The 144,179-nt window shown below is 34.3% G+C and overlaps 1 protein-coding gene and 1 pseudogene across 1 annotated transcript; one reads left to right on the top strand and one right to left on the bottom strand.

Annotated features, from left to right (window-relative positions):
* Positions 1-47,306: 47,306 nt before the first annotated feature.
* LOC100923339 lies at positions 47,307-48,402 on the bottom strand (annotated as a pseudogene).
* Positions 48,403-68,801: 20,399 nt separating this feature from the next.
* TNFSF11 (TNF superfamily member 11) lies at positions 68,802-119,901 on the top strand. Its single transcript, XM_031958424.1, has 5 exons — positions 68,802-69,392; positions 83,232-83,399; positions 108,646-108,691; positions 108,772-108,858; positions 118,963-119,901. Exons 1-5 carry the CDS (start codon positions 69,180-69,182, stop codon positions 119,382-119,384), a joined length of 936 nt encoding a protein of 311 aa, XP_031814284.1. The 5' UTR covers positions 68,802-69,179; the 3' UTR covers positions 119,385-119,901.
* Positions 119,902-144,179: the final 24,278 nt, after the last annotated feature.

Below are 144,179 nucleotides of genomic sequence, written 5' to 3'. Positions count from 1 at the left end.
GTTGAGAAAGAGATTAAAGGAATTAGAGTAGGTAATGAGGAAACCAAATTATTACTCTTTACAGATGATATGATGGTATACTTAGAGAACCCCAGAGATTCTATTAAAAAGCTATTAGAAATAATCCACATCTTTAGCAAAGGTCCAGGATACAAAATAACCACATAAGTTATCAGCATTCTTATATATCACTAACAAAATCCAACACTTAGAGTTACAAAGAGAAATTCCATTTAAAGTAACTACCAATAGTATAAAATATTTAAGAATCTATCTGCCAAGGGAAAATCAGGAACTATATGAGCAAAATTACAAAACACTTTCCACACAAATAAAGTCAGATCTAACCAATTGGAAAAATATTAAATGATCTTGGATAGGGTGAACAAATATAATAAAGATGACAATACTCCCTAAACTAATCTATTTATTTAGTGCTATACCAATCAGATTCCCCAAAAAAACTATTTTAATGACCTAGAAAAAACAACAACAAAGTCCATATAGAAAAATAAAATGTCAAGAATTTCAAGGGAATTAATGAAAAAAAAAAATCAAATGAAGGTGGCCTAGCTGTACCAGATCTAAAATTATATTATAAAGCAGCAGTTACCAAAACCATTTGGTATTGGCTAAGAAATAGACTAGTTGATCAGTGGAATAGATTAGGTTCAAAGGACAAAATAGTCAATAACTTTAATAATCTAGTGTTTGACAAACCCAAAGACTCCAGCTTTTGGGATAAGAACTCACTGTTTGACAAAAATTGCTGGGAAAATTGGAAATTAGTATGTCAGAAACTAGGCATTGACTACTTAACATTGTACACCAGATAAGGTCAAAATGGGTTCACGACCTAGACATAAAGAATGAGATTATAAATAAATTAGAGGAACATAGGATAGTTTATCTCTCAGATCTGTGGAAGAGGAAGGAATTTATGACCAAAGAAGAACTAGAAATCATTATGGATCACAAAATAGAAAATTTTGATTATATCAAATTGAAAAGTTTAGTACAAACAAAACTAATGCAGGCAAGATTAGAAGGGAAGCAATAAACTGGGAAAACATTCTTACAGTCAAAGGTTCTGATAAAGGCCTCATTTCCAAAATATATACAGAATCTACTCTACTTTGTAAGAAATCAAGCCATTCTCTAGTTGATAAATGGTCAAAGGATATGAACAGACAATTCTTAAATGAAGAAATTGAAACTATTTCTAACCATCTGAAAAGATGCTCCAAGTCATTATTAATCAGAAAAATGCTCTGAGGTACCACTACATACCTGTCAGATAGGCTAGAATGATAGGGAAAGATAATGTGGAATGTTGGAGGGGATGTGGGAAAACTGAGATACTGATACATTGTTGGTGGAATTGTGACTACATCCAGCCATTATGGAGCACTATTTGGAACTATGCTCAAAAAGTTATCAAACTGTGCATACCCTTTGATCCAGCAGTGTTACTACTGGGATTATATCCCAAAGAGATTATAAAGAAGGGAAAGGGTCCTGTAATGTGCAAGAATGTTTGTGGCAGCCCTCTTTGTAGTGGCCAGAAACTGGAAACTGAGTGGATGCCCATCAATTGGAGAATGGCTGAATAAATTGTGGTATATGAATGTTATGGAAAATTATTGTTCTACAAGAAATGACCAGCAGGATGATTTCAGAAAGATCTGGAGAGACTTACATGAACTGACGCTGAGTGAAATGAGCAGGACCAGGAGATCATTATATACTTCAACAACAATACTATATGATGATCAATTCTGATGGACGTGGTCCTCTTCAACAATGAGGTGAACCAAATCAGTTCTAACAGAGCAGTAATGAATTGAACCAGCTACACCCAGTGAAAGAACTCTGGGAGATGACTATGAACCACTACATAGAATTCCCAATCCCTCTATTTTTGTCTGCTTGCATCTTTTATTTCCTTCACAGGCTAATTGTACACTATTTCAAAGTCTGATTCTTTTTGTACAGCAAAATAACTGTATGGATATGTATACATATATTATATTTAACTTATACTTTAACATATTTAATACGTATTGGTCAACCTGTCATCTGGGGGAGAGGGAAGGGGAAGGAAGGGAAAAGTTGGAACAAAAGGTTTTGCAACTGTCAATGCAGAAAAATTACCCATGCATATATCTTGTAAATAAAAAGCTATAATAAAAAAGAGAAAGAAAAAATATTTGTGGCAACATTTATTATAGTAATCAAAAAGTATAAAAATGGATAACTATTGATCAGGGAAAATGTAATGAGATACTATTTACTGCTTTAAATTATAAATATGAGGAAATCAGAGTAATGTGAGCAGACTTGTTTTAACTGATAAAGAATAAAGAACAAGAAAAACAATATATATAATGGTTTAACTAATGTAAATAAAAATATGAAAAGAAAGCAGTAAGATTATTTGCAGGAATTTAAGCTTGGTTTTGAAGAAGAGATGATAAAACACATCTCCTCCTTTTGATAGAGAAATGAGAATCAGAATGTTTTATGCATACTCAAATATGATCATTTTTAGTTACTTCTGCTGAACTAATTTTCCTTATAATGAGAAATTTCAACAAGGTAAGAGGGGTTTATTATGAAATCACTGGTATGAAAAACAAAAAGAAACAATAAAACATTAAAAATGTGTGATCAGAACTTCTCATTATGCATCCTTTCAGTATGAAATCAATTTTTTTTTTGAGAGGCAATGGAGTAGCAATCATGGCTGTCTTTTTTCTTTGCTGAGGCAATTGGAGTCAAGTGACTTGCCCTAGGACAGCTAGGAAATGTTAAGTGTCTGAGACCAGACTTGAACTCAGGTCCTCATTACTTTAGGGCTGGTGCTCTATCCACTGTACCACCTAGCTGCCCCAATCATGCTCTTTTAATTCACAATCTGAATTAGAGTTGTTTCTGTTCCCCATCAGTCTTGCTCCTGGGAACATTGTAATATTGGTCCATATATCGGCTTATGACAAAAAGGGAAAAGATCAATGTGAAAAGTTAGGCTAAAAGAACATTGACCATGGAACAGATTATATTTAACACCTCCCCAAACCCACAAAACAGAAGAGAGTGTGAACAGTTCAAAAAAATTCTTCTTCTCTTTTTCCTGACTTTCTACCTCCCTCAGGGACCTGTCCAGTTCTCCACATTGATATGACTACCCTGAGATTGAGGGTCCTTTTCAAAGGGTAAAGTAGAACTGTCTCCCCAGATCTGTACTCTCTACATATTTCTCAGGATCATTGGAGGTCAAAGGCCAGGTTTGCTTTTGCACAGAATTACTCTATATCAGTGTTCTGTGCATCCAATTCCTTCTTGGTTCTGGGATTTTCTTACTTTTTTTCAGGAACTCTTTTGTTGCTCTATGTCTGTTATACCACTGTTGCCAACTCAAGTTCCTATAGTTCCCAGCTAAACCACAAGTTCCTTGACATTTCACTGATGTCTGTTTTTGAAAAGCAAAAGACATTTTTTGTTTTTATGTCACCAAAATGTCTCCCAGCATGGCTACTTCTTCCCCCTTTCAGAGAACTATTTCATATAGCAATAATATTATTTTTTTAAAAAAGAGCATAACTGAAAAGTTTGAAATTCAATGCAGTATTCCAAATCTGTGGACTTTTTGAAAAGGAATGGAGCAGGATTGTCTTCTCATGTATATTCTTAGGGGCCATGCTTGTTTTTTGCAGTTTTGCAATGTTCACTTTCAATAAGTTTTGTGATTTTCTTTCCATTGATATTGTTGTAGTTATTGTATATGTTGTTTTTCTGGCTGCTTACTTCACTCTATTTCAGCTCATAAAAACTTTTCCTTGCTTCTTTGTATTAATCATATTTGTCATCTCTTACAGTACAATAACACTCCATCAGTTTTATGCATCACATTTTGTTTAGTCATACCCAGTTGATGGGATTCTACTTTTTTTCCAATTCTTTATTAAACACAAAAAGTGCTGCTAAAATTTTTGGGGTAAATTGAGACTTTCTTCTTACCATTGATTTCCTTAGAGTGTTTGCCCACTAACTAAATCTGTTAGGTTGAAGGATATAGACATGTTAATCATTTTATGTGCCTAATTCCAAAATGTTTTCCATTTCTTCAGAATGTACTTTTGCATAGCTCCACTAATAATACATGACTATGCTTGTCTTTTTACATCTTCTCCAACATTGCCTTCAATCTTTTATCATCTCATCCAATTTGATGAATATGAGACGAAATCTCAGAGGTCTTTTGATTTGAATTTTTCTTAGTATCAGTGATAGGAAGCACTCTGATATTGCTATTAATAGTCTTTTGAGTATGATGCTTTTGTGTTAGTAGAAGATGGAGAAATGACTTCAAGTTTTGATTTACTAAGATTTTAAATGGACTAGCCAATAAGTTTAAACTTCCAACAGACAGGTCTTATACTACTCACAATTGAGTCATTAATTTTTATCTTTAAATCTTGTGATATGACAGTCACTATATAAATTTGAAAAGTGTATTGACAATTATCTAGATGTTTTTATTTTGTTATGCTGGTTCAATTTCAAGGGGCTTTGTAAATATGCTTTGTCAGGAAGTGTTGGACTGTCTTTCCATGTATAATCTTAAGGATGCTTCAAATTGTTAACAGATAGATTATTGAAGTATATACAAAAATGCCAATTATGATCCTCACGAGGGAGAGTTCATTTAGTCTAATTGTATCTTCCAATTATGTATCTATCTATATCTCTCCCTATATGTACATAGATGTATTTATTCTTTATAAACAATAATTATCAACAAAGGCAAATATTAATATAATCAAAAGAGAATTAGCAAATATTTATAGGAAAGAATGAATACTAATCATTTCTAGCTTAGAAAAAATTTTGAAGAATAGAATCACCTTAGTAAAGTAGCAACAAAATATACTTGTTTCCATTTAGCCTTCAAACTTTGTTTTTTTCTCCTTTATCTTTTCCTCCTAAATGTTGTTAGAGTAAAATTGTGTATATTGTTTCTTCTTCATTCTTCATTTTGAATCTCATGTTATTCTTCTTTTGTTTCCTTATTTTTTAAAAAATTGTTTCTGGCTCTCTTCAACACTGAGATGATTCAAACCAGTTCCAATTGGTCAGTAATGAAAAGAGTCATCTATACCCAGAGAGAGGACTATGGGAAATGACTGTGGACCACAACATAGCATTTTCATTCTTTCTGTTATTGTTTGCTTGCAGTTTTTGTTTTCTTTCTCAGGTTTTTTTCTTTCTTTCTAAATTCAATTTTTCTTGTGCGGCAAGATAACTATAAATATGTATACATATATTGGATGTAACATATAATTTAACATATTTAACATGTATTGGACTACCTGCCATCTAGGGCAGGGGGTGGGGGAAAGAAACGGAAAATTTGGAACAGAAGATTTTGCAGAAGTCAATGTTGAAAAATTACCCATGCATATGTTTTGTAAATAAAAAGCTATAATAAAGAAATGGTCATTTCTTATATCACAATAATCCTTTACATTTATATATCATGAGTATTAAACTATTTTTTAGTCAGTGGACACATTGATTGTTTCTAGTATTTTGCTACTATTATTAGTACAGATGACTCCTTTTTCACATAAAAATATTTTTATGATTTAGGATCAAAAATATGAACCACTGGAAGTATGCACAGTTTTCTTAGGTAGACAAACATTTCAAGATGTAGAAACAAAAAAATTTGATAAAGGATAGGATGTATAGGATAAGTATGAAGTAAGAAAGTTGTGAATATGGATGACTGTGAAGATGGCATAGGAAATTTGGGAAGTGAGTAAGTTTGTGGAGGGGTAACAAGTATTTAATGGGGTGTAAGGCGTTGGGGCTAAAATGTATTATAATCAACAAGGAGTGTGGTCTCAGTGAAGGCTAGAAGATGGAAGAAGTGAGAAAGGAAAAGATTTAGAACAATAAAAGATTTTTGTTGTTGTGTTATTGCTACTTCTAAATCTAGAATTCTTTTTCTGCTATTCTTTCTTCCAATGAAATAATCCTTTTTATTTTTCATTAAGTATATTGTTTGTTTATATTTTCCTTGGGTATTTCTAAATGATCATTTTTACCATCATCTTGAGATTTCCTAATTTTGCTCAATTTCTTCCTTATTTTATCTTGTGATACTTCGATTAATTTTGCTTCCTCAGTTCCTTAAGTGTGTTTGTTCATTTTGTATATTGAGGAAATATAGTTCACTTCAGTTCAACAAATGCTTCTTTTGTACAAGGGCCAAGAAAAATAAAAATTATGCAGTCCTTGCTTCCTGGGAACTTATTTTCCTCTCTGAGGATACAACATATAGGAAGTTGTTAATAAAAGTTTCATTTCTGTTGTTTCTGTTGGTATTTGAGCATATATCCTTTTTTGACATTTTTGTGAATTTTAATCCAGAGTACTTTTATATTCATTATATTGAACCCTTCTTTCATTTTTCCATTTTTTTGAGGGTTTTTGGTTTTTCTTCCTAAAAACTAGTTTTCTTTTTTAGGGTTTCTGGTAGTTTGTCTTCTTTCTTTTGGCATTTCTATAATTGTTTTGAGGGAACATTAAGAAGCAAGATTTTTGCCACCTCAAATTTCTTCATCTTTCCGGAAATCCTACAACATGATTACTTTCTAAGCTACATTTACACCATATGGTGTAAACATAGAATAGGGAGATAGAACTATGAGAAAATAAATGAATTGAATATAAATGGGAAAATTGGAAAATTTCATAGGATCTATATCTGTACTTGAAGATCAACTAATTCAATACCTTCCCATTTTACAGATGAGGAAATTAGGAGTTAGACAGGTAAAATTTCTTGCCAGAAGACACACAATTAATAAATAGAAGAGTAAAAATTCAAACCCAGCATTTTTTCTTTCCAAATCTAGAAATTTCCATTACAATGGAGTTGTTGGAAGGATCAAATGAAAAAGCATATCTAAAGTGCTTTACCATCCTTAAAGTAAATATGTAAATATTAGCTATCATTTCTATCATATCCTTTTGATCTAGCAAGGAATCTGATTCTCTGAAACTGACTGATTCTTTCTTTTCTTAAGCCTAGATAAAATTGTAATGTAAGGGAAAGTTTGTTTTCCATCTGTCTCTACTTTGTGGATACTTTCTTAGTCCCTTGGTACCAAGAAAACTTTTCCCCATGCTTTTTGGGTTCCTTAGTATCCTCAAGATCTTGGCTTCTTCTTAACACTCTCTCCTGCCTCTCTCCCTTTTATTCCTTATTTAAATCTGTTTTCAGGACATAACATATGAATGAATTTAAGGTGAGGAGGTTATATGGTGTAGTGGATAAGGCTCAAACTTAGAAAGACCTGAGTTTAATTTTTTTCTCAAATCCTTACTGGCTGTGATCCCTGGATCAATGACTTAATTTATTTCAGCCTTACTTTTCCTCATCTGCAAAATGGAATGATCATAATACATTTGATAGGATTGTCGTCAAAATCAAATGAGATTGTATATTTATTGCTGTTATGTTTTGTTGACTCTTTGTGACCCCATTTGGGATTTTCTTGAAAAGATTATTGGAGTGATTAGCTATTTTCTTTTTTTTTAATTTTTTTTGCTGAGGCAGTTGGGGTTAAATGACTTGCCTAGGGTCACACAACTAGGAAATGTTAAATGTCTGAGGCTAGATTTGAACTTGGATTTTCCTGACTTCAGAGCTGGTGCTCTCTCTACTGTGCCACCCAGCTTCCCCAATTAGCTATTTTATTTCTCTAATACTGTGAAATTTCAGGAATCAGAAAAATCAATAAAGAAGGTGTTTTGAGGGGAGCAGTCAATTTGCTGTATTTCCTAAAATCATGCTATCTATGAATTGTACTAATTTTCATGACCAATCTTGTTCATTCCAAAAAATTTGGGAGGTGATTGCCTTTGGTTCATTCACTGATAATTTAAATAAGGTGTGTGTGTGTGTGTGTGTGTGTGTGTGTGTGTGTGTGTGTGTTAAGGGAGAAGAAAAAGATGACAATAGGATCTTTGATAATACTTGATAAAAAAGTTTAACTGTCTTGCCTCGTAGGTTTCCCCCTTTTCCCTTTGGGGAAGCAAGCTTAATTAATATGATTCAGAAAAAAAGTATTAGGCTAAACCTGCATACCCTTGTATAATCACCTTCTCTTCCTTTGGCATATTTTGTGCTTGACAAACCATATCATGCATAAAATCATGGCCAGCATCCAACAAGCTCTCAGTTCCTGATTTGGGGGACTAGACCTAAAAAGACCTTTGAAGAATTCTAATAACTCTCCCCCCTATCCCTTCCCAACCAGAACTTGCATAAGTGACAGAATCTGGAGGATTCTCCCCCTTGTACCTCACAGCATCCCATTCTCTTTGCAGAAGATTTTAAATATTCTATAAAGGAAAAAAAAAAAACAAGTGACAATATACAAATATTTTGATCTATCTGTCTATGGCTCTGGAGTCAGGGTCATCACATAATACTGCCTTAAGCACTTCCAAAGCAATGGCATACATTAACTCACAGGTCTAAGACCTGGCTGTCTGAAATGGTCCCATTGGTTTTTTTTTTAACCAGAGGCAATGAGCACCAGCTGTATAATCAGGGAGTTTATAAAAAATTTAACTGACTAGAGAATGGAATTAGCCATCTTTCCTTCAGCCAATATCTTAATAACTGATTTGACTAATAGAGTTTTTCAAAGGGGACTCAGGAACAATAAGATTCTAGAGGCTCCTCAGCTTCTCCCAGATACCAACTATGTACCTCCCTGCTAGGAAGTGATTGAGCATCTAATAGATTCTTGACAATATACTTTTGTACATGGCCTGGTGCAAAGAAAATCTCTATTTCTAATCTAGTATAATGCAAGAATAGTCCTAGCAAAGTCATTATTTTTAAAGAAATGATTTTTTTCTTAACCTTTACCTTGAAGTGAAGAGTATTTTTTTTTCTTTTCATGCTATTCCTTGTCATTAAGACAATTCAATTTGCCATATTTAGTAGGGTGTGGTTCAGAGAGTATGCCAGATTTGGAATCAGAGGTCCTAGTTTGGAAGCCTGGCTTTGTCTCTTAACTACTAGCACAGTCACTTCCTTTCTATGGATAGATTTCTTCATCTGCAAAATAAAGGGCATGACTGCTAGCTTTCAAAAGTCCGTGATCCAAAGTGTTTGTTTATTCAATGGTCAATAAACCAATAAGCATTTATCAAATTCCTAATGTGTACCAATCATTGTCCCAAGTTCTGGGTAACATGTTGAATGCTGCTGACAAAAAAAAAAAAAAGATGAAACAATTCCTCAGGAAACATACATATGTCTTGGAAACAATCCCTGCCTCAAGGTACTTCCATTCTATTGGACAATAAAGACACCTGCATACACATATACATACATACATATGTGTATATATACATATATATTTTATATATGTGTATATATATATATATACACACATGTAAAAGTTAATATAAGTAGAGAGGAAATATTAAAAGGACTGGATTGAGAATGCATCATGAGAAATAAGAATTCATGAAAGAGTGAAGAATACAGGAAGGTAAATGGGCCAATGTCAAAAGAATCTTAGGCTCAATCCAGAAATGACAACCAAAAAAAAAAAAAAAAAAAAAAAAACCCAGGACAGGTGTGCTGCCTGAGATAAGCTGGACAATTAACTGGAGAAGTGAAATTTCTTTCAGAAAAAATTGTTTCTTTCAGAAAAAATTTGGAAAAGAAGGAGGAGGAAGGTTGGTGAAGGATACATATTGACATCTACTCCTTGATTAAAGTGGGTCGGTCTGTAAGTACTTTGGAAATGCAAAGGCCTTTGAACATGCATCCACTTTGCACTTGTTAGCTTATAATAATGGCCCTTGTCCTCTATTATCAGGCAGAACCATGTGCATTTACACACTTGATTCTAAGGTCATTGAAGTAGAAAATGATTGCTTGGGGGAGGAACATACATTTCTTACACACATGAGTATGGGAGCTAATGGGAAGATTCTGTCTAGGAATGACTCTATTTCAGAACTCCAAGGATTGATATTTAAATTTGCTTTCAAGTCAAGTCTCCTTATCTGAACCAGTGACAAAACAGAAAAGTCACAGAGAGTTCCAAGAGTTTTTTTTTTTTTTTTAAATCAGTTTCCCAGGGTCTCTGCTGGAAGAAAATAGTCTCCTTGAAGTTTGTTTGACACTAAAGAAAGGGGGGAACAAATAACATTGAACTCACTTTATAAAGAATGAATTATTCTTTTTTGAGGCAGCTAGTTGCTTATGAAGTAAGATCAGCATTGAATATAGACACCATTCCCAAGCCACCAAAAGCCCAATTTTTTAGTATTGTAGTAAGGAAGAGAGCATTCTAGCCTTAATCACTGAACAAGTATAGCCTCAGTCAAACTAAGATCTGCTAAAGACCTGAGCTTAAAAAGGTCATGTTCTCTCATTGCATCCAGGACCATCTCCAACCATTCGGATCCATACCTTGCCACTGGACCCAGATGGCTCTGGAGGAGAAAGTGAGGCAGATGACCTTGCACAGCATCCCTCACTCAAATGCAATTCACTTCCTTGTCATGGTCCTGATGTCATGACTGGCTTTGAAAACAGAACAAACAACACCTGTGTCACCCAGAGTCTTTGGACCTCAGTTTCTTCATTTGTACAATGATAGAATTGGAGAGATTATCTTTAAGGACCTTTGTAGCATCAAATTTATCAATTTAGTTTCTAGTCTTGGAATTTTTTTTTGCTTTGAAAATATATGATTCTTTTGATTAATACAATGCTCAACTATGATTCTTGAGGACTGATGAAAAAAGGATGCTATCTATCTCCTGTCAAGAAGAGAAGCTGGGAGAGATTGGCCTGGGTTCTATGCTTGTAGCTGCTGGTCATGTGGCTACTGGTCTAGCTAGCTTCTTGACTCAGCTGCACACATTGCTATTGCCCATTCTCTTCCACCTCCGATCTTTCTTCACTGAGAATGAAGATTGACGATTTTCCCCTAAACTGAATTCCTGACTCCGGCTGATTTTAAAATACGCAATCTTCACACATTATAACAAATGTTTTTTTTTTTTTCATTGGGTGAAGAGTTGGAAGGAAAGAAAATAAATGCTTGACAATGGAAAAAAATGAAAAGATATGTTTATTTTCAAAGATAGAAATAAAAGAGGATGCAGTTAGAGAAGACTGGAATTACCTAGTGAGCAATCCAGCAATTATTATGTGACTATAAATGGGTTAAACGGTACTGTATTTTATGATGAAGAGATTATCAAAAGCCTAAGAGGCCTTTCCAGACCCTTGTCATCCTTGGCAATTCATCATATCTGCTCTGTGGAAGGTTTCTTCTCCTGAGACTGAGGGAGTAAGGCTTCCTTTCATCATAAAGCTGCTGAAGAATGCCAAATAACCCCATGTGTATTTTATTAATCTCCATTTTGTAAGAGGAGTAGTCAAGCTGTTTAATTTTAATGACTTTGCTTTTTCAATTTTTTGTCTTTCAAATACATAGTATGGCCTGAAATGTATTGCCTCTAAAGAACTCAATTTGGGAGTATTTTTTTTTTAGTCTTGCTGGACTTTTCTGTCAAATTTATTTTGGAGACTGGAAATTGACAAGCCTAGACTCTAGACTTTGAGGAAGCCATTAATTCTGTAAAATAAATTTAATGAGTTATTTTAGAATTTTATAATGTCTGAATGTAAATTGTCCCTTATTCAAAGATAGTTTTCAACATTCTCCCTTGCAAAACCTTGTGTTCCAAATTTTTCTCCCTTTCTTCCCCCCTCCCTTTCCCCTAAACAGGAAGTAATCCAAATATAGCTTAAACATGTGCAATTCTTCTAAATGTATTTCTACATTTGTCATGCTGCACAAGCAAAATCAGATCAAAAAGGAAAAAGAATGAGAGGAATAAAAACAAGGAAGCAAACGACAACAAAAAGATGAAAATACCACGTTGGATCTGCATTCAGTCCCCATAGTCCTCTCTCTGAACGCACAGGGCTCTCTCTATCACAAATCTATTGGAACAGGCTTGAATCACCTCATTGTTGAAAAGAGACACATCCATCAGAGTTAATTATGATACAATTTTATTACTGCTATGTACAATGTTCTTCATTCAATGTACTCACTTCACTTAGCATCAGTTCATGTGAGTCTCTCATCAAATTCAGATGATTTCTGAAATCATCCTACTGATCATTTCTTATAGAAGGACAATATTTTATTACATGCATTTATCATAATTTATTCAGCCATTTCCCAACCGATGGGCATTTATTCAGTTTCCTTGCCACTAAAAATAGGGTTGCTACAAACAATTTTGCATGTGTGGTTCCTTTTCCTTTTGTTATGATTTCTTCAGGGTACAGACCCAGTAGAGACTGCTGCATCAAAGGGTATGTACATTTTGATAGCCCTTTGATAATCTTTCCTAACTGTTCTCCAGAATGGCTGGACCAGTTCACAACTCCACCAACAGTGTAGGAGTATGCCCAATCTTTCCATATGCCTGTCATTTCTCATATCTGTCAGTTTTCTTTTATGTCTTATTAACCAATATGATACCTCATAGTTATTTTAATTTGCATTTTTCTATTAATGATATAGAACACTTTTCATATAATTATTGATAGCTTGGTTTTTTTTTCTTCTGAAAATTGTTCATCTCCTTTGACTATGTATCATTGAGAGTGATTCATATATATGTTTTGTGTGTATACATATATAATGTGTATATACATATATAAACACATATATAATTTGGCTCAATTCCCTATATATCTAAGAAATGAGATTTTTCAGGCACTTACAATTAAAAGTCCCCTTGTTTCTTTCTTTCCTTTTAATCTGGGATGTATCAATTTTGTTTGTGCAAAACCTTGTAAATTTAATATTAAAATTAACATTTTACATCCCATGATTCCCTGTATTTCTTGATTGGTTATGAACTCTTCTTTTATCCATAGATCTCACAAGTAATTTTTCTATGCTTCCTTAATTTGCTTATGATAATATCTTTTATGTATGTGAACCCATTTAAATTTATCTTGCTATAGAATATTAGAGTTGGTCTGTGTCTAATTTCTGCTAGAATGAATTCTAAGTTTCTCAGTTTTTGTTAAATAGTGAGTTTTTGCCCCAATAGTTTGAATTTTGGGATTTATTAAATACTGGATTATTATAGTAATTTGTTTCTATATTTTATATGCCTCGTCTATTTCTCTGATCAATAAGATTGTTTCAATGATTACCACTTTGTAGTGTAATTTGAAAAATGGTACTACTGGACTGCTTCCTTCACTTAAAAGAAAAGATTAGTTTGATATACTTTATCTTCTGTTCCTTTAGATCAATTTTGTATTTTTTTCAAGTTCCATAAAGTAATTCTTTTGTAGTTTGATTTATGTGGCACTAAATAAGTAAATTAATTTAGGTTATATTGTTATTTTGTTAAACTGGTTTAGATTGTCTGTGAGCAATTAATATTTCTCCATTTATTTAGTTCTAGCTTTATTTGGATGGAAAGTATTGTATAATAATGTTTACTGTGTATCTCTTGGTAAGTAGACTCCCAAATATTTTATACTATCTCCAGTTATTTTATTGATTGACTGCTGAGACAATTAGGGTTAAGTGACTTGCCCAGGGTCTCACAGGTAGGAAGTGTTAAGTGTCTGAGATCAAATTTGAACTCAGGTCCTCCTGACTTCAGGGCTGGTGCTCTATCCACTGTGCCACCTAGCTGCCCCTCTCCAGTTATTTTAAATGAAATTCCTCTTCCTGTTTGTTCATGACAAATTTTATTGGTAATAGATAAAAAGTTTGATAATTTATATGGATTTGTTTTATATCCTGCAATCTTACTAAAGTTGTTATTTTTTTGGCTATTTTTAAAATTGATTCTCTTGGGTTCTCTAAGTATACCATCATTTTATGTGTAAAGAGTGATTGGTTTATTTTTCATTGACTATTCTTACTCTCTCAATTTCCTTTTCTTCTCTTATTGATATTATAGCCTTTCTTTTGAAGTTAACTCAGGGGATTCAACTTAGGAGTCCTTGATTAACCATTTTGATAAATTTTAACCCAATGCAAGGATCATAACTTCTATGCGGTCTTTTCCTGAATCTTCCTATTGACAATACCCTTCTCTCCCTGGGGCACCATATGACACTTGCTGGTGACTTTAGTAGACTGCACACAACAATAACAATAATAATAATACTTTCCCTTTATCATTTGCTCCTCACAGCAGGAGGTAGGTGCTGTTATTATCCACATTTTATAGATAAATTAGAAGCTGAAAATCAAATCATTTGCCCAAGGTCACACAGCCTATTAAATGTCTGAGGTGGTATTTGAACTCTATTGAGTATTAAAGTTATCTGTGTATGTCTCATCTTTATATGAGACTAACTATAAATTTTATAAGGACAAGGATCATACCTTATATATACTATTTATTTCCCCCACTGTCCAGCACAGTGCTTCACTATTAAATAATGATGCTTAATTTTGTTTGTTGAATTAAATTTTGGTAACCTCTGCAGTGAGGCATCAAACATAATTTCTTGTAACATAATAAGTTTTCAATTGGATGCTGATATCACTTATCTAAATAACTCCATCTCTAGTTTCAGATAGTATATGAGAGATGTTGCATGTCTAAGTTTATTGTTGAAGTATCTCTCCTGACATAAGGATGTGAATACAATGATTAACCTCGGATTAAGAAAATTCTTAAAACTTCAATATGTGCTTCATCTTCCTTATTCAAATGATTCTTCAATTACTCTCTTTTAAATTCTTAAACTAATGAAAGAATGTTTTAATTAATTTAATTACATAGCAAAAATATAGAAAAGTTTCATACTTGATGCCATTGATTGTCATAAAAATATTCTCTGTTTTGCCACGTGGGTTTATTTTAGAATTCATGACTTATGATAGTAACCTCTGTAGTTTGAAGTTGCTATAAAATGAACTGCCTCCCCATGAATCACAGAGTCTTCACAACTCACAATATTGATGAAGAGCAAGATCTGGGTTTATTTCTCCTTGTTGTAGCTCTATGCTTTCTTGATCCTGGTCCCCTTTCTCTGGTTCCTCTTTCTCTGATTCCCTGCCACATCAATTCTTCTCCTTCCTCCTCTTTTAGTCTTTGATGCTTTGTCATTACTTTAGTACCCACGCCTGGCACTGACCCTTTCCTCCTTGGCTTTGTGGTTATAGCAGTTTTCAGTGTAGGTGTGATTCAGTATCTCTGCCTGACATCAGCAGATGCACTCCAGATACTGCTGACTCCAGATCCAAGCGGTATTGCTCCATATCTGTTTGTTCACCATGACCCTCGTAGCTTCTTTCATATGCATACAGGTCCCCTCTCACATTTGTACCCCAGTCCTGGCTGTCAGCCTTACCTGATGCTTGAGATATACCCAAAATACATGTAAAGGGATATATTCAAAGAAATATAAACAAAAATAAAAGTATAAGGAGAAATGATACTGCAGACAACAGTAAAGGGAGGAACCACCTCAATTTAACTCCATAATAAGGTTTTACACTTCTAAAGAAGAGATTCAATGTGCTGATTTTTGTAGCAGGAATGTTCATTAGAGCAGCAGAGTGATTAGGGAAGTGAAATTCAGCAAGCTAAAATAGTGAAGTGAATGACAATTTGTTTCACACAGCTTTGCATTGCAAACAAAACAAAACAAAAAACCTTAGTTATAATCCAGAGAAAGGATTTAATTGGAAACCAAATAGCTTTGTTTTGTTAGTTTTGTCGCCATGGAAGCAAAATCTGCCATTTCCATTGGACTCCACTGGACTCCTCTATTATTTCCTGAAAGAAGAAGTGAGCTCCTTAAGACAACCTGAGAAATCAAAACTGACAGGTGCTCAGCCATTCAATGTGCCTATCAGAAGTTGTTTATTGTGCCTAGAGCAAATGATGGTGGCTGCTTTCTCAGAATACAAGAGTAGCAAAACTGTCACCATGTCATTGATTCTAGTGCTAGAGTCCTACTGCTTGCTTATTGATTTTCCTAACATTACCTGTCTCATTGGAACGGCTGGAGAGTAAGTCACTTATTAGAATTGCACCTAGATTTGGATTTTCTCATCAAAAGCCCATTGTGTCAGATTAAAGGATTATTTTTAATTTAGAATTCATTTCTAGAAAATCCCTGCTAGATACCAGTCCTTTTTTTTTTCTTTCTATAGAATCATCCTTTCATTAGAGAAACAACGATAACAAAAAAACACAACTGTGCAAGATTATATTTCCCCCTCTCTCTCTTCACAATACTGAGGAGCAATTGATTTTGCTTTGAAGCTTTGGTTTATGTGCCTGGAAAGGAAGTTGATATAAAGTGCATCTTCAAATGAAAACACCGACTTTCACTTCCTCTTGGATAATCCCTTTTCTACTTTAATGAGAGCTAGCTCCCACTAATTAGGTGAGCAAGAGACTGAAAATCAGGATTCTTCAAGTCTGAGTTTTGGTTTTATAACATATTATTTCCCTCTGGTCAAACTGAGAGGATGGTTGTTCTGTTTTTGTCAATGTCTAATATAAAGCCATATCTGTATATGCAAAGCAAATGATAATACCTTGAAGAAACAGTGTATATTGAGTTCATTCACTGATGGATCAGGGATACGAAACCAGCAAAAATGTTGCAGGCAGGTAAATCGAACAGTGATTATTTGCAAAGCTTCTAAGAAAATCATCACATAAAAAAATGACAAATGTGAAGAACTGGGAGGAACATGGGAAGACTTGTATGAATTGGTGGAGAGCAAAACAATAGAAATGAAAGGTATCCAAGGTCAGATTAAATTCGGTAACTATAGTTGATCTCAGTGTTTATAATGGAATAAATTTCCCTTTTTTCAGTGGAAAGTTAAGGAATTGTGAATGCCAAATGTCTCATGTATTGTCTGAAAAATCACACAGACTTTTGTATAATTATTCTTTTTTTGTTAAATGGGAGTATTTTTAAGATTGGGGGAATAGCTAAGAGAATTACTTTTTAAAAATAAAAGTAATCAATAAAAGGATTTTTTAAATAATAAAAAAAATTAAATCCAAACTTGTAGTCCTAGCTATTAGAGAGGCTGAAACTAGCAGATCTCTTAAGCTTAGGGACCTTGGGCTGATTGGGCTTTATTGTGTTCACACTAAGTTTAGCATCATTATGGAGATTTTCCAGGGGTGAGGATCACCAGATATTTAAGGAAAGGGAAAAACTTCAGTTAAAATCAGGTAAGAAATGCAGTAAGTCAAAGCTCTAGTGCTGACTAATCATGGGATTTGGCTCATGAGCTCCCTTTTCATCCAGTCTGGCATACAAAAAGGGACCCAATCTTTAAGAAGAATAAAGCAAAATTAGAGTTTATAGCTTGACTGGTAAATACTTCAGTATACATTTCCCCCATGTTCATCAATTTCCTTGTTTTGTCAAGGAAATTGTCCTTGTTTTTCCCTGAAGAATAGCTTTTTAAAAATTGTCTATTTTGTGCTTTATTCTTTATAATAGTTTTATATTTTCAAAATACATGCAAAGATAATTTTTAACATTAACCCCTGCAAACCTTGTGTTCCAAATTTTTCTCCCTCTCTTCCCTCCATGCCTCTCCCCTAGACAGTAAGCAATCCAATATAGGTTAAACATGTGCAATTGTTCTAAATATTTTGTGCGTTGTTAGTTTGTGACATTCATCAATTTTTTTACTTCCTAACTCTTTCTTTCCCTTCACTCCTCCATCCTGCAAAAGATTCTTTAAAAAAAGAAAGATGGCATAGAGCTTTACTTGGTTTTAAAAATTTCAACAGTATTTTGTTTTTCCAATTATACATAAAGATAGTTTCCAAGATTCATTTTTGTGAGATTTTGAGTTTCAATTTTTTCTCCCTCCCTCTCTTCCTTTCCTTCCCTCCTCCCCAAGATAGAAAGCAGTCTGATATAGGTTATATATGTACAATCATTTTAAACATATTTCCACATTAGTTATATTGTGAAAGGAAAATGAGATCAAATGGAAAGAAATCACAAGGGGAAAAAAACAACAAAAAAGGTGAAAATAGACTGCATTCAGTCTCCATAGTTTCTCTCTCTCTCTCTCTCTCTCTCTCTCTCTCTCTCTCTCTCTCTCTCTCTCTTTTTCTTTCTGGATGTGGATGGCATTTTCCATCCCAAGTCTATTGAATTGTTTTGGATTACTGTATTGCTGAGAAGAACGAAGTCCATCAAAGTGGGTCACATAATCTTGTTACTATGTATAATGTTCTTTTGGTTCTTCTCATGTCACTTAATATCAGTTCATGTAAATCATTCCAGGCTTTTCTGAAATTAGCCCACTGATCTTACAGACCAATACTATTTCATTACATTCATATACCATAATTTATTCATCAATTCCCCAATTGATGGACATCCACTCAATTTCCAATTCCTTGACATTACAAAAAGAGCTGCTATAAACATTTTTGCACATGTGGGTTCTTACCCCTCTTTTATGATCTATTTGGGACACAGACCCAGTAGTGACACCTGAAATAGACTCTTAATTGGTCTCTCTGAATTCAGTCTCTTCCCTATCTTCCATGAGCTACCAAGTTGATCTTCCCAGAGAATATGTTTGACCATGTCATCAACTGTTCCAAAAACTTCAGTGATTCCCTCTTGCCAAACTCCTTTGTTTGGCATTTAAAACCCTTTACAACATGGCTGTAATCTATCCTTCCTGGCTATTTATGTGTATTCTCTCCTCTTTCCAAATTTTAGTTAAAATGTTATAATTATTTTCCCATATTTAGCATTTTCATCTTCTAATATCTATATCTTTGTATAAGTTGCCCCCCATGTCTGGAATGCTTTTCTTCATAACTGCTCCCTCTTAGAATCTCTAAGAATCTCCCTTAAGGACTTACTTCAAATATTTTCTCCTACAAAGGCCATTCTTAACCTCCATAATTATTAGTGTTCCCTCATGTTATATTGTAGGACCCTACAATGGTCTCTGTTTCTAAACTTGGCACTCAAAAGTTAGATTTGGTCCCTGGGAAACGTGAGCTATTCCAGATATTTTTTGTTTTATTTTTGTTTTTGTTTTTGTTCTTTTAGTTTTAAAGAAAAAATTCCTATTTTTACTATATAAGAAAACATTAACACATCTGAAGAAATCAGTACTTGAGTTGCCCCAAGTAGTTGTTGCTTTCACTTTCATTTCTTTGGGTTACTACAGCAACTAATAAGTATATTTAAAAAACAAGAGAGGAAGAAGAAAAAAATCTTTTGCATTACTTTGTTTTTCTCTAGCACCACAATTTTTCTTGTTAGATGAAGATAGTCTGACTTCCAAACATTATGCAAAAGATACTCATGCAAAACATACTCAAATAATGTCTCTAGGAGCACAATGTTCACCCAACAGACTTGTGTTAGGTGAATGAGGATATATGTATGTATGCATACACATTATATACATATACAAAATTTAGTCAGCCAATGACTAATTCCTTCAAGGAAAATTTCATACTTTGCAATAGGTTAAAAAAATAAAATTATTTTCACCTTAAGACATCAATACCTGGTTGTTTTTATGACCTATCCTAATCACTTTTGCAACCCCATTTTCTATTTGTTTTATATTTAATGATCTGTTAATGATATTGTCTCCCCTACTAAAAAAATGTTAATTTCTTGAAGGCAGAGATTATTTTATTTTGCCTTTGATTCCTTAGTCCCCACCACATTACCTGACATATGATTTCTTTTTATCTTCAATAGTATTTTATTTTCCAATTACATGTAAAAATAGTTATTAATATTCATCTATGTAAAATTTTTTTTGTTGCAGATTTTTCTCCTTCGCTTCCTAATCCTCTCCTCTCCAAGAAGTAAGCAATCTGATATAGTTTATATACATAATTATGTATATTGTGTGTATATATATTATATATACATAATATATGTATATTGTATATACACATGTACAATAAATTTAAACATATTTCCATATTTGTCATGTTATAAAAGAAAAATCAGAACAGAGGGGAAAAACCACAAAAAAGAAAAAGCAAACAAACAAAAAAAAGGTGAAAATAGTATGATTTAACCTGCATTCAGTCTCCATAGTTCTCTCTTTGTTTGCTTATGGCATTTTCCATTGCAAGATCTGGAATATCCTTAATAATTTTTTTTAATAGAACTGAAATTTTGCTTTAAAGAACTAAAACATATCAGTTTTTATAAGCTGCCATTGGGGGCTCTGCTCCCCTTCCTATAACATTTATAACAGTAGAAAATTTTTAAAAAATTAAAAATTATCTTCAGAAAAATCTAAATGTAGATGGAAAGTAAAGGCTTCCTCTTTTTACAAGATATGAAATATGAAGCATGAGGGAAAATTAGAAACGTACTCTTTGAGCTGAGATCTAATTTAATTTTTAAAACTAATGTCCCATAGATGTGGTTGTTAAGCCTTTTGCTCTTTTTTTTTTTTTTTTTTAAATCTCATGCAAATAAAACCAGGGAAATATGTAACTCAACTTTTCCTACCAACTACAAAGTTTGAGAAATTGTGACTTCTCAAAACTTTGTTGGATATGTGTGCTCTCTTTTTTGTGAACCCCTCACTTATCATAAGATTACTATATAAAACAATTTTAAAAAGAGAATACTTTTGGCAAAAGTAAATATAGATTTCTGCTTTTTTCTTTTGGAAATTACAAACAATGCAACAAACATTTATTAATATTTGCCTATGTCACTATGTAGTAGATACTCAGAGTTCAGTGGTTTCCTGCTCTAGTAAATGTTCTAGTCTCTTATGAAACATTTTCATAGGATTTAAAAGTTTACAATGTGCTGTCCTCATAATAATCATATAAGGTAATAAAGAGTACAATTATAATTCTTATTTTAATGAGGAGAAAACAAGTTCAGAAAGAGGAAGTTATTTCTCCCCGTTCTCAAAGTAAGGAGCAAAACTGAGACTTAAACTTTGTTTCCCAACTTCCAAGTCCATGACCCCTTTTCTCTAAACCAGGGCCTTTTAACTTGGAGTTCAAAAACTTGTTTGTTTGGTTTTTTTTTTTTACACATTTGGATAACTATAATTCAGTATATTTGATTTCCTTTGCAATTCTGTGTAATTTATGTGTTAAAAACACAGTTTTGAGAAGGGGTCCATCAGCTTTGCCAGAATGCCAAGGAGTTTATAGCACACGAAAGGTTTAGAACTTGTCTCTAATATGCTGTCTACCCTATCTTGCACCCATTTCAAAAACAGATTTCCTCAGCAACCCTATCCTGCTCCATCCTGTTCTTCAACTCTATAATTTAGTACTATCCTATGCACATAAATGCTCAGTTAATTGTTATTGCAAGGATCCATGAATACTGTGTGACCAAAACTTAAATACTTAGGTACTTGAAATACTTAAAAGCATTTAAATACTTAAATCACCAAGTATTTTAGACAAGTCAAAATGGTACATTTTACACAAGAATGGACTTGTTAAGGACACAGGTTTCCACATGTTTCAGGATTTCTTTTGTTGAGAGACAATTGTGAGAGCAGCACTAGCTGTTTTGGGACACCAGACTCCCCTATGGAGTTCTAGAGCAGCAATTAATTTTGTTGGTGGCTTTGGATAAAACAGACCACAGATGGACATAGGTTGGAGGATAATGCACCAGGATCTACTTTAACTCTTCTATTAAGTTTTTATTCAGACCTGCCATATACAGTCACTTTTAAGTGCTAGAGAAGCAAGCTCAGTCAATGGAATAAGCCCTATTTGTAAGAATTTTATTAAGGAAATAAGAGGAGCCTTCAGTGGCTTTTGCAATTGAATATATGGCTTTCAAGGCCACTTTTAAAAGTTGCTTCTACTTAATTTTTTTCTTTTGTTATTGCCTTTTAGATCTTTCCCCTCTCTACTTTTTTTTTTATCTTGCTGAGCCTCATTATTAGAATCTCTATTACTGCAGATGATAAAGAATACAAAAGTATTGTCCCATGATCAAAATTTTCCACTGTTCTCATTATGTAGCTCATTACTGCCCCCTACCCATCCCATGATCATTTTTCTCCTTTTGCCACAAAATCTCTTTTGCTTCAAGTATTCCCAACACTGTCTGAGAGAATTGAGAATCTTCTTCTAGGAGACCCTTTTCCAACAATGAATCAAGAAAGCTTTACCCTTTTTTCCTATTTCAGTCTTCCCCTTTGCTACTTCACCTAGTAGTACTTAATTTTTTTTGAGAAGGGACCAGATTTATTTTTCCTTCATGGTTCATCATTGATTTGATTTGAGTTCATTCCTCACACACTCCTCTCTATCTACTGCACCCTTTGATTCACTGTCCTTCTTTGTTCATTTTATTTAGTTCCACACACACACACACAAAGAATCTATTTCCCATTAGAAAAATACATTAACTTTTCCATTTTGGATGAAAGTGAACATCTTCCTGAAACATTTCATTCTTTAAATCTTATGGTTATCTGAATATTTTATGCAGTCACACAAAAGATTTGGTATCATGATCAAGATACATTTCAAGGTTTATTTAGTACTTGCTTCCTGATGCTAATATAACTGAAGTGTGTTGAATAGTTTTTCCTTCTTTTGATTAATTACTTTAATTTTGTTCTCTCCCTTGACACAAATGTCTTAGGCTACCTTCAGATTCAGAGCATGAACAGGTATTCTGACCATTTTTCCCCTTTACTTTTCATCAGTTCCTGAGCCCAAACTGAGATACTCAATATATCTCTCACTCAAACACAATCAGGTAGGAAAAACAACAAACCTAATTAGTGTCTTTTTTAAAGCAGACTTCTCACCTCTGACTTAGTGTCAAATTGAAAGACTCTTCTTCATGCTGTATGGGAACCAGAACCAGAATACATGCATGCATGCTCTGAATTGGGAAATAGGACCTCCCATATCTATGGAGTTCCAGAAACAAACTTCTTCCCAGGCTATTCTAAATGAACTTGCAGCAGGCAGCCCATACTGTGTATACTTTGGGAATTCATTGGCCAACCCTCATTAACTACCATAGGCTAAAAGATTTACAAAGTAGTTTACTTATAACAATATCATTATTTGAGTATTACAAATATAATTACATTCATTTTATAGATAAGGACATCTGGGCTCAATGGAGAAGGTACCTAAGGGTTGGAATACTTTCTCTGATGTTTTCTAATCATATGTAGTTTGCTGCCTACTTTTACAGCACCATGGAACGTTAGAAATGTCTTGGTGTGCAGAGTTCTATAGCACTTTTATATTCTTATTTAGTTTGGGTTAATTTTCAGACTAAGTACATATAGAAAAATTCTCCATGTAGGCATATATTAACCCACTGAGGATGTAGCTGAAATTAGTCAGGAATCATAATCTGCATAACAAGAAGGTAAATAAATCATTGTTTCCTTCTGAGACAGGAGAAAAGAGGCAGAATCAATGTTTTGCTGAAACTTTTTTTGGAGAAAAGCCAAACTTCTGTATATTGTGCTAGGATAAGAAAAATCAATCAGTCCCAAAGCAAAGTCTTTTTTCTTTTCAGTTTTCCATGTGAAAAACTATCAATAAATCTGCCAGTCATTATACTTTTTTATAAATATAATAACACATTCATTCAAGAATAGTAGAATAGTAATTACACAGGGCAAAACTGGCAAGATACAAAAAGTGCAGTATATCTGAGAGGGGATAAAATGTACAAATAGTGTTTCCTACATAGAGAATACAATCATAAGGATGATGTAACCTTTCCATTTTATAACCTGTATATATATATATATATATATATGTATATATATATATATATATATATATATATGCACATACTAGGATTATCATATTTTTCTTTTATTTTCAATGTTTTTCCAATCATTTATCTTCATCAATTCTATCTCTGCTGTCTACTCTCTAGTCTAAAATTTGGGAAAAGTATTCTAATTTCTTCTATTTATTATTTGATTGACCTCTATTTTCATATACCTTGGAGCCTGAGAAGCCAAGATTTCTCACCAAAACTGAGACAGGGAGAATAGAATTGGGAGGGAGGTTACAAGCATTTACCTATCACCCAACACTTACCTGTGACTCCAAGAAGCTATAGCATACACAGCAGCCACACCCCAATAAAACATCCCAACAGAAGAACTAAACAAGTTGAGGGTCATTGACCAATCTCAAACCCATCCTGAGTTAGGGAGATTTCTACCCAAGCATGTGAAGTCTTCCTTCAGTGGATTGGATGGATGAGAACAAGCTGTTCCAGCTTATTCAACAAAATCCAACTTATTCCCATTAGAAAAATACATTAACTTTTCCATTTTGGATGAAAGTGTACATCTTCCTGAAACATTTCATTCTTTAAATCTTATGGTTATCTGAATATTTTATGCAGTCACACAAAAGAATTTGGTATCATGATCAAGATACATTTCAAGGTTTATTTAGTACTTGCTCCCTGATGCTAATATAACTGAAGTGTGTTGAATACTTATATCACAGTATTACACATGAAATCAATCAGTAAGAATTAGAAACAAAGACTCTGCCTAAACAGAAGAAGTTGAAAGACATTAGAAAGCAGACTTCTGTAAGAAGATGCAGGACTATCAGTAAAAATGCAGATTCTGTGGGGATATAGACTTCATCTTATCTGGAAACTAATGAGAAAATGTTTCTAAGGAAAAGACTAAGGATTTATGATGTGAAAACATCAAGGGGAATGCTGGTAAGTGGTTGGGATCGTGGTGAAATGTATTTTACCAGTCAGAGGGAAGAAAAAGAAGTATGAAAGGGCATGGAATGGGGATGCTTGGAAAGTTCTTCCTCTTGACTTCTAATGATCTCCCTCCTGTCCTTTGATATTACTTTTGATTTATTTATACTGTACCTATCTTGCATTTCTATAATATTTCTATATTTTGAATTCAATAGAATGTGAGCTCCCTTGAGGGCAGGAACTATGTTTTTCCCCCTCTCTCTCCTCCTTCCTTTCTTCCTTCCTTCCCTCCATTCCTTTCCTCCATTCCTTCCTCCCTCCTTCCCTTCCTCTTTCATTCCCTTCCTTCCTTCCTTCCCTCCATTCCTTCCTCCCTCCCTTTCTCCCTCCCTCCCTTCCTCCTTCCCTCATTCCCTTCCTTCCTTCCTTCTTTCCCTCATTCCTTCCTTTCTTCCTTCCTTCCTTCATTTGTTCATTTTTTCATTCCTTCCTTCATTCCCTCTCTTTCTCCCTCCCTCCTTCTCTCTGTGTGTATCTCTCTCTCTCTCTATTTCCTCCTTCCCTCCCCCCTCTTTCTCTTTCTCCTTCTCTCTCTCTGTCTCTCCCTCTTTCTCTTTCTCTCTCTCTCCCTCTCTCTCCACCTCTCCCTCCCAATTCTTAAGCCTGGCATCTAGCAAACACTTGTTCCTCCTTCATTTTTTGAGGAAGACCAATTACATCACTGGGTGATGTCTTGACTTGCATACATATTAGACTTAATTGAGTCACATCAGCCTCACTCTCTCTTCCACAATTATCAAAGTCTAGTAGCAAGACAAAAATTAGGAGACCTTGTTCAGGCCAGGAGGCAGTGAATGACCTTGCCAACTTCAATGTCTGAGCGAGCTTTGAATGTTTCACAGCCTCTGCTTCAGCTGCCTTCATGACTATTGGAACAGCTTGTTCTCATCCATCTATTCCACTGAAGGAAGACTTCACATGCTTGGGTAGAAATCTCCCTAACTCAGGATGGGTTTGAGACTGGTCAATGACCCTCAACTTGTTTAGTTCTTCTGTTGGGATGGTTTATTGGGGTGTGGCTGCTGTGTATGCTATAGCTTCTTGGAGTCACAGGTAAGTGTTGGGTGATAGAAAAATGCTTGTAACCTCATTGAATAATTTGCATTTACACAGATATTTGCAGGATGCCCAAATAATAATAATAAAATTAATTTTATTTTGTGCTTACTATGTGCCAGATAATGTGCTAAGTACTTTACAATGATCTCTTTGGGAGGTAGGTGCTATTATTATCACTATTTTACAGATGAGGGGAAAAAAGGCAGAGGTTAAGTGATTTTCCCAGGATCACATAGCTTTTAAGTATCTGAAGTCAGATTCAAAATCGATCTTTTCAATTCCAGGTCCAGCACCCTATCCATTATGTCATCTCGCTGATTAATGTTTTCAATGTACCTTTCAAGCCCTATCTCATTTGAGTTTCACAACCTAAGTGGAAGTCACTACAGATAATAATAATAATAATAATCATTATTATTATAGCATTTACATAGAACTTAGGGTTTTTTTTAAGCACTATACATTATAAATATCATCTTGTTTGATTCTCATAACAGCCCTGGGAAGTGAGTGCTATTATTATCCCCATTTTACAAAAGAGAAATTGAGATATAAATTAAACAATAAATAGCTACTATGTATCAAGGTGAGATATTAACACATATTTTCCTGACTCTAAATCTAGAACCCTATCCCAACTGTCTCTCTATAAGTCTAAAATAATTTGGGAAGTCAAAACTGATACTCTCTGCATTAGCTTTTGTTCATTATCTGAAAGATTTATTTTGTTGAATAAGTACATTAAATACTTTACTATGAGGATTAATAAAGCATTCCTTACTACCTGACACTAATCTTGAAGAATTTAATATTGATACTTCCCATCAATGATTTTGCCATGTTCATGCAAGGACTTCAAGGGCATCCGTCAGTTCTGGGATTCTCATCTCCAAATCCCGGGGTTTTATGGTTCAGATGCTCTTTGCCAGACTCTCCATAGTATTCCATGGCCCTTCACGTTTTGTGAAAGTTATTTCTTTATTGTTTTCATTTATCCGTTTTTAAGCCAACTGTTCTTTCTAGCAAATAACTCTAAGAGCCAAAAGTATATTGTGTATTGGGAGAGATGCCATCTGAATATTCTTCTCTTAGGTACACCTCCCAACATAAGACAAAGCTTGAGTACTTCAGTGGGAGATCTGGGGCATTTCCATGATCTAATTGCAAGCTATACACTATGGAATTCCTGAGGAATGTGGACAATGGAGAAAAATACTGGGTATTTTCAAAGGGCTAAATCAAATTTAAAAGCTATATTATATGATTTTTTTTCCAGAAAACCTCTATGTTAGCAAGCCTTTTGTTGTAGACAAAAGAAAATAAAGTTAATGATAATGGTTGATAGCAATGTTTTTGATGGTCATGAACTTGTCTGCCTAGTCTGTTTATGGTTTGTGGTTCACTGCAAAATCTGTGATGCCATATAAAATAATAGAGCTTGATTTGGGCCTTCCCCTGGACTGCAAATTATATTTCTCAGTGTGATCAATGGATTTTTATGGGATGCTGAGTGGCCACTAAAAATGGATATTATCCCACAGACTAGTTGGTATTGGTGGGAGATCTTAGACCCATCTTTAATTCAAATATATGTTCTGTGAATGTCTCTATTGCAAATGAATTTTCCTTTTGCAACTTCCTTTTCCCCCCTCCTCATCCTGCCTTTTCAGCATTAGAATAAGTTGCAATTTCTTTTCAGAAGATAGGGAATTGACTTCTTGATCAACAAACAATCAAATCTTGAAATTATCTGTCCTTTTAAATTAACTTAATTTTCGTAAAACAAAGTGCTGGGAACATAATAGACAATCAAGGAATACTGACCAAGGTAAGAGAGGTTTCATCTCTTAATAGTTTTTTTCCAATATACCTCCAACTAACACAGAAAAAAGAATCCAGTTTTGATCCATTTTTGCCATGATCTCTAACTGAGGTACTTTTGACTAATCCTTATTATGTTCATCAGTCTAAAAGAGAAATATCCACTTGAGATATTTAAGATTTTACTTGGCATCTGGCTATTTAAATTGGCACATGTGTCTTTATTTATTATGCTGTTTGTATATATTCAAGCATGTATATATGCAGCAGGAATATAGTGAACAGGATTATGAAGAAGAAAAAAAAGAAGGGAAAATTACTCCTAAATTAGAAACCAGTAATCTTGAATACATTCTCATAGAGAGGTAGTGTGGAATAGTAGATAGAAAGCTAGCCTTTAGGACCATGAAGACATTGAATTCAAGTTTCATTTCTGCTATATATCAACTATGTGAGTCTGATAAGGTCATTTAACCTCACAGTATTCTAGGCAACTCTCTAAAACCAGAAGTTACTACTTGACAAAGGTTAGATAGAGTCTCTTCATCTAGGAGTAGTCAATACATTTAAAATCACAGGTCAAGTTTATATCTCTTAATCTCTTACATTGTTATTAATAATATTTAACCTTCAATTATGTTCTTTCTTTAACTTAGATGTAATAATAGAAGGAATTCTGTATTCACATTCACAGTTGAGGAAGACAGACAAAGGTCGATTGTGTTCTTTGGTCATATAATTTGAACTGAATCTCTCATCTTCCCCCACATTCTTGGTTCCTTTTTGGATCTGTTATAACTAGTGAAATGAATCTTGGGGAGTCTCACATTTCTCTGGTATTGAGCAACATGGTCAGAAGCAGTATTTCTGATAATGTGCAAGCTATCATCAATAAAATAATATCTGTAGAATTCTGAGCATAGTGATTGGTACATAATAAGCAATTAATAAATGCTTGTTCCCTTTCCTTTTCCCTCCACATTCCCTACTGAGAAAATTTGGTTGAATTAAATATTGACAATTAGATATTATCAAGAATAATTAAACTGTTTGGAGGAGAAATTTTCATTCCTTGATAAGCTTCTAATTGTGTTAAGAATTTTGTCTCGAAAGCTAGAGTAGACTCAGATTACCAGAAATGGCAGGGAGTCCTTGGAGGAACATAGTTGAAAATGGCAACAACAATGCTCATTTGCTATTGAAGAATTGTGCATCTCTCCACCAACACTGTATTCCATTTACCTAAAGGCAATAAAACTTGCACCCTCACCCTATGAGGATGCACTTTCATAGGAAACACTGGCATTTAATACACTATGTGATTGTAAGAAGAAGAGACAGATGAGATGTGAGAATGACAAATATGTGTGATTCAGAGTGCTGAACTGATCATAGACTTATTCTCTCCAAGCTGAATATTCACATTCAACAAAAGCGGTAGCCCCAAGGCAAAAAGACTACTTGAAAAATTAAATCACTATTGATTAGAGAAATGCAAATTTAAACAAGTATGAGGTACCACCTCATACCTTTCAGACTGGCTAAGATGACAGGAAAAGATAATGATAAATGTTGAAGGGGATGTGGGAAAACTGGGACACTAATGCATTGTTACTGGAGTTGTGAATTGATCCAATCATTCTGGAGAGCAATTTGGAACTATGCCCAAAGGGCTATCAAATTGAGCATATGCTTTGACCCAGCAGTGCCACTACTGAGTCTGTATCCCAAGGAAATCATAAAGGAGGAAAAAAGGATCCACATGTACAAAAATGTTTGCAGCAGCTCTTTTTGTGGTATCAAAGAATTGGAAAATGAGTAGATGCCCATCAATTGGGGAATGGCTGAATAATTTGTGATATATGAAGGTAATATAATATTATTGTTCTATAAAAATGATGAACAAGCTGATTTTAGAAAGACCTGTAAAGATTTACATGAACTGAGGCTGAGCAAAACAAGCAGAACTGAGAATACATTTTACATAGTAACACTAAGAATATGTGATGATCAACTATGAAAGACTTGGTTCATCTCAGTGGTTCAATAATCCAATGAAATCTCAGTAAATGATCTAAGGTAATCTCAAACTTTGGATAGAAAATACCATCTGCATCCAGAAAAAGAACTATGGAGATTGAATGTAAGTCAATACATGCTATGTTCATTTCTACTTTCTGGGAGTTTTTTTTTTTAATCTCCCAAGGTTTTCCCCTTTTGTTCTGATTTTTCTCTCCCAACATGATTCATAAAGCAATGTGTATTTTTTTTAAAAAAGAAAAGGAATGGACATCTTTCAAGGATTTGATGGACAGTATGCATCTGCTCATTTGGGTCAGAACATCAAGACTAATTTGATAAAAATGATGGGGAAATTCAGAAGGTGCTAAATGAAGAACAAGAACTCCACAGGGTATATCAGCAGGATAGTTCATCCATCTTTAAGAAGGTAGCATGCAATTCCATCAAAAATAAAGTACAATTGAGACTTAGAGACATCCAGGATTCTTGATTCAGTAAGAAGGCAGATGAAATTCAGTTTTATGCTGATGATAACAATCTAAAGTGTTTTTATGATTCATTGAAGGCTATTTACGGGCCCAAGATCTATAGATCTCAAAACTCAGTGCTGATGATACCACACTGATAAATGATAAACATGATCATAGAGAGATAGGCTGAACACTTCCATAGCATTCTCAACAGATCTTCATCAATCAATGCTGAAGCTGTTTTTGCACCTCTTAGCTGAAATTCCAACTGAAAAAGAGGATGTAATTAAGCTACTTTTGTGTGGTAAAACACAAAGTGTTGACTATTCCAACTGAGATTTACAAGCTGCTCATACAAAAGCTGACTGATACTTTCCAGGTTATATGGCAAGAGGAGGTTATGCCCCAGGAGTTCAAAAATGCCTCCAATGTCCATCTTTATAAAGGAAAAGGGAATAGATTATCCTGTGACAATCATAGGGGGTTTCTCTCTTAGTCATTGCTGGCAAGATTCTTGCAAGAGAACATATACCTGGAAAAAGGTCATCTACCTGAAAGCCAGGGTGGCTTCAGAAGGGATAGTTGATACAATCTTTACTGTCTGACAACTCCAGCAAAAATTCCAGGAGTAGGACAGAGTTCTGTATTCAACATTTGTTAATCTGGCCAAGGCATTTGATACAGCCAGTCATGAAGGCTTATGGAAAATTTTGCCAAAATCTGGTTGCCTAGAGAAGTTTATCAGTATAGTATATCAATTTCGTGATGGCATACTTGCCCCCAATTGCTTCTTAATAATGGGCAATGCCCATAAGCTTTCCCAGCCACCAAAGGAGTGAAACAAAGTTGTATGCTTGTTCCCATGCTTTTTAGCTTGATTTTCAGCCATGTTGTCAAATGCATTCAATGAAGACAAATAAGGAATTAGCTACCGCACAGATTCCCCAACTTCAAGCCAAAATTAAAGTGGAAGGAGTGTTGGTGCATGATTTTTTGTGTACTCAATGCAGCCTCTGAAGCTGAGCTGCAAAAAATATGGATAGATTCTTTGCTTCTTGTGCTAATTTTGGCTTAATAATTAATACCAAGAAAATACAAATCCTCCATGAGCTAACACCACACTAGCTATATGTGAAACCCTCATTTTAACAAAAGGAGCAGTTTTGAATGCTGTGCATAAGTTCTCTTACCCTGGCAATATATTTTTCAGGAATGCCTCTATTATTAAAGAGATCGACACACAAATTGCTAGAGCTAGCTCAGTGTTTGGGAGACTCCTAAGGAAAATGTAGGGGAGGAGAGGTATTAGACTGAGTACTAAATTGAAGTCTACAGAGCCATTGTGCTGATCTCATTGTTGTTTGCCTGTTAAACCTGAAGTCTACCAGCATTATGCTATGAAACTAAATCACTTCCATTCAAATTATCTTAGGAAGATTTTGAAGATCACCTGGTAGGAGAAGATACCAGACATTGAGGATTTTTCTCGAACTAAATTGTCAAATATTCCAACATTACTGCAGAGAGTACACCTCTGTTGAGTTGTCCATTTGTTTGAATGTCAAGTATATGCTTGCCAAAAAGATTTATTTTATGGAGATCTGACACATGGCAAGTACTCACAAAGTGGTCAGAAAAGGTGATATAAGGACACTCTGAAGGTTTCAAATGTAATGTTCTCTTCTCTAAAATATAATGGTTCTCCAGGAGCAGTTTCTTGGGGGAGCTTCTGGAGGCAGCCTTAGTTTCAGTTCAAAGTAATAATCACCTCAAATGCAGCCAGCTGTTAAAAGTTCAGTCCTTTATTGTCTCTTCCAAAATAGCCTGGTTAGTTTTCTTAGAGGCCTGTCTCTCTCCTTGGTTCTGAGAGCTTTCATTGCTAGTCCTTTAGCTCTGCCTCTGCCAGCTTCAGCCTCTCTTCTTCCGAATCCAAAGCCTCCAGCCCACACAAAGGTGATATATATGGAATGAATTGACTCCTTCTCCTAGAGTGGGATTGTGGGTTCTCTCTGGGCTTGTGGGAACTCCTCTTAGATGTGTGAATCTTCTCCACCGAATCCTGACTTGTGAATCTTCTCTAATGGGCTCTTCCTCTTATATGCTCTCTTAAAAGTGTTAACTCTTAAAGGTATGAAAGGTGTGAACTCTGAACTAGAGAACTGTTAAATACCATGCTAAATTAGACAACGAACTTAGCACTTTGTAAGAATCCTGACACTCAAAAACTTTAGAATTGATTGTACAAGATGAATGATGCTGGCACAGGACCACCCAGAATGGCGTGCCCTCATCAGAGAAGGTCCTGTGTTCTATGAGCAAAGCAGAATTGAATTAGCTCAGAAGAAACATAAAATGTGCATTTAGAGAAGCCATCCCCCCCAAATGTTCATAGAGACTATTTGTGTCAGACCTGTGGCAGAGCACTCCAAGCCAGTCAGACACAGTGATGTAATTTTGTTCCTCTGAGAACAAAAGGACAACATTCAACCAAACTGCTAATAGAAGACTTTGAATTCTAGACTGATGAGTCTGGGCCTTATCCAATAGGGAACTACTATAAGTTTTCTGAATGAGAAAATATCATAGTATTCTGGAGAAATGTGTGGTTTTGTAGAGTAGAACAATGTATACTTCCTCTACTTCCCCTATCTTATTTGTATCACCTCTCTCAATTATTCTCTGATCTTCAACATTCTTTTTGCTATGGGTCACAGTACAAACAGCACTCTTGTGCTATTGCTACAATAATCTATTTTTGGTTCTTACATCTTCATTCTCTCAGGCTCCAGAAGTTACACAGGGACCTTAGATTTTGTGTTAATAGTAATACATGAATTTGTGTTTGCTAAAGTGTTATTTGTGACAAGACTCTCAAAACTTCAGGATTACAACAATAATAATAATGTTTAATATTTATATAATATTTTTTAATTTTGTTGATCAATTTATAGAGATTTTCTCATTTGAATTATCAAGGATGAATTAGGTCAGGCCTTCTTAAACTTACTATATAGTTTGATGGACCTCCTTGCCTATCTTACAAAAGTTATGTAGTTCTCAGAATAATACTGTTTTATTTTGTTTTGAATTTAATGTAAATGATAAATTTTAGTTAGAAGTGGGTGAAAATAATTTATTTTTTCTCTAAATTCATGGAGCTCCCCGAAATCTCGTCTATGAAATTCAGGTTAAGAACTATTCATCTCTATTCACCTGGGTTTGATCTTGGGTTCATCTTAGATCATATCTTTGCCACTGACTTGGCATTTGATAAGACACAACCCTTGGGCACTTCATTTTTTCCTTCTGCAAAATGAGCATAAAATACATTTTCTACTTATATAAGGTGTTAGTGAGAATGAAGCATATCACAATTTCCAAACATATGCAGCAGAAATTCAATGAATTTATATTGTTTTCATTTTCTCTAATATTATAAGATCTCATGAGACTGTCATGCTAGGCAAATGTATGGTTCTTATTTGCACTGTTTCTGATAAGTAATGGGCAGAAATGGATCAATTCTTATTGTTTGGAGTTACATTAAAACAGTTTCATTCCACTTATAAGAGCATTTTATTTATTATTTTAAATCCAACATTCTTTCTATGAGAATTTCTTTTAAAATAATAGCCACTTTTTTGTGACTCCCACAAATAACAATCCTCTGTCTTCTTGCTGCTGACTCTGCACTCAAGAGCAGTTAAAAACATACCAGTTCCCAGGGCTGTCTTGACACTAGGCAGCAATGCTAATATGACACAGGCCAGATTTTTTTTCTTTCTGTAACAAAGCACTATATGAACTGTAGCCGTTATGCTTAAACAAACTCATCGACTTGGTTGGTGTCAATTGCATTTAAAAATGCAGGATGTTTCATATTTTCCATGGTCAAAAGATATAATTATTGTGTGCTTACTTTCGTACTTTACCTAGGGAATTGTATTTGGTAAAGGGTGAATGCATTGTAAGTTGTAAAAGGTAACTGAAAGACTCTTGGAATGAATGTGACCATTTGTTATAATACAAACTTCTTAGTTTATTCATGTGGTTTTGTTTTTATTTTTTAAATTTCTATTAGCCTGATTCTCCCTTTTAATAGGAAAGTATGAGTTGTTATAAAGCCCTGAATGGAAGGGACACTATATTATCCTTTGTGTACTCTCCTATATGGGTTTATATACCTGGTAAAGAATCCTCCCCGATCTTCTAAGTACTATAGAGTGTGTGTGTGTGTGTGAAGAGATTGGGAGCAAGGAGAGTAGAGGCTGCATTTCCCATTTTGTGCACTTCTACAAGGAGTTTGGTCTGAGACTTGTCAAGGATTAAATAGATTGCAAATTCTATTGCTGTGGTATTTCTGAAGTAATAATGATGATTTGAGTCATATAAAAGTAGAGTGGGCTGTCTTATGAGCTTGTTCTTCATTCCTGGAGGTCATTAATTGGAAGCTATGAGTTGTATTGGATTAACTCTTATAATCCTTTGGACACAAAGTAACTGTTGGGAGGTTAATCCTGTTTTGTAGCTGATAGCTGAAAAATGCTCTGCCTTTGGTCCTAATCAGACCAAGGATGCACCAATCCCCTGATCCACCAAGTGCAAATATGAAACAAGAGCCAAATGGTGATGGTCAAAGAACCCAAGGAATTTTATGGTCCTTGATGACACAAGACTATAAGGCCCTTTTGAAGCTACTTCAGACTGAATTCCACTCTGCAAGACATCCCAACAGAAACATCCACATTCATAACTAAGACTGCTATAAACCCAAACCAACTTATGGGGGAGGCTGGGATCCTGTTTGACTAAGTACATGTTTTAGTGGACTCAGCTCACATAGACAGAGCAAGCTCTTTTTCATGTTATTCCTGGAAGACATAATCTTGGCAGACAATCACCACGAGTGCTTTGTGGTCTCAGTTTCATTGTCTACTAGCTTACACGGTTTTCTTTTGTTTTTTAGGATTAACTGCTGTATGATCCAAGAGTTGACATTATATTCCACTCTGGAGAAGAAGGTTGCCAATCAAGAAGTCACATGGTAACTGCAATAGTATGATGGCTCTGGAATGTAAATCGAATTCCAAAATTTATATCATCAAAATTAGCTACATTTTATCAGGTGCTTTTGGTTTTTTGCCTCTTCAGAAAATAGAAGAAAAGCAAATTCTAGACTTATGGACCTTGATAAAAACTGGTACCTCATTTAAAAGCAATCTTAATTTCTTGAGATGTAATGTTGATTACCATCTAGGTTCCTTCACTATCTACTTCCTTAGGCTTAAGTGACTTTGAATCTCATGGAAAGTATTGGGCTGTAAATTATGATGGCATCAATGTATATATTTCACTGAAGCAGGAAAAAGCATAGTCTAGCTTGGCTCCTGGCGTGTATTCCATCTAAAATTTCTGTCTGGTTTACTCAGCATATGTTGGAAGTAAAAAAGGACATGTCAGTGATATCTGTATATTTGGTTATTCATACAACCTTTTTGTTGTTGTTATTGGCTTTTTCCTGGCATTATTCCAAGGCATCTTACAAGTTATCAATCTTGCCAGGATAGGCAGTGTTGTCTGACCACTTCCTTTTTGCAATTAAGGACTGTAACCACTCGCTTACGCACAGACTGAGACCATCATCTCTAACCCCAAAAGAGGCCAGAAACTCCCAGCAATTCCCACTGAAGGAGGGGACCAAGCTGAAAACAACATTTTGGGTATTTTAAAGTTGAAACTCTAGCTGTGACTGAAAGGTCTAAGAACACCCATTAACACCCTGCTTTTATTTATCCTATTGCTTCCTTGGACCCAATAACTATGGAGCAGGGACTATAATTGCAACATGTTTATAAGAACTTTATTCATATGTTGAATTTTTTTAAATGGCCATATTTCTAACATTTCATTTTAAATCACTATTGAGCTACAGAAAAAAAACTAAAAAAGAATTCTTTCCCCCACCCTCCCTAAAAAAAAAAAAAAGAACCCAAAGAAATCCAAGAACAACAGCTGCCTGTCTTTATTTGCAGGATCACCAACAAATAATCTGGGTTGGTGTTGGTTGCCATGAGGCATATGTTTCCAGCCTCATTCCTAGAGTTGGTTAGCTGCTCCACAAATAAAATTTGGCCTACACACACAGTGGGCAGGTTTTGTTCACATAGGAAACCTGCCAGTTTGGTGACATGGATAAAAGTCAGGTCACTGTTGGTGTGGTGAGCTTTTTGAGTTTGCTTATTGTCACAGAATCTTGGAATGTTAAAAATAAGAAACCTTGGAAATCATGGAGGTCAACCTTCCCTTTTGTCCTCTCGGCGTGTCCTTCTCTGTATAATACTGTGTTACCCATTTCTAGGTTGGGAGTCTGAGTTAAGTCTCCTAGATTACTGCATGTCTCCTTCTTTCTTGGTGGTTTAAACAAAAATAGGGAAGTAGGACAAACATAGTAAGGCTTATTGTGGGTAGGAGAGAACCGAGGAGCTCGGGCTGATTTCGGTTGGAGATAGGAAGATCAGGTTAAATTGCTTTAGGATCATCCAACCAGGCAGGAAGGCACACACACACACACACACACATACACACACACACACACACACACACACGCAGCCTTTAGAGCTGGAAGGGCCTTTAGAGATCATTTAGTCTTACCATGTCTTTTTATAAATGGAAAAAAATCAAGGCCCAAAGAGATCAAGATACATGGCTAGTTACTGGTAGAACTGAGACACAAATCCGGTTCTCATTCTGTACACAATAGTCTTTTTATGTATCTCGTGGCTTCCTTTCTTATATCCTTTTCTACCTCTTAGACAAAAATAAAAGCTTCCTAAGGTATCAAAATAGAGAAGCATTCACCAAAATAATGTACATGGAATGTGGGATATACTCATACTATAACAAAATATACTGAATACACTTTCACTGTATTTGGATAGTTTTGAGATATTTATGCTATTTGTGAATAACAATATAACTTTTTTTTCCTGAGGATTTCCTGGGATTAAGTGACTTGCCCAGGGTCACACAGCTAGGAAGTATTAAGTGTCTGAGAACTCAGGTCCTTCTGACTTCAGGGCTGGTGCTCTATCTACTACAGCAAATAGCTGCCCCATCTTAAGAAGATGAGGACTATATTTTCTCCATGAGGGGGAATTTGAAGTTTAAATGAACTAAAATAAATTGGAAAAGAGAAGGCTAACATATATATCAAAAATATGAAAGATATGGGATATAATGGTACACCCACCTGTCACTCCAGCTACTTAGGCAGCCAAGACCACATGATTTCTTAAACTCAGGAGTTTTGAATTCTATATTTGTCAGTCATATGTCTGCCTAAAGCCAGCATCAATTTGATGGGTCTGGGAATAGAGGGTCACCAGGTTGCCCAAGGAGGATCAGAAATTTATCAAGTGAAAGCTATTGTGCTGCTCAATGGTTGAATAGGGAAAAGTAACCAGTATGTCTGGGTTAGGAGACAGAAATAGAGAGACATTTACAGAGAACAGAGAGATACACACAGAGAATAATGATAGTTTCAAATAGTTCTAAGAGTGAGATTTATAGCCTGAAGAATTTGCTATAAGGAAGACTTTTTTGAAAGTGTTTTTAAATTATGAAATGAATTCTCCTGGGGAGGGACAGTGGGATTGGGAGGGAAGGTTAAAAATAGAAGACACATTTATCTGGATAACATAGGACTAGAGGGATGAATGCTCCTGGACTCTAAGCACTGTGAGTTTAATAAATAGTAATTAAATTGTTAAGTCAGAGTGATGACAAAAAATGGTAATATAACCAAAAATGGAAACTCTTCCCATTTGTCTTATTCTGAAATACTGACACAATATTCCTTCCTGTCTTTTTCTACTTTCATCAGATCAAACTAATGATTGTCTGCTTGAAAAATCTCAAAAAGCTATTAACAAATATTTTCGCTGCTATATTCTCTTCCCCTTTTAATCCATTTTTCTCCCTCATCTTTCTGATGTATATATCGAAAATTATCATTCCTTCAATCAGTGTGGTTTAGAATAGGGGGAAAATCTGCTGAATTTGGAAAATGGAACATACTCTGTTATTTACTACTTAAACCTTCAGTAAGCCATTTAACTTTTGGGAGTCCTTCATTTGCCAAACAAGGACATTGAGCTAGATTTAAGTCTATGAACCTATAAACAAATGTACAATTTACCTCTCAGATAGAAAGAAAGTACTTTGTAAACTTTAAAGTGCTATACAATGTTATTGCTTTTAGTACAAATCTCAATGGCTCTTCAATCCCTACTAAGCAAAGAAGGAATTATTTAGCCTATTATTCAAAGCTTCTTTTTAATTCTATAGGCAATCATTGTGTGGATTCACTTTGTAACCTTTACAATGCTACACAATGTTACTGCTTTTAGTACAAATCTTCAACGGCTCTTCAATCCCTACTAAGCAAAGAAGGAATTATTTAGCCTATTATTCAAAGCTTCTTCTTAATTCTATAGGCAATCTTTGTTGGATTTTTTTGATTAGCATAGGTAATTTTATGTGTCCAGAAGTTCTGGGCAGTTTTTTTATGGTTTTTTTTTTTTGTATTGTTCTTTAAGATTTTTTAATTTGTCATTTTTAGGGGGAAACTATAATACTTTAATTGTCTCTATGCAGTCTGTCTTCAAGTTCAATAAGTTTTACTTGTATTGAGATTTTTTAAATATTATTGATTTTTTGCTTCTTTTCTTCCAGATTATCCTTTGCTTCTGTGTGTTTGGATTCCTAATTGGTTATTCTTTTTTTGTGTGTGTGAGATTTGCCACCATGGAATAACATTTTTCTACTCTTTCAATTATTTCTGTTATTTAACCACAAATTCTGTTTGTAAAATTTTTGTTTTTTCTTAATCTATTCAGGAACATTCTGCTATGGTTTCAATCTATCTTAGATTTGAATAATGGGACTGGTTATAGAATGGAAGAAAAACCAGTTGAATGGGTCTTCCCCTTCTAGTAAAATCTGAGAGTCCATGTTAACACAAGGGCATCTGAGTCAAATCCCATAGTCTATTGCTCTAAATCTTGAAAAATCAGACATGGAGGTGAGAGGTAGGGTAAAGCATCTGAGTCAGTAAACAACTGATGATTTGAATCTCAAGAGCTCTTTGGAGATATAGTGCTCAAAATGTGATCTTTTGGCCACTGATAGTTGAAAGGCTAGTCATATTTGGTACTAGGACATCGTGTAGATTCCAAAAGGGTAAATAGTACATTTGTTTATAGGTTCAAAAGAACAAACCATTCATTTCCTCATATTCTTTAACAATAATTTATTTAATAATAAGCAGATAAAATAATAATGGTAATAATAATTGTTAGCACTTATACAATGTAAAAATCTTCGGAAAGAGGTATACATATGTAATCTTATTTGATCCTCACACGAATTCTATAAAAGTGTTTCCTATTTTAATTCTCATTTTACAGATGAGGAAACTGGGGCTGAGAGTTTGGGCAACTTGATGAGAGTCACCATTACCAGAGTTACCATTAATAAGTATCTGAGACTTTAAGTCTCAGTATTTTAAGTATTGAGACTTTAAACTTGAACTCGGGTCTTCCTGACTCTACATTCAGCATTTTTATCTACTTCATCACTTAGTTGCAAAAACATTCATCTCAATATTAAATGTAGGAGGCTTTGTTTTGTTTTGTTTTTAATGATGAGAAACTAGAAGAGGAGAGGTAGATCATCAAGGTCTTCTAGCCTTGCCAAAAATCATACCTGGTTTATAATCAAGTCTTATCTGAGTTTCTTGGGGCCATCCTAGGACAGTGTGAATCTTTTTAAGACTAATCCAGACTGTCCATTTTGAGATTAGGTGTGATCCACATGGACCCTGAAAGGTTCTGATTGTCTTTTGCCATATATTGTGTGAATTCCTCTAGGACGTTCAGCTCAAACCTTGGGCAGAAAAAGAGCCAAGTGTTTTGAATGACTATTCTTCTAACATTCTTGTTTCTACTGCAAGTAAAGAATAAAACATCATGTCCCTGTTAAGCAAGCTGAGGCATCACAGAGGAGTCAACAAGTGGGTGACCAGTTCACTCCAGACCATGGACCTTGCCAAGATGGTAAAATTGCCACAGCCTCTGTTGGTTTTTTGAGGACATGGATCCTCAGTCTTCTTCATTAGAGGACAGAGTAGAAAGATTTAGGAAAAATCCAGGAGCAACTTACTGCACTTTTGTGATAGTGGTTGTTCTTCTTACTGATTCCCAAGAGAAATTTGGATGAATGTTCATTCTACCAAAAGTAAAAAAAACAGTCTTACAATTCTACCATGGATCTAAAACAATCTGAAACCATGACACAGTCCAGACTGACTGGGCAGTGGAGCCCATTACTTACAATGTATTACAATTATATTTATTTGTCTAGACTCTCCTTGGTGTTGCAAAACTGACCCCCATGGACAATTTTTTTTTTTAAAGTGAGACATTATAGCTTTATTCGTTTCACTATTCTCTGTGGCTCCAAATCTTGTGGTGAAGAAACTCAACCAGACTGCAAGAAAAACCCAGCCACAATGGAACTAAATCGACAGAGATGCAGAACCTAGTAGAAGTGGAAGACAGTGAGAGTGGTCACTGAGGACCCTTCCTGCCTGGACTAGCTTCCCTTCTTCGCCTATTTTACATTCAAGATGGGAAGGGTATCTGGGTCACTTGGGTAGAAAGGATATTCACCTATGAATGGCTTTACAAAGTAAAGTTAATAAGAAAGAGCGAGGGGGAAGGGTAAGAAAGAGAGGAAACAGCACACACAAGTCTTTCCTAAATATCTTTTTCCCCTGCCCAGACTGTGGTAAAATAGCATGGAGACCAGCCAGCCAGCCATGTTTATCTAAGCTATTGACTAATCTCTGAGTTCATGTGGTGAGCTAGTTCATGAAGTTCTTGAACTTTTATTATCCTGGGGCTTCTGGCTGGGTGGGAGTGAGATAGGAAATTGGCACCAAATGAAGAAGGGGACCTTTAAAAAGAGTCAGTGTGGCCTTACCTTAAAGAGATCAAGAGATCTGAACTTTTCTCTCCAATTCTGCTATGAACTCTCTGAGAGAGCTTTCAAAACACTTAGCCAATTTAGGCCTTCCTTTCTCTGTTCCAGAAATGAAAATAAAATAATTTAAGAAGACTTAGGGACCCATACATAGATATATTAAATCATACTCCTCCTTTAAAACTCAACTTAAATTATTTATTTCACTGAAACTTTCCCTGGTCTCACTCCAACCAATTGTAATTCTCCCTTTTCCCCCTCTTAAATTCTTAAGAATTTAATACTACTCTTATGTCATTTATAGCATTCTGCTTTATATTATAATAATTAATTTACTTGTTTTAATTCTCACTAAAGAGGGAGATAAATAAAACATTTATTAAGTATCTACTATATGCTAGTCACTATGTTAATCATACTAGAGTATAAGCTCCTTCAGAGTAGAGACTGTGTCATTTGTTTTTGTACCTTTTCTAGTTCCTTGCATAGTCCTTTTTATATATTTGCTATTCAATACATATTTGTTAAATTAACAAATGAAGAATGAAGTATTATGGAATCAATTATTGCACTGAGTTATACAGTACTCTGGTATTGGTCTTTATGTTAAATATCCCTTAAACACTATTATTTTCAATAAAACTTTTTTCCCTAGTCCCCCCATTCTTAGCAGTACAGCAGTATGGACAGTATAAGCAGTACAGCTTACAGGAATGGACCTTTTAGTCAATATGACCTTATTGTTCCCAATCTGTTGCCTTTCATTTTTTAAAAATTTCACATATAGGTGCCTGGATAAGAGCTCAGGAATACTGCTTCTACCAAGTAATGTTCACAGTCTTGGTTTAAGTTATTTCCCATGATGATCAATGTTTTACTAAATTAATTCCTACTAATAGTTGTGATATAGACACTCTGCAGATGTAAACCTTTGAGGACTTAGGAAGGAAGTTTGGTACTGTCTTTTGGCGCACACTCATTTGAGGTTCTTGTTGTTAAAAAAAATGAATGATTATGATTTTTAGATTCAAAACCAGACCCAAAAGAACGTTTTCTCCTTTTAGGAAGGATGACGTTGATTTGGTTTAAATGCTTGGGATCTGCATTTGCCATTCTCTACTGGTAAATGGTGTCACAATTAACAGAGAATTTATACTCATTATAAATTTCTTCTTGTCTCTGCACTTTGATAATTCTGGAAGAAAGAATGAGAATGATGACTTTTTGCAACTTACCTCATGTGCATCCAGTTGATGTGCAAGTCAAGACATCACTCCATGATATCATGAAAACAAAGAATGAACAATTAATATCTTCTCACTGAAATATTCCTCAGAGTCTGGTGTCACAGTAAGTAGACCTATTATTACATGTTTCTACCATTTTAAATGGATTTAATGTGTAAATATTCAAAAAAATTTACCTATTGAAATGAATTGATCAGAAGTCACTGATCTTCATCTTCTATTCTGAATATGAACCTTTGGTATATTTTGGGAACAATATAAGAAAGTCACCTGATAATACAATGTTTCTGGATGTGTCTTGAGCAGCTTTAATAATGTGCATATAGGTACTTAGTAACCTTGGTTTGTTTATGATGATACTTTGTATGTTTGTTGATGATGAAAAATATTTGTTCAGTGATGTATTTAGCTTCTTCTCGGAGCAGAATGATTATTTGAACACTTTGGATCCAAAAGGACCCAATCTGTCACTATATGATAGAAGACAAGTATAAAAAGATATTTAGTAATACTTCATGTTATTCTTTTTGAAAAATTAAATCAATCTTCTCTTAGTCACGCCTTTGAATATTTCCTTTATGTTTCTTCTACTTTTCTCAAGACTGGGCTAAACAAAAGTGACTAATGAAAGTTATATTTACTTTACTTTACTTTACTTGCCCTGGAAAAATTGGGAGAGTTTTAATTCTTCTATCAGTCTGCCATAATTCCTGAAAAAGCGGATATTATAACCTGAAGTGGAGTCAAGTTCAAACAGAAATGATTCCTATCAATATCACATTTACTTAAAAAGCAACAAATTAATATTATCTGTTATATTATACTTTTATGTATTTTATTAAACATTTCCTAATTATATTTTAATCTGCATCCTGTAGTTCTCTAGATTTTTGCTATTCCTAATCAGGTGTTGCAAGTTTGATACTTCTGATGTAGTGAATAGTATTCTAGACTGGAATCAGCAAGACTTAAGATCAAACTCTGCCTCCTAGCTGTATTGATCTAGGATCAGTCACTGTCAGCTTCAATGTTCTCATCTATAAAGTGAGGACAAAAATAATATCTACCTTAAAAGGTCATTATGATAATCAAAAGAGGTAATGTTTTGTAAACTAAAATAAAATGATAATCTATTTTTGTTATTATTATTAACTCCAGAAACTCTGCTAAATACTTGAAGAAGGAGTAACATACTAACAAATAATTTAATTTCAATTACATGTATGTGTGTAAATGTATACACATGTGAGTGTGTATGTATAATTATGTGAGCAGCTAGGTGGCACAATGGATAGAAGACTGAACCTGGAGTCAGGAAGACTCATTTTTATGAGGTCAAATGTGACCTCAGACACTTAATAGATGTGTCACTCCAGACAAGTCACTTAATCCTGTTTGCTTCAACATCCTCATCTGTAAAAGGAAATGGCAAACCATTACCAAATCTCTGCTAAGAAAACCCAAAATAGGGTCAGAAAGAGTCAGTTATGATTTAAATGACAAAAATATAAATATGTTTCTATGTAATTATTTATATGTGTGTATGTAGTAGAAATGAGTAAATTACAGCAGAAGTGTGCTTGTATATGTTCTCAAAGGAGACCTCAAGTGCCCTTCCTGAACTTCAGCTTGCCATTTGGGGTTCTTTTGGAAAAGATACTAAAGTAATTTGCCATTGCCTTTGTCAGTTCTTTTTAAAGATGAAGAAACGGAGGCAAACAGGATTAAATGACTTGCTCAGTTAGTAAGTGTCTGAGGCTGGATTTGAATTCAGGTTTTCCTGACTCCACACCAGGTGCTCCTTCTGCTCTGCCCCTTAGTTGCTCCATGATATCTTTACCAAGTATCAAGACTCCATGAACTGGAAGCATATCCTGGCTGATTTGTTTAATTTGTCCCTTGAAAATACTATATTTGGCAAAACAATTCCCTAGAAGTCATTCATTCCATGTTTTTGTAATAGCAATGCTGCAACTGGTTGAACCATATTATAATAAGAAAAACCAATGTTTCAATAATGTTTTGTTACCATGAATAGTGTTATTTCACCTGTGTAACAGAGTAGAAAGAGGGTCAGACTTGGAGTTTAAAAAAATCAGGTCAAAATCTTAGCTCTATTTTTCACTAATTTGTGTGACCTGGGACAAGCCATATAATTTATATTAGCCCATTTACTTACTACAAAATTTAAAGGATATAGACTAGATAATTTCTAAGATCCTGTTTAGGTCTAAATTCTAAGACCTCCTCAATGGCTTGGGAATGGCAGAGAAATAGACTGAATTAATTTATTTCATAAGTAGAGGATGAATTGGGCAAACATACTGAGGTAGGAGAGTGCAGGATAGGATAAAAGAACAACTAGTCATTTAGTAGGATTGGAATGAAGATAATATTAAGTAGATGATATTTACAAATGCATTACGGACATGATATTAAGCTCCCACCCTCCCAGCACAATAGACATTTTATTCCCTAACTGGTTTACATAGAATATTGGAATTTCGAAGACTAAATTCAGTGGAGAATTCAGTTTCAACAAGAGTTTTTATGATTTTGGCACACAAAAAGAGACTTACAATTTACTGGCTGAAAGGACATGTTCAGCAGGAGAGGTTGACCACATTTAGATACTTATTGTAATCCTATTTGCAAGCTGTACAAAAAAGCATGATGAATGATGAAAAAATAGTAAATAATTATAAATATTTATGTGCAACTCTATACAAGTTACATTATTTATCTACTAAGTATTTTTCCCATAGTGAAGAGATGGTCTTCATATTCTCTTTATAGTAGCTAAAAAAAAGAGCAGAATGATTGGTAATTGACCTGTTTTTTTTAATTTCTCTAGTTACTTGCCATAATTTAAAAAATCCTACAGAACTTTCTTTGTATCATCTTTATTTGATTTATGATTAAGTAATTTTGTCTGAAGTTTCTATTATTTGAATAAAACACTGATTTTATTGTGTCAAAAGGAGTTTTTGTTACAGTTTGTCTTTACAAATTCACCATCAAAAAGTGTGGGGGATGTAATGAGACTTGTATTAAAGAAATACTATCATGCTCCATGCATGTTTTAAATGTCCACAACAGTCAGGTCACATGGCCCTACAAAAGGAAAAATGTAATCTGTGATATAGAGGAATTTTTTTAAGAATTCAGGATGAAGCTCTGGGGAAGAGGTGCTCCAATTTTAAGTCATTTCTTGATATGTAGGTAGAGAAGAAAAAAAGAGGGAAAAAAGGAGAAGGAGGGGGAGAAGAAGGAGAAGGAAGAAAAGGAGAAGGCGGAGAAGGAGAAGGAGAAGAAGAAGAGGAAGAGGAGGAGGAGTTCAAGTTAGGCATGTAGGAACTGCCAACCACTTCTTTTTTCAGGGACATGATGTTCCACTTTCTAGCATGCACATTCATTTTGGGCTGTTATTATTTTTTGGGGGAAACATACCTTTTTCATCAGAGTCTTGGGAGAGACAAGAAGACCAGAAGCAGGAATCTAATATGGAAAAGAAAACCTTTTTTATTTAAAAATAAGTGCTTCCACATGATTAATTCCCTCATGAGAAGAATTCCGTTAACATGTCAAACTAACCTTCCAATGGTGAGTTTAGGGAGACAGACAAGAATTACACAGGAATGGGCAGAAATGAATGCATTGTTATTTGCTGGAGAAGGGACTATCAACCTCAATGAGAACAGATGTCCATTGGAGTATTAGAGAGCCTCACACAAATGTTAAGTATCCTCAAAAGACTTTAATTAGTACAGTATTTCTGAGATATCTCTTGTTGGTTCCCCTCATATCTATTTAGCATATTAATGCTTAGATGTGACACAGTCATTTGAATTTCCATGCAGGAAATTTGAGTTATCATGTTATCACCAGATAGCCAACTCTCCTGGAGTTTAATTTCCATCTGGGTATTTCCTATATAGTAATACTTTCCCAAGTTACTACCAAGATTTTGGTCATGATTCTGCTCAGGAACCTATTTGTCCCTTCCTTAAGGCAGAAGTTAAGAGTCAGGTAGATTTTATTGAGGCCAGAAGGAATTGCCTAATGGTGTATCGGCTAAAGCTTTACTACCCAAAGGCCCAAGATGGCTCAGTGTCAAGGTGGCTGTGAGAGGAGAGTGAAAGACAAAAAATAAAACAAAAATCAAAGAGAGAATGCCTCATTTTCTTCATCTGGGGAATGAACCCATTGGATTAGATTGACTCAGAGAGCTTCCAGCTCTAGATTTAGTATAGTCAATAGTCAATAAACATTTAAGTGCCTACTATATGTCAGGCACTATAGTAAGTGTTAGGGGTACAAAAAGAGGTAAAAATTATTAGAAGGCAAACTCAAGAAATTTTACAGACAGAGGGGAAAATAGGAAAAGGAATTATATAGAAATATTATTATATGCAGATGTTATTTAGATAAGAGAGATTATCTGACAAAAATAGTTCTCTGAATATACTGGCATATCAAAGGATTTGCTGTAAGTTCTTAAAATGAGTGTTTTCCTTGTTCCAATCAAGTTGTAATAGTTTGTTAAGACATTTTCTAGACTTATTCAGCTATCAGATCTACAGCTTAAGTACCATCTGGGGTGGGGAGAAGAAATGACAAAAAGAAATGAAAATGAAAATTAACTTTTTAAAATAGATTAGTAATATCTTGACACAGTAGGTTGTCACTCAGAACAAGACTAGGTACAGAATTATTGGCCTTGCATGTATGGTTATTCTGTGCTAATTAGGAAATTCTGTGAACTCACAAGTTTACCTTTTTGTTAACCAAAATTTTTTCCAGCTCTGTGTTCCTGGCAGGTATCTATCTGTGGTCCCTCAGTTTTTCATATACCTTGACACTCTCTAGGTATTCTTCCCAGGCTTTGATGCAACAAGACAAGCCCTTTGTTCAGAATAATTAAATACACACAGATTGTGACCATGTCATTAAGCATTGTCAGTTTGTTGTAACAGTGGTCAATCACCTGCTGAATGATCTTGAAAGCTTTTATGTAGGTTCCCTGAAGCCCACAGCAATCAAGTTGGGTCCATCCACGCTATGGAAATTTTTCAGATACAGAGCATCTGCCACTGGTACTGTGGAAATAGCTTAATCCTGAAAGCATCAGCCAGGATTTCTGTTCCACATTGATTCATCCTTCTGAAGAGATGCACAAAAAATTTCCTGCCTGTGAATTAAACATCTCCACCAACCAAGGCTGCATGTTCATCTGTCATTTCTACTATGTTGAGCTAAAGGATTTCTAATGCTCCATTCCCTTGACTCACCACCCCAGATCAGTTGGGAAGGGCTATCTCTTAGTTTACCATTGCCATGCCCTCCATGAACACACAGTCCTGCAGACTCTAGTCCTCAGCTTCACCACTTACAGTGCCACATAGGGCTAGTTTTCCTAGGAGAAACTTTGGCCCAGGAGAAATCCATCTTGTTGCCCTCGTGTCATCAGAGCCCAAGCTAGCCCAAGGAATTGGGCATTCTGTACACTACAGTGGCGTAGGTGACCTAGACAAAAATAGACAGGTGGCTGAAGGTGGTCATGGCCAGCTGCAGTTGGAATCTTATCTTAGTGAAAACTATTAATAATACTAAATAATAATTGATATCATGGCGGTCAGTCTGACCTTCCTTGCCACCCACACCTCTTGTCTCTACCAAGATAGCATGGCCTGAGGGACTTTAGGAGGCTCTGAGTTCACAATACTATAGCCATTGCCATGGGGGCCATCAAAGAAGGTCATTTCCCTTTTTGGTTCTGCCCTAAACTTAGACCAAAATTCCATAGAAATATTAGAAATAAAAGATTTACCTGGAGCCTGCCCAAATTGGCTTTCAGCATATATAATGGTTACTGGGTATGAGCAAACTTAATGTTGTTCCACAGAAAGTGTACAAGATGCTCAGGACTCATTGGAGCTCATGAACAAATACAGAATCAGAAAGCAAGCAAATAACTCTTCAACCCCATCCTCACCTTCAAAGGGAATCTAACTTAGGGTAACTGTAGAAGCAACTTTACTTTGTTCCAATGAATCTCTTTTCCCTAGAATTATATGAAACAAACCTAAGACTCATTGTACCACTCTGTCATTGAGACTTTACCACCTGTGCTCCTGCCATATCTCCTGCAAGTAGATATTATTTGGCATTTACTGAATAATCTAACCACTTTAATGTAAGAAATGTACTAATGTGAGTAAATAAGAGGCTTTACTTCTAAGCAGGATACTTCACAGGAACCATGTGACCCATCTTCTCCCTTCTTGAAGGAATAGGAAATCTTTTCTCTCTGGAAAGCCCAGAACTAAATTCAAAAATTCTGGAAGTCTTCTTCTTGAAGTTACCCATATGGTGATCTTCAAAGCCAATCTTATATAGGAAATCTCCCATTGTAATTTTTGTGACCTAAGAAGTTCAAAATTTCTCTCCTCTATAATGGGGTCACAAAGTTAGACACAATTCAAATGAATGAACAATAACAAAACACAAATCATGGTGTTAAAAGATTCTTAACATGTCATATAGTACAATAGACCCTTGTCCCCCCTAAAGAAGCAAAAAAAAAAACACTATATGAGTTAGGTGGACAGGTGAGGAGAAAAGGAGACAAATAATAAATATATAATAATAAAATTTAGGCCCTAAGGAAAGTTTGTCAACCACTACAATTGAATCTGGCAATTGGGGGGGGGGGGGGGGGGAAGCACAAGGTTTTGTTCTATTTCCTGTTAACTATGGATAGTTCTTCAAAAAACCTCAAAGACAGAGACTTTTGCAAGACTCACATAAAAGTAAGAGTAGCTAAACAATTTTCTATCAACCAAAGCAGAACAATGTACAGTCTTTTAAAATAAGGAAGTCTAAGCTTTATATAATGCAACACACATTTCCCGTAGAAAATATACAGCATTTGTGAGTATATTGTCATACATTAAGCCAATGTTGAATTCATTTATCATTAATTTCATTAATTTATTAGTGACACATGCCATCTGCTTGTATAATGAATTGGAAGTGTCTTCTGATTAATTAAAAATCAAAACATGAGTTGCAAAACATCAGAAGAACAAAGAACTTTAAGGAAAATAAATACATACATATGTACACAATGAAACTAAATTGTGAAAAAAAATATGAATCTTTAAGATTAATTTTGACCTTCATGTTGACATTATAAATAATATAATGAATAAATCATTTCCTTTTAAATTTTTTATAAAAGTCTCTATATTGTGGTTCCAACTACTTTTCCAAATTTATTTTACATTCATCCCCTTCATGCACACTATGTTCTCACCAGTCAGTCTGATTTGTTATTCTCCTGTTTTCTGTTTTCTGTTTATGAATTACATTTCTTTGTACATGCTGAGCTCCGTGTCTAAAATGTACTCCTTCCTTACCTCTTTATCTTAGAATTATTAGCTTCATTCTAGGTTCAATCTAGATTCTATTTTGTAGAAGAAATCTTTCATTTCCCCTCATTTACAGTAGCTCTTCAAATTATCTTTTCTTTAATTAGTTATTTATATATTACACTCCTCAGTAGAATGTAAGCTTCTAGAGAACAAGGGACTATTTGGAGACTTTTGGTTTGGTATACCCAGTACTTTACCATGGTACAAAGGGCATGATAAATGCTGAATTAGACTAAAAAATTGTCAGTGGAAAATTATGAGAATCTGTACACACCAACAACTTTCAAATAGGAATAAACATAAGCCACTGAAAGGGTTTTAAATAATCCTTTGAAATTTAGGGGTTAGATAGATTTTTCCTACTAAACCACTATGATTCTTTACTTACATTGCCTCTATAACCTGTTACCTGAATTGCAATGTATTTTTAAAAATTCCAACACAAATAGAATGTTTCTGATGATTAGGACAAAAATATCAAAAATAAAGGGTGAGCAAATATCCTTATCTCTTTCCTGCATCCCCTCCAAATCATCTGTTAAATAACAAACATGGGAATACAAAAACATATGTTAAATCCTTGACAGAATACGTACATACAAGCTAGTTTCTCTGAAGTGCTTTAGCTTTAAACGCAGTGCATATTTAAGTAACATTAAACCCATGAATCAATAAGCTTAGAAAGAAAATATTATAGCTGTAACTCACATAAAGAAAAGAATGGTAAACAACAATGTCATCTTTCCATCATTACTGAATAAGGCTAAACAAAAACCAAAACATAGCCGAGTATGGTGATAGTTATTCATCTTTCTTTTTCAAAGAGGACCAATGACATCATGGGTGAGATCTTGACTCACTTGTGAGTTGGATTCAAGTGAAACAGTTACACAAAGTCATTAAGCCTTAGTTTTCTTGGGCAAATGAAGTTCAGTGGTGAGACAAAAGTCAAGACTATCGGTAATGTCCCAGGATGCACTGCATGGCCTTGACATCTTTGAGGTCTAACAAAGCTTTCAGCGCCTTTCACTGCCCACTTCAGCTAACCTCATAGCTATTGGAACGAGTCATTCCCTTGCATTCAGTCATTCTGCTGGGGGAAAATCTTCCCATGTTTGGGGTAGATGCCCCCTAACTCACAGACAGGTTTGAGGCTTGTCAGTTATCCTTAACTTGTTTAGTAGTTTTATTGCCACACATGCTACAGCTTCTTGGAGCCACAGGTGAGAGTTTGGTGGTAGATGGACATGAGAGATGGATGAGAAGCTCTGAAAAGAGTTCAGCAGCTCTCATGAGCTGCTCAGGTACTAATTGTCCCTTACCATCCTTGCTGGTCAGCAATGTAGAAGCTAGCAGATTACTTGAGCTCCAGAGTTCTGAGCTATAGTAACTCTCAAGTCAAGCTGGTTTGGCACCAGTGTGGTGAGACCAGGCAAAAAGGGGGTTAAAGGTTCTGTGCTTATAAGCAGTGGGAATGGGTCATAAGTAGCAACTGGACTTCTAACTTGAGTGAAATACAAGGAGGGAGGGAGAGAGAGACAGAAAGAGAGAGAGAGAGAGAGAGAGAGAGAGAGAGAGAGAGAGACAGAAAGAGAGACAGAGACAGACAGAGACAGAGAGATAGAAGAAGAAGAAGAAGAAGAAGAAGAAGAAGAAGAAGAAGAAGAAGAAGAAGAAGAAGAAGAAGAAGAAGAAGAAGAAGAAGAAGAAGAAGAAGAAGAAGAAGAAGAAGAAGAAGAAGAAGAAGAAGAAGAAGAAGAAGAAGAAGAAGAAGAAGAAGAAGAGAGACAGAGACAGAAGAGAAGAGAGACAGAAATGGAGAGAGACCGACAGACATAGACACACCACACACACACACACACACACACACACACACACAGAGACAGAGACAGATAAAGAGATAGAATCAGAGACAGAGACAAAGAGGAAGAGGGAGAGACAAAGAGTAAGAGAGACAGAGACATTGTATAACATGGCAGTGTGGTGTTTTGACTAAAGAAATGACCTCTGAATGAAGAAGACTTGGATTCAATCTTGTTTTTGACACTTTCTATTTCTGTGTCTTTGGACAAATAGCTCAACCTCTCAGATTCCCAGTCTACTTTCCAGAGTGCTATATTATTTAGCAGCTGCCTCTCTGCTTGAGAAGAGAATATATTTACTCACTGGGCATTCCCTATATCAATAAAATCACAAATCTGGCTAAAAAAAAAGAAAGAAAAAGTGATAACAGTCACTGATTTTATACATTGTATGTAATGATGGCAAAACACCCAACAACCCTGTGAAGTTGACACTACAGGTTTTATCCCATTTTAGAAATATGGAAATAACCTCAGAAATAAAGTGACTTTGACTGCAATTTTGGCACAGTGGCTGAGCCAAGGTCCACCCTCAGGTTTTATGACTACAAAGTCTTCTAGTGTACCAAGCTACTAAATTAGGATAGTTTGCTGTTCTTTTTAAACATATTAATGGAGTGCTTACAATATGTTCATTGGTATGCAAAGCATATATCAGGAATGATCGTTGCTTCCTGGAAATAAATAATTGGCTCTTGAAAGTTCCAGAATTCTGCTACCTTGGCAGCATATTGTTAAGGTTCCATAACCCCTGACTGCCAAATTCTGTAACTATTCAGACAGATATACAGTGACCCATAATTCCCTTGGCAGTTATTTCTTAGAGGAGGGCAATCAAGTGCCTATATATATGTCCCAAATGGGTAGGAGCCTTTTCCACAAATCTCATCTGGCTCTAGCCTTTTCTCTCTTTTCACATGCAAAAAGACCTGTCTTCACAATGCATAATTATAATGGCTAGCTGTTTGTTCAAAAATAAATCAGTAAACACTGTGGCCATAGCCAAAGGTAGATCAGCTAACCTGGCCAAAGCTACCCTCAGTAATTAAGATATAGTGGAAGTCTGCAGATGTCTTCTATACTGGCACCCCATAGAATCCTACTTATACTTTCTTCCTGTTCTGTTGACATACCCTATTGGGTGCCCCAGTGGGAACTAAAGTGATATTATACAAGGAAATTATATAAAAAGAAGAAATATTATAAAAGTCTCTAAATCTAAAGATATGTTAAATATCACACAATATAGTTAATGCAATCATCTCTTACTTCAATGAAGGCTATTCCAGTGGGACTATGGCAGGTCCCACTTTGGGAAAGCTTTGTGTATGGACCTGGTGACTGACTGAATGTCCTTCATCCAAAGAGAGAGACACACACACACACACACACAGAGAGAGAGAGAGAGAGAGAGAGAGAGAGAGAGAGAGAGCATGTGTGTGTGTGTGTGTGTGTGTGTGTGTGTGTGTGTGTCAGGGTGAATTTAGAGAAGCTTATCTCCAGAAAGTTTGCCATCAAAAACAAGGATTTCTCTTTTCTCCCTGCACAGAAAGATATGAAAATATCTCCTAAGGAATAGAAGGATTGCAGTCAAGAAGGGGTAGTGTATACTCATGAAATCCTTGATCTATAGAAGTTGGACAGAGGCTAAAATAACCTCTCTAATAAGACCCTTTCCTTTAGGGAGAAAAGCAAATAAAACAATTGTTATAAATACATAGGACAATGCAGAAGCTACCTTATAGTAGAGAAAGAAGCTCTTAAGACCAAATCTAAAAAGTTCAAAAGAGACATTTCCCTCCAATTTCTTCACCAAAAAAGGGAAGTGTGAAAGAAGTAGAACGGTGCTTTCCAGAACTCTAGGAAAATGCTAGAAGACCCAAGAAATTGAGAATTTGAGTATAAAGATATCGGAACACTAAGGTAGAAAGTAAGAAGAGGAAAGGGTGATCATGAAACAAATCTCCCACCACTCAATTTTGTAATGAATTTATTTTCCATTTGGAGTAAATTTTGAGCAGCACTTTTAGATGCAGTTTTGTAATGGGGGAAAATGAAGTCCATTATGCTAGTATTTGTGTAATAAACTTTGATAAATAAATCATGTTTTTCTATTAGCTACATTTCCCCTTGTCCTTTCCCTCTCAGCTGCAGCCCTGATAATAAAGGCTTTTGTTAAAAGAAAAATAGGAAGAAGAGAGGCAAAAAAAAAAAAAAACTGGTAAAACTTATCAACATATTGAAAAGTTATTGATTATTTGTTTTTAAGGAGGATTAGAAGTCAGTAACAATGGATACTTTCTATTTTGGAAATAATCATACATTTTGATGGACATTATGTTGAAGAGGTAGTAAATAATAAAATGATACCACATGTCCCCAAAGGGGACATGCAAAAAAGAAGAAAAATCAGATTACTTAGTAAATGAGAAAAATACCAAAAATAGAAAAAATAAAAATAAATGATGGATTGCACAGATACTTTGAATCAAAGAAAAACATTTTCTTAGAATATATTAAGTAATGACTTTTGATCAAAATTGATTATATCTTATGAATTATTTTTTAGCTTATGAATTATAAAAAATATATTTCTACTATGTTTGACATATATTGGATAACTTGCCATCTAGGGGAGTGGGTGGGGGGAGGGGAAGGAAAATTGGAACACAAGGTTTTGCAAGGGTTAATGTTGAAAAATTATCCATGCATATATTTTGAAAATAAAAAAAAACTTCAATAAAAATGAATTATAAAAATTGTCAGAGCTATTTGTTAACATCGATTCCCTGGGAGCAAAATTACTGAGAAATTATTAGATCACAGAACACTGTTAAGTATTGAAAGGATCTTACTTGCCAATTCCTCTGAATACTGTTTCCTTTATGACTTCTACATCATCCTTTTACTAGATTTCTTGTTTGGTTTTCTCTAGATCTGTGGGTCATGAACTATGGCCTGCTGTATCTATTGTCATTTCTGTGTTCTTGGTGACTGGCCCAATCAGCTCAATAGTAATTAATGTACAAAGATCTCTAACATTTCATTAGCAAATGGTAAATGAAGAGAAAATAAAGTTCCAATGAGGAAAATAATGAAAATGTTTATATTATTTTCTCCAGTGTCCGTTTACAATACAAAGTATTTTTCCTTACAGAAAAATACAGCAGAATCAAGGAGAAAGAGAATGTCATTAGAATAAAGAGAAAGTTCTGTTTTGTTAAAAGTAGCATCGTTTTGTAGAATTTTGAAGTTAGAGAAACCTGACAATGTGTAAATAAAAATTTGTCCTTACAGAACTTAGAACTTTTCACTTAAATGATATTTCAGATTCAGTTTCATGAATGGTGATGATGATTGTACTTGAAGTATATAATGGTCTGTATTGTAGTGTATTTCACCTCAAGAGGGTGAACTGCTAAAACCATGAAAGCATTTGAGTATAACCAAGTGCAATTAGTCTATCCCATGGAAACTAGACCTATCACTATGAGAATGGATTGTAATATGCAAGACTACCCAGTAAATGAGTAGCTGTCTATATACCTAGATGAGAGATATGAGTCTGTACAAAGTAAGATTAACCACTCCACCTGAATTATAATCTGAAAGCTTGTGCACTGGCAATTTCCTCCCTCCCTCATTCTATGATATTTATAGGTAGCTAGATGATGCAATGGATAGAACATTGGGCTTAGAGTCAGAAAGAAAAGTTCAAATTTGACCTTAGACACTAATTGTATGAACTTGGGCAGATCACATTAAAAAAACTCTTTGTCTCAGTTTTCCCATCTGTAAAAGGAAGATCATAATGACAGCTATCTCCAAAGAGTTATGATATTTGTAAAGTACTTGGCACAGTTCCTGGCACATAGTAGGTACTCTACAAATGTTAATTATTATTATTATTTTTAGAATAGGAATTTTTTTAGGTTCCCTTCATATAGAAAGGGAAACTAGATGATTTAGTAGATAGAGTACCAGGTCTGGAATCAAGAAAACCTTATTTTAAATCTGATCTCAGACATTTACTTGCTGGGTGACTATGGGCAAATCATTTAACCTTGTTTGCCTCAGTTTCCTTATCTTTAAAATAAGCTGGAGAAAAAAATGGAAAATTTCCAGGGAAAAACCAAATGGGGTCACAAAAAATCAGACATGACTGAAAATGACTGAACAGCAACAATTGCATTGAAAGGAACTTCTTGTTTGGAATTTATTGAACACTTGGTGTTCCCAATCCCTGTGGATTGGGAAAGTTAAAAAGCACAAAAATGGGAGAGGAAACACTGCATGAGAGACAATAAGGAGGTCAATATGGCTGCAAATAGTCTTTTACACATGATGTGAACCAGAATAAAGTAAGAATAAAGGGAATATAGTAAGGCACCAAATCATGATGTTTGCTCTTCTATAAAAACTCTTTGTTTGACATTTAAAGTTCTTTAAAACCGGATTCCTTCTTATTTTTCCATTATTTTTGCAGATGATTCCCCTCCATGTACTGTATGGTCCAATTATACTTGCCTACTTGTTGGTCTTTAATTCATGTCTCTGAGCCTTTCTACTTTCTGGTCCCCTCCCCACTTCATAGAAATAGCCTCTTCCTTTTGTCCTTCTCAAAAAATCCATGATGACTTCTTTCAAGAACCAGATTAAGCATCACCTTCTATCTGAAACCTTTCCTCATTCTATCAGCAATAAGCATATTCTTTCTCCAAACTATTTTCTTATAACTTTGTATATATTATGCATATATGTGTGCTATACATGCAACATACACATAAGTATTTGTTTTACATGTGCACATTCATATACATATATAATATACATATGCTATCTTCTCCTTGAGAAAGCTGCCACATTTCCAGTAATATCTCTGTAGAGGTGGGGTTTTGTTACCTGTGAAACTGACATGAGGCCAATATGATTAAAAGGCAAATTGTATATATATTCTTCTTTTTCAAAATATTCCTTTTTTAATGTTACTATTTTGATTTAAAAAAGAGAATACATAGAATAAAAGAGAAAAAGAATAAGGAACTAGTCTGAAGTTTTATCTTTCCCTTTTGAAATCATAGTGAGAAAGGGCAGTATCCTTCACAAAAATTAAAAGAAAAGGAGAAGGAGCAGTTTGAGGAAAAAAAGTAGCAAAGATGTGTTAGCAGGGCTACCAAAAAACAAAACAAAAAACCAACACTAGCTCAGAAACTGAAAAGGACTATTTGCAGATCTCAGTCTGATATTAGTTTTTGGGAAGCTCGGTGTTAAGTCAATCTCATAACATGTTTGTAAAATATAAGATATGACTATAGTCTGTATTAATAAATGGATGCATAAAATATGAGAGGTGACATTTTTTTGTAGCAAGAATGTGTTAGGTTGGTTAAGGACTGAAATATTACCCCAAAACACCTGCTAAGGACTATGCCTAAATGTGAAACCCAAAGAGCTTGTAAAGGTTTAAAGACTGTAACATTAACATTAAGGGGCAGGTCTTTTCTCCCAAAGCCCCCAAAGCTGTAAATTATCACACTTGAAGGAATTGCAAATCAGACTTTACTGATGTAAATGTTGCTTGTGAATTGGGAATGAAATAAATTGGAGGCAAGAGGGAAGAGGAGAGAGGTCAGAAAATGCAATTCCTTTCTTCTTTCATTTTTAAAATTTACATTAATACATATTCATGGAATAAAACAAGTATTTCTATAATGTAGTACAATAAAAATGATTGTACATGAAACTGCAAATCTACTCTGCACAACTTACTATTTCTTTCAATTATACCACAAAATGATCATGTAAATGTCTTTTTGTTCTTCCTTTTTTTTTAACTTTCCTTCTCCCTTGTCATATATATCTATTTATCTGTTCTTTCTCTGAATGTGTATAGTAACTTTCTTTATATGTCCTTTGTACTTAATTTCAGTATTTATTATGGCCAAAATAACTTATTCACTTAAATTCACTCTCAAAACAATATTGCTATTACTATATACAATTTCTCTTGGTTCTGTTCATTTTACTCTTCATTATTTCATGTAAGTTTTCCCATGCTTTTTTTTAAGATCATTGAGTTCAAACTTTCTTATAGCATAGTAGCCTTCCATAACAATTATATACCAAAACTTATTCAGCCACTCTTAGTACATTTTTAAGCAAAGAGAACTCTTAACCCAAGGCATTACTTTTTAAAATTAAATCTGGACTAAGAATAACTGGCATACTTAATGTGTTTTAAGGTTTTCAAGGCATTTGACTCATTTCCTTTGAGCTTCCCAACAGTGCCCTTTTACAGAGAACTGAGTGAGAAAATTTAGTTGATTTGTTCACTTTCACCCAAGTAGCCAGAGTAAGGGACTTTGAACTCAGGTTTTTCTTGATTCCAAAATCAGGGCTTTTAGTGTTACACAATAAGGCATTTCAAATCTTACACTAGCCAGGTTTGGTTACACACATTTCTAACTCTTTCTATAGAGGAGGCTGATATTGGAGATTTCTTGATCTCGGGAGTTCTGAGATGCATTGAGTGAGCTAAGCTGATCAGGTATGCTCACTAATTTCTGTATTAATGTGGTAAAAAGAGAACAGGTAACCACCAGGTTGACTGAGACGGGGCAAACTATCCTATGGTCACTGGAAAATGGTGTCCATTAATATACCTATGTTGATTAGAGTGAGATTAAAATTTTGAGTGGCCTCTGTACTTCTAATCTGGGTCTGAGTGATTCAGGGTAACTCAAATTCCAAATAAATACTTCAGAAACAAATAAAAACTTCAGAATAAATGGGGGGAAAAACTTAGCTCGATGCAAAATAATAATAATAAAACAAATCATTTAATCAACAGATAAGAAATTAGCATTGACAAAGAAATCCTCAAAAGCCATTCATATCTTAAGCATTAATTTAGAGAAAGAATTTAGATGGATTATTTTCTATTTACACTGTATAAATCTGTGTGTATATTCTTTACCACAATGTCTCACTCAATAAAACTTAAATTCCTTGCAGTCAGAGAACAGCTTATTTTTATCTTTGCAACCCCAGTACTCAACGTAATACCTACATGTCTCTTGAATGATTGTTTGTATATTTCCCAACTATATTCAAGCAGACAGATGCTGCCAACTTCTGAAAAAGTAGCTGTGGCTCTGTGGAGGCAATAGTTTTATCACCATCTGTGCAAATGTGGCCCAAATTTTATTACCTTAGGAAACAGAATATCCAGAATGATTCAGAAACAAGAGTCCTTCCCAGGATTCTGCTCCTGAGGGTAGATGCACCTTCACTTCAATTTTCCTCACTTCACTTCAATTGTAAATTAAAAAGTCACATGCATGCGTCGGGGCTGTACTCATGGTTATGATCCATGTTCACTGCCTTCCTCATCTTCTATTCCTCTAGCCAGCTCTTATTTCCGTACTTCCAGAAAGTTACAAAAATTGGCTTTGAAAGTAAAATGCCCCATGGCTTGGTGCTTGTAGCTTCTCATCTTCTTCATTCTCCCCTAAACTGGTAATTAATGTTTTGTTTGATAATACTTTCCCTTCAATGGGTAACAAGTCTTGCCTTCCTTCTGTCTTAATACCCCCCTTTCTTCTTTTCTCATCTAGAACAAAGCTTGATGTTATAAATATAACAAGTACTCAATTCATACTTGCCAAATAAACTTAGGAAAATATGTCAGAAGAAAATGGACTTTGAAAAGCAAACTAAATTGAGTGATAGAACCTCAGAAAATTTATTAAAGACTGTGATTATGCTGGGAGTGGGGGTGTGGATGCTTAATATGAAAAACTCTCAGATCAAATATGCTTGAATACTTGATACAGAAATTTTGGGAAACAACCTTTGTGGGATATAGTTAGGGGATATGCTAACAAATGTTTAACAATGACTTTCTGGGGAAAATGCATCATACACTTTCAAAATTAGTCTACTTTACTCACAATTTATCTCTTTTAAACATCTAGACAATTAACAAAATAATAAATCAAGCCCTGACTTGCAACATTTGTTGATTTCTAAGATACAGAAAATTTAACAATTGGCTCTCAACTCTCTGTGTTGACTCTAGCAAACCTGTGGATAAAAGAATCTCCAAATCAAGAGGCCTAAATGGAATGAAGTAGCACAGGCATATTTCGAATTTCCTCAAAGAATGTTGGATATAAATAGGGTCTGGGGAGAGCCCATCTTATTTTCTGCATCTCTTTTTTTAGAATGAAGATTAGTTGACTGTTGAGACACAAGAAAATGAAAACCCTTATTGTAGAGTGAAAAGACAATAAAAGATGATGGCAGGAAAAGATTAGAACTGAAAGCAGGCAGAACAACAGATGGTAGTTGTAGCAGTTGATAAGAGAATTGTAATTAGCAGGATCTTTCTTTTCCCTACAAAGGACAACCTTATTGTTGACCCCATTACAGTCTGGGTATTCTGTAGCTTTTAAAATTTTCATTTTTATTCTGTATTCTGTAGCTTTTATTCTGGGATGGAGAGAAATCGACAATTGGTTGGTTATTCTTCATTCTTGATGAAGACCAAAATAACATCTCTCTGTTGGAGTCAAGGTACTGGGAGCCCAATTGTGGCTGATCAGACTAATATTAGCTTGAAAGGTTCTATTCACAAGTTGGGCACAAACAATTCATAAGAACATTGGGAGTGGAGATGGCTCTAAATTTGTAAAAAAAAAAAAATTATAAAATGGTATGGGTGATGTCTTTTGACTCATACATAAACTAGACTTAAGTGAGGCACTTAAGTCTTAAGTCCTCAGTCTCACTTTCTCTTCAAGAGTTCAGTGGCAAGACAAAAATCGAAATTATTGGCAATGACTTGGGATGCAAAGCACTTGGGATGACTGCTTGGTATCTTTGTTATCTAACCAAGCAAGCTCTAATAGCTTCACAAGCCCTGCTTCTGTTGCCTTCAGAACCTGCTAGAATTGATTGCTCACATTCTATAGGAAGTCTTCACATGCTTGGGGTAGACATCATCACTAATTGGTTTGAGACCCTTCAGTTACCCTCAATGTGGTATAGCCATCTGTTAAAATAGTTTACTGAGATGTGGCTGCTATGCATATTGCAGATTCTTGGATCCACAACTGAAGAATAGAAGCAGCAGAATGGATCAGAAACCATAATCTAGAAATATATTGTTTTCAAGAAACAAACTTGAAAAAGGACACATAGAATTAAAATAAAGGACTGGAACATCATCTATTGTGCTTCAGTTGAACTTAATAAAAGGAAGGGGTAGCAACCATAATCTCATACAAAGCAAATAGATTTACTTAAAAGGGATAATCAGGTAAAAGTGCGTTTTTCTGGAAGATACCATAGACAATAAAATAATATAAAACATTTTTTATAGACAGGTTTTTCTGGTAAAGGCCTCATTTCTCAAATATATATACTGAGTGTATAACTGAGTCAGATTTATAAAATAAGAGCCATTATCCAGTTTATAAAAGGTTTTCAGGAGAAAAAAATCAAAGCTATCTATAGTCATATTAAAAATGTTCTAAATTATATTGATTGGAAAATGACAAATTAAAACAACTGTGAGGAACCCCCTCACACCTATCAGAAATAACAAATGCTGGAGGGGATAAGGGAAAATAGGCACACTCATGAACTGTTATTAGAATAGTAAGCTGGTCTAACCACTCTGAAGAATAATTTGGAACTCTGCCCAAAGAACTATAAAGCCATGTATACTCTTTAACCCAGAAATGCCATTGATAGATCTGTATCCCAAAGGTATCAAACTAAAAGAAAAAGGACTTACATGTACAAAAATACTTCTAACAGTTCTTTTTATAGTGACAAAGATTTGAAAATCAAGATACTCATCAATTGGGAAATGACTGGATAAGTTGCAACATTTGATTGTGATGGGGTATATTGGGCTACAAGAAATAAGGGGGGATAATTTCAGGGGAAAAAAAAAACCATGGCAAGACATATTTTAACTGATGCAAAATGAAGTGAGAAGAACCAGGAGATTATTGTGTACAGTAACAACAATGTTGTAATGATGATCAACTGTGAAAGATTCCACTATTTTTATCAATACAGTGATCCAAGACAATTTTAAGGGACTCATGATGAAAAAAAAAACAAAAAAAAAAAAAACGCCATTCAGCTCCAGAAAGAAAATTCTCTGAGTACAAATTAAAGTATATATAGTTTTCATTTTCTTTATTTTTCCCGCTCTTTGGGAAAATATGGCTAATGTGGAAATATTTTTAATTTCAAATGTAAATAAAAAAGTGATTTTATCTGTCTATTTGAGATTGAGAAGAGGAAGTTAATTTATGGGAGAAGAGATGTCTCCAGTTTATTATAGGGTGGGGGTGGGTGGGTTGTATCAATTAAAGAGCCTATTTATATAATTTTAGCAATTCCAAAGCAAAACCACCAAATGAATTTTGAACCCAAAGAGATACAAATTAATAAGAAGATTAGTTAGTATCACTGAATGGATTATAGGTTTGGGAGATTACCTTTGAAAGAATCCCACAATGTAAACCTAAATAACAAGAGAGCTTAGACACAATTAGTTGAGAAGATTTTAATGCATTTTTAGGGATCAATCAGCAAAAGAACATCTCTTGGAAGACATGACATCTTCAATGGTCCTTGGTATTTCAGTTGTAGAGGAGAAAATCATGATATTGTTGCTATTTTTTTCCTCCGAAATCAACAAACATTTATTAAGTATCTCCTCTATGAGATGTTAGGGATACAAAGATAGAGGTATCTAAACAAAAACCATTATGGGGTACCATTTGCCTTCAATGTTTCAAAAATAAGGCTTATGCTTCAAAATATCTATCACAAATGATGAAATACAGAATAAACTAGTTAAGAAAAAATGAACATTCAACTTCCAAAAATTAAATAAAAATAAAAATCCAGTGAAGGATATCAAGCAAAATAGATTTGTTTCATATATGAATGTTTCAAATATGAAAAAATTAATTTTCTTTCCTAGAATACTTGAGCAAATTAAAGGCATTTTCTTGCATTTGAATAAAATATTGTACTTGTATTACATTTTGTTACTATTCTTGCCTCAGTGTCCACATCAATATGACAGTGTTGATCAAGAAAATCATGAAGGCAGAGAAAATGCTATCTTTGACTAGTCTCTTTTTAAATACACACCACTGTGTGAGCTATAGGGCAGGGCTATGATAATAAGTACTACATAAAAATGCTAAGATTTATTCAAAATGGCCTTAGGCTTTGATTTCCTCATCTGTAAAAACATCAGAGATGGAATGTTAGATTAGATCTCTAAGGCCCCTTCCAGCTTTAACAGTTTGATTCCATAATCATGACTTTAAGTTAAGTAGCCTGTAGGTGATCCTGGGAGCATGTCTCATTGTCATTGCTATCCTCAGATTTCTAGGACAAATTCCTTTCTTCAATGATTTTAATATTTGGTTTATAGATTTTCTCTTTCAGCCTTAACATACTTGGTGATTTTAATATTTATATTAATAGCTCTTCTAATATCTTGGTCTATTAGCACCTTAAGCTCCTTCACTTTTCTGGCCTCCATTTCTATTCATTGTCAATCATTTATATGGGATGGCCACAATGTAGATTTTACCATCATTTGAGAGTGCCTGACTTCCAGTTCTGAAATCATTTTTCTTACCACAGTCTACTGTCTTTCCATCACAACTATATTCCCATTTTTCACACTTATACTGATTTATTCATTGCTTCTCATTCTCTACTTTGCTCTTCTCCAAGCCCAACACTCTTGTTTGTTTTCCTTCCTTTTTTCACCCTCTGGTGAGTCATTCCAATAACATATTTCTCTACCTTTGAACCTACTTAACTTCTTAACTTTCCAATGTTTCTTTCCCAGCATTACCCAGTGCTCTATAACCCCTGGTTTATCATCTTTATTTCTATCTCTGAGCAATAGCATGCTTTTGGAGAAATATTGTTGATTAGGTCCTCAATGTGTGGGGTCATGAAATTATGATTTATTACCAACAAATGTTTGATTTTATATACTTATATACCCGAGTATTCCTATTACTTATATATAAAATTTCTCGGGGAAAAAAGGGTTGCAAGTGGAAAAACTTTAAGAAACTCTGCTCTACAAATCATTCTAATTTGAACCAGAATATCACTTCTCAGTAATCATTTTATTAATTTTCTAGCATACTATATTCCCTGTACTATGTACTCCAGACCTACTCCTTTCTCCATAAGCCTCTAAATTTATCCTGCTATTTTTTGGAGTTAAACTTCTTACAGTATTGGAAAAAGAGAAGCCTTTCCTTGTGAATATTTTTACTTGTCCTCTTTCACAAATCTAAATCTCTTCTGATCTTCTTCCCTGTCTTTCCCCTTCTTCTTCCCAAAGTGAATCCCTTTGCTTGTTATCATCCTATACCCTTTCAACTTCTCCAGAACCTCACCCTATCAATCTCTAGAACTTTTTCTACCCTGCCCCCATTTTCACAAGTTCTCTCTTGTATGAATGTCCCCTAAAGTCCTGTTCTCCTTCGTTTTCTTTTCTCTTTATATATTCCTTGACACTTGACAATTTCATGCACACCCACTTCAATTACTGCTTCTAGGAGCATGATTACTACATTTGTATTGCCTATCCTAATCTTCCCTGATCTCTAGACCCACATTTCTGACTTCTGGTTGGACATCTAAGAAATACTTACTAGGATGTCCTGTCTGTACTTCAAACTTAATAATTTCCAAACTCAGTTATTGTGCTTCCTTTTCCGTTTGTATTAACAACACTACCATTTCCCAGTTCCCCAGCTAAAAACTTCAGAATTCTTGAATTTTTCTCTCATTCTCCTACTCCAATCCATTAAATGGTCAAGTTCCATCAACTCTTCCTGGCAACAGTTCTGTTCCTTCTCTCTTTCATGGCTATTATGTCATATCAAAGACTAATTTCTGCTAAATTAATGTTCTTCTAACTGGTCTCTCTGTCATCAGTCTCTCCATTCAAATTCATTTTTAACCATAATATCTTCATAATTTTTCTAATACACATAATCATGTCACCCCTCTTTTCAAAAACCTTTGGTGGCTACTGAATGCCTATTGACTAAAATACAACTGGCACTCAAGGCCTCCACAAACATATCAAATTCAATATATCCAAAACATAACTCATTATATTTTCCCAAAATCTATTCTTTAAAACTTCCCTATTTATTATGTCAAAGGTACCAACATATGTCAGGTCAATAAAGTTTACAATTTTGATTGTACAATTGCTTCCTCCTTCTCCTTTTCCCACATATCCAACCAGTTCTTAAATCTTGTGGTATATCACTTACATTCATTACCATATTCCAGCCAACACACTAGCTTAGTCCATCATGTTCTCTCTCCTGGACTACTATAATAACTGCCTAATCCATCCAAAGAGTGTTTTTTGCAAAAAGTGCAGATTTGACAATATCACTCCTCTACTTAATGCACCCTAATAATTTCTTATTGCCTCTAGGAGTAAATATATCCTATTCTGTTTTGATTTCAAAAACCATCAGAACCTGGTGCCAAACTACATTACCAATCTTATTATATACATTATTCTCTTTTCTAGCCAAACTGACATTTCTGTTCTTCACATACATTATTCTTAACTCCTGTATCCATATATGAATGTTTATACTGGCTTTTCCCCATTTCTGGAAAGCATTCCATTTTCACCTTGTTTCTTAGTATTTCTTATTCCTTCAAAATCCATTGCAAATACCACCTTTTAAGAGATGTAGCATTTCCTTCCCCTCAATGACCTTTTGCTTATTTTGTACCCATTTATATGCATACATATCTTCTCAAGGGGATGTAATAAGTAGGCTGAGAATAGGAATTTCCATTTTTTTCACTTTGCATTCTGAACTTAGTTCATAATTGATGCTTAATAAAAGCTTGTTGATTGACTTACTTAGTACTTTTAGGACTACTCTCTTCTTTGGTCTATTAATTAACCAATGAACATTTATTAAGGGATTACTATATGTAAGCCCATATATATATATATATATATATATATATATATATATATATATATATATTTAGCACTTTGCTAAATACTGGAGGGGAAAGGCAAAAACCACAATAACAAAATCAGTTAATGAGCTCATACAATATACCACACCTATTAAGACAGGACAAACTGTGAGCGAATATAATAAAGATGACAATACTACCTAAACCAATCTATTTATTTAGTGCTATACCAATCAAACGCCCAAGAAACTATTTTACTGACCTAGGAAAAATAGCAACAAAATTCTTCTGGAAGAACAAAAGTTCAAGAATTTCAAGGGAATTTCAAGAGAATCGCCTAAAGAAACTATTAGAAATAATCCACAAGTTTAGCAAAGTTGCAGGATACAAAATAAATACACATAAATCATCAGCATTTTTATACATCACTAATAAAATCCAACAGCAAGAGATACAAAGAGAAATTCCATTTAAATTAACTATCAATAGTATAAAATGTTTGAGAATCTATCTCCCAAGGGAAAGTCAGGAACTATACAAGCAAAACTACAAAACACTTTCCACACAAATAAGGTCAGATCTAAACAACTGAAAAAAATATCAAGTGCTCCAATCAAACTCCCAAGAAACTCTTTTACTGACCTAGAAAAAATAACAACAAAATTCATCTGGAAGAACAAAAGATCAAGAATTTCAGGGGAATTAATGAAAAAAAAAAAAGCAAATTGTCCAATTGTACCAGATCTAAAACAATATTATAAAGCAGCAGTCATCAAAATCATTTGGTATTGGCTAAGAAATAGATTAGTTGATCAGTGGAATAGGTTAAGTTCACAGGACAAAATAGTCAATAACTATAGCAATCTAGTGTTTGACAAACCCAAAGATACCAGCTTTTGGGATAAGAATTCACTATTTGACAAAAAATTTCTGGGAAAATTGAAAACTAGTTTGACAGAAACAAGGTATTGACCCACACCTATCACCATATACCAAAATAAGGTCAAAATGGGTTCATGATCTAGACATAAAGAATGAGATTATAAATAAATTAGAAGAACATTGTATAGTTTACCTCTCAGACCAGTGGAAGAGGAAGGAATTTGTGACCAAAGAAGAACTGGAGATCATTATTGATCACAAAATAGATAATGTTGATTATATTAAGTTAAAAAGTTTTTGTACAAACAGAACTAATGCAGACAAGATTAGAAGGGAAGCAATAAATTGGGAAAACATTTTTTACATTCAGAGGTTCTGATAAAGGCCTCATTTCTAAAATATATAGAGAATTGACTGAAATTTATAAGAAATCAAGCCATTCTCCAATTGATAAATGGTCAAAGGATATGAACAGACAATTTTCAGATGAAGAAATGGAAACTATTTCTAGCCATATGAAAAGGTTTTCCAAATCATTATTGAGCAGAGAAATCCAAACCTCACTACATTCCTCTCAGATTGGCTAGGATGACAGGAAAAAGTAATGATGAATATTGGAGAGGATGTGGGAAAACTGGGACACTGATACATTGTTGGTGGAATTGTGAATGCATCCAACCTTTCTGGAGAGCAATTTGGAATATGCTCAAAAATTTATCACACTGTGTATAGCCTTTGACCTAGCAGTGTTACTACTGGATTTATATCCCAAAGAAATCTTGAAGGAGGGAAAGGTACCCACATGAGCAAAAATGTTTGTGGGAGCCCTTTTTGTAATGGCAAGAAACTGGAAACTGAATGGATGCCCATCAATTGGAGAATAGCTGAATAAATTATAATATAGGAATGTTATGAAATATTATTGTTCTGTAAGAAATGACCAACAGCATGATTTCCGAGAGGCCTGAAGAGATTTACATGAACTGATGCTAAGTGAAATGAGCAGAACCAGGAGGTCATTAAACATGGGAACAGCAAGACTATATGATGATCAATTTTGATGGACGTGGCTTTCTTCAACAATGAGATAATTTAAACCAGTTCCAATTGTTCAGTAATGAAGAGAGTCATCCACACCCAGAGAGAGGACTATGGGAACTGTTTTTTTTTTTTTTCTTTCTGTTATTGTTTGCTTGCATTTTTGTTTTCCTTTTCAGGTTTTTTTTTTTCTTTCTTTCTAGATCCAATTTCTCTTGTGCAGCAAGATAACTATAAATATGTATACATATATTGGATTTAACATATATGTTAACATTAACATGTATTGGACTACTTGCCATCTAGGGGAGGGGGTGGAGGGAAGGAGGAGAAAATTTGGAACAGAAGGTTTTGTAAGGGTCAGTGTTGAAAAATTACCCATGCTTATGTTTTGTAAACAAAAGCTATAATAAAAGAAAAAAGAAAAAAAAAGACAGGACAAACTGGAAATAATTCATAGAAGGAGGGTACAAGCATTAAGGAGAGTGGAAAAAAGATTTCTTATACAAGGTGGGATTTCAGCTGGGATTTAAAGGAAGGATGAGATGAAGAAGAGTAGTATTACAGGCATGGGGAAATGGCCCAAATTGGGTGATGGAGTGTCTTTCTGATCATCTTCCCCACTAAAAGTCTCTAGCATCACATAAAAAAGCACTAATCATTTTAGAAGTTATTTCCCTAACAGAAGAAATACTGTCTCTTCCTTTGCCAGTGCTCCTAAGACGGAATGAGATCAGAGGGGTGTTTCACTAGGCCAGGACAGAGAGGAAATCCCCCTAAATAGTTCTGTCCAGTCACCAATGACTGTTTTAGAACTTTCCCAAAACTTGATTGCTGAGGAATTTATGACTTCTTCCATAGGCAATAGGGAGCCATAGAGTTTTGGGGATGGAAGGAATGCCGGCATCGGGATGGTCTTGTTACTGGAATGATATGCAGGCAATGGGGTGATGAGGCTGAGTTAGAGAAGTGGATAAAGAGAGTGAGAGAACAGCTGGGGAGGGGGCTGCTCTTCCAAGTATAGGAAAATTCTTAGCCTCTGCTGTTAGGATTTACTGTTAAAGTAGCCCCAGGCGGGGAGGAGGGTGTGCTGGGCTAGCGAGAGGAAGGGAGGGAGGAAACCAGGGGAGATGAAGAGGTGGGAGTGGAAGGGCCAACTTCTCCCCGGGCTGATTGGCTCCGAGACCCAGCCCTCTCCTCCGGGTTTAAAAGAGTTGGAGAGGCCAGCGCTCCGGCTGCCTGTGCCCAGGAGGAGGAGTCGCGGACCCCAGGCTCTCCTGCTCTCTTGTGACCTAACCCCCGCCTCCACTCTCTCAGTTGCTTTGAGTTTGCCGCCCAGGAGGAGGAGGTAAAGGGTGGGCACGGATCGCGGAGCCCAGAGCGCCATGCGCCGCGCCAGCCGAGACTACACCAAGTACCTGCGAGGTTCGGAGGAGATGGGCAACGCCGCCCCCCACGATGGTCCCCTGCAGCCCGCGCCACCCCCAGTCCCGCACCATCCTCCGCCTGCCTCTCGCTCCATCCTGGTGGCCTTCATGGTGCTGGGGCTGGGCCAGGTCGTCTGCAGTGTAGCATTGTTCCTCTATTTCAAAACTCAGGTGAGTACCCGCTCGCCTGCAACCGTGCGCCCTCTGGGTCTTAACCTGGGGTCACTCAGACCCTCGTTCTCGTTCCGCTATCCCTGTCTCCCGAGTCCCCAAGAGGCTGGAGCGACCCCGAGAAATGATTTGTTAAATCTCCTCCCTTTTTGTTCTTTTACTGTGTCAGAACTCAACTTCCCTCCGAACTCCACCTTCCTCATCCAAGTGATGTGGGATAGAGGACAAAGTTGCAGTTACTTCCAAGCCAGCTGCTGGTCGCTGGCTTCTGCCACTCTAGCAGCCGGAGCGAGGAAGGGACTCATCATTTGCGGATCGTTTCTCTCTGTGACCTGGTTTGACTCACCTGCTTTGAAATGACCTTTCCTCCCCTTTCCTTCCTTTTCCCTCTCCTCACTAATAGGAAGGTCGTCTACTTCCCCCCTCCCTCCCTCCAAGGAGATGACTGCAGACTTGGATTTTATTACCATCTTGGAAAAAGTACTAACCCGAACTCATCTAGCAGAAAAGCTAGTCTCGCCTCGCTTAGCCTCCTGCTCCCCGTTGTCCCAGCCCCAGTGGGGTTTTAGCGTTTGGTTCTTGGGTTTTTTTCAGGTACCCCCTCAGAATAGAACTCTATCCTGGGTATTCGAGAAACAGCAACCTAGTTGTATCTTGGAGAGGAAGTTTCAGCGGTGCATGAAGCACCAAGCAGGCTCTTGAAGATAGTTCTTCTTTAGAGCTGGCATCTGGTGAAGGTCTGATGTGTGCAGAATAGGAAAACAACAACAACAATAAAAAAAAAATCTATTATCCTTGTTTCCTTACTCAAAGCGTATGTTCCTGAACTTTTTCCTGAGCTTTTGTATTCAATAGTTTCACTGAGCCATACAAGTGGGTTCTCTCTGTGCTTTCCAAAGTGAAGCTGAACAGTGATTCCCTCTCTCCCAGAGACTGTCAGCTTGTACATCACAAAAATCTAGCAAATAAACCCCCTCTCCTTCTCCTCCAGCTGTGGGATCCAGAACAAATTTCTTAATCTCTCTGTGTTTCACTTTCTCATCTTTAAAACTAAGTGTTTGGACCTCATGACCTCTGAGGTGACTTCCAGCTCTGAAGCTGTGATTTTTGGGATGCAAGCACTGTTTTATGGATCAGAACTAGAGGGAGATAGTAAAAAGGCATGGTTAAGGCTGTAACATTATGCTTTCTGGTGGTTTATGCTTTTAAGTCCTTGTTTTCTTGGAAATTGCAGTGCAGCTGGTTGGATTCATTTAAATCCCCTTGTCTGCTACTCTGAACTCTTTCTCAGAGGAAGTGGGGGGCTGACTTTGCATTTCTTTATGGGAAAAGAAAGTTGAAGCTGGGCTTCTTGGCTTTTAGGCTCATGGAAAGGTGATTAGCAAGCTGAGGTGCACTAATGTGGGAAGTTCTATGAGTGCTGGAGATGAGTAACAGGGTGGATGTATATGTATGTATGTGATTTGTATGTGCTCGCAAGTTTGTAGGGCTGAAAAAAGAGCAGTAACCCTTGGTTTGTGGGATTTTTGTTGTGTTCATTGAAGGGTCTATTTTTGCAGAAATATTTTTTATTGTTTTTTAAAGGGAAAGTAGCTATATATCATGACACTCAGAACAGTACTATTTAGAAGGTAACAAACTGGTTACTTTATGTTGGATTTAGAATACTTTTCTAAAAAGAAGATCTGCTTTTAAAATTGTATAAATGAAAGCAATTGATATATTGATCAAAATCATTTTAGAATGCAATTCATTCATTGGCAGATACTACTAACAAATGCATATACTGCCGTAGTTACCCATTCAGTGATTTTTAAATCATGATACACAGCATAGGCATTCAATAAAAATTATTGAATGCCTATGCTGTGTATCATGTAATACTAGGTGATGTGGAATGGGAGTTCAAAAATGCATCATTTAATAAACATCTATTGAACTCTTATCTATTTATAAGTGTTGTTAGGGGATACAAAGAAGAAAAACAGGAACTTTGCACACAGCATCCACTTGCCAAAAATTCTATATGATAATCTTGATATAATAGAAATAAAATATACTTCTAAAGAATATCCTTTGTCAACGCTTGTGTTCAATTAATTGAGTTCCAACTTCAAGATAACCTCTCCTTTAAGGGCTCTGAAATCAAATTCAAACAAAATAGAACAATATGCAGAAAAATAAATGGGAAATACAAGCAATGTAATGTGGAACTTACAAACGTAAGCAATCTGAAAGATATTGCTTTCTTTTATTACACTGATGTAGAGTAACCTGATTGAAGGTTTCCCGGAGGTGAGATTTAAAGTGGTTGGCACATAGGGGAGGGGAAAACTGAGGGAATAGTAAGTAGGAACTCAGAGGACCATTTAAAACAGGCTTCTTTGTCAGGAACAGAATAAGAATGGGTTGAACAGTAACAGGAAATAAACTTGGCAAGGTGGGAGGAAAGGAACTGGTGGTGTGCTGCTATCACTGATTTTTTTTTCCTAAGATAGTATCAGATTAAAAGTGGTTAGTGGTATGAAACTTCCAGCTGAACGAAACATCTATTGTAAGGGTAATGTCAGTAGTATATATTTTTTTAAAGCAAGTTTATGTAGGCTCCAAAATTCAAGAGTATTGCTTTGAAAAAAAAAGACCCCAATTTTTTTTCTAAAGTCTGCATGTCTGTTGGTTGCAATTCAGCAAATGAATGTTTTCAAAGTACCTACTATGTGCAAGAAAAGCCACAGGCACTGTGAATACAAAGATGAAAAATAATAGTCTCTGCCCTAAGAAAGTTTACTTTTCTATGTATGTTCGAGGAGGTAGACTAAGTGGCAATATAACCAGCACATGGACAAGTGAATTCAAGTTAATTTGAAGAGGAAGAGATTATTAAAGGGATTAGGATAGGTCTATTGGAGGTGGCTTATTGATGGAGCATTGAAAGTATGTAAACATTACAAGAGGAACAGAGTAGAAGGTAGTATATTCTAGCTTGTGCAAAAACATGAAAGCTGGATATTTATAGCAAACAACTAGTATCTTAGCTTGGCTTAAATATATTGGTTTTGGTATTTTGGGTTTGTTGTTGTTCAGTTGTTTTCAGTCATGTTCAACTCTTTGTGGATTTCTTGGCAGAGATACAGGAATAGTTTCCCACTTCCTTCTCCAATTCATTTTACAGATAAGGAAACTGAGGCAGAGTTAAAAAAAAAAAAAAACCTGACCAGATTCATACAGCTAGTGTCTGAAGCCAGAGTTGAACTCAGGTCTTGGCCCAATGCGCTATCTATTGAGCCATCTAGTTGTCTCCTAGGCAAATGGGTTAAGTGACTCGGCCAAGGTCACATAGCTCAAGTCCAAGGCTGAATCTTAGTTCTAGATAATCTTCCAGAGTCCAGCCCCAGCTCTCTATGCACTATGGCGCCACCTAGCTGTCCTGGGTTAAGCATGATCAAAATAATCATAAAATAGAAAAATTTGAGTGGGAATGGATCTTGATGGCAATATAGTTCAAACCAAAGTGAAAGGAACCCTTCTTTAATATAGCCAACAAATTATTATGTAGTCTCTTCTTGAAGACTTCCAATAAGGAAGAACCCAATTGCTCATTAAAACCATTTTGGACAAAAAGGCTTTTCTGACTTCAAGTTTTAAGTTTTTATCTTTGCAATTTTTATTGAATTATTACTAGTTCTGTTCTCTGGAGGGAGAGCAAAACAGTCTATTCCTCTCACCCATAAGAAGACCTGTAAACCCTTGAAGAAAGCTCTCTTAACTCCTTGAAGTCTTATTTACTCTTGGTTATACATATCTGGTTCTTGAATCTTCTCATGGATTCAGGATCCTTCACATCTTGGTTGCCCTAGACTGGACACTCTCCAGTTTATCAGTCTTCCTAAAATGGGACACCCAAAATGTAGCACAATATTCTAGATATCTTCTGATCAGTGCACAAAGGGATCATTACTGCAGTTGGATTCAGAGGATATGAATTTAAACCATAGCTCTGTTGCTTACTGCCCTGTGGCATGGGCAAGTCAATCAATTCTTTTGGGACTCAGTTTCCTCATCTGTAAAATGATAGGGTTGAACTGGGTGACCTCAAAAGTCTCTTAAAAAGAGGTCCCTATGACCTGTTTGAACTCTTTTCCCTCCTAATGTAGCCCATATTGGCAACCATGTCATACAATTGATTCTGAATCTATAGAATTCTTCAAAGAATGGTTTAACATCCTTTATAAATTGTCAGTTTTAATTTGACAGTTCAATTAAAGGGGCAGCCACTATTTTTATCATATACGGGATAAAACTTCTATTTTTATCATATGAACATGGTTGGAATATAAATTTCTTGAGAGTAGGGATTGATTCATTCTTTGTCCCTCCAATACTAGAAAAATGTTAGCACATAATAGGTACTTAATAAGTGGGCAACAGTAGCACAATAAATAGAATCCTGGGCCTGAAGCCTGCAAAACTCAACTTCTTAGTTCAAATCGGTCTCAGATATTTACTGGCTTTGGAACTCTGGGCAAGTCCCTAAACTCTGCATGCCTCAATTACTTCATCTGTAAAATGAGCTGGATAAGGAAATGGCAAACACTTTGGTATCTTTGCGAAGATAACCCCATGAAAAGTCAGACATGACTGAAAAACAACAACAAGGTACTTAACAAATGGTTATTGATTGATTTGAATAGCAAAAATTAGCTTTAAGCTTTTTTGTATTATGCCCATATCTAGAGAAGAAAAAAAAGCAATGTATAGCCATCTTCTGTCATCTTTCAGAATGAAAAATAAAACTATGGTTACATATTTATTATTTATTCTTTAAGATACAGAAGGATATAATTATTTTCAGGTGTTGCTCATAAAGAAATATACTATTTCTAAATCTCCATAAGTTTAATTGAATGCTTAACTGAAGCTGAAACTTTTCCAAACACTCAAACTTTTAGCTATTCAATATTGTCCCTTGTATGCACAAGCCACAGGACTACTGTGACTTACAAAAAAGTTATCTGATGTAGGGATGTGGGGGCTGCCTATTTGAACTCACAGATAACAAAGCCCTAGAAATGTCAAGCATCCTGCCTCACTTAACCCTATTGAAATGAATTAGAAAGCTTTGATGAAATATGAAAAGGTTAGCTTGTTTTATAGGAAATATGGAAACAGGTATTTGTCATTTAAATATCAGTCAATTATAGAGATAATTAAGATGCAAAGCCATTCCATACTGTGCCATATTTCAAACATGGACATTTATAATTACTCTGTACTCACTAAACATTGCTGAGGTTTTTCAAATAATTTGCCTGAAATAGCAAATGATCTATTCCTCATACAGAAACTGTATGTTTGACAGAAATCTATTCATCAATTACTGAGTAATTATACCTAACAAGAAGTAGACTTAAAAAATTTGCTTTTGTTGATTGATTTAGTAAATTATGTACATAGTGGCCCAGGGTTCAGAAATGGGGGCTGCTGGGTAGCTCATATCTTTGCACAACTTAAATCCTTTCTTTGGTATAGTCACACAGACTTGGAAACATTCCAGTACAACTACTCCCTCATACAAGGCTGGGCTCTGTTTTGGCCTTTATTTTCAGGAGGACAAGAACTGGAAAGGCACTAAGTTGAGAAAATTGTAGGTTATAATTTTTTTTCTAAATACAGTAAGTCTACATTTATTTCTAAATAAATTCTGAAAAATTTTATTAGTTGCTTCTGTATGAGGAATAGATCATTTGCTATTTCAGGTAAATTAATAGGAATTTATTGAATGAGATAGAATCTACCCATTTACTTTGCAACTCTAATAGAACTCTGAAGAAATATTTCCCTAATAAGGAAGATGCTTACTTACCTAGTGTGTCTTCCCATCAGACTAACACAAGCATCCCACTTGATAAGCCAATAGATAAATATAATCCTATGCATATTTTAAAATATCTGCAAGTAGAATAAATTAAATGTGTTTATAAGAATTATTTTATGCAGAAGAACACAATATTTTTGTTGTTTGGACATTTCAGTCATGTCTAACTCTTCATGACCCCATTTGGTACTTTCTTGGCAAAAATACTGGAGTATTTTACTATTTCTTTCTCGAGCTCAATTTACAGATGAGGAAACAGGGTTAAGTGACTTGTCCAGTGTCACACAACTAGTATGTATCTGAGGCCATATTTGATTGCTGGAAGATGAGTCTTACTGACTTCAGGCCCAGAATTCTATATACGGAACCACCTAGCTATCCATTTGAGCATAGCATATATCTATATGTAATAGTTTATTTAGAATTTTTTTCTTTCTCCTCCCCCCTCCAAAAGATGTGGATGCAGACATTTTTCTTCTTTGGTACAGATTGTAACCCATCCATAATTTTTTTCTCCTCCTGTGTGATTTTTGTTCATATTCTTCCATAAATATTCTATAGAAGATTCAACCACTATCCTGGAAGACTTTTTCCAAATGAATGAGTGGCTATCCATCAGTTATCCATTGTTCTAAACATGTGACTCGCCCATTTCCTTTTCCCAATTATATATTTCCCCAATGAGAATCATTGGAAATATGTTAGAACTTACCTCTGACTTCATGTATCTTTTCATCATCCATTGGATCATCCTCAACTTTGATTCATCTGATATTGTAACATCATTTATATTCAGCATCACTATGAGAGTTTCTCCACTTGGGTCTTTTCATGGGTGTTTTTGCATCATTAGTGTCATTTTAAATACATACTGGTCCTAGTATCAAATTACATTAAAAAGAAGATGCCTAAATTGTTATATATTAACTGTCATCAAATCCCAGTGTTGTACTAAAATCATGTACATAATAGACACTTAATAAATGATTATTGACTAATATTGTAATCTATTGTGGTCATTTGTGTCACTTGAGGTCATCAAATAGATTGACTTTTGCTTTCATTCCAGTGATATCCAAAATTATTAAACCATTGTAACTGCCACCAAATGTAAGACCCTTTCCCCCCACTTTATCCTTTCAACCCACAACTCTTTTAGGCTTATATGACATTTAAGTGTGGTCTATAATCAGTGTTATTTGTTATTTCTTTTGTGGGAATATATGAATTTTTCCTTCAGAGATTTAATATTAGGAATTCTAACTATATTTGGAGATAGGCCATTTGAAAAGAAGAACCAAAAATCTGCTTATTTTTTTTGTCTTGGAAGTTCATAAACCAAGTTTTACATTGTCAGTAGGAACTAAATTTGACTAATTAACATATGAGAGTGCACCACAGACATAGGCATCTGCCAAAAAATATTCATACTAAGGTCTCTATCTCTGATACTTTCCCTAATGTCTGATGATACAGCATTCTTTTGAATTCATTGTCTAGGGTAAGAATGTTATTAAGTTAGAAAAACAGCATTGTACTATGTTAGGAGTGCTGGATTTTAATCTCATATCTGATGATTACTATCTGACTAATCTTGGCAAAGCAATTTAATTTTTCTCTGGGCAGAGTGGTCCAATGGATAGAGCTCGGGGCATGGAATCAGGAAGAATACCTAAATTCAAATCTGACCTCAGGTACTTGATAGCTGTTTTACTCCTAAGGTTAGTCATTTAGCTTCTATTTATCAAAGTTTCCCCAATTATAAAATGGGGATAAAAGTAATATATACTTCCCATGGTTGTTATAAGAATCAAATGAAAGCATATTTGAAAAATGGTTAGCTCACTACTTCTGCATAATAGATGCTTAATAAATGCTAGTTTTCTTCCTTCCCTTTTTCTCCCTTCCTCCTTCCTTCCTCCTCCCTCCCCTTCTTCCTCCCTCCCTCCTTCCTTCCCTTTCTTCCTCCTTCCTTCCCTCTCTTCCTCCCTCCCTCCCTTTTTTCCTCCCTCCCTTCCTTCCTTCCTTCCTTCCTTCCTTCCTTCCTTCCTTCCTTCCTTCCTTCCTTCCTTCCTTCCTTCCTTCCTTTTATAAAATGAATTATTAGACTGTTATCACTAACTCCCTCAGGTCTTACATTCTATAATTCTTAAGTCACACCTTATAAGTAAGCAGTTGTTATTTGTTAGTCAAAGAATTTCCTCTTGGACATTCCTTGTATCTTCTGATTCGTGTCAGTTTTTAAAAATGAAACATGGGAAATAAATATTGATTTTACATCATTGCTTTCCGTGTTCCTCTTTCTAAGTAGTTAATCTGTTACCAATGGAGATAATTTTCATATTTGCAAAGTTGAGAGGAAAATCCAATACATGGTTGAACATCAGCTATAAGCGTTCTAATCTAGACTTCAGTTTTGCAAAAATGAATAAAGAACATCCTAGGTTATTACTATTGGAATCAGCAATTTTTGCATAGAAAATTGGTCCTAACAATTAAACATATCTTTATTGAAGGGAAGGGGTCCTATCTCTAGTATTGTACTTCTCTACCCACTTGAACCATATTGGTAAAAGTTAGGAATTTCTTTGGAAGAAGAATATTATTAGAATCATCATCATCATCATCATATCATCCTCCTTCTCCTCCTCATCCTTGTCATAGTCATTATCATCATTACAGTGATGATTACATCTTCAGTTCTCTTCTTGTCCCTCATCATGTAATTTTCCTTTGAAAATTTCTAAATAAAGATGTTAAGGATTTTCTCACTTTTCACAAATAAATTGATTCTGGCAGCTACTGGTAGAATCCCTTGAATTTTATTTTGCCTCAGGCTGTTGGCTAGTGAACTCCAGTTGTTCTGTAAAGCAATCCTTTATTCTTTCCTTTACTAATAAGTTAATCTTTTTCCCCCTTTCTTTCCACATCTATTTGAGAGGCAATGTGGTGTGATCAAAGGGTTCAGATCTAACTGTAACTTTCTAGTCTTAGGATCCCTGTTTCCCCCTTTATAAAATGAGGAGGATTGTTTCTGAAGCTGCCTTCTAAGTGTAATCCCTTGATGTAGAGTTAGAGATTCTACGTTAAACACCTGAATCTGGTTTTAGCTATCTGTGTAACCCTGAGCGAGTCAGTTAAATTGTCTGGGCTTTCATTTTCCTCTTCTGTAAAAATGACATGTTGGACTCTGGTCTTTTCAACTCTAAATCTTTGATTTGATGTTCCTAAAGTGGACTTTGTCTCAAGAAATTTATAGTCCCTTGAGAAGAAATTCTATTCCATTTAATGAAAGCATCTTTCTAGGAATTATTTAATTTCTACAATTCTTACTGATTTCTAAACTTTTATTGAGCCACTGAAATCTGAAAATAAAATTCAAAGACAATGACTAGTACCTAGCAAATAGTAGGTGCTTAATATGTTTATTCATTTATTGAATATTATCCTGAATGTTATCCTATCCCTCACAAATGGTCTTTCACTTATTTTCTTTAGAGACTCAAACTTAAAAGTCATATTATTATTATTATTATTATTATTATTATTTTAGTGTTTGTTAAAAGGGAAAAAAATCTTCGAAAATTTTTGGTCCATTTCTTTGATTCTTACTATTTGTATTGATTCCAAACTCTTACTATGTTTTATCGCAGTAGAATAATAAAATTGTTTTTTAAAATTTTAGAGAAAATGTTTCTTTTTGGACTCCTTCAATATGATTTTTTCTGACATTTTTCTCTAAACAAAATTCATATCACTTCAAAAAAGGAGTGGTCATGTTTATATTACTAACTTTTTTTATTTAACTCTTGTGCAACAGTTTCTAATATTTCGTTCTTTCTGATGTAGATGTACTAAGTGTTCCTTTATTTAATCTTTGAAATTAACCTTTGTTTGAAGATGTAAATAACCAAGTTGCCTCTACATTTAGATAGTTGAAGATCTCTACTTGATGGATTGTGGGGAGAAAGTTGGCGTATTTGTCGACTCCTTTGCATCTCATAGAGAATAATTGATTAAATCTTTGCTGTAATGGATCTGAGTTGCTTTTGAGGTTACAAAAGGGAAGAGGCAGATCAAATGAAAAGAGCAGATGAGCCATAACACAAACATGCACAAAATCAGGATACCTCTGTTGAGAGAAAAGTCTTTGTATTTGCACAATATCTCCTGGGAGAATTGCTTCTCCTGAAATTTGGCATTTTATAAATTTTATAAAGGCAGTAGAACCTCTCAGCTAGAAAGATGATGGCAGATGAGAGAAATAGTGGACTGGTCAGAGTTCCTAGATCTAACTTCCTAGAAAGAAGGAGAATTTCTTCAACATCAACTTTTTGGCATCAGACTGTTGAATATAAGAGAATTAAGGACATGATGTCAGAGGTAAAGGAACAGAAAAAGGAAGAACTATCATGTGGAATAACAGACTAATTCGTTACTTTCAATTACTATTATGAATTATGTGCCCTCTGCAAGTCTAATTGGAAAGAGGTTGATTAGCAATACCATGTGCAAAGTTTCCTTTTGGGGGAGCCCCAAATCTTAGGATGGCAGTTATTGTAAGTCTGGAAGACTGTATAATTCCCTAAAGGAAAATAGAATTCAGCGGAGGATAAAAGATTATTTTTATTGACCTTAAGAGAATTTCTTTCTGTGGGGCATCTAAATCATAAGGTTGCACTATTTCCAAGAGTTTCATCTTGGAAAACACAGAACAAAAATGGGGCTAATAGGGATTTAATACTTAATATAAATAAATTGATAGTTTTTCAAATTAAATCTTTCAGATTAACAAATACATATGAAAATACTGCCAGATGTGATTGCTGATTTAAGATTGTAGAGATGAGGTATAAAAGAAAGAGTAAATGTCTTTATTTTAAACACATGGGGGAAGTTTAAAGTATGTAAACTATGGGCCATTTAGCTTGACTTCAATTCTGGCAAAATTAGAGGACATAATAATAAGAGTTGATTGTTGACTATTTAGAAAATATTATAAAATGATAACCACTTCATCAAGAAGTCATGTCAAACAAACCTTTTTTTTTTCCCTTTTCTTTTGATTTTTTTAGTTAGTGATCCTAGAAGATCAGAGGAATTATGTGGCTTTAGTTTGTTTAGATTTTTACCAAAGTATTTGATAAAATCATGTCATTCCTCTGGAAATGATGAAAAGGTATGACAGAGTTGGATTTGGGATTGTTTGAAAGACATCCATACTTGAAAAAAGTTATTAATATTTCGATGTCTACTTGGAAAGAAGTCTACAATGTTGTGCTCTAGAGATCTGTGCTTGACCTAGTTAATTAATATATTATTAACAATGACTCAGAACAAAAGCTTATGAAATTTTCAGATGATGCAAAGATAGGGGAAGGATATTTAATACAATGGGTGACAGTAACATTTCCAAAAGATCTTGGTATATTGGACTGGAATATAAAAAGAATGAAGGCAAAAATCTCATATTTGACTTTAAAAAATTGCTTCACAAATTTAGAATGGGGATTGTGTGGTTAGAGTTCATGCAGAAAAAATAAAGATCTGGCAGTTTTAGTGAACTGCAAGTTCATTATAAGTTAACACTATTAGATAGCAGTTTAAAAAAATCTAATTTTGATGTTCCTGAGTGGCATAGGGAGGCTTAATTCTGGGAATAAAGATGTAATTGTCCTGTTGGACTCTGTTCTAGTCAGATCATATTTGAAGTATTATGTACTTTCTGGGTATTGATGAGGAAGAAGATTGGTGTTTGGAGGAAGGCAACCAGTATGATGAAAGGACTTGAGTTCATGCCCTATGAGAATCAAGAATGTTTGGCTTAATGAGGACTAATAGCTGTCTTAGATATTTCAAAGAGCTAGCGCTTTCTTCCTCCTTCTTTTTCTCCTTATCTTCTTTCTTCTCCTCTGCTTCCTTTTTTTCCTCCTCTTTCTTCTCCTCTTCTCTGTGACTGTCTAATCTCTATTCTGTCTGTTGGCCTTCCTTGTGGATCATTCAGATTTTCACCATTCTTATTTTCAATGAGATGAAATAAAAGCTGTGATTTCTAGCATCAGATATCATCCAAATGGATGAGGTCATAAACCATTTCAATATTTGACCAAGAAAAAAAAAACCTGTTCACTGTAAGGAACATTAATTGCTTGCTTGCTTGGGAGTTGAAGGACTTTTTAAACCTTTTTCTGAGGAGACAGACAAAATTATATCCCCCTATTTCTAGAGTAAACTAGACCCCAGATCAGGTAAAATAAAGCAAATTCTAAAATTTCCACGGGGAAAACTTGGATAAAGGGGGGAGATGATGAGTCAAAGAGTTATTTATGGGAAGGAAACCTCTTTGATTGAACTTGATCTGTGTAAACCCAGAGGCTGAGTTCTGGGCCATGGTTTATATTAGTACAAAAAAGTAAAGCAAAAATAGAATTCTTTTTGCATGCTCCACCATTTTTGCCAAGTGTATTTTGTTATCTATAATCTTGAGGAGTAAATAAATGTATTATGCTCACTATGAATTCTTCTCACCCTACGTAGACATTAGGATTTCCCCATTGATTACTGCTTTGATAATTATTAGGAGGTAGTCTGAAATTATGAGCATAGCTGATAAAGGAAAAGGAAGCGATTTTAAATAGATATTTATATCATGGTTCTACAAACAGAAGTTTTTCCAGCTCCTGCTTGTTACTTGGAAGCACAGAAACTCTATCTCAACTGTATTCTTTACTAAGAAAAAGAGAGAAATTATGCAAAGAAATATGGTTAGCTAAAGAGAAATCATAGTAATTATAAAAAAATAACACTTTAAGATTTGCAAAGTGCTTTCCAAATGTTATCTCACTTGCTTCTCACTACAAGCCTGGGAAATAGGAGCTATTGTTATTCCATTTTACAAATGAGAAAACTGAGGTGGATCTAAGTTAATTGACTTGCCTAGGGTCACAGAGCTAATAAATATGTTAGAACAGACTTGAGCTCAGGGCTTCCTGACTCCAGTTCTAACATTCCATGTACTTTGCCATCCAGCTGGTTTGCCACGAGGTACATACTCTATATGCTATTCTGCTGCATCTTTTTGATATGTCTAGCATGTCTTTAATTCTACAAGCACATATTTACTAAATGTCCTCTATAGGCAAGATACTGTGCTGTGTGCTAGGGATACAAAGACAGGATCAAACATCTCTGCCTTTAAGGAATTGACACATGAACACAGATAACTAAATTGAAGAGGCTATGAAAAATGAGAGAGCAGAGGATCAGGGAAAGCTTCCTCAAGGTTTCTAATATATGGAGATGAAGATGGGAATTCATTCTAAGAATAACAGAAAGTCTCTTTAAAAAAGTAGGAAACCAAGAGCTGAGATCAGGAAAGCAAGTGAGCCAATTTGAACATAGAACTTTGAATGTGATATGTAAAAAAGAATAATGTGAAAAAATGGCTGGAAAGGTCATATGGAGCTGGCTTCTGGAGAGATGTAATTAAGTAGCTTGAGGGGTTTGCATTTTATCCTAATGGCAATAAACTATGGGAAAAAAATATACCCTTCTACTCCCTCTACTTGCTATGCAATGAACTAATCAATTCATACTTTCAGCCAATGTTTTACCAACATTTATAGTCAAGGTGGTGTGGTAGACATTATGAGGAATACAAGGAAGACATGGTTCTCCTTATGAAGCTTCAAATTACTTCCTCTTATTGTTAATATTAAAATCTTTAATATTATGACAAAAGATATTTAAAGAATTTTACTTTTTCTCAACACTTCTTTGGAAAGTATGTAATCACTCTTCAGACTGAATTGAAACAACTTGAATTATATATTGCACAGGTTTTTAATATGCTTCTGGGGAAAGGAAACATCTTGAAGTAATGACTTTGTCATACCTAAGTTCCACTTTGTTAAATAGGAGGATGAATAACAGTTTCTCTAACATTCTTAAAAATATTATTTCAGATGGACCCCAATAGGATTTCAGATGATGACACCTGCTGCTTTATAAAACTTTTCAAACTCCATGAAAACTCAGATTTGCAAGACTCTTCTCTGGAAGGTCAAGATGCGAAATTAATGTCTGATCCCTGTCGAAGAATCAAACAAGCCTTTCAAGGAGCATTGCAGAAGGTGAGTGGGCCCCACACTCTATCATTGAAGGGTCATGGATAGAGATATGCTTTTCCAGTTTTCAGAATTAAATTCACTCAGATACAGCCATCTTTGATGATTCTTTAAGAAAAGAAAAATCACTTGTAAAAGAACCAGGCAGTACTTTTGTGTAAAGTCAACATAGAAATGCATTGGTCAATACCTTACTGACATCACTGAACCTCAGAACTGGAAGGAGTTTCAGAAGGTGTCTATGCCAGTCTCTGGATAGATCAGAATCTTCTCTTTAAGAGATGTAACAAAGGGTCATTAAATGGTCCTCCAGGAAAGGAGAACCCACTCCTTTCTGAGTAAGCACATTGAACTTTTGGATAGCTTTTTTTCTTAAGAAGATTTCTTAACGTGAAATCTAAGTTGTTTCTTTGCTACTTCCACCCTCTGTTCTTAGTTCTGCCTTCTGGGGCCAAGCAGAACTAGTTTAATTCCTCATTTCCTGTGATGACTCATCAAATACTTAATAGTCCCCAGATTAATTAATTCTGAGTGGATGCTTTCATCTTCCATCTTCCTTCTCTTCCCCTATTTTCCTCCTTTTTTTTTTTTTAATGTTTTTTAGAAGATGAATTTGAATTCATACTTGGAGGAAATACATGTTGGTTTGTGGTAAGTTGATGGGTCAATTTTCTGGCTTGAAATCAGTGACCCAGAAATTGTTGCCCCAGTGAATGACTTCATTTCTTTTATATAGGTATACATTTTTCATATTATGTTTTTTCCTTTCCAGTGAAGATAATCATAGCCCACACTTAAACGTCACTATTAAAAATTTTATTTCTAATTCATGGAATAAAATAGACATTTCCACAACATAGTACAATAAAATAGATGATTATACATCAAACTGAAAATCCCTCATATGCAACTTTTTATTCCCTTAAAACATACAACAAAATTGTCATGTAAATTTATTCTCATCTTTATCCAACCCAGATGACCACCATTATACACAAATAAGGACATATACACCCGCATCTACATATATATGTAAATGTAAAAATCATTCTATACTAATGTCTATTTATCAGCTCTTTCTCTGGATGTGGATAGTGTCTATCTTCATATGCCCTTTATAGTTAAATTGAGTATTTATATTAATCAAACTTTACTTAGTTGCTCAAAGTTGTTTCTTAAAACTATATTAATGTTACTGTATACAATGTTAGAAAAACATGGAAAGATTTGCATGAAATCATTAAATTTGACTTTATAGTTTGCAAAATGTTTTATAGTAGCCATGTGAGCTAGATTCTTGCATAAAGAAATTGTGGCTTCTTAAATGAGGAGACAAGAGATTTAAGTGACTTATCAAAAATTACATGGATGGGAAGTGCTGTGGACAGAATTTGAACTCGGGTCTTTGGACTTCAACTCCAATGAGAAGACTGTATTTAGTGCTTATTTAATGGTTAACAATTAGGATAGGAAATGATAGAAAGTGGGGAGGGGGAAGAAGAGAGAAAACTAAAGATAAAAAGTAGTTTCCTTTCTTTAAAGAAAAGAAAATAAGTTAGAAGGGCAAAGATAAATGACTTCACTTCTACAAACTAGGAGATATTGGGAATCATGGAATCAATCTTAAATTAGAAGGATAGCATTGAAATTTACACATTGGATTTATTATATTTTTATTTATATTTAAATATGAATTTTAAAAAAGACAAGCAGTTGCCCAGAACTGAAATTTACAGTTTCATTTATAGCCTTCTTTTTCTGATTATGATGTGTATAGAAATGTCCATCTTATTTAGCATTTCAGTCCAGAATAATTTTTTTTTCAAAAAGGAGTGATAGAATATTTCAACTTTAAGATACCTTAGAGATTGTTGCACAGTCAATAGAGTCAGGATCTTCAGTACCTAGAGTCAGGAAGTTCTGAATTTACATTTGAGCTCAGATATTTATAAGTTGTGTGATTGTGAGCAAGTCAGTTAACTTCTGAGGATAATATTATCTGGGGATAAAATTAAAACTTACTTTACAGTTGGTTATTAAGGATTATATGAGATTGTATTTTTCCTGTTTTTTTTCAAATCCTAAAGTGCTATATAAATGCTAGCTATGATGATGATGATGATGATGATGATGATGATGATGATGAAGATGAAGAGGAGGAGGAGCAGGAAAATGAGAAAAGGAAGACTAAAGCTTAAAGTGGGGAATAAGTTGTTTATAGATATGTAAAACCAATTACTTCTCTTAATTTCTAGGAACACAGTTGAGGAATTCTTTCACAACTAGGTCTTTGCTTCTCCTGACATTGTTTAGATGACTGATCAAAGAATTTGTATCTACCTCAGTGAATAGAGAACTATACATCTCAATCTTAATTTTTGGATGTTCTCCCCTTGTCCAGGTTTCTTCTATTCATTTCATCATAGAAGCATCAACAAGTCTTCCAAATAAAATTAACATTTAAAAATCTCACCAGTAATTTTGATTGAATGTACATATTAGAAGGTTGGGAAGAGAGAAAAAATCAAAGTCAAAAACAAATTAAAGTCTTTCTACATGTCTAAAAGGCTTGATTTTTATTGTTCTAAAATTTCTAAGGGGAAAAGATATTGGTAGTAAAAACCAAAATGTTCGATCACATTGGGTATGTTGCTGTACTAACGTGAAATTTCTGCTTTCATTCTTGCAAAATCAATGAGATTCAAGCATGTCAACAAGTTGATTGGCTCTGTGGCTTTTAGCAAAAATTGTAATATAACACTGGGAACTTGCAAGAATTTAGGGGGGAAAAATCCATTCTATAAAATTAAAGAAGTTGTTAGTTCCTCTTGCCACCTACCAAAAAAAAAGTCACCATTTTTAAAAAGTAGACCACAAATATCAGTAACTTCCTTTCCAAAGTTGCTGTTGCACTACAGAAATATAATTCTCTTGTGGGAGGAGCTTGAATTTGCAAAACATTTAATCAAAACAAAATCTCAATTCATTATATGATATCACTCAGTTTATTTTTGCCATTTCTAGATGTCTTCCATCTTCCATCCAGTTTGATGATCTCTTCCAAAAGTCATGTGAAATTCTAATTAAGTTTTGTCTGTATTCTCATTAGCTTTTTGTGGAAATATTTAAATTTCTCTCACATCCTCTTCCTGGTATCCTGTGTCGTTAAACAAAGTAAAGTCAGACATTTAGCTAGAATAAATAAAAGAAATTCATGTTCTCTCGGAAAAAAAATATAGGTGGGTTGAAAAAGTAGAAGCAGAATCCCTGAATATTCTTTTAAAATAGTATCATATGCAAAGATAGTTCAACTCTTCATGACCCACTTTTGGAGTTTTCTTGGCAGAGACAACTGGAGAGATTCATCCATTTCTTTTCCAGCTTATTTTACAGATGAGGAAATTAAGTAAACAGAGTGAAATAACTTACTCAGAGTCACACAATTAATGTTAGATCTGAATTCCAGAAGATGGGACTTTTTGATTTCCAGCACCCTATCCAAGGTGCAATCTAGCTGCCCCATCGAGGTTACAGGCAAATATATTATGATGGGTTTAGCAGCTATATAAGAGAGGCTATATAGGTTATTCGTTCTCTCTCTCTCTCTCTCTCTCTCTCTCTCTGCTTAGTAAAAGAACAAGAATGTTGACTTTTGGAAATTCAGTGTCCTACTTAGAGAGACTAGACATTATTCTCTAAAAGCATTTGTTAAGCTCCAGCTTGCAGTTTGCACTGAAAAAAGTGACAACTACATATGAGCCTTCTTAATGGTCTGCAAAGTAAGAAATGATGATGCTAGAGCTGGTAAACAGGGCTGTTCAAATAACAGAAGAAAAATATTAAACTTTTTATAAACATTATAATAAAAGTACACTAGAGACCTAGAGGTCTTCACTGCAGTATCATGATTAAGGTGATATAAGGAGTTTCTTTTAACAGTAACTGAACTACTTTGGACAGGTTGCATATAATCAACTCATGGTATACCAGCATGTTGATTATGTGTTTCATCAAGCACTACTGTATTTATAAATGCTTTTAAGGATCAAATGCTAGCAAATAACTAAAGCATGAAAGAACAAATAGCAAATTCATTGTTTGAGGTATTGTTTATAATTCTTGTGCTAAGGCCATATATTTATTTAAATAAGATATTCTATCTTCATTAACACCATTCATGTCCATGAGTCATACCAATATAGGTTTCAATTTATATTTCAAAATTCAGGTTAAGATAATTATTGCTTTTAGGTTCTGTTGCATTGAATCAGATCTGGCTCTGAGAACTTATTAAATTGGCCAAATGTCTACCGTTAAGTTGGTTAAGTATGTCTTCAGTGTCCTCTGACCTCTCCCTCTTGCTCAGATCTCCTTAAGTCCTTTTAGGTATCCAGTGCCCTTATGCTGTCTCTTAACTATTTAGGAGCCCTATTATTATGTCTTCCCCTGATAGTAAATCATATCTATTCTATGTCCCATTTCTCCTCTTCCTTTTTAAGGGACTGATTAGTGATACTTTTTAAGGGACTGATTAGTGTCAGTGAGGAGAAATTTGGAACAGGCAAATCTTTTAGATTCATTTAAATCATACTAGTGGGAATAAAAGAATAAGGTCTGACATAATGGGCAAATGTTCTTTTTAGCCAAATAAATAAAGACTTGCTTCTCAAATTTGCTCATTATACTTTCTTGTACAGTAATTGTTGTCACTCTTTTTTAACATAAATATTATACGAATATTATAATTGATACTATAACTAATAAATAACATTGGACTGCTGGGGTGGAATAGTGCCAGGCCTGGGGTCAGGAAGACTCATCTTCCTAAATTCAAATCCAGTCTTAAATACTTAATAGCTGCGTGACCCTGGGAAAGTCATTTAATCCTGTTTTTCTCAGTTCCTCATCTGTAAAATGGCTGGAGAAGGAAATGGCCAACCACTATATTTGTCTTTGCCAAGAAAACCTTAAATAGTGTCATCAAAAGTTAGACATGACTGAAACGACTATACAATAAGTAACAAGGGGAAATTCTTTTGTGGGGCCAAAGAACAATGTGTTTGTATCTCTCTGTGTGTTTGTATACTTTTGAAATCCCTCTACCCAAACAGAAGGACAACAATTTTTAAAAAAATCTCCTTTCCTCCATCAAAAACCTTACTTGGAGGAGATCATTTATTCAGTCAATAAGCATTTATTGCCCAGCACTATGCTATAAGAAGTTAGATGAACTCAGTTATGTCTAACATGCTGCATTTATTTGAGGAATAGTTATTATTAAATTATATGAAATTTTACGCACACTTTGCAAAATAAGATGTTTTTCCTTTAAAATAGGCTAGTTCAATTCCAGAGTATACTTAAAAGAAAAAAAAAAACATTAGTTTCCATGCAGTATTTTTAACAAAATACTTTGTCATCTCATTTAATTCTTACAACTACCCTGAGTTAGGCAGTGTAAATATATTTGTTCTTATTTTAAAGAGGAGGAAACTGAAGATCCAAGACATTAAATTACTTATCTAAGATCATACTCCCAATAAGGTGGCTCAAGCCCAAGTCTTTCAATTCACTGTCTAGTATTGCAGCTATTACTTTTCAAGGATATTCAGCTTAGTTCTAAGAGTGGATATAAAAGTAATCTTCAAACAACATTAATTTGGGAGTCCTTATACAGCACAGTTGCCTCAGACATTATGAAGGGATCAAACTGTTCGTTGGAAACAGATACAGGACACAGTTTTACATCGGATGTGCTCATGAAAATGTTTACATAGCATGTCTTTGGTCAGACAAGTAATGCTGTTTTTTCTCTTTCTTTTTCATTTGTGGTTGGGTTTTCTTGGCTTTTTTTTCCCCTTTAGCACAGAACTCTAAAAGCCTCTTAGTGATCCAACCTTACCAACTGCAATTTATGAAGTCTATTATAACAGTCTATGACAATTTAAAAAAAAACAAAACTATTACATATCTGGCACCCAATGTATAAAGTTATTTCATTTCTCCCCTTGTTTCCCACTTTTGGCAGTATTCCCAGTCCTTGCTGTCTTAGGGAGTGAAGTAGCCAGCTTGGGTTTGAGCTCAGGAATCCTTTGCACAGAAACAAGAACAGTTGGCCACCAGACCACTCTTTCACCCATTCTTACCCCTTGTCCTTATAAAAAGCCATTTGTTTATTTGCTGAATAAATGTGGAACACACAGGACTGGTAACAAGGTCAGGATTATGAGTACACTGGCTAAAAGACTACTACCACTTGTATTTAGAATGTCAGGCAGTGAGTTATTGTTTCTACATTGGGTAACACCATTGGGAAACAAATCTTTCTTAAAAGAGGGCTTCAGAGAAATTTAAAGGGATGGTCTGTACAAGGGACCAGGATCTCAAAGCTGCTAAGCACTTTGCATTGGAAAATACTGCTGTATCCTTTGGGTAGCATCAGAGTGGTGCCATGTATTGTCTGTCTTCATTTTCTCATCAGTGAAATTGGAATAATAATAATATATTATATTATTATAGGAAAATAGGGAATAATAACCCAACCTTGGAGGATTGTTCTGAGGATCAATGAGATGTATATAAACTTATTTATAAACCTTAAAGTGATTTATACATATATATATATATATATATATAATTATGTATGATATAGTATAATTATTAGCTATCATCATTGTCATTGGAACCTGAAGCTTATTTGATTGACTCAATTCTTTTTACTTATACAACTAGAGCCAAAGTAATTTATGTACAACTTTATGAGTCCATATCACACCTACATATAGACATTATTACTATTAAGAGTAGTGGACACAATAAACTAGGGAAGCATTCAGTCTATAATTTTTTCAATTCTTATTACCTCTTTTTGCCTTTGACAATTTCAACCTAGACCTGCTATGGGACATTGATAGACTGCACAGATGAGTGAGGTTCATACAATAGTGAATGATTCTGGATTGTATTTACTATGGGAGGTAGGTATCATATAAATCTCCAAATATTAAAGCCCCACTCCCAACCCCACAGCATCATTACACTAAGTTGCATTATCTCTACCTGGTCTTACACTGGTGGATTGAGTTAATTTTGGGAAATGAACTTGGAAGAATTTCTGAAGGCCAAAGTTACTATACGGTGAGACCTTATCTGGAGTTTTTTTCTTTGTTTCACTTTTAGGTAGACACAGGATAATAAGAATAAACCAATGATTTAAACAAAATAAAGATATAAAATAAACCATTATGAAAATCTCAAAGAGCACTGACTTTGGATTTTAAAAATCTGGGTTCAAATCATTCCCCCCTTACCACCAGACCTTGACTAAATAATTTCTTCAAGGCTTTAGTTTCTTATTCTTTAAAATGAAAGCACTGGGCCATTCAGCTTTATCTCCTGAAACTTTTACAATTTTGTACAGTGAAGACTGATGGATAGAGGGTCATGACCTTGAGAATAGGTTTTTGGTTATCAAAGATTTACCTATACCTTACTTACTAAATCAGCAACATGAACCAATATATTTTTCAAAGTCTTTTAGCAAAAGGGATTAAAAAACAAAGGATTTTCTACTAAATCCTGAAATAAGTTTTATGGTTAGTAAGTCTTTTTATCATCCAAAGGTTAAAGAAAATTTGGATATCACAGACTAAAAAAGATTTAGGGTTGATTTAATAACAGTTAACTTAGAGAGTCTCAGAAGATTCCTTTTAGGCTTATGCACTTAGAATCTCTAGTATTCTTGGGTAGTTATCTACATATTTCACCTTTAAAAATTCAAGTTTTGTTGGATTTTGGAGCCTTAAAATAAAAACAAAACTAGAAATTGATGGAGTAAAACTTTTTTGATGTTTTGTATTTGCTGATCACAGCATCTCAGTCTAACTTTCCTAAGCAATATTTTCCCAAACTTCAGAAATGAATAAGAAATTAATTAAATTTAGGAAAGTATAATATGCTTTCCACAATTTGATTGCATCTGTGATTCTAATGAATGGAACTTTTCGATTCAAACCATATCTTATTTTTTATATGGTTAGCACACACACACAAGCAAGGAAAATAAAACATTCATATTTTTTTTGGTTGTTCTCTTAGCATAGATAGAGCATACATCCCAAGGAGGTTTCTTGTAAACCCACAAGGAAACTTGAGTTTCTGGGGCTCTGGTGTTCCCAAATCAAGATGTTAGTCATGTAGTGGTTTTCTAATGGGATTTCATTGTCCTTAGCCATAACACTTTTGGGAAGTGCAATTCAAAACTGATCATACTTAACTTTTGTGAAAGCTGTTTTTATGGGAAAGTTGAAGCAATTCCCACATTTTCCCCTACAAAACATCTACCACCTTATTGCTTTTTGCCTAATATCTTGGCTATGGTAACCTGCAACTCAGTAGAAGGTTGAGAAAACAGGATCATGTACAAATGGGGCATGTTGCAGGCCAGTCTTGTGTGGGTTTGTATGTGTATGAGGAGTGGTAGTCGTCCTGATGCAAGAGGCAGTGATCCAGGGAAAGGAAAGATATATTAGATGAAGATTTGAAAAAATTATGCAATATAAAGAAATGGAAAATTTTGGGAAACCGCCAAAGGTGTGCTGGTAAATATTTAACAACCCTCTTTCCAAAAGTATGACATACTTTCAAAACTGGTTTGCATAATTAACATCTTCTCTGTCATTTTGTTTAGCCCAAAAGTTAACAAAATAATCAAACCCTCATTTATAGTCGCCTTTGCCAATTTCTGAGTGGCTAAATGACATAGTGAACTAGGAAGTGCAGTATATAGAGGGCAGGTCTTGAAATCAGGAAGACTCATTTTCCTGATTTCAAATCTGACTCAGACACTTACTAAATGTGTGACCTTGAGCAAATCCCTTAATCCTATTTGCCTCAGTTCCCTCATCTGTAAAATAAGTTGGAGATTATCTCCTATATCTCTACCAAGAAACTTCAAAAAAGGAACATGAAAAGTTGAACATGACTGAAACAACTGAACAACAATGAGAAGTGTAAATACTCACACTGAAAATTTAACAGTCTGCCCTTCTGAGAGAGCCAGCTCCAGTGTCCTTTTAAATGCAGCTTAAGACTCTTAGACTAAGTAATGTGTCACTGAAGGATGAGCTCAGTGTTTACTGATGGAATGGAATATTTTCATTATGATTATCTTGGAGATGAATATAGTCTGTAAGGAGAAAAGTCTATATCAAAATCGCTTAAACTGTGGGTCTTGAACCCATGGTTTCATAACTGAATGTGAGGGTCACAAAATTATGATTTATTATCAGGAAATGTTTGGTTTACATACCTATTTTATATACCTATATACCTAAGGTTGTAAAAATTTCCATTCCTTCTTCCAAAAATTTTAAGCCAGCTCTCTCAGTCTTGACATATAACTGGAAAACCAAACATTTAATATAGTAAAAAGGGCACCATTGAGCTCTGCAGTTAGTAGCTATGAATCCACCTATTTAACTCACCATGTAAAATGGAACAAACCATCTCAAACCATCATTATGCATTTGTTAAGCACCTGTGTGCCAGACACTGTGTTCAGCTATTTGTTCAGTTATCCTGCTGTTTTTATGCAGTTTGAAGTGAGGTTTGGTGTTCCAGAGTTCATATGAGGAAAGATAGTAACAAAAGGATAAAAAATACAGAAATGAAATTTTATCTAGGGGAAATATTCACAATGAGAAGGAATAGGTCCATGGGGGTAGAGGTGTAAGCAGATGGAACTGGACATGGGTTTTTAATAGGGTTCTTTTTCTATCTGGTTGTTTTGTTTATTTGTTTGTTTTTATACCTGAATTTTTAAAAATTTCAATAATATTTTATTTTCCCCATTACATGTGAAATAGTTTTCAACATTCAATTTTGTAGTTCCAAATTTTTTTTCTCACTATATCCCTTATCTCTCCCCTACCCAAGAGAGCAAGCAATCTGGTATAGGTCATACATATATAATCATTTTAAACATATTTCCATATTAGTCATGTTGGGAAAGAAAAATCGGAACAAAAGTGAAAAACCATGAGAAAAAAAAAAAGAAGGGTGAAAATAGTATGCTTTGATCCACATTCAGTCTCCATAGTTTTCTCTCTGGATGCGGATGGCATTTTCCATCTCAAGTCTATTGGAATTGTCTTGGATCACTATAGTGCTTAGAAGAGCTGAGTCTATTGTAGTTGATCATCACATAACCTTGCTGTTACTGTGTACAATGTTCTCCTGCTTCTGTGCACCTTCATTCGTCATCAATCCATACAAGTCTTTCCAGGCTTTACTAAATGAAATCAGCCTGCTCATCATTTCTTTTATTATTATTATTATCATTAATAGCTTTTTATTTTTCCAAATACATGCAAAGATAGTTCAACTCACTTCACTTAGTATCAGAATCAATATCAGTTCCTGCAAGTTTTTCCAAACTTTTAAAAAATCTTGCTCATTATTTCTTATAGAACAATCATTTTCCATTACATATCATGTCTTATTCAGATATTCCCCAATGATGTCCATCTACTCAATTTCCTGTTCGTTGCCACCACAAAAAGAGCTGTTACAAACATTTTTGCACATGTGGGTCCTTTCCCACGATCTCTTTTAGATACAGATCCAGTAGTGACATTGCTGGATCAAAGAGGATGCAATTTTATAGTCCTTTTATAGGGTTTTATAGGGTCCAGCAGGACCAGTTATTGGGGGAGGATCTGCTGTGGATTCATGCTGAGGAAATTGTTAGTTAGTTGATACATAAACTCCCCACTATCTAGAAGAGGCTTTGGACCATGACTCTGGCAGGGCGACTTAGGGATTTTGAGCCTCTCCTGTTTTTTTGTTTTTGTTTTTGTTTTTTGTTTTAATTTAGCAGGCTGGAAAGGCTAATCCCTAGTCTCTAGTCATTAGCATTTATTCGGATGTCCCATTATATGAATTGTCTTAATATATTTTTAAGTTATTAAAGTTTAAGATTGTACTAAGACTTTTGGGACAGCCCACATGGCATTTTTATTCTACATGTATAGGCTATTATTATTCTCAATTAATAGGTGAAGAAACTGAGTCTGGGAGAGGATAAATGATTTTTTTAAGGTCACATGGCTGGCTGTGTTTAAGGTCACATTATTTACACACTTAATTTATATGAATTCAAATATATGTACTCAGCAAAAAAAATGAAGAGATACTGAGACAGACAGAGGGATGAGGAGAAATAATGATAAGGTCTATCATTTGCATTGCACCTTAAAATTTGCAAAGTAATTTACATATATTATTTTATTTGATCTTCCTAACAACCCTGCAGGGTAGGTACTAGTGTTATTTCTCTTTTACAAATAAGGAAACATGAGAAAATTTTAGTGACTTGCCTAAGGTTATACAGATAGTAAGAGTTTGAATTCATAGCTTCTGTCTCCACAAACTCAGAATTTCAACTCAGATATTCCTAATTCCAAGTCAGTGTACCATTGATTTAAATAAGGTGGAAATACCACTTGCCATTCTACTCAGTAAGTGTATACCATAGGAATGAATGAACATGAGTATGAAGACATGAAAATTCTTTCCAGTCTTGTATATGTTGATGTCCATCTTTAGTAGAGCCTTGCAAATCTGAGAAATAGATATGCCTTATCTAGAGGGTTCAATCCTATCTTTAGCCCATGTGACTCAATCCCTTACCCTTTAAGCTTAGAGTCAACCTTATCATGGAGTTTCAGATCCTGCTGGTTGATTCAAAACTTCTTTCAGAAAGAAGTTAACTTGCAGAAGAATTTTTTTAATTTGTGCACATATTTTAGCATCTAGCCCCGTGTATGATGCATCTTCTCCATCATAAGAAGAACAGTGGATTTGGAAGAAAAAAATACATCAATTTGCAATCTGCTTGCTTTGTTACTTTCTCTGTGGCTTTGTTTCCTCATTATGACATGGGGATTGTGATACTAATGAGTCAGAGGGAGTGTATATAAAATTACCTTGTAAATAGTAAAGTTCCTTAGATATTTCAGTTATTGCTATTGTTATCTACTGTACAGAATAACTGAAGTGTTTTGTAAGCTATAAGGCATTATAAATGTGAATTATTTTTGGAACTTAGGAAATTTTAGTTGTACTTCTTGTTTTTACTTGTATTTGTTCTAATTCTGTGATTTCAGGGAAAACACCATACTTTTCTGAAAATTACCTTGCTCACCTAGGAAATGAAGAAATTCAATTAGATTATTCCTGAAGTCACTTTCAGATTTAAACTCTTTTGGTCCTATAATGATAGAATTGTTTATTTTTTATTATTTGCTTTGCATTTTCTGAAGTTAGAACCTCTACCTCATCTCTTTCTGGCTTCTTATAAATCATTATCACTTCTTTGTTACTGTTGTTCAGACATATCTGACTCTTTGTGATCCCATTTTACAGCTTATTTTACAGATGAAGAAACTGAGGCAAGTAGCATTAAGTGACTTGTTCAGGATGACACAGCTTATAAATTCTGAGGCCAGATTTGACTTCAAGGAAGATAAGTCTTCCTGACTCCATGCCCAGCATTCTATCCACCAGATTACTTAGCTGCCCTTGTAGCTTCGGTGTACAATTATATCTTTTTCTTTCCCAGAGCAAGATTCCAGGCAGCCAGAAATTTCTGCAGCAGGATCACTCCCCATTCAGTTAACCATTCTGTCAATTGGTAAATGGAGCCCAGACGTGGGAAATAGTTAGTCTTTAGTTGTTAAACTGTAGTTATTCTTTCTAGACTTGAGATTAGTCTTTTAAAAGAACATAGTAGCTTAAGACATTTTTAAAAATTGGGCTCTTTATGAAGACTAATATTGCTGTCATAAGCCTACTTTATGAAAACTCAAGGGGACCTTTAACTGTAGCAGAAGCTTCCTCATTTAAACGATGAAGGTTAAACAAAAAAACTAATTTTCTATTCCCAGCTTGCTCATAGCACTGCCAAGAAGAGCATCATTTTGTCTCATGAAAACAAGGAAACAAGGCCACCTTGTTCTTCAGTCCTTCTGTGTGCATCAAACATTTATTTTTAAAGGCACATTTTAAAATCAGCAACTTTTTAGCTGAACAAATGGCAATTTCACTAATCACATTCCTAGTATGTAACGCATAGTGTGGAATAATTCTTTACTAGCCATGCTAATTTGTGTGTTATTTCTCTGATAAATCTTTTGACCAGAGATTCCATATGGAGGAGGCTACAGTTAGCTAGTCAAACAGAAAGGTGTTGGTATGTCATTTTAAAGTTATATGTCCAGTCCTAGATATATGACATCGGAAGCAAGTAGTCATTCTAAGAAGCAAGAATCATTCTAAGCCAAAGAGTGAGCTGTCTCAACATAACAAGAAGTCTGGGGCTCTTAGAGATGGGAAATATGTCTGAGAGTTCAAAATATTGATGAGAATAATACCAATGGTAGGATCCAAAGGGCAAAATAGGAAAATACTAAGTCAAGCAAGAATGTTAAGAAACCAGTCTAAGTAGACTTGATCATATGCAAGAGTGAGTTTAAATTTGATATATGATATATATGACAGTGCCAACATCTTAGTGTGTGAATACAACCTCACTTGATGTAAAAGAGCTTCACTCCTGTACAGTTTCCTAATATCACTCGTTTTTCCCATGGGGCAAACAGTTATATTTGCATAGTGTTGGAGGATATGTAGATGTCAGTTTTATTTTGGTAAGGGGAAAATTATTTTGAGAAGAACCTGGTCTTATGTCAAGATGATTTCTTAATGCTTTTTATTAAAATATAAAACATTGATAAACAAATTTAATACTAGAGTTATAACATCAGATATGACTCATCTCAGGGAAAGGGGTGAGTCTATCCCTTATATTACCAGAATCCTTTCTATAGATTTGTTTTTCTTGCATATATTCTAAGAATATTCAGGACTCCCTATTATTTTTTAATCTAGGAATTCAGTTTCACCTTGAAAATAAAGGTGTTTATTTTTATCAAGTGTAGGACTAAAGTATACATTGATTACTTCAGGAAAATTTTAACTCTGAAACAAATCCAGAAATATTTTTCTTCTAAACCAGAAAATTGGTCCATCCAGGTAACTACTTTGAAGAAGATCTTACATCAGTATTTCAAATAATCTGTGATTTCATCAGTGTGGGTATTTGCTATCAATGCAGGTTGCAACCTATCATGAGGTACATTTGAGGAACAGTCAGTAATCCAATTTAACTAGTGTAAATTAAGTACATTTAGGGGAACATTCAGAGATAAGGTTATAAATGCTCATATTGCGGTAGGTCTTGATTTCCAAAATAGGAAGCCTATTTTTGTTGTTATTATTGTTGTTTAATTATTTCAGTTATGTCTAACTTTTCATAACCTCTTGGGGGTTTTCTTGGCAAAGATTCTATAGCAGTTTGCTATTTCCTTCTCCAGATCATTTTTACAGATAAGGAATTGAGAGAAATATGGTTAGGTGACTTGCCTAGGGACACATACTAATAAGTGAGGCCAGAATGAACTCATTTGAGGCTAGATATTTCCTGATTCCAAGCCTAATGGTCTATCTACTGTATCACCTAGCTTTCTCAGAGCCTATTTTTATTTTATTCAATAGGAGATGGAGCACCAGAGAACATTTTTAATTGGGCAATGATATAATTGTAACTGTACTTTTGGAGTATTAAATATATTGGAATATAATTTGGCTTGGAGAGAAAAAGTCTGAAGATAGGGAGACCAGTTGAGGCTATTTCCTAGACTAGATAAGAAGCAATGAGGTCTGGATTAGATTGGTATTATAGGGGACATATAAGAGTCAATGAATGGGAAAGACATTAGATAAGAATTAACAAGGTTTGATAACTGGATGTAAGAAAGGAAATGAGTTCAAGATAAATCCTCTGTGGCTAGGAAAATCATGGTGTTATAAAACAGTCCAGAGGAAAAGCTATGAATTTTGGGGAGGAGAGGGAGTGGCTAATAAAAGAAGAATATGAATTCAGTTTTGAACGGGTACTTGTGATGCTAAGAAGAAATCCAACTAAGTTAAATAATAATTTGAATTGTGAGAATCAAATGAGATAACAAATATATGTCATTTTACATACCCTAAAACACTAAAGACATGTTTTTTTATTATTGTTGTTATAGAATGTGACACTAGAACTTATGATAGAAATCAGGGCTTGAAACATGGATTGTGGTGTTGTATACAGAAGATGATATTTGAAGTCATGTTAGTGGATGAGAGATTTGAGGCAGAAAAAAGGAAAGAAGAGAAGATGATTTAAGGAAAAAAGAATGTCCAAATGAATGCGATGCTCGGTAGCATCACATTTCAGGAATATTGAGAAAGATGAAGACTGAAGGAAAAAACCCAAAGTGCATTGTCAATTAAATGTTTAGGGAGGAAGATAGGAACTGAGAAATGCATCAATGGCAAAGTAGAGATAGTGAGAATAGATTGTTAAAGCTTGAAGTAGAAAGGGAAGTCAGAGATGGGAACATAACTTGGGATAACAGGATGCAGAAAGGATTTTAGGGGGTATAGAAGGAATTCAGAGTTGTGCTGGAGGCAGTTAGAATTAGCTAAAGAGAGCTTTTTGCTAAATTTTCAGTGGGATTATTTGTGCATCAGAAGTCAATAATGCTACAAATCAGAACTTGATTTTTTGATTATCTAGACTTAAGAAAATGATGGAGAAAATGTTTATGCAAATTAAACTCAAGTATGTTGAATCTACATTTTCTTCCCTGAAAGTTGCTTGTTAAACATTTACCAGCATATTCCTCTAGAAATCGGAATGTATTTATAGTAGTAGGGAAAGGACAAATAGAGAATAAGGAAAAAGTGTTCTTATTTCTTTGGAATTAGAAAGGAACGTGAAGGCGGGCTGGCACACTTTACAGTCTTAAATACTCTTGTAGACAATGGAAAAATGTTAATTTTTTTTTTTTTAGCCAAGGAATGATAATTTTATTGGGCCTCTTTATCCTTTACCCTCTTGACTTCTTTGTAAAGTTTATTCTATCAACCATTCGCTTTTTCATTTATGTAGCAAAAACAAGGTTAAGTAACTTCCAGGGAGGGGAGGAGAGTCCATGTTTGAACTCAGATCTTCCTGACTCCAGGTTCACTGCTCTATCCACTATACTACCTACCTTGCCCCACAAAGAAATGCAAAGCAATTTTAGAAGCAAGAATTTAGGAACTTGAGTGAGGGAGTGGGTCTCATGTGGAGGAAAGGGGAAGCTAGATTGACTTTGCAGGAAGCTAAGTAAGAGAATGACGTGGAGAGGGAATACATTCCACTCTTGGGAGGCCATTTGTTCAAAAGCGCTCAATCTTTCTATCCTTATTTTTCTCATCAGTTAATTGGGGCTAATCACATGTGCGTGCCTGTAAATTTCAAAGGAGTCCATGTATGCTTAAAGTTCTTTGTATATCTTCAGGTGTTATATAAATGCTAGTTATTATTTCTTCACTTCTGAAGCATATATTTTCTCCAGAACTCAGATTATTTTTCTAAAATGGTGGCAGCATTGGGGATTTCTATCATAGCAGGGGAGAAATTAGGGAGTATGAGAAGTCAGTTGGTTTTATATTTGGGTTATTTGACTAATTTTTTCTCCCCTTAGTCAATGACTGTATGAAGAATTGGCTGTTCATTTTCAGTAACTACAAAATATAACAGTCATATGCTAACAACATTCACTTGATTGGAAATCTTAATACACTAGGCTTGTCACAGGGTTGTAGAAGAATTAGGAATATGGCCTCATTAAGATGTTAAAATGAATGTGTTGCATATGTTAACAAGTGGCTGCACCCTGTGATATATCTGGCAATTGGAGTGTTAAATCCTAATTCATCTAGCCAGATGTCCCTGCAGCTGCTACTGGTATTGCAGAGGAAGGCAGTCACCTGAGACCCCAGTTATGAGCTATGAGCTGATGACAGTGGCTTCAGTAGCATCTGGTTGTACAAATGACTTTTTTGAGATTCTGATTGACAGGTACCGAGTGACTTGTGTCATCACGAGCATTTTAGGATTTTTAGATAGGTAAACCCAATTTGCAGACCTAAGACTCTTGACCTTCATAAAGAAGGAAAGTCCCCCAGTTGTAGTTTAAACCTGTTTACTTTATTTTGGATCTCTTGAACATAGTGAAAGCTTATTAAGATCAATTGAATAATATTCACTACTAAATTGGAAGAATGTCAAAATTTTGTTTTCAGAGAGTGATACAGCTGAGTTTGCAAAGGGAAGTTTACAATTTACTGTAAATGTTTAAATGACCTGCAGCAAAATTCCCAGTGCTACTCAGAAGAAGGGAAGGTGTGTGGATAAACATTTAACTACATGTACACAATAACTTTTTTTTTTTTTAAATAAGGCCTTCATATATCTAAATCTAGTTACAGGAAGTGAAATCTTTCTTCTCTCTCCCTTTCCCTAGTCAGAGAATGCTCTTAATTCCACTTGAAACTTTATAATATGGAAAGACTTTGAATCATTATGATAAACTTTGGGTGTGGTGGACCACCAGGCTGTCTAGGGAAGAGCAAATCAGCCCAGCTTAGAAAGATGAAGCAGTTTCAAATTTCTTCATATTGGGAATAGCCTGTGACTTGTTACTATGATTCCAACCTGGGCTTCTAGGAAGACCTAGTGTTTAAAAAAAAAAAAAAAGTTCCTGAGGGTCAATATGTTCCATTAACAATTTACTCTACCATATTGGATCTTTCAAGTTCCTGTTCCATGTGCTTAGGAAATTATTTAGAACATGAAGCTGAACATTTTTCATCATATTTCATGGAGAATTAAGCTTAGGATTCTTGGATGTCAAATTAGGAATGAATTAATGAGAGCCAACTAAGAGAGCACAGTAAACTTAGATATTTTGTATTCTTATTTACTAGGGAAGAAATTGTAAAAAATCAAAATATTTATGTAGACATTAAGTAAGTATGATTATAAAAAAGATAAAAAGCAAAAGTTTGGGTTCCACATCAGGACTCAGTAATTAAATGGAATTATATAAGGGAAGAGTTGTGAGATGAAAAGTTAATGCATCACAAAGAAGAAAATTATCAGCTATTGCTATACTTCCTTGCCTCTTAATACTTCCCAATTCATGAGCATTTTGTTAGACTGAGAATGGAGAAGGATATGCATTTGTAAAAGCTGGAGAAGGCAATTTTATTCTAAGATCTTATCATAATATAGAATGGCCACGAGATGGCGGTGTGAGGAAGACTTGTATTTTTAACTTGGAAGCTGTTCTCTTAGGTATTCTGTCAAGATAATTTTTTCTAATAGATTTTTAAGGTTAAGTGGACCCTATCATAGCTTAGTAAGTCAAAATTATGCTTATTTTCAAAAAATGGCAGTATCCTTCTCCTTCTGCTGATGTTGCCAGTCCTGAAACTGAGTACGTTAACCATCCTAACTAGAGATAGTGTCATTCATTCCCATTAATTTGCTGAAGGAATGACTATAAATAACAATACCCATTATTTTGGGGGAAGCTCATGGAAAGCTATTGGCTTACTTGATAGACACCTGGACCAGAGTTAGTCTCTTGCATGTAACAGAATAGCTGACAAATAGGCTGTAGTTGGGAGAAAATGGGTAGCCTTGTTTTACAGGATGGCAGGGCATTATGGGCAGTGTAACAGTGGCAGGTGTACAGGAGCCTTCTCCAAGAAAGATGAGACAGCAGGGTGTGTTTGCTTGGCTTCCTCACCCTGGAAACTGTCCCTCCCATATGCTTGAAGCTATTTGCAGGGTCTTGCTTCAAAGGCTACTGTCCCTACTTTATGCAAATCTATTTTAATTAGGGATTGGAAGAGTTCTGATCTATAATTGCACAGGATGTTTAACCAAAAAAATAAACTGACCAATTAAAATAAATTATTTATAGCTGAGTTTAAATATGGATGAATTATAGGCATTTTTTCTTTAACTGAATATTTTATTCATAGGAAAGGAAGAAGTTGGAAATGTTCTTAATGGCATTTCTATCTTTCTCTTTGACATATAAAATCATTGTACCTAAAGCAGAATTGTATTCATTCAAAGACCTCATCTAGAATTCAATGAAAATACACAAAATATAATTAGAAAAAAACTTCAAAAGAGTCTCCCGATTGATGGGACTGGTTCTTAACCTTTTTAAAGTTATGAATTCCTTTGGCAGTTTCTGCCTTTCTGAGAATAGAGTGTTTTTTAAAAGGTATAAAGGAATACAATTACAAAGGAAACCAATTATATTGAAATACAGTTATCAAAATATGGTTTTTTTTAAATTTTTGCACCTCAAGTTAAGAACATCTATATCTGAAATCCTTTATAACTGTCCATTGTGACCATCTTTTCCTACCAGGTACTCTACTAAGTAGTGATAGAAATACAAAAGCAAGAAAATCCTTGCCCTTGATGAACTACATTATAATAGAATGAGTTTAGCTTTATAAAGAACAACTATAACCAAAGAAATGAAAAATATCAGAAAAGACAAAGGGAATCTGAGGTTCATTTAGAAGTTTCACATTTCCACCTCCTTTTTTATTAGTCCTAATAACTCACATTTTTGTGACATTTGAAATGCTTTCATCATAGAAATCTTGAGTTGTTGTCAAGTATCTGCTGGTAAATATATAACTAGCTCTCAGGAACAATTTTATGTACAACTTACTTTTTAGTTTAACATGCATTGTTAATATTTTCTTTATTGTTGCTTTAAAACTAGACAATAAAACAATACATTATTTGTAGCTTTTATCAATTTCTGTGGTGTAAATGTTTACACTGAAAATTTAATAATGAATTTTTTGGATTAGGCTCTAACCACATCTAGCACATCCCTGGTCATAGGTATTATATGTCTTAGTTTTATAAAAGGATATATAGAAACAGATAAGTTTTTCATTGGGCAATTTATTTAGCTTATTAGCATATATGGATCTCAGATTTAGACTAGACCAGAAGAGGAAAGTTCATTTTTTAGGGATATTGTAGAAAAGGTTTTCAAGTTAGGCTGGAAAACTCTTATAAATCAATCTCTCTGGGTTACAGGCCTAACATTGGCATAGTTGAATAAAGATATATGCAGAATTTACTATTTTGGGGGTTATGATTTCAAGTTGCTTTCTAATATGTATATATCAATTTATGTAGTTCAACCAAGAGTGAATTGATATGCCTATTTTTTTCCCTGTAGCCCCTCCAACATCTGTCATTTTCCTTTTTTTTTAAGTTTCTCAATCTGATGAATGTGAGACAAAACTTCAGAGTTGTTTAAATTTGCACTTCTCCAATTATTAGTGATTTGGAGAATTTCTTCATATGGCTTTTGCTTAGATTTCTCCCTTTGAGAAGTACTCATTCATTTGCTATCAGTTGGTAAATGGTTTTTATTCTTTCACATTTAAACCAGTTCTTTATATACTTGGAAATGATACTTTTATCACAAAAAATTTGGTACAAATATTTTTCCCTTGCTTATTTCTCTTTTAATTTTATATTGATTTCATTTGCATAAAAACTTATTAATTTTTTTGTAATAAAAATTGTTCATTTCATCTTCTGTGATCCTCTCTATCCCTTATTTAATCTTGAGCTCTTCTCCCTAGCCATAATTTCTTCCTTACTCCTATAAATTATGGCATGATATTGAGGCTTTTCTTGGTATATGACATGAGATGCTGATTTATACTAAAATTGCTACAAAATTGCTTTTGTTTTCCTGGTACTTTTTGTCAAATATTGAACATATATCGATAATTAGGGTATTTGGGTTTATTGAACTTGTCTCCTATTTCTCTTTTCTTCTATATGTTGCATACTTAATCAGGTTCACTGATGAAACTCTCTAGCATTTAACCAGCTTCAAATTTAATGATTACTTCTTTGTAATATAATTTGATATCTCATATTTCTAGGTTCCCTTTCTTCTCCTTTTTTCCCATTATTTCCTTTTAAATTCTGGACCTTTGGTTCTTTCAGATGTATTTTATGACTTTTCTAATTCTATGAAGTAATCCTTTAGCAATTTTATAATAATTTAGAGTATTGTCATTTTTATTATATTGGATCAGCTTTCCCATAAGCTATTATTATTTTTCCAGTTATATATGTCTGCCTTTATTTCTGCAAAGAGTGTTTAATAGTTGAATCCACATATTTATATATAGTCTCCATGAGGTCCTGAATAACTAGGTGGGATTGTCTGAGAAAGACTGAAATACTGATAAGATTATTTCCTGAGGCAAGCAGAGAAGGATACTGATGGAGAACAGTTCAATTTAATAATCCCACCCTCAGGGAAGATCATGAGTAGCCAGCCCCACCTTGCTGTATCCAATCTGAAATACAAGTTATGGCAAACCCGCAGGTTAAATTTCCCCTATAAATGTATCCATGCTTCATGCCATCATTGCTGACTCCCTTTTGGATTAGCTATGAGGCACTCTGCCTCATGGTGTCTTTCTTCTCTTCCTCCTCCTCATCCCCACAATGTTTCATGGTATTTTTTGCCTTCTTATGGCGTGTTAACTCTTTTAGGATGCTAAACTGTTCTATGGATTTAGCCTGCCAGTCAATGGTATATTCCTACTCATGGAATATTTCTTTTTTCCTAGTTAATTGTGAATTCCACTAGGAAATTTGTCTTTTCCATGATTAATTGTTAAATATCCCTTTTCTTTTAACTATATGTTTTCCCAATTCTATTTCATATTTATTACTTTTGATGTCTATTGTACCTCTTCATTTTGCCTGTAACTTCTTCACCTAAATAAACCTGCCCTTTGCCAAATAGAACGCCTATAATGAATTCTTCATGTGACCGAACCCTAACATTTGGTGCTGAATCCCAAACACATCATTTGGAACAATTGTTACCCTGAACACTTCATTTGGTGCCAGTTGCTCTCCTAAATCTTATCATTTGGTGGCTAAACCTCAAACACATCAGTTGTACATAACTATTCACATTAGGCAGCTAGGTGGTATAGTAGATAGAACACCCAACCTAAAATCAGGGAAGTGTGAGTTCAAATCTAGCTTCAGATGCATGCTAGTTATGTGATCCTGACAAGTCACTTAAACTCTTGTGTCTGTTTCCTCATCTGTAAAATATGGATAATAATAGCACCTGCCTCACAGGGATGCTATGATCATATTTTGAATATGAGATCATATTTTAAAAGCTAAACGCATTTTGTAAATCTTTCAACTTTATAAATGCTATTATTATTATTCCTGTAAAATCTCACTTAATATATGATCTTACCTTGAGGGGGCATTTACTGATTGTAATTTTTTTTTAATTCCCCATACCTATTCATACTGGAAGTACTACTGAGAATTACTGTGCTAGTTATTGAAATCTGTTATTTATCTGTAGTCTGTCTATATATCTAACCTGTTGTGTTTATATATTTATATATACATAAAGGTTCATACATATCTACATATCTCTAAAATATATTTTATATGTTTATATATGTATCTATGTTTATATGTTTATATATGTAATCTATGACATCACAAGCTTTTAGCCTTTAACTGGAGGTGCCGATAGAGGTGCCCTTTCAGTCTTAAGTTTAGTCAATAACTTAAGACTTTTGCTTTGTGTTTCTAACTATGAAACATCTGTCTGCTAGAAACTAGAATAAAACTTAAGCCCCAGTCACTTCATCTGTGTAATGCAGAAGTTGGGGTGGTTGACCTCCCTTCCTATTCATTCCAGCATTATGATTTTATGACATATTCAGTTTTTCCTACCTTCTAGTTGTCAGATGGCAATTATTTTTTTCTGTAAAATTCTCCATGTTAGGTATAAACTTAGAGGTACCCAAGACATGAAAGACTAGAGAGGTTATAGCTTTCTCAATCTCCTAGCATGGAATGTTCCATTAAACTTTTAAAGGATTTCCTAAACTTCTGTATATGCTTCTGCAAAATGAAGTATCTAAGGATATACATTAACCATGGAAAAATTTGATTTTTAATGGGTTCCTAAGTGCAGTAGTCTCCCAAAGGTTATCTGATATGAAATATGTTGATATGCATGAATTATGCCTAATTTCTAATGCTGCAACTATGTGTTGTAAAACCAGAGAAACTAAGACAAGCAGAGATTGGTTTTAAATCATAAATGTGGAATTTAAGCTACTGATCATATGGGACTCTTGACCAAAGCATTCAATGCAGATAAACTGAGGCAGGGAATTTATATAGGGTTTTAGCTAATTATGGTTTGCGAACAGAATACATAACCTGAGTATACAATCTTATAGGGGAAACAAAGGCAGATGAGGAGGAGTAAGGACTCTGGGAGAATGGACAAGCCATAATTTCAGGAAAGAATCACAACTTAATCCTGACAGCATAGAGGTCAAGATAAGAAGGTTGAGGGCAGGAGACAGGAAGGCGAGGGGCAATACTCAAAAGGAAGGGAAATTGTCCTAGCAAAGATCAAGATAATACACCTAGAGTTTATTACATGGTGGTATGTAAACATGGTCAGACTTTCAAGGTTTTTTCCTAAACTCTTTTTTAAAACCCAATTTCTAGCCCTAATGGCAAGGAAGGGGGAGGTGACTATGATTTTTTTTTTTTTTATTCAGGGCTCAACAATGTAAGAGATATCATCAATTAAAAAAGGAGATATAAAATCAGTCTCTATAGAATTTCAGCAAGGGCAAAAATGAGGGTATTATAGGATCCCAGTGGGAGCTGAGGGAAAATGATTAGGGTTTACAGTGTGCCAGTAGAACTTGTTAAAGAGCTGGGCAAAGGCTTAGATATCAGTTGGAACAGGGAAAACTTGTGGTTCAGAATGAGTCTCTCAACTTAAAGGTTCTAAAGTAAAATGTGATTGTAATTCATTTAAAACATTATAATGTATTACTTAGGAAGACTGTGTGATTCCTCAAAAGGGTGGAGGTCTTTAAAAATAGAATTGATTCTCACCTTTCTGACATGATATGGTATATTCTTGTCCAAGGTCAAGGAAATGGAATATTTTTTTTTCTTTCTGATTTCTTCCAGCTTTGTAATTTTAGAGAATACTGTAGTCATTGCTGATGCTTAGGATATTCTTCCTTAGAACATTACAAAACATTTGACTTGATGGTATCCATCCTGTTCTTTGAATGATCATCCTAACAAATGATTGGCATGAATTAGCCTTGCTGATTTAATGGATAGTTGAACTAAGTCACAAAGAGGTTAAGTACTCTCTCAAGATAATATAAAGTCAGTTAACATTTAGAAGGTCTGGATTCAAATGGGGACTAATTCTCCAGCTGCTTCCTAAAGGATTTAAGACCACTATTTTACATGCACAAATGCATTACTTAATGACTTGACTAGCAGGACATCTAGAAGAGGTCTCTGAGTGGCTTTGATGAAGTAGCGCCCTTGAATTAAGATGCAAATACCTGTTCTCTTTGTGGACACCAGTATACTTTCTCTAGCCTGCTTTTTTTTTTTTTTTTTTTCTAGTAAACTTTTATTTGCAGCAATATTTTAAGTTAATTACAGGCATTCTAAAAGCTCCCACACTTCTGTGTAGTACTTTTTAATGCACTGTGATTAAAAAAAAATTAACTACTGGTTGTTGACCATCATTCTCTTTTCTGTGGGCTGCACATAAGTAGTATACCAACCATGTGCTCTAATGAAATGGACATAAAAAGTATTCCCCCAAAGATTTAAGAGAACCACATATTCTGTGTTATTGTTATTTTCCTGGTTAATCTCCTTTCCATTTGTGTACCTGCTGACTATTTTTAATTATGCTTCAATTACCCCATGTTTTATAAATAACACAGTCTTTTTTTTTTTGTCCTTATTAGCTTGGATAGTTTGCAATGCCCCATGCAAGCATTGTATAGTTTCCTAAAAATAGCCAGGTAATTTTTTATGGTGAATTTATTCAATCAACAGCACAACTAGTAATAAAAGTACACAATTTACATGCACCTAATATAGTATGATGAGAGAAACATTTCATCATCATACCCTGGCATTCTTGTATTCTGTCTACTTTATACAAAGATGGTCATGTTCTGTCAAGTGAGTAGCCACGTGTCCAAGGTGTCTAAGGTTATGATGAGGATCTAATGAGATAACAAACTTATGTAAAAACACTTCAAAAAATTGTAAGACACTGAACCCATGTAAAATGTTGCTATTGCATTAAAATTTTGTGTTTTTTTTTCCTTTTGATTTTAGGAGCTAAAGCTCATGGTTAGGTCAGAGAATGCAAGAGCAGAAAAAGGTGAGCATTGGTCAATATAAATATTTGACATTCTGATGGACTGATGTTCTTGGATCTAATATGACTTCTTTTATCTTCAGCGATGATGGACTATCCTTTGTTGGATTTCTCCAGGAAAAACCAGCCATTTGCTCATCTCACCATTAATGGCACCAATATTCCCACGGGTAAGTTATCTGGGCATCCAGCCAAAAAAGCATTTCAGAGACTCCTATTAGCCATTTGAATACTCAAAGCTCCCAACTAGTCACTAGATCACTGCAAACTCTTTGTTCCACCAAAGAGCATTTGCTCTTAAGATGACAAACATTGAAATGTTACTTTACCAGAAAATACTTAGTTTGCATTTTCAGCTTATATTGCATATTGTTATTGCCAACAAGTACTTACTGATACCATCTTGGTCCATAAGCATGCTGTACTCACTCAAACTAAAAAAGTGCAGATATAACTATTGTTGAAAAGGGTAATAGTTGCCTTTTGAGAATTGTTTGTACTCTTTCACATAACTATATTGTGTTGACTTAGTTGCTTTTTGCAATGATCTAGTTGGAGTCTAGCTAGTGAAAAAACTCTGTGTCTGTCCTAAGAATGAAGCACTCCTGACAAAGTGAGGAATATCATAATTTTACATTGCCATTCCTATGTAAGAAGCAATATTTTAAATTAGTTCCACAAGAAAGATTTAGTAAAAAAAAATTCTACTAATTTTTATTATAATTCTACTAATTCTATTAATCAGTTTTCTGGGACATGAGAGAGTCAGACCTGAGACATCGGCACAGAAAACTCCTAGTGTGGAATCTTCCTCATATGGTACAAAAGCTCAATTAATAATGTCTTCTAGAGTTGCCTGGGGACCTTGAGAGATTAAGGGAGTTGTTCTCAGATGTATAATTAGAAAATTTCAGAGCCAGGATACATATACACACACATACACATACACACACACACACACACACATATATATATATATATGTGTGTGTGTGTATGTATATATATATATTAAACTAGATTTTTATTTCATTCAGAATTACTGTTATTATATAGCATTTAAAAATAAAACTTGCAGAATAACAAACTAAAGAATCATAGAAATTTATATACAATGCTATTTGTAACATTTCTATAAAATTCCATGTGTAGCATGCAAATAGTGGAAATGTTTTTATAGATACATTTTTTTACCAAGATATATGCATGGGTAATTTTTCAGCATTGATCCTTGCAAAACCTTCAGTTCCAACTTTTCCTTTCCTTCCCCCCCATCCCCAATCCCTCCCCTAGATGGCAGGTAGACCAATACATGTTAAATAAGTTAAAGTATATGTTAAATACAATATATGTATACATGTCCCTACAGTTATTTTGCTCCACAAGAAAAATTGGAGTTAGAAATAAGGTTAAAATAACCTGAGAAGAAAATCAAAAATGCAAGCAGACAAAAACAGAGGGATTGGGAATGCTATGTTGTGGTTCATACTCATTTTCTATAGTTCTTTCACTGGGTGTAGTTGGTTTTCTTCATTATTGAACAAATGGAATTGATTTGGTTTATCTCATTGTTGAAAAGAGCCGAGTACATCAGAATTGATCATCATATAGTATTGTTGTTGAAGTATATAATGATCTTCTGGTCCTGCTCATTTCACTCAGCATCCGTTCATGAAAGTTCCTCTAAGCCTTTTTGAAATCATGCCAGGATATATATTAATAATGTCAACATTAACATATCTATCTAGATTTTTCCATAGTGGTTATGGTTATATATAATACATATATATATATATATATATATAATATGAATGAATATAATATATGACATACAATAATGATATATAATATCTAATATTGATATTATATAATAATGTTATATCATTAATATAATATTTACATATTATATATATATATATATATAATAATGATACATAATAATAAGAGTGAGACTTGAATATCTAGAACCGTCCAGAAATGAGTTATTCTGCATGGCTATAATTTCCAGATAAGTGAGAATTTATTACTTTAGTTACCAAAAGTTCAAAAAATCAATTTTGCATTGAAATCTTTATGAAATAGATAGTTCTCTGTAGGAATAAGTAACATATTCTGAATGTCATTTAAAATTTTCTTAAAATTAAAATCATTATGGCACTAATCTACAGTGACATCATCAGGCATATTGATGCACATACTAAATGATTTAATTTTTCCTTTGCTTTTAGTACTTGTGTCTGTGTTCCTCTCGTGGTTTTAGCTTCCACCTCTTTCTGCTGTCAGGAATAACTTTTTTCCTACTTTTATTTTGTTGGCCTTTACTTCCTATAGGTTTAGAAAGCCAGACTCATGAGAAACATGAAAGTGTGGCAAGTATTCCACAGTGAGTGGAGGATTTGAGGTGTTCTATCAGTCAGGTACATAGACTTTATTTGGTGTGCCCAGATCTTATAATATCTGTTTTGGATTGAAGTGAACCTTATTTTTCTCAAGCTCTTTGATGTTAGCAAATAAATGACTTTTCCAGATAGCTTTTACAGTTCAACAAGGTTTTCTTGTAACTCTAAATATCTGACTACTTTTGAGACCAATGTTCAAGCTCAGTTTCTGGGAGCATAGTGTATTAATTGGTGCAGGAAAGTTTTTATTTTACCATAGCAGGCAATGGGACATTTTCTTTGAGGGTAAGCTTGTGCAGTTTGTGGTAGAATATGAAAATAGACTTCCTTACAATGTGATCACCTTACTGATGAAATGGATTCTAAATATGTTTCATCGACATTTTATCTTTAGTTTCTTTCCATCTCCAAAAGTTGTATACTAATTTGCTCTAATGACTGAAAGACTACTTTACATATTAGCACATTTAAATGCAATCAGCTTCATAATGAAACATCACTGTTTACAATATGAAAATACTTTTCTACATTTATCTTTTCAGAATATATATTCACATATATACTGTGATAAACTTTATGCTATGAGATATGCTGAAGTCTATTTGGCAATGGCAACCATACTTTTAGGTATAAAAATCTCTCAACAGGCATCTCAGATAAAATCATTGCTGAAAAGACAGAGCAGAACTCTTGGATATTTGTGAGGTTTACTGAGTTTGTGCCTGAATGAAATGATTTGTATACTTTACTATTTAGGAAAATAAGATTTGCTCCTCTAACACAAACCATTTTCCTAAGCCCACTTATTCCTTAGTTTTGGTAGTCATCAATAATCAAAGGCTCAATGATTCAGAGGAAGACTAGACTACTATTGAGTTTTTTTAAATTAATTCTGAGGGGGACAATGAGAGATAACTTAGGGTAATAGTGTCTAAATCCTGTCACTGATTCTTACTAGTTTTACAATTATAGTCAAATTACTTAACTTTTCTGAATCTTTGCTAATTCTTGAAAATTCTTAAGTATCAAATGTGATATAATTTGCATTGCTGAAGGGAATTTCGACCTGAGACATACCTTAAAGTGCCTAAGTCAACAAAATCATTGATCTTGATGATATTATGGGGCTATATTTTGTGTTGTGGGACAGTACCAAATAAGCATATAACTACAAAGAGAAATGAGAACCCAGCTCACTGCTAGCAGCAATATAGAAGTCTTAGGCTTTAGAAGGCATAAACATCATTTTGCCCATATAATATTCACTGCTTCATTTGTGCTATACTGGCTATATCGATTTCCACTGACATCATTTCATTCTGTTTTCACATTTGTTTACAGTTATGACAGTGGTGGTTGGGGTAAAGAATTGGTCAAGCCCCATTAGTACAAAGTTCTTTGGCCAGACATTCCAAATTCTCTCTAGCCTGGATTCAATTTATCTCTTCAACCACTATCTCTCTGAACCAAATTCTTTAGCTTGACTGATCTACTTAATGTCTCTTTAGCTTTCTATACACACTTCTGAATAGACCATTGTTCTTATCCTTGGTGAGCCTGGAATGTTCTTATTCCCACCCTTCTCTGTCTCCCAAAATTCCATGCATTTTTATCATTGAATTCCTTCCTAATGTTTCTATCCCACCATGATCTCTCCTGCCTCTGAATTCCTCTGCCTTTACCCAAAACACTTGTTTAACAGCAATGATACTGTATTCCCTTATATTGCAATGTGGTACAGTAAAAGGAACATTGGATTCACATTTACAAGTGGGTTGTGCTACTTACTAGCACTGTGACTTTGGACACTTTTTTTCAATCTCATCCAACCCCTTGGATTCTATATGTGATCTGTCCTGCCTACTGTATAGGGTTGTTATGAGGATCATAAATAAAGGAAAGTACTTTGCAAAGTTAAAAGTTGCTATAAAAAGAATGAGAAAGGGCAGAAAAATTAACTTTCCTTATTTGTCTTAGTTGCCCAACTTAGACTTAAGTTCATTGAGATTAAGATGTCTATTTTATCCCCATAGTGTACATGTGTTATACCTTTGTTCTTGTTCTGTCGCATCTGTCTTTGTGACCCCTTTTGGTGTTTTCTTAGCAAAGATACTGGAATTGTTTGCCATTTCCTTTTCCAGCTCATTTTATAAATGAGGAAACAGAGACAACCAGGGTGAAGTAACTTACCCAGAGTCACATAACTTGTAAGTGTCTGCGGTTGGATTTGAACTCAAGTTTTCCTGTCTTTAGGCTGAACACTCTATCCACTGTTCCACCTACTGTAGCACTTATATAATATGTATTTGATGAATAAATATGGAGCCTTCTTTAGTTTTTGGTAGGAATCAAAACTCTCATTAGACTAAATGTACATTGCAGGAATATTGAAGCTCAGCCATCACCTTTTGTCTTCCCTACTTAATCCCCCTTTCCAAAATCCTATAACTTAGACTTTTAGATCTGTCTTGATTTACCCAATATGTAGAGAAATTAGCTTTTCCTTAATTGTTCCCAATGCTGCTTACCCATTTGACCTGATGAAGCTTCACAGATGACAGGATGTGGTATCACTGTGGTTGTTATTCACATAAATAACCATCCTATAGTATGTCTTATCAGAATAAATTCCTTTTCTAACCTTTTAGTCATGACAAGGAAAGATCAAATAGCTGTATGCCAGACTAAGTTCCCAGTGGCTTATCTCCAGAAGAGTGAATATTCCATGACTATTTTTTTTTAGTCACAACTAAACAGACTATTTCCTAATATGGATTGTAGAAGGAGTAGGTTACATTGTGCAGTTGTCAAGGAAGTACCCACATTGTAAAAATCATAGATCCTTTCAAGTAATAAAGAATGGCAGACTTTAAGGATTTGTAGGGATGATGGGATGAAAGGAAGCCTTCAGAAGAATCAAATGCTATGGATTTCTTTCAGCTTCTTCAGGACACTATATTGCTATTTGCAATCCTGGAAGAGTTAAGTTTTCAGGAAGAAATGACTATTAGAGAATTTTTTTTCTCATTTAACTAATTAACTTCAGGACCATGATCTTAAATAATGAATTTGTGTTTGGAACTTAAAAGAGTTGGTTCCAACTAGGAAGTACCAATAAATCATCTCAGCGTGAATCAGTCCCTTTATGTTGTTTTTTTTTTCCTTGTCCTTTCTGTTCTCTTCAATTTCTCCCTTCATCCCCACCATGAATTCTTCTGATCCTATAATGATAATCACTAGCATTATATAGGGTTTTAGAATATAAATGCAAAATGCATTATATCTATAGGGACATACCAAAAGTCTCATTTTAAGCTTTAATAGTCTAAACTTCACTAAGACTTTTTGGAACACTTTAAATTATTTTATCTGAACATCATGACCACTCAATGATGTATGTACTATAGATAATATTATAACTATTTTATTATAGTTGAGGAAATTTTGGAGACCCAGAAGCATTAAGTGATTTATGTCTTGTTCACACAGCAAATATTGAAGGTGGGATTTGAACCAGGTATTCCTGAATGAAAGTTCAGTACTCTATTCCTACTCTGACTTTTCTTTGCTCTTTGGCATCACTGGGAAACAAGACCACCAACTCATATTTTAAATTTAAAGGTGGCTTTCTCCAAAATATCCCAGTATGAAGGACTTCTGTGGAGGAATATGGGTCTTGTAAATCCCTAAGTAGTCCTGTACAAGTCTGGAGAGTCACTGAAAGTGTGAAACCATCAGGAAATCATTGGGTTTAATTAAACTTGGTCTTAAGCTTTGTGAACCTTTAGAACTAATATAGTTTCTATCTTAGATGTTCTGATAGTTGTGAACTAAATCAAGAAGATGGTGAACTATAATGAAAGATTTGGACTTCTATTCTAATTAAAATTTTTGCATATGGGGGTTGGGGTGGGGAATAGCAGAACCAAGATAGTGGAGTACAGGCAGCAACTCAACTGAACACTTATACTTTCCTTCAAACAACTTTAATTCCTCAAATCAAGTTTTGGATTGGAAGCATCAATAATAGGTCAGGATGAGACATTTTTTTCTAGGCTAAGACAACCTACAAAATCAGCAGAAGACCTGGAACACAAGAGTGCCCACATCCCCAAAAATGAAGGGACGAGAAAGAGGAACACACTGAGAGAAGGGGGAAGGGAAAATTAGAATGACGAATATATTTCTCTCATAAAAATATGTTCAAAGAAGACCTTTAATTGTGGAGGGGAAAATGAGGGCATTACTTGAATCTCACTCTCATCAGAATTGCTTCAAAGAGGGCAGAATATATACACACACTCAACTGAATATACACATCTATCTTATCCAGTGGAGCTATAGGAAAGAAAAGGAGATAAGAGAAAAAAAATGGAATAGTGGGAAATATATAGTTAGTAATCATAACCATGAATGTGAATGAAATGAAGTCACCTATAAAATAGAAATGGATATCAGAATGGCTTAGAAACCAAAATCTAACAATTTGTTGTTTAAAGGGAACATACTTGAAATAGAAATGCACAGTTGAAATGAAGGCCTGGATCAGAATCTATTGTGTTTCAGAGGAAGTAAAAAGAAAACTCAGATGACCAAAGGCAAATAGTCATCTAATTTAAAAAGATAATCAGGAAACTACATTTTGCTAAAAAATAAAATAGCATAGACAATGAAGTAACATCAAAAAATTTCATAGCAAGTTTCTCTGATAAAGTTCTTATTTCTCAAATATGTTGGGAAATTATTCAAATTTATAAATATAAGAATTATTTGCCAATTAGAAAGTGAGAAAAGGATATGAACAGATAGTTTTTTAAAAAATAAAGAATAGTCATATAAAAAAATGCTCTCAATCACTATTGCTTAGAGAAATACAAATTAAAACAACTCTGAAATACCATCTCATAGCTATCAGAAATGACAAATGCTGGAAAGGATTAGGGAGAATAGATACACTAATAAAATGTTGGAGTTGTAAACTGGCCTAATAATTCTGGAAAACAATTTTAAACTATTCCCAAAAGGACTATACAATTGTGTTTTTCATTTGACTTAGCAATAGCACTGCTAGGTCTGTATCCCCAAGAGATCAGAGGAAAGGATCTATATGTACAAAAATATTTACAGCAATTCTTTTTGTGGTAGCAATGAATTGAAAATTGAGGGAATAATCACCAATTAAGGAATGACTGAACAATTTGTGGTATATGATTGTGATGGAGTACTGTTGTCCTATAAGAAATAATGAGGGAAGTGGTTTCAGAAAAAAGTACAACGTGGCAAGACCTATATTAAGTGAAACAAAGTGAAGTGAGAATTGTGCAATCATTGTGCACAGTAACAGCAATGTTGTAATGATCATCAACTGTGAAAGACTTGGCAACTCTGATCAATAAAATGATCCAAGGTATGCTCTACGTCTAGAGAGAGAACTGATAAAGTCTGAATGTGAATTGAAGTATAATTTTCTGTTTTTATTCGAATGTTTTGTTTTTTGATAATATCTAATATAGAAATATGTCTTGAATGATTTCATGTATATAATATCATTTTTCTTGCCTTTCTCAGTGAGTGGGGAAAGGAGGGAGAGAATTTAGAACTCAAAATTTTTTTAAAAAAAAAGAACTTAAAAATACATAATTTTTTTTTAAAAATTAGTCTTCAGGGCTATTCTTTCTCTCCTGCTTCTCTATCCAAACTTTATCAAATTATTGGGTTGACTGATTTCTAATCCATTCTGCTATCCACTTCTATTTTATAGGTGAGTTTATCCCATTCACATTCACAGTTATGATTTCTAACTGTATAGTTCCCACTATCCCCTTTTAAAAATTTTGTTCTATTCTTTATTTTTATTCTCTCTCCTCAAAAGTCTGTTTTATTTCTGATCACTATCTCCCTTAATCTGCCCTTTTATCATCAGTGCAGTCCATATCTTTTATCTCCCTTCCCCTTCTATTGCTCTATTGGATAAGATAGATTTATATATTCAATTAGTGTGTGTATTCCTTTGAACCTGTTCTGATGAGAGTGAGGTTTAAGCCTGGTAAGGAGATTCTAGTAGTCATAGGAATGGGGTTTCTTGGTATTAAACCTAAAAACTGAGGTATTGATTTTGTGTGGTCTGTCTTGATGATATAAATGACTTTTCTCATTGGAGAGAGAGATTGTTAAGACTTTAATTTAGACTTTGCACCATGAACTAAAGGGATGTTTGTTCTCTGCACTTAAACAGCATTTCATATATAGTAAAATCATTCTTATTTGGTATAGTTGGATTTGGTTGTTTTGCTTAATTAAATGTACTGGATAATGCATGACTTTTGTGTGGGAGAAGGTTGTGAAGTAGACTGATGATATAATTGGCATAGGCAGCTCCCAGTCAGGAAATTTCCTCTTCTAATTCAAATTTACTGCTTCTACAAGTTATGGTCAGAAAATTTCCTATAAACATTCAGAGTTTTAATAACTTGCTGAGAGACACATGGTAGGTGTAAGAGGCCATATTTGAATCCTGACCTTCTCAACTCAGACATACTCTCGCTCTCTTTTTATATTAAAGCTTTTTTATTTTTCAAAACATATGTATGGATAATCTTTGACATTAACCCTTGCAAAACATTGTGTTCCAATTTTTCCCCTTCTTCCCTTCTTCCCTTCCCTAGATGGCAAGTATATGTTCAATATATGTTCAGCATGGTAAAAATATATGTTAAATCCAATATATGCATATATTTATACAATTATTTTGTTGCACAAGAAAAATCAAATCAAAATGAAAAAATGAGAAAGAAAATAAAATGCAAGCAAATAACAACAAAAAGAGTGAAAATGCTATGTTGTGAACCATACTCAGTTCCACAGTCCTCTCTCTGGGCTCTCTTCATTGCAAGGTCATTGGAATGGTCTGAATCATCTCATTGTTGAAGAGATCCAGGTCCATCAGAATTGATCATCAGAAATGATCATCGGATAATCTTGTTGTTATGCCTATTATCTATCCACAATACTTTAAGTTACTAAATCTGTTTATTATTCATGAGTTATCAATTTGCAATCAATTGAAATGTAATACAAATTATCTGAACATAATTTTGTCCTTTATTTAGGAAGCATGTCAGATATTCTATGATCATTAGGTATCATTATATAAATAAATATAGAGTTTGATCAATACTGAACATTGGATAGTCGTGAATAGCAATTTTTGCCATGTAGGAATAACTTCATTATTCTGATAGGCAATGTTCTGAGTAGAAAATGAATAAACTTAGAGGTTTCATGTGACATTTCAGAGAATATTAGAAATTTATTACACAACGGATCCTTAGAAATTGAGTTTAATCTCTTCCATTTGTACATGAAGAAACTGAGGTCCAAAGAGATTAATACTTTATTTAATTTCATGTAGCAAGCTAGTGTTAGAGCCAGGCCTTCTCTAATCCCCTGATTTCCAGTCAAATGTTGTTTCCAAAAATAGTTCTTTGCTTTTTTGTTAAGTACCAAGTAAGTTTCCTCCTCTGTTGAATTGTAGGTTTCAGTTATGAGTACAAATTCAATTTGAAAGAAGGATAAATAGGGAAAAAGGAAAAAAAGATAGTAGGCAGCTCACTATTCTGACTCTTTCCACAGAGCCACTGGAATTGAGTTTCTCATTTCCCCTTTTATGCACCTCAAATATCTCTTCATGAATTGAAAGTGAAGGTTGAGACAACTGAGATGTATAAGCAAATTCTGGTGCAAATTTTGAAGCTCAATTACTTAATACTTTGGAATACTTATTGGTGATTTGCTTTCAAGTTCAAAGACCGATTGAATGTCAAAGTCAAGAAAGGAACTAAATTTTAATTCTTTTTTTCTTTTTTCTGTTGTGCTTAGGCTCCAAAAAAGTGAATCTGTCTTCCTGGTACCATGACAGAGGTTGGGCAAATATATCAAATATGACTTTCAGCAATGGGAAACTAAGGGTCAACCAAGATGGCTTCTACTATCTCTATGCCAACATCTGCTTCAGACATCATGAAACTTCTGGTGGTCTGGACACAGAATTTCTTCAGCTGATGGTCTATGTCACTAAAACCAACATGAAAATCCAAAATTCGGATACTTTGATGAAAGGAGGAAGCACTAAATACTGGTCAAAAAATTCAGAATTCCACTTTTACTCCATAAATGTAGGAGGATTTTTTAAACTGAGGGCTGGTGAAGAAATAAGTATCCAGGTATCCAACCCATCATTACTGGATCCTGCTCAAGATGCGACTTATTTTGGGGCTTTTAAAGTTCGAGATATAGATTGAGCCACAAGTTTTACTAGTAGTAATTATACATTTCCTAGGATGTTGTTAATTTTTAAAAATATGTCAGAAAGATGTTTCATAGCTGTGTCAGACTACTAGGAGACGTGAACTAGAGCCTTCTGAGCTTACCCTCAGATGTGTGCATTTGACTGTGTGTACACATACAAAAGGAGTATTTGAACTCAAGATATATTCCAACATACAGGCTTTATTACACAATGGTTTATATATTTTGTAATAAATTCCTAGAATTAAACTGGAGTGTGGCATTTATGGTTACCTTCATGGAACGCTGCATTTGGGCTATGAGAAGGGGCTATATTTGATGCCTAGTCTTGCTGCAGTTTCATGCCATTAGGATAGGATTTTATCCTAATTGTAAGAGGGGGAATCATATGAAAGGTTGAGTTCTTTTGAATTGTTACATCATGCTAGAACCTGCAAATAATTTTTTTCTAAAGAGGAAAGAAAAATATGTATTTTTATATAATATCTAAAATTATATTTCAGATGTAATGTTTTGTGCAAAATATGTAAATTATATTTGTGCTATAGTATTTGATTCAAAATATTTAAAATGTCTTGCTGTTGGCATATTTAATGTTTTAAATGTACAGACATATTTAACTGGTGCACTTTGTTAATCCCCTGGGGAAAACTTGCAGCTAAAGGAAAGAAAGATTGTTTGCTCATAGCAAATGTAATATATTTCTTTGTTCTTTTTAACTTAATAGATTTTTCAGACTTGTCAAGTCTATGCAAAAATTAAATTAATTCCATGAATAACGAGTAGAATGTTGGTCACCAGGTGCCTTTCAAATCTAGAAGCTAATTGACTTTAGGAAGCTGACATTGCCAAAAAGAATACATAATGGGCCATTGAAATCTGTCAAGAATATTTATGTAATTATTGAACAGGTGTTTTTCTACAAGTGCTGCAGATTATAGATTTTTGATTTTTCTTAAGTGTAAAGTTATCAGATGCATATTGGCCAAAGAAACCATCTTCAATTTAATAGGGAAAATTTTATATTATACAATGAAAATATTTCTTTTTTCCTTTTGGTATAAAAATAAATTTATATTAAAAGATACTTTTAGATGCCGTGGTTTCCTGTTATACTTGTTTTTCTCTGTGATACTTTTCTCCTCATTATACTATTTTGTAGTTTATAGCTCTTCCCAAATTTTATTGGGAGAAATGTGGATTCAATTAAATGTAAGGAATAAAGTCCATTAAATTAATGAATCCTTGAACTCTGATAAAATAAATGAGAGATTTGCATGTGTGTTGATAATCACGAGTCAAAGAGGCTTTGCAAGTTAAAAAGAGGGAACCTATACTTAAACTGAAGGAGAAATATACTTAACACCAGGTCAAAGTACCCTTGGGAACAATCAACCATTTGCTCAGTGACCTATGGGATCACCTGCCATTTTAATACTTTTTTTTTTTCCCATTGTGGAAAAGGAAGCAACGAGGGCCTCATGGACTAGCATCATGGGAATTTGCCTTTGGGAAGCTACTTAATGTTGGTGGATTAATTAAAGGCAAATGATATAAGAAAAGGAGCCACCTGATGAAGATTGGTTTGTAATATTTATGGTGTAACCTTGGCACTAAAAGACATGGAGTTCTGTGATAGTGACAGGACGGAAAATAATGATCAAATGCTATAGTAAGAAATATGAGTAATACTGAATCCCAAGTCATACCTAAAATTTATTAATTCAGGTTTATTAAAAAAAACTAACCATGTTATCCAGAAAAGTCAACATATACTCATAGAAACTAGAAACTTCAAAATAAGTCTGTGAGGAAGACTGTCTGTTGAAAGCTACTTGAGGGCAGGAACATTTTAGTCATTTTTGTCTTTGCATCCCTAATGCCTAGAACAATACTTAGTACATAGTAAGTATGGTACATATGTAGGTAGGTAAAAATGCAGATGCGTGTGTGTGTGTGTGTGTGTGTGTGTGTGTAGGTAAATTCTCTTGAACTGAATTGAATTTTTTTGTTCCTGTAAAATGTAATGTAAATTTAATGTAAATAAAATGTAACAATGTAACCTCTTTGAGGGCAGGAATTGTTTGTTCTTAACTTCATTATTGTATTCTTAATGCCTAGCACAATTTGGATTGAAAATACAGATTTTTTTTCCTCTCCAGAAATGATATGTTTGACTAGAGCATCTGAAGTGCTGATTGCTCCTCACTATTGATCCTCTTTTTTCCCCCATCAAAATATCTTTGTTTTTCTCTATTTACTTTTTCTTATTTTCACGATTTTTCTTTCCCTTCTTTCTTTTATTTTATCCTTTCCTCAATTTGGTTTAAGGAAAACATTCTGTAAGCTTTTAAGTCCTGAATAAAGGTGAGTTATTATTTTACCCTGTCCATGCCCTAGGATTCTCAGTGGCACGGAGAAGGATTGGTTCTTCGCACCAGTAGATCTCAGGCTCAAAGGGCTGCCAGCCTCTGGAGAAATTCTCAAATTGGGTCAAACTAAAAGCTGGAAACCAATTATTTTGGAAGCTTAGTTACAGTATCAGACACGCATGGGATGAATACCAGAAAACAAAAGCTTACCAAGTCTTGTGGCAAATCAAATTGTTTCTTTTCTTAATATAGTAGAATGAGTGTTGGATCAGAAGAAAAAAGACCTTGAATGATATTAGCTTTGTGAGCCTGGGTAAGTCACAATTTTCATAGCTATAAAATAGAGATAATAGCATATTTACTACCTAACACAAGGTTATTGTGAAGATCGAAGTTTGTAAAATTCTGTAAAAATGTGAATTCTTTTTCCTGTAACTCTTTACTAGAGGGAGATCTTCAGTTAACTAAAGGTGTCAATATAACACAAGCACTTGGCACAAGTTCCATTTTAAATGGAGTTTCATTTCTCCAATTTTGCAAGCCATAATTTGACCATCTTGTGCCAAGTGCTTGTGTTTTATTGATAGCTTTAGTTTGGCTTGAGATGCTAATTATTGGTTGTAAATTGACATTTCAATTTTGTTTTTACATGTTAAAACTAAATTTTCCTACATAGCCAAAATTCTTCTAGAAATACCAGACTTCTCTAATAGAATAACCAGTATAGATGTTCTCCTAATTTTCTACAAGAATCTGTCTTTTATAATTGAAGGCTCTTTAAATGTTTGAGCTAATGACCAGATGTACTCAAAATACACAAAGATACATAAATATACATAGTGATTTTTCTTTGAAAATCCAGGTTTCTATTTATCAAGTACATACAACATTACTTTAGATTACTTTAGAGAAATTTCAGCTCCATACCAAACACACTAATTTATCAAATAATATCTTTGGGGAATTTTAGTTCTAATGTAAAATCCTAACCATATTTTTATGCAAAAACACATGCATTCAAAAACAGAGAAAAGGATATATCTTTCCAGAATTCTGATATAATATTTGATCTCATGATACAGGCTACTAGAAATACCACTGTTATTAAGTATGGGAGCTGGGGATGGGCAAGGGAGAGAGAGAAACAGAGACAGAGACAGACACACACACACACACACACACAGAGGGAGAGGGAGACAGAGAAAAACACAGAGAGACAGATAAACAGAGAGAGATGGGTGGGAGGGGAGAGAGAAGGGGGAAGAGAAAGGAATGGAGGAAAAGGAAGTTAATAATTAAATAGAAACAGTTGGAATTATTTGTCTTCCAAAAACACTATCCTAAGTGAATTAAAATATCTGAGAATATTTTGCTAGTGATTTGGCATATCATTTCAGCTATAAAGATGCTTCTTGCGTTCATAGTGTAGTGAACTAGGTGTGGAGAAACACTCAGCCCATACTTTATGTAGAAGTATATCTCTGACCCAGAAAGAGCAAATGTTTTTCAAGGAACCAAGGAAAAACAAAAAGCTATCTGAAAGTATTACTTATACCCTATTCTTTTATTGACCTTATTGATTTCTAAACTGGCAAAAGTCATATTCTTCCATATTGTTGTGATGATGCTCTTTAGATTATTAGTCTAGTAGAATAGAAGAGAGTAATCAAACTACTATGATTTCATTTTTTCTCAATAGCTCATTGTTCTCCATTTGGTAATTATAGAGAACTGATGCTGTACTTTTGGTATATATTTAAATTTCCTTAAATCATCAGGTTGGGAGTTGGGGGTAAGGTGTATTCTGCTGAAATTTCAAAGTCAGCTGAGATGAGAAAACAGCACCTCAGTATACAGCACTTTCTGTATTCAAAGGATAAAATACGGTTAAGGAAATTTGGAAGGAAACTCAGTGGGGATCTTATTGGACCTCCTGATTTTACAGATGAAGAAATCAAAATCCAGGGAGGGTTTGCCTTGCCCATAGTTACGTAGCTAGAAGTAAAGATTCTGACCCCAGTGCCTATTTTTTATCACACCTTTTTGTCTTGTGCCCTTTGCTCCAATAATTCTGCCTGAGTAACCCATCCTTCCACATTTACTCAAGCTAAATTACCGCTTCCCCATCACCCCACCATACATGCCCTATAAAGTAGATAAAATTCAACAAGGCATCAGTTAGTTCACTAACATCCCATCTGTGGTTGTTAACAGCACTTGTCAAGAACAGACTTCTTTTCACTTTAGGTCCTATAAATCAATTGTCCATCTTCAGTGCTATGAAATTGAAATATGTCTCCCTGTAGCTGCATTTATAAATGTTAATTAGTTATTGATTCACATTATTATGATTTAGTCTTGTGTCCATTTTTACAATCAACACTGTGTATACAGTGAGTGTTAGATTTCTGTTTTATGTCCAAAAAAATCTATCTTGTCAGAGCTTGTTGATTAATAATGTTTCTAGGACACCCCTACTCTTTCTAATCCAATCTTCCTTCCCCCTTTTCTATTTCCTAATCACTCTCTACTCTGATAAATGATTTCTTTTTACAAGAATATGACAGTTCCATATTGACCACATATTTTGGCTAACCATAGTATCAATCTTGTTGATATGATCAAAATGTTACAATTATGACATGGCTAATAATTTTCAACAGTCTGCTGAAGAAACCCAGACAGTGTTTTCCCTAAAAGAATTTTAAGAGGCCAGACACTGAGGGAGAGGAAAGGGATGAACCCAACCAATTGCTGACTAAACCATCTGCAGTAGTGAATAGTGATAGTCCCAATAGAGATTCCTTATGGGACATAATAAATAAACTTTCCTTTTTATTAAATGACTCTGAAGCGGGTGGCCCAGTGCATGGACCTCGAATCAGGGAAACTAAATTCAAAACAAGCCTCAGATACTTATTAGTTGGGTGTCCCATACCACTTAACTTCTGTTTGCCTCCATTTTTTCAATATAAAATGAGGGTAAAAATAACATCCACCCTACAAGGTTGGTGTGAGGATTAAATAAAGTGTAAATCACTTAGCACAGTGTCTAGAACATAGTAGGCTCTTAGAAAATACTTGTTTCCTTCTTTCGGAAGCCATAGCAAACTTTTTTTTTCCTCTTTTCTTAAGGTTCTTAAGGTTCCATTTTTATAAAAGTCTATTTTTTTAAAAAAAAATCTAGTTTTTAGTTTAGACTGTAGTTCTCAAACTATCCAGTTCTAGGATCTATTTCCTTTTCATTTATGATCAATCTAATTTAGCCTCCTTTTGCCCTAAATACAGACTATTGCCTCAACTTATCAGTTTATAGCTATATGTCCGGAAGAACTTCAGATGCTAGCTAGTCTAACTTTTTTATTTCATGGATGAAGAAACAGAAGAACATGAATGTAAAGTTACTTTTCAATCATTAGAGGCAGAATGCAAATCCAAGTTTTCTTTTTTTTTTAGTTTTTTTTTTATTAAGGCCTTTTATTTTCAAAACATATGCATAGTTTTCAACATCCACCCTTGCCAAACTTTGTGTTCCAAATTATCTTTTCTCTCCCTTGCCTCCACTTTCCTCTTCCTTGAGACAGCAAGTAATCTAATATATGCTAAACATGTATAATTTTTCTATACATATTTCTACAATTATCATGCTCCACAAGAAAAATCAGATCAAAAAGAAAAATAAATTATAAATGAAATAAAATGTAAGCAAATAACAATAAAAAAAAAAAGGTGAAAATACTATGTTGTCATTCACACTCATTTCCTACAGTCCTCTCTCTGGGTGTCAATGTCTCTCTTCATCACAAGTTTAGTGGAACTTGCTGAATCATCTCAATGTGGAAAAGCTCTATGTCCATCAAAAGTGATCTTTGCATAATCTTTTTCTTGCCATGTATAATGATTTCCTGGTTCTCTCACTTCACTTAGCATCAGTTCATGTAAGGCTCTCCAGGCCTTTCTGAAATCATCCTGCTGGTCATATCTTATAGAACAATAATATTCCACAACATTCAGATATCATAACTTATTTTAGACATTCTCCAACTGATGGACATCCATTCAGTTTCCAATTTCTTGTCACTGCAAAAAGGGCTGCCACAAACATTTTTGCACAGGTGGGTGCCTTTCCCCCCCCTTATGATCACTTTGGGATACAAGGCCAGTAGAAACACTGCTGGATCAAAGGGTATGCACAGTTTGATAACCCTTCGGGCAAAGTTCCAAATTGCTCTCCAGAATGGTTGTAGGTAACTCCACCAATTCCACCAACAATGTATTAGTGTTCAAGTTTTCCTGCATCTGCTCCAACATTCATTATCTTTTCCTATCATCTTACCATGTGAGAGGTATGTAGTGGTACCTCAGAGATGTCTTAATTTGCATTTCTGTGACCAATAGTGATTTAGAGCACTTTATCATAAGACTAGAAATATTTTCAATTTCTTCATCTGAAAATCGTCTATTCATATCCTTTGACCATTTATCAATTGGAGAATGGCTTAAATTCTGACAAATTTGAGTCAATTCTTTATATATTTTAGAAATGAAGCCTTTATCAGGCTTGTATGTAGAGATTTTTTCCAGGTTTATTGTTTCCCTTCTAATCTTGTCTGCATTGATGTTGTTTGTACAAAACCTTTTTAACTTAATATAATCAAAATTATCCATTTTGCATTCCATTATGTACGCCAGTTCCTCTTGGCCACAAATTCCTTCCTTCTCCACAGATCTGAGAGGCAGACTATCCTTTATTCTTCCAATTTTCTTATAATATCACTCTTCATGCCTAAATCACTAACTTATTTCGACCTTATCTTGGTACAGAGTGTTAGGTGTGGGTCAATGCCTAGTTTCTGTCATACTAATTTCCAATTTTCCCAGCAAATTTTGTCAAATAGTGAGTTCTTTTCCCAAAAGCTGGGATTTTGGGTTTACCAAACACCAGATTGCTATATTCATTGACTATTGTGTCCTGTGAATCTATTCCACTGATTAACTAGCCTATTTTTTCGCCAGTACCAAATAATTTTGATGACTGTTGTTTTATAACATAGTTTTAGGTCTGGTACAAGTATGCTATCTTTCTTTGCATTTTTTTCATTAGTTCTCTTAAAATTCTTGACCTTTTGTTCCTTCAGATGAAATTTGTTATTATTTTTTTCTAACTTTATAAAATAATTTCTTGGGATTTTGATTGGTATGGCACTGAATAATAGATTAATTTAAGTAGTATTGCTGTTTTTTTATATTAGCTCAGCCTACCCATGAGCACTTGATATTTTTCCAACTGATTAAATCTGACTTTATTTGTGTAGAGTGTTTTGTAATTGTGTTCCTATAGTTACTGAGTTTGCCTTGGCAGGTGGACTCCCAAATATTTTATATTATCTGCAGTGATTTTAAATGCAATTTCTTTTTGTATCTCTTGCTGCTAGACTTTGTTAGTAATATATAAAAATGCTGATGATTTCTGTATATTTATTTAGTATCCTTCACCTTTACTAAAGTTGTGGATTGTTTCTAGTCATTTTTAGTTCATTTTCTAGGATTCTCTAAGTATACTATCATATCAACTACAAAGAGAGATAATTTGGTTTCTTCATTATCTTCTCTAATTCCTTTAATTTCTTTCTCATCTCTTATTGGCAAAGCTAACATTTCTAATACAATATTGAATAGTAATGGTGAGAGTGGGCAACCGTGTTTCACCCCTGATGTTATTGGGAATGGTTCTAGTTTGTTCCCATTACATATGATGCTTGCTGATGATTTTAAATAGATGCTACTGATCATTTTAAAGAAAACTCCATTTATTTCTATACTTTCTAATGTTTTTATTAGGAATAGATATTGGATTTTATCAAATGTTTTTTCTGCATTATCTCAATAGATAATCACATGATTTTTGTTAGTTTGGTTATTCTTATAGTCAATTATGGTAATAGTTTTCCTACTATTGAACCAGCCCTGCATTCTTGGTATAAATCCTACTCGGTCACAGTATATTATCCTGGAGTTAACTTGTTGTGATCTCTTTGCCAATATTTTATTTAAGATTTTGACATCAATATTCATTAGGGAAATTAATCTATTATTTTATTTCTCTGTTTTCACCCTACCTGGTTTAGGTATCAGCACCATATCTTTGTCATAAAAGGAATCTAGTAGGACTCCTTTCCTTATTTTTCCAAATATTGTGCATAGTATTGAAATAAATTGTTCTTTAAATGTTTGGTAGAGTTCACATGTAAATCCATCTGGCCCTGGAGATTTTTTCTTAGGGAGTTGATTAATAGCATGTTCAATTTCCTTTTCTAAAATGGGACTATTTAAGTAATTTATTTCCTCTTCTGTTAATTTGGGCAACCTATAACTTTGTAAGTATTTATCCATTTTATTTAGATTATCAGATTAATTGACATATAGTTGGGCAAAATAGCTCCTAATATTGCTCTACTTACCTCTTCATTGATGCAAAATTCTCCCTTTCCATTTTTGATATTAAAATTCGATTTTCTCCTTTCCTTTTTCTAATCAAATTAACTAAAGGTTTATCTATTTTGTTTTTTTTTATAAAACTAACTATTAGTTTTGTTTATTAATTCAATAGTTTACTTACTTTTATTTTTATTAATTTTATTAATTTCCCCTTTTATTTTCAGAATCTCAAATTTTATATTTAACTGGAAATTTTTTTTTAATTTAATAGCCTTTTATTTACAGGTTATATGCGTGGGTAACTTTACAGCATTAACAATTGCCAAACCTCTTGTTCCAATTTTTCACCTCTTACCCCCCACTCTCTCCCCCAGATGGCAGGATGACCAGTAGATGTTAAATATATTAAAATATAAATTAGGTACACAATAAGTATACATGACCAAACCATTATTTTGCAGTACAAAAAGAATCAGATTCTGAAATATTGTATAATTAGCTTGTGAAGGAAGTAAAAAATGCAGGTGGGCATAAATATAGGGATTGGGAATTCAATGTAATGGTTTCTAGTCATCACCCAGAGTTCTTTCTCTGGGCGTAGCTGGTTCAGTTCATTACTGCTCCATTAGAAATGATTTAGTTGATCTCGTTGCTGAGGATAGCCAGGTCCATCAGAACTGGTCATCATATAGTATTGTTGTTGAAGTATATAATGATCTCCTGGTCCTGCTCATTTCACTCAGCATCAGTTCATGTAAGTCTCTCCAGGCCTTTCTGAAATCATCCTGTTGGTCATTTCTTACAGAACAATAATATTCCATAATATTCATATACCACAATTTATTCAGCCATTCTCCAACTGATGGGCATCTATTCAGTTTCCAGTTTCTAGCCACTACAAAAAGGGCTGCCACAAACATTCGTGCACATACAGGTCCCTTTCCCTTCTTTATAATCTCTTTGGGATATAATCCCAGTAGTAACACTGCTGGATCAAAGGGTATGCACAGTTTGATGACTTTTTGAGCATAGTTCCAAACTACTCTCCAGAATGGTTGGATTCGTTCACAACTCCACCAACAATGCATCAATGTCCCAGTTTTCCCACATCCCCTCCAACAATCATCATTATTTTTTCCTGTCATCTTAGCCAATCTGACAGGTGTGTAGTGGTATCTTAGAGTTGTCTTAATTTGCATTTCTCTGATTAATAATGACTTGGAGCATCTTTTCATATGACTAGAAATATTAACTGGAAATTTTAAATTTATTCTTTTTTCTAGCTTTTTTAGTTGTATGCCTAATTCATTGTTCTTTTCTTTCTCTATTTTATGCCAGTAAGCATCTAGAGATATAAAACTTCCCCTAAGAACTGCTTTGGCTGCAACCCATAAATTTTGTTATGAGTGTCATTATTGTCATTCTCTTGGAAGAAATTGTCAATTATGTCTATGATTTGTTGTTTTACCCACTCTTTCTTCAGGATTAGATTATTTAGTTTCCAATTAATTTTTATCTATTTTCCCCTGGCCTTTTATATCATAGAATTTTATTACAACATGATCTTTAAAAATGCATTTATTACTTTTGTCTTTCTGCATTTGATTGAGGTTTTGAGATTTTACTAAATGCTCAATTTTTCTGTAGGTCCATGTACTGCTGCAAAAAGTATATTCCTTTCTGTCTCCATTCAATTTTCTCCAAAGGTCCATCATATCTACCTTTTCTAAAATTCTATTTACCTCCTTAACTTCTTTCTTATTTATTTTGTGGTTCAATCTATGTAGTTCTGAGAGAGCAAAACTGAGATCCCTGACTAGCATAGTTTTGCTGTCTGATTCTTCTTGCGGCTCTCTTAACTAGAAATTTCAATACCACTTGGTGCAAACATATTTAATATTGATATTACTTCATTATCTATGGTACTCTTTAACAAGATGTATTTTCCTTCCTTATCTCTTTAATTAGATCTATTTTTGCTTTTGCTTAATCAGGGATCACTACCCTTGCTTTTTTTTTTTTTAACTTCAGCTGAAGCTCTAACCTTTTATCTTTATTCTATATGTGTCACTCTACTAATAATATGTTTCTTGTAATCAACATATTGTAGAATTTTGGCTTTTAATCCAGTCTACTATCTGCTTCTGTTTTATGGGGAGTTCATTCCATTCACATTCACAGTTAAAATTACTAATTCTGTATTTCTCACCATCTTATTTTCCCCAAGTTATACTTTTCTTTTTCCTTTCCCTTTTTCTCTCCACCCTAGAATTTTGCTTCTTACCACCACCTCCTTCAAACAGCTCCCCCTTTCTTATACCTCCCCTGTTCTACTTCTGTTCTCTTTTTATTTTCCTTTTTCCTTTCTCCTCTTTTTTCCCTATAGAGTGAGACAAATTTCTCTGTGAAGCTAAATATGTCTGATATTTTCTTTGAGCCAAATCTGATGAGAATAAGATTCACATAATGCTTATCCCTCTGCCCTTTCCCCCTCAATTTCAATAGGTCTTTTTTGCCTCTTCATGATATGCAATTTTACCTCTATTTTCCTCTTCATTCAGTCCATACCCTTTCCATTTCTCATTTCTTTTTTATATCATGACATTAAATCAAATTATACCTGCTGCCTCTGAGTGCATCCATAACAGAGATATAGTTCTCAAGAGTTAAACATATCATCTTCCCATATAGGGATGTAAACTTTTTAACTTTTAAAAGAGACAGTTATTGTTATTTCATTTCTTGAGTTCTATATTTGACATTCTATTTTTGAACTTTGAGTTCTATATTTGAAGATCAAAATTTCTGTTCATTTCTGGTCATTTCATCAGAAATAAATGAAATTTATCTGTTTCATTGAATGTTCATCTTTTCCCCTGAAAGATAATGCTTAATTTTGTTAGTTAGTTGATTCTTGGCTGTAATCTGAGTTCCTTTGCCTTTTGGAAAATCAGATTCCAAACCCTTTGATTCTTTAAAGTAGAAGCTGCTAGGTTATGAGTAAACCTGATTGTGGCTCCTTGATATGTGAATTGGTTCTTTCTGGTTGTTTGCAAAATTTTCTCCTTGATCTGATAATTATGAAATTCTAGGATTTTTTTTCATCTTTTTTTTTCAGGTAAACTAATAATTCTGAGATTATCTCTCCTAGATATATTTTCCAGGTCAATTGTTTTTCCAATGAGGTATTTTCTATTTTTTCCCTATTTTTTCATTTTTTTGACTGATTCTTGGTGTCTTATTGAGCATTAATTTCCATTTGTTCAGTTCTATTTTTAGTGAATTATTTTATTCATCTTGTTTTTGTAATCTTTTGATTTGGCCAATTAAACATTTAAATGAATTACTTTGTTCATTGGATTTTTTTTTCCATTTCACAAATTCTGTTTTTCAGTGAGTTGGTTTCTTTTTCAAATTTATTTTTCCATTTCATTATAACTATTTTATAAGGACTTATATGCTTTTTTCCATTTCATCAAATCTTTTTTGTAAATAGTTATATTATTTTTTAATTTCACTAAATCTGTTTTTTTAAGAGTTTTCTTCAAATAATTTCTGTTTCCTTTTCCAAACTTTCCTGCAAAGTTTTCATTTCCTTTTCCCATATTTATCTTAACTCTATTTTAAAATCCTTTTTGAACTCGTCCAAGAGAGCCTTGTGAGATGGGGACCAGCTCATATCACATCACCCTTTGGAATTTCATCTAGAAATGATTTGCCTTTAGTGTCCTCAAGCTTTGAGGTCTGTTCTCTGTCTTCATAAAAACTATCTGTGGTCATAGTTCTGTTTGCTTTTTGCTTTTTTAAAGGTTGAGGTCTGCTTTTATGACAAAGGAGAGATTGTCCCAAGCTTCCTCTACAGGCAATAGTGGCTTCATGCTGCCCTGGAACCAGTACTGCTGACTTCCTCCTGTTTTGAGTGGGTGTGGCCACATCCCACATCATTCTGGGGTTCAGAGGCTCACTATTTGCCTTTTGCACTTGTGCTGGATGTCTCACAGCTAATCTGTTGATGCAATGGCTTCTGAACCAGGACTGATTAGCCAATGCTGCTGTATTTTAGCTAAGAGCTTCCAGGTAGATTCCCCAGCCTATGGAAGCCACACTGTCCTGGATCCCTGTGCTGCATCTATGCTTGGCTGCTTCTCATCCTTTCATCCCATGTGCAATTGAAACACACCTTTTCTGAAGTTTTTCCAAAATATTTGTGGGTTCTGTTATTCCAAAACCAGTTCAGAGGCTTGACCTGATGTTGATCTGAGGGATGCCAAGAACAGCTCAGATAAAGACTATAACGACTTGTCTACTCTCTGCCACCTTAGTTCTTTCCTACTTTATCACACCATAGACACAACTAAGAAAAGACCATTTTTTCCCCAGATAGGACCTAATTTAGGGTAGGAGAGAGTATATGGTCTCTGGAGTCATTCAGAGAAAGGGTTAGAAGAGATGTTTGAGGAGAGTGTTATTGAGAAATTGTGGAATTATTTAAAAATAACAAAATAAAACTTTTCTTACAATAGAAATACAGGATTGAAAAAATTTTATTTTCTTTTAAATAAAGATAATGAAAATTAAATTCTTAGGAGCACCCAAGTAAAAACTGAAAGTAATGATTATTTTGTAGGGCTGAGGGGTGAAGGTGGTCAAATTATTCAGCAAATAGGACAAAAAGTCTTAATGCAATTTCTTCACTTCTTACCTTTTCTTCTCCTTTATTGTCAATTTACTCCTGGATACTCAGGATTAAAAATTAATCTGTTGACTTAACATTGTAGTTTTTAATGCTAAAAGAACCCAGGACCAGTTGATAAGAACTTATTAACTTTTTGAAACAGTTCATCCCAGGACCTAAAGGAAGGTGAGTCATCATAAAAAGTGAGAATTGCAGAGAAGTAGCTTTTTTGGCATCTGGAGAACTGATATTCCCTTGGTGACTGCTCTCTACTATTTAAAAGCTTTGGCTAATGTCAAATTTGGGAAAATGTGTTTGGATAATGTGGTATAAGGTCAAAACTGAGTCAAGAATTTCCCCCATCTTTTATTTCATTATACTTGATTTATCTCTTGTCAGCTTTCTTTTTTCCCCTATTTATGTTCCCAAAAGAGATTTCCTAGATCGGCCATTCAAGGGAATTTGGAAAAGTGGGGTTGATTATGATCTTGGTGAGGAATGTGTATTTTTTTTTTTACTAATTCTTTTTCTACTTTTACTCCTGTAAGAGATTTCCTAGGGCCATTCAAGGACATTTGGAGGAATGGATTGATTATAACTTTGGTGAGAAATATTGTTCTTCTATGCCCAAAGGACTATAAAAGTGTTCATACCTTTTGATCTAGCAGTTTTACTAATGAGTCTGTATCCCAAAGAAATCATTAAAGAGGGAAAGGACCCCACATGTTCAAAAATGTTTGTAGCAGTTTTTTTGAAGTGGACAGGAATTGGAAATTGAGTGGATTCCCATTTAGTTGGAGAGTGACTGATTATGTTATAGTATACAAATATAATGGAATATTATTCTAGAAGAAATGATGAGCAGGCTTATTTTGGAAAAGATTGGAAACACATGAACTGATGCTGAGTGAAGGGAGCAGCATCAAGAGCACATTGTATACAGCAACAAAAAGATAATGGGATGATCAGCTGTTATAAACTTGGCTCTTCTCAACAATGTTGTATTTCAAGATATTTTAGACTTGGGATGGAAAATGCCATCTTCACCCAGAGAGAAACCTATAGAGAGTGAATATGGATTGAAGCATAGTATTTTCACCTTTTTTGTTTGTTTTTTTTTCTTTCTTAGAATGTTTTTTCCCTTTTGGTTTGATTTTTCTTGCACAACATGAACATATGGACATATGTTTAAAAAACTGTACATATTTAACTAATATCAGATTGCTTGCTCTTTTGGGGGAGGGGGAGGTAAGGTTGGAAGGGAGAAAAAAATTCAGAACACAAAGTCTTACAAATGATGAAAACTATCTTTATATGTATTTAGAAAAGTCAAATACTATTGAAAATTTTAAAAACGAGAAATAGAAAAATATTGTTCCTAATTGTTGAGAGAAAGAGAGAGAGAGAGAGAGAGAGAGAGAGAGAAAGAGAGAGAGAGAGAGAGAGAGAGACAGAGACAGAGACAGAGACAGAGAGAGACAGACAGAGAGAGAGAGATTGATTCAGGAAAGGCTTGGTCTTTTTGGTGATTTTTTTTTTGTAAAATTGACTTGACAGCTTGCACACCTTGCTTCCTGTCATCAACAAGGGAGTAAACACATCAGACAGCAACAAATTAATTGAAATGAATCCCAAACATGCGAGGTGTTTGGGCAAAGACTGTAACTGCAAAGTATGGCTGCTTAATGAAGCATGATTTTTTCATTCTTTCATTCTTTATTCATCATTCATCCATTCATTTACTTGTTTGCTTGATTTTAAAAGATATATTGAGAAGGAACTTATATAGTCAGGAATATATTTTTGTCTTAAATTTAATTGAGATTTGAGAGAAATGTTTATTTTTAAAATAAACATTTTCCCATTTGAGTCTAATAATGTGATATGTTTGCTTGGCTATTAGGCCCTATCAGTGTCTATTTATTGCCCCGATAGGTTGTTAACCTCTGGATGAAACATAGGTACCAACCCAAGCATGTCACCAAAGAATGGTTCCTGTAAGTTACAGTTGGCTGATTAGTGAGACAGGTAAGGGAGATGTGAACTAGCTCCCTATGATCTATGTACCTTTCTTACTCCTCTTACAGTGAATTCCTTCAAAATTCTTAATTAATCATGAATATTAATGGAATCACATCATTAATTATTCAAACAACCCACAAGCAACTCGAAGAGCTCAATAAGTCTCCTTAGTCAACAGTGAACATTAGAAGGAATGTGTTTCCAAACTTTGCAGACTCAATGTATTTCACTATATATGCCAGTTAAGACTTCCAGAGAAAATAATTTTGCTTTCTACTTTAAAAAGATTTTTGAATTGTCTAAAACCTAACTAATAAAAAGTCCTGTATACTTTATCTTAACTAGAACAGAATAGGCAAGACTCATATAACCCTTTCTTTTCTCCCTGGGCATTCACAATACACTAGTTTCATCAAATTTATGAATAATGACATATATTTGGTCCCTTTCCTTTCTTGATGCCCCCAGTAAATTCATGACAAACCTCCTGCAAATTTGCATCCTCTTTCCTACAGAACCACATTGTATACAAACTTTAAGGCCCAGTTCAAATCCCACATCTTCTCTCAAGCCTCCTGTGATTACTATAAACCCCACTCATCTTTCTCATCTCTAAATTTAACTGTTTGAGCTATACCAGCTAACATAGTAGTAACCATATGGATATTATTCTCAATAGTTTCCTTAATACTTCTAACATCTTGTAACATCTTGCCTTTCTGTTTGAATGATAAGCTCCTAGAGGGCATGGACCATTTTCTATATATTTTTCATATAATTTTCCTATCCCACATAGGTCCTAATCAGTAGGTCACATGATAGACACTCAGTAAATACTTGTTAAATGAATGAATGGTATTCAATATTAATCATTTGGGCAGCTGCCACACAAATATACTGCTTATTCTGCCAAGATCCTCCTATCCAGTCATCATACCCTTTCTCCACTCAAGAGAGTCAAGAATTGATTATGTGAAAGCTATGCATGAAGTCATGTATCTCTCAGCTCAAGTAGTAGCATTATACATATAAGATATGGTAGAAGAAAGCACTGGACGTAAAACATTGGGTATAGTTCTGGTTCTGTCTTTATACAGCTTTGCATCTTTTCTCACTTGTAAAATGGGACCACTTAATTGAAAGGATTAGTATAAGAATGAAATGACATTATAGTTATAAAATGGCTTTAAAAAATATAATGTACTATGTAAATATAAGTATCATTATTATTATTATTCCTCACATTACCCAGGATAAAATGTCTCTAAGCCATGTGGACAACAGTGAAGGCAGGGTATAATGATAATAACTTATATTTATATAATGCTTCAAGCTTTACAAAGTACTCTCCTTATAATCATAGCTAGTTTGGCCAGATTTTTCACTCTTCACTTCATTTATTCTAGCTTGGGGGCTCCCTTTTCTTGTCTGATTATGACTAGTGATCATTTCAGGCCTAAAGGGTTAGAGGGTCTCATTGGGGTCAATTCAGACTCTGGTTTCTATAGCAACACAGATCCTCAAATCAATTTTACTTTTTATTTGAAATTTTAAATGGTTTTGCTCCCAGTCAAGCTCTGGTCTGGCATTCAGGAGACTAGTATCATCAATCCCAACATTTCCTTTTTTTTAAAGTAGAAAAGGGAAAGAGAGCGGGGAAGTACATTTTAATAGCAGTAGTAATGGATCACCTTCTTTTTTCCCCCTCAAGGCAAAATAAAAATATCCTTAATGTGGAAATGAATTAGCATCTCAGGGTCAAATCCTTCTTGTTCTGCATCTTCCCAAAGCACTTTTGTTCTTTTGCTTTGCCCACCCAGTGGAACTGCTTTAAAACATTGAAAAAAAAATCCTAAGGAAATTACAGAATCCAAAAGGATGTAACAAAAAGAAGGAATGGTGGACAAAGATTATGTCTGGAGTCAACAATAAACAATTATGAAGCATTATACCAAGCACTTGGTGAGATTTTTAAAATTTCAGATAAAAAAATAATCCAAGTCCTCAAAAAGCTATAGTCTAGTAAGAGGCAAAAGATACCAACACAAATAGGAATAGTATTCAGTATTATATAATAAGTACAAATTTATATATGAATATAAGTATATATATATATATATATAGTTTCATTCATAGATCTTAATCTTTTCATGGGCTGGTCATGTATGGTGGTAAATTATTATCATTTACATTTGTAAAGTCCAGTGATGTATTTCCTCTTTTACTATTGTTTTGTGAAGTGATATCTGTTCGGGAAATATTTCTGTAAAAAATTTAATCTGTTTGTTATGCAGTTTGAGAACATCAGTTTTCTTCTTTCTGCCAAAGTAATATTAATTTTTCTGTAGATGCCTTGGGAAAACCCTGTGTTTTCTTAATATTGCATGAATTTTTCTTTGGATACTTCCTAAATCTGTTATCTATTTTGCTGGTGTTGTGAAGGTGTTAATTGTTCTTGTATATAGTTTTGACCTCAGGATGCCAGTAAATCTCTTGACATATATGGTCAATCTTTGTCTTTCATAGTTTGGAGATTGATATATTTTGCTTGGAGAAGATATTACGTAATGTTTATACACTATATGTTTTAGCTATTAGTTCTTTTTGAAATCCTGATTCAAACTCAGAGCTTTCAGTGTCTTTTAAAAAATTAATTCACATTTTGAATTTTATATTTGTTGAGTCCAAATGATATTCTGATAATGTTAGAAATCTTTTTTTGAAGGAGCTATACACTATTATCCATCTGTATCAAGTGATTTATATAATACAATAATTATATAATATAATAATGTGTAATATGACAACATGATAATTCATAATAATTTTAGTACTACTCTTGCTTATCTTTATAAGCTTTATAATGTTTTATAGGTTCTATTCTTTTTAAAAGACTTAGGCTGTTCCTCTGAAAAATCCTGTACTTCAAGTCAATTATTATATTGGTAATATATTGAAATAGAGAATGGTTTTCTACACAGAAATCAAATACTGCAGTATTATCACCATATGCATGAATAAGTCATGAGTGCAGAACTGAGTCTAAAGCTTTGCAATAATGACTGAAAGTATTACACAGGTTAAAGTGCTTTTAGAAGGCTTACTCAATAATTATCAACAATGATAAGTTGTAATTTATCTCCTGGGGACTTTTTGCTTCATCTTTTTTATCTTTAGTAGATTCCTTGTATTTAAGAAAAAAGCTGGTGAATGATACAAGAGATATATTCTTTATATAGACTATAAAACCATATAATTGTCTCATATTTGAAAGTTCCATTGGTCTTTCCATCTTTTGTTATGGTATGTGATGCCTTTTGTTAAGGAAGATGGAATTAAGTTTATATCTGAAAAGAAGCTGGTAAGACATTTTGAAAGAAATTCAATTGTCATTTTGAAGCATCAATGTCAATAATTATCAATTTTCTCTGTGCCTTTTACTTCCCTGTTTTGCAAAAAAACAAAAAACAAAAAAACTTAGTTGTGCTCAGTTATTTTCCTCGATATAGAATTTCTATTATTCATTACATAAGAGCATCAAAGCTATTTGTTTCATATTTATCTCAATTGTGTGTTAAATGGGCTTATATCTCTTATAATCATTAATATTTCTGTATCTTTTTTCTTCAGGGATTTTTTCCTCCAATTTCCTTGCTTCACAAATTTCCAAAGTAAAGTTTTTGGTTAAAATTAAATTGTTTGTTTTAATCTCTGTGCTTCTTTGACCCTTATTTACTTTATATTTAAATGACACCAATCATAAAAGAATAAGTAGAATAGTATATTTTTATGAAAAGAAAAAGCTAGACTTAAGATTTCACTTTTAATTGTTGATTGAGGAAGGTTAGAATTTAAAGTATGTTTTGTTTGAACATATTTCTTTTTGGTTTCCTTCAGTTGGTTAATGTGGTGTTCACACATGTACAGAAAGAGCTAACTAGATATTGATGTAATCTTCCAATTTCTTCAAATCTTCAATAGTTTTCTCAAGTCCCTTCTGCCATTGGTGGTGTTGGACATCCATCTTTGGCAGTATTCCTTGAAGTCTTAATTTCTCTTCTAATAATCCTTAGCATGGCAACAGCTGTAGCATGTATTGTCATATGCAAATCCTGAACTTTCCCCCCATTTTTTTGACAAGTGCTATGGAAGAATGAACTTATTCTCAAAATTTGAAACTGAGGGGAGCAGCAGCATAAATAAACAAATAAATAAATATACACGAAGCTTCCAACTTCGTGGTAAAAACAGTAATACTTAATGAAAATGTTCATGTCTTTAGTTCATTTCATGCATGGCCATGTTTTAGCTGCTTTAGTGATTATTTGTTATTATAATTATTATTGTTGTTACTACTATTAATTAGTAATGGCAGACGGTCAGTGAGATAATGGAAGTTAATACCTCGTTGAGTAAAACATAAAAGTGACAACCAGACTAAGCTTAAACATAGAGGAAAGGAAATCAGAATAGGGTCAATGAACTGAGAGAGAAGAGTTCTTTGGCATGTTCTTCATTTATTGTCTTATACTGAACACACAGGAAATCCAAGTGGTGTCAGAGAGTAGTATTCCGATCTGGATTATGAACAGTAAAAACTCTCATGCTCCTTTTGTTAAAACAGAAAATTTGTTAAACTACACTGAGATGTGACATAGGAGAACATGAGAAGTGTATGATAATCTTGACACTGGGTTATAAATCAGTTCAAGACACAAGAGAATTTTAGCAAAATAAGTATTTGAATCTGTGGAGACTTATCTTACTATGAGAATCATAGAATTTCAGACGTGGAAGATATCTAGTTCAACCCAGGTCTGAACAATTTCTGAAAAGTTATCATTATCACCTTTGCTTGAAGACACATTCCAATCATTTTGGAGTAATTGTAATTATTTGTTTTTCTTGGTATCAAGATGAAAGCTGCTTCTGTAGTATTTGAATCCAGGGTTCCTCATTCTGGTCAAGCAGATTAAGCCCAATTCCTTTTCTTTGTGATGACCCATCAAATACTTGAAGAGACCTATCATCCTCCATGTTTGGGATTCTTTCATTCCATATAGCTACCTAGTAGAATCCATCTCTTCCTTTGAGGAGCTGTTCAAACTCTATTCTCTTCCTGAAGTCTTTCTTTACTCTGTAAAACCTTCCTTCCTACGTTACTATGGATTTCCTCCCAAATTACTTTATCTTTAACTATTTTGTATGTAGTTATATTTAGTCTCATTAGATTTATCCCATATAAATATATTATGTTATATAGCATATATATACACTATGTAATATATATCATATATACACATCATACAATATATGTGCGCATACTTTTCATACACATATGTTCACACACATTTGTTGTCTTCCCTATTAGAATGGAACTCACTCTTTGTGAATAAGAATTGTTTAATTGTTTGTATACTATTTTCTAAAACAGCATCTGACACATAATAGATTCTTAATGAATTTTTATTGATTAATTGATTGATGAAAATTCCTCCTAATCTTCTCCATCTTAAACACCCCCAGTTTCTTTAACTATTTATCATCAATGAATGAACGAAAAACTTATCTTAAGAGGTTACTATATGGCATGCTTTTGAGTTCATTCCTATTTCCATCACTTTTCTCTTAACCAATTCATCTGATCAATGTGACACTCCTAATTGGCTACTAGATGTGATCTTCTTATAGCAGAACACCTCTCTGGACATTGTGTTTCTGTTAGCATTCAGCACCTATGTATTCAATGTCTACTTTGTATAAGCTTTGCAAAAATAACTTGGATTTGGCCCTTTTCCATATGGAAAAGACTTCCATATGGAAGTCTTAATAGGAGACTCAAATTGTCTTCCTTGTGGTTCCTCACTCATCTCACTCTTCCATCAGACCACTGGCTTTCACAAAGAGTATCTTCTGTACTTGGAAACCCTTCTTTATTTTCCTCTGCCTCTTGGAATCCCTGCTTCTATGTGATGCTTTTCCCAGTCCCCCAAATTGCTAATGCCTCTCCAAATTACCTTGTACTTTGTGTATATTTTATACATGTTGTATGTACACACATTGTTTCCCTTGATAATATATAAACTCCTTGAGGGGAGGTACTAAATTATATTTGTCTTTGTATCATAAGCACTTTGCCCATTGTAAGTGAATTAAGGAGTGCTTATTGATTGGTTGTATACAGAAGAGATCATAATAAGATTTTGAGATGCCAAGGGAAGTCTAAGAAAGAAAAGAATATTTTCACCTAAGGAAGATCAGGGACTTTGAGGAGAAAGGTATTATAACTGGATCTTGAAAAATAGATAGGATTTCATGAAATAGAAAAGAGAGTGGAGATCAGGAAATCACTCAGGGTTGGTGTGCCAAGCATTGCTATTATAAATTTGTTGATATGTCCTAAGTGTTAAAGGATCCCCCCATTTATGAGCCATTCCTCCTACTTGTGTGATAAGGACTCAAGAGGCATTTTGTCCAGCTTGCTGAAAACAAAGAGGTGTTTGGAAGTAGTAAAGTAAAAGCAAGACAGATGACCAGTGTCTATTGGTCTGGAAGGAAATTTGTTATCTAAGTCCCCAGCAAAGGGGAGATAGAGATGGGGTTCAGGGAACACAATATCAGAATCAGAGATCATCCTTCTGGTAAGGAACTTTGTACTTAGAACAACTCTTTCTCTATGGAAAAGCCAGAACCAGGCAGGGAAATAAGAAAGCCAAGCCTGGAGGGAAAAGTCAGCATGTTCTTTGGTGTTAACAAGAAATGTCAATGAATTATATCTATAAACTAATTCCTGGTGAAAGAGTGGAATGACCCCTCATGGAATCAAGTGGCAAGCAAAGACACATAAATAGGAGAATTGTTGGTTATATATGAAATACTCCCACCAATGTAATTTGCCTATAGTGTATGTATGGAGAACAGACAGAGCAGTGGACAATTCAGAAAAAGTTAAATCCAACTAAAAGCAAAATTCATCTTGCTACATTATGCCCTCTAATCTAATGATGTCCTGATGTTGTGCTATTACCCTCATTTGATTATAAGAGCAGATGAAAGCACTGAGTGAAAGAGAAGATAGAAACATGCCATATAATTTCTGCCCTTCAATGCAAAGTGTTATGCACTTACCAGAGTTACTCACATTCTATTTTTGAATCTCTGGTTCCTTGACAGTGCCTGGCATATAGATTTACTACTCAACTCCAGGCAAGTCACTTAATAATAGTATTGGACTTGATGCCCTAGAAAGTCCCATCCATCTATAAATCTATGATCCTATAATATTTGTTGATTAATTTACTGATTGGTTCACAGTACCAGAAGATCCAAATAATTGACATCTTCTTCTTGCATTTAAAGAATGTATATGATGTGATCACTTCCTGTTTATCCAATCTTGTTTAGAAATATCTAGTTACTTTGCTTTAACCCTCTTTATTTGTCTTTTCATCACTCTTTGGTTTGCGTCTTTCTCTAAGGGTGGAGCACAATAGTGGTTAGAAAGAGGAGAAATATGAATTAGCATTTTGGCTTCCTGTGAGAAAGATTTTTAAAAATAGTGGGCAGAAGGTTTGTTTTTTTAATTGCTTGTGGCTGACAAAGTACCTAGTTTACTTCCCACCTCCCACCCGCCTACTCCTTCCTCCTTCCACAAAAAAGCAGAAGCTGGATTTACTCTCATTCCATGCAATAATCCCTTAAGAAAACCACTATCTGGTTCTCAAGGAATTTTATCATCCCTGTGGGATTAAGCAAGTGGAGTTAATATCCAGTCTCTGCAGAAACAGCCTTATAGGAGGGGAGTGGATGGTGGAAGAAAGAGAAAGTGGATATTGAATTATGGAAGAGAAGAGAGAGTCACCTACAGGAGGGGGAGGAAAGAAGTCAGGGATGCTAAAGACATGCACCTGATTATTCAAAAGGTCAGCCCAGACTCAGTGAGGCAAAATTGCTTTACCTTTCTTAATACTCAATTGTAAAATTTCAATGTATCAAGGTAAAAACGACTTCAACTTTTTTCTACTTGCTTGGAAGGAGTAGGATTTTATCTTTGGTCAAGTTTTGTTGAATTTGAGATATATCGCTGAGGTATTGTTTCATTCACTATATTTGTATAATTGGCTCCACAGATGCAGTACAGTGTCTAGTACACAGGAATTTAAAAATACTTATTTCCTTTGATTTCTTTAGTAGATACTTAATAAAAGCTTGTTGATTAACTAATTGATCCCAGATCATTGGTTCCAACATCCCTCTCCAAAGAAAAGAGACTATTTTTTAAAAAGCCCTCCTTCCCTCATCATGAAGCATTCAATTTTTGCTAGTGGAAGGAAGTGATTGCCTCTACTTCTCTCCCCTGGTTTTGAAGTGCAAATGTGCTAAATAAGAACACAGTGATAATAATAATCACCATCCAGAGCTTAATTCCAGAGGTCTTAAAGGGCCTGGATGATGAAGAGAATGGAATTCAGCAAACTCCACAAACTAGACCAAAGTTGGAAGCCAAATGAGGGGAGAGGGAGCAATCCTCTTAATTGTCTCCAGCATGGAAACAAAGACCAGAATGCTGCTGATAATACATTCTCTGTTCTTTGTCCAAGGAGCTTCAGCAGCCTGACAAATCTTTCTGTAGCATAATCTACCTGTAGCTAAATGACCTTCATCTAAATCACTCACTGTGTTTATCTGAATTAAAAATAATATAACATATTTGGACTTTACAGCTAGAATTCTACACCTTATTATTATTATTTTTGTGTGCTGTCCATTAAGTCAAAACATTCCCTAATTTTTCCAGATATTAATCAACCTTGTGAGATCACAGGAGAAAAATCCTGATCTATAATTTCTGGACTTGTTATTTTTAAATCCCAAGCTTGTCTTGAATCTTGGAGGTAATAACTTTATGACCAAAACTACCAGACTCCAAATTATGTGGTATTTTCTGGCTATCTCAGCAGCCAATTTGGATCAATTGCATGACTGATTCAAAAGACTGTTTAGAAATTTAGAAAAATTGCCATCTTAATGGCAGAAAAACTTTTCAGCCAAAGAACAATCAATTTAGAGACAGTAAATTGACGTGGTCATAGTGGCAATCCAATCTGGTGCAGTTTTTCTTATCTCACACACACACACACACACACACACACACACTCCTATTAATATTGGCTAGGACCAGAGGCCTATCAGAACTAGCTCATACCAGCTCTCAAAAATCAATTGTTAAAATTTTGGTTTGATATTTATATTTCAAAAATTGACAAAACAGAAAACAACCA

This window comes from Sarcophilus harrisii, chromosome 3 (genome assembly GCF_902635505.1).
Source record: "Sarcophilus harrisii chromosome 3, mSarHar1.11, whole genome shotgun sequence".
Taxonomy (NCBI): domain Eukaryota; kingdom Metazoa; phylum Chordata; class Mammalia; order Dasyuromorphia; family Dasyuridae; genus Sarcophilus; species Sarcophilus harrisii.
This window is presented reverse-complemented; position numbering and strand designations above follow the sequence as displayed.

Excerpts from the sequence above, each read along its gene's own strand:
- TNFSF11 (XM_031958424.1), top strand. The coding sequence starts at position 69,180 with ATGCGCCGCGCCAGCCGAGACTACACCAAGTACCTGCGAGGTTCGGAG. Across the intron at positions 69,393-83,231 it reads TCCTCTATTTCAAAACTCAG|ATGGACCCCAATAGGATTTC; the intron begins GTGAGTACCCGC and ends ATATTATTTCAG. Across the intron at positions 108,859-118,962 it reads TGGCACCAATATTCCCACGG|GCTCCAAAAAAGTGAATCTG; the intron begins GTAAGTTATCTG and ends TGTTGTGCTTAG.